Source organism: Tetrao urogallus, assembly GCF_951394365.1.
Source record: "Tetrao urogallus genome assembly, chromosome: 12".
In the NCBI taxonomy this organism is placed as follows: domain Eukaryota; kingdom Metazoa; phylum Chordata; class Aves; order Galliformes; family Phasianidae; genus Tetrao; species Tetrao urogallus.
In genome coordinates, this window is record NC_136825.1 from 18,778,460 (window position 1) to 18,920,041 (window position 141,582).

Here is a 141,582-nt window from a genome sequence, read left to right on the forward strand (position 1 = left end):
AGCCTCACAGCTTTTCAAGGTTACCCGTGCACCTGCTGAACCAGGGATGCTATTATAGCTCCGTACAGCAGAAAATAGACAGGAATAAGTTTCTTCCCCACATTTAGTTCTGTTTCATTTAGATTCTCACATCTCTGCCGAGGTATGGCTTACCCAGTGCCATACAGGCAGAAATCAGACAAGGCAAAAGGACAGAAAATAAGGCATCTCTACACAAACCTGTCCCCAGGAATGAGAAGACTCACAAGGGAACCTGCACTGATTTTCTCTCCGATGATCAGCAGCGAAAGTTCATTATTCTACTTCTGGTTGTTTGCTTGGTTTTTTTTTAGGCCTACAAGCTTTTCTCTTTATCTGCCACGTGTCCCTGAACCACTAGAAAACGGAAAACATCGGCGCTGAAAAACCTTTGTAGGCTGAGTTGAAAGTTGCTGCAGGGAAAGGAGAGGAGCTGGCAGTGTTCTTCCTCACTTGGAGAAGCCACCAGTTGGGGCTCTTTTCAGAATTAAACAAGAAGCAGTAAAACCCTTTTCTTGCATTTTCCATGCACTGAACCCAACCATTCCTTGACACTGGTCTCATAACTCTCCAAGTCATGAGTCAGATTCTGAGGCACCTCATTCAATTGGAAGGACCAGAACGTATCTGCGGAGTACGGAGTGAGTAAGAACAAAGTGAGGGTATTTGCAACTTGACCTGGTACGTGTGCATTTCATTAATCCTTCCTCCACCAACCACTTAACCTTTATGGGCATTCTTATTGCCTCTCATTGTATCGATTCCAGTCCATTTCTTCAATTTAGTGAGATCATTCAGTATTTTAAACCTGTCTTCTACCGCATAACTAGGTTTAGCTGGGGGGTAATTGACATCAATTCAAAGAATGAAAAATTAGGCTGAATATCCGGGGAAAACTTCCTAATGGCGAGATGGCAGGAGCACTTGGTGCATTTGGTGTGGGCTTCGTGATGCTCCGCAGGGACGAGTCAGGGCTCCTGAGCCTCAGCTCCAGGCACGCTTCCAGCTTCCACTTCCTTGCCCTGCACTCTTCACACAGCTGGAGTAGGGCAGCTTCACTGCAGGACTGGCCGGAAAAGAAAGGGTTCTCACCCCCTGTCTTAATCTGATTTTTATTTTTTTTTAACTGAAAACAACCACTTTTTATTAGAAGAAGACTTCAGTCGGGTCCTGAAAAAATGGAAACATCATTTTCAGGAACAAAACTCTATATATTTCTCTCCGAAGCCAAGTAGGCTGGTACATGTTTTGATGGTTCGGTGGGGGAGGTTAGGCTTTCTTCTTTTCAGGTTCTTGAAATTCATCTGCCACAAAAAAAAAAAAAAAGCAGATTTGTCAAAAAATGAAAATTCCCACTACAAAAATTTCAAAGGAAACATTTCCATCAGCTCTGCTCAATTCGCAGCTGCACAAAAACGGCTCAGCAACGGCTCGATCTCGCAGCTGCTGTCCTGAATCTCACTGAGAGCACAAGGCGATGACCCAACCACTGCCAGGTTTCCTCCGGGAAAGAAATCAGTGGGTACTCATGGAGAGCCTAGGAGCGTGCATTGCACAAAATGCCAAGCACAGATCCTGCACCTGTCAGGGAAAAGAGAAATTTCTCAATGGCAGGAGGTTCAGGTTGCTCCGAAAGTAATGCCTTCTATTTATTTCTGTGGAAATCACAGCAGCTACAAAAAGCACAACACAGTTTGATAGAGCAAAATCTTAGCTACAGAACATTATTTTTTCATGCAGCCACTATTAGCTATGTATATTACTAGCAATGAACAGGAGCCCGCAAGTCGTGCTCATAAAAATCTGCACCAGCAAATCTTTTCTCCTAGGTAAATAGTGCTAGGATGAGGGGCAATGGCCTCAAGTCGAGCCAGGGGAGGTTCAGGCTGCACGTTAGGAAAAATTTCTTCTCCAGAAGAGCGATGATGCAGCAGCACAGCTGCCCAGGAAGTGAGGAGGTCACTGTCCCTGGAGGTGCCCCGGAGCCATGGGGATGTGGCACTGAGGGACATGAGCAGTGGGCACGGTGGGGTGGGCTGAGGGTTGGACCTGGGATCTTAGTGGTTTGTTCCAACCTTAACGATTCTGTGATCGGTTCCACACCTTTGCTTTGTATGCACTCCCATGCCAGATGCCATCCTGTCAGGCTGCCCCTTTACTGCTGTCACACAGCAGCAAAATATAATGGAATATTGGCAGGAAGGCTCAGCCTCTACTGCCATACCACCAACATCCGCCTCTGACGTTGTGGGACAACATCATAAAAGAGGAGGCACTGCTTTCAGAGCAGCTCTCGTACAAATTTGCCTATTAACAAGTAGCCAGAGGCTGATACAAAAGACTAATTCTCTTAGAAAAATCCTTCGAGAGGATCCCAGCAGGACTCCAGGGCTGGAAAGCTGCTGGGTAGATGGGCAGAAAGTGCTGCCATCTCATGAGGACACCGCCTCTGGATTTCTGGATTGTGGTTTTCCTGTACTGCACTTTTCATAATGCCCTCCGGCTGGTACCATTGAAATGAAACCTATTGATTGAAATTCTGATCCTATTGATTTTACACAAGAGATTTGCTCAAGTATGAAAGAGCAGGAACTGCTCCGCAGCCACCCCCACCCTGCTTTGCTCCCTGCTGAATGCAAGCAGTAGGCTTGCTTTTCCATGCAGGTATACCCTCGGTCCCCTGGGCTCCCAGAAATAAATTACCCCAAATTCAGATATTCAGTACCTATTAGCTCACAAATGTTCGGTAAATACTGCTGGCCCTTGAGTATGCTAACATTATTTATGAGCTCCTTTCTACTTCCCTTTGTCTGCTCTGCCTCACATCCCTACTTTACATTGTTAACCAGATGCCTTGCTTCTCCCCTTTGTTTCAGAGGTGTAGAGGGAAAATGGAAACAGTGCTTTATGGGAAGGAGGTCGTGTAAGGAGGTGATGCCTTCTAGAAGGAGAGAGCCAGGGAAGCTGTGTCTATAGAAATCTTATTTCCACCCCTACAGGAAGGGTGTGAGGCTACGGGAAGTGCAGAACACGGGAGAGCAGCTGCGAGAAGAGCCCGCAGGAGGCTTGGTGCAGCGTGAGCCCCCAGCCCAGGAAATGGCAGCCCCTGCCCAGCCGCACCTGGACCCTGTGTTTCCTTATGGATGGGTCACAGCGGGCAGCGGCCCCACAGCATCCTCCTGGTTCTGTTTTACAGGGAGGCACAGCAGGGTGTGCAGCAACTCCGTCCCTTCAGCGTGCTCCTTGGCCTGGCTGCCCATGGCAGAGGGCAGCCTGTTCCCTACAACACAGGCCTTTCATAGAGTCATTAAGAGCTCTCACATCCGCAGGTCCAATCCCAGCCCACCCCCACCGTGCCCATTGCCCACATCCCTCAGTGCCACATCCCTACAGCTCTGGGACACCCCCAGGGACAGTGACTCCCCCCATCCTTGGGCAGCTGTGCCACTGCGTCACTGCTCTTGGGGAGAAGTTGTTCCCAATACCCAACCTGACCCTCAGCGTGAGGCCATCACTCTCACCCTGTCGCTGTTACTCGGGAGCAGAGGCTGACATCCCCTCCCACAGCCTCCTGTCAGGGCTGCAGAGCTCTGTCCTGAGCTCCTCTTCTCCACGCTGACCCACCCCATTCACTCCCACAGCGCTGTGCTCAGACACCTCACAGCTCCGCTCCCTTCCCTGGACACACTCCATGTGTTTCTCGCACTGATGGACCCAGAGCTCAGCACAGCACAGAGGCGTGACCCCAGCAGCGCCCTACAGCGGGCCGAGCCGCTCCCGCTCCCGCCGGCTGCGGTGCCGCTGACACAAGCCGGGATGCCGGCGGTGCCGCCGCCGAGGGATCCCGTCACGCCGGAGAGCGGCGGTGCCGCGCCGTGCGGCGCCGAGGCGGGGCGGTGGGAGCATGCGCGGGGCGCGCGCGTCACGGCAGCGGGCGAGGCCGGCGGAGCGCGGATCGCGGCTCCCTCCCCCGGCACAGCCGCCGCCGCCGCGCCTCCAGCCGAGCGCCCGCCGCAGCCCCGCGCCCGCTAAGCGCGCAGCCCGGAGCGGCACGGACCCACCCCCGCCTCCGGCCTTCCTCCTCCCCCTGCCGCTCCTCCTCCTCCTCCTTCTGCTCCGCCCCGCCCCGCCCGCGGCCGCCCGCGCTGCCCGCAGCCCGTGGATGCGCTGAGCGCTCGGGCACGGAGCCGCCGGCCCCGCCGCTGCGGAGCCCGCAGGCCTTTGTTAATCCCCGCGGCTCTCGGCGTTGCGCTGCCTCCTGCTCCCTGCGCCCGGGCGGCGGCGGCGGCGGCGGCGGGGGCTGCGCTTTTTTTTTTTTTTATCCCCTCCCTTTTTTTTTTTTTTTTTTTCCTTTTTGAAATTAAATTAAATCCCTTTTCGCCATGGGATGTACCCTGAGCGCCGAGGAGCGGGCCGCCCTGGAGCGCAGCAAGGCCATCGAGAAGAACCTGAAGGAGGACGGCATCAGCGCGGCCAAAGACGTGAAGCTGCTCCTGCTCGGTGAGCCCCGCTCCGCTCCGCGCCCCGCTCCACTCCGCGCCCCGCGCTCACCGCTTCTCTCTCTGTCCCGCAGGGGCCGGCGAGTCGGGGAAGAGCACCATCGTGAAGCAGATGAAGTGAGTGCCGCGGGGCGGCGCGGAGGGCCGCGGGCGCCATGTTGTACCCGAGGGCAGCGCCGGGCGGGAGGCGGCGGCCGCTGCTGTTCGGGGCCCCGTGGTGCTGAACGCCGGGCTGAGGGCGGCGGGGGGGCGGCCGCGGCTGGGACCGGCGCTCGGGAGGAGGAGGGGGGGGGAAAAAAGCACGAAATCCGCCCGTAATGCGGATTTAAAGCGAGGAACGCTGCCGCCCAAAGCCCCTTTTACCCGAGATTTGAGCCTTTTAATTAATGAGAGGCGAGCTTGGCTGCCGGTCGCCAATTACATTGAAAACGGGTTATTAAAAAGGGAAAAGAAAAACACGCGACCCGACGCGCTGAAAAAATCAGCCCTGTTCTCACGCAGCATCTCCCTGACAGATGTGCCAGGCCCCAGTGGGAATGGGCCGGTATGGCTGCCCCACACCGTGCCCCCGGCACACGGTGATCTGAGCACGTGGCCAGGCAGTGCTTCCAAGGGGAGAGCCAGTGGGGCTGAGGGAGAGCTTAATGAGGGGTTGGAGAGCCTGCAGAGGTTTGGGAGAGCCAACAGAGATGTGGGAGAGCCTGTAGAGATGTGGAAGAGCCAACAGAGGTGTGGGAGAGCCTTTAGAGACCTGGGAGAGCATGCAGAGATGTGGGAGAGTCAATGGTGGTGTGGGAGAGACAACAGAAATATGGAAGAGCCACTGGCGATGTGGGAGAACCTATAGAGATGTAGGAGAGCATGTAGAGGTGTGGGAGAGCGTACAGAGGTGTGGGAGAGCCAGCGGAGGTGTGGGGAGCTAAATGTGGGCATGGGGATCCAACAGAGGCATTGGGATCCAACAGAGGTGTGGGAGAGCCAGCAGAGGCACACAGAGCTAATGGAGGCGCAGGGAAGCCAGTGAAGGTGCAGGGAACCAACGGTGGTGTGGAGATGCAGAACTACTCCATTCCCTTTTCTTCCTATTAATTAAAGCCCATCCAGCCCCAGCCTCCCACTGGAATGAGCAGGCGCCATAGCTGTGCATTGGGCTGGGTGTCACAGTGGTAGAGGCACGGAGAGGTTCTTGTTTCCCGATAGCGGAGGAGCCGGTGGCTGGGAGGAGCCCTCGGGCCGCGGGGTGCGGGCGGTGCAGGCGGTGCGGGCGGTGCGGGCGGTGTGCCCGCTGCCATCCGCAGTCCCTCCGCGTTGTCCCGCGGGCGCGGCGCGGTGCGGCTTTCAGGCGGTTCGCGTGGTGGACAGCGCCCAGCGGGGACTCGAACCGCCGCTGGCGCTGCGCTCGGCTCCTCCCTCGGCGCTCGGCTGCCTTCGGAGAGCGCTCGGAGGCGGTCGGGGGGGAGCCGAACAGGCTCGGAAACAGCCGAAAGGGCTCGGGCGCCGCTCGCCAACTCGCGGGCGTGGGCTCGTCGCGGGCCCGCAGCCCGGCTCGGTGCCGTGAGCGTACGGGGATAGCCGGTCCCGCGGGGGTTTCCAGGGGACCGAACCACCGTCCCCGCCCAAGGCAACGCTCTTCCCACAGAGCTGCAGGGCTGTGGCAGCGAGCAGCCTCGCCCTCAGCGCCGTTCCATCCGCCTCTCCCACTGCTATCGGTGTGCAAAGGCACCGAGCCCCCCGTGAAAGGGCATTTGGGGCCGGCTTCGGGGATTTGGGACTGGATTTGGGGCTGGGAGGACGGGTTTGGTTTGTATGTGAAAGGTGGATCTTGAGAAGAGCTACTGCAGATGAACAGCAATAAATTATTTAATCTCTAGGAATCGCTTCTGCGGAAGCGTGCTGGAATGGCGGGCGACGGTTTAGTGGAAAGAGAGGCTGTGGCTGCCACAGTAACAGCGGCAGCTGTTGAGAAGGGGCAGCTGTGGCCTTACACAACCGTGCACGGGGCTCCCGTGCTGCGGGGAGCAGAGTTCTTGCTGTTTAAACCAAACCGGTTCCAGATCACAGCCGGCTCGCTGGGCTACGTTAGTAGAGTGAGGGCTGAGAAATAGCCTGTGGTGCATCTGTCCTTTCAAGGAAGCAGCCCCAGCGTGATGCACGGCAGCTTGCAGCCCTGTGCCTGAAGATGCGGAGCTGGCTGCCGCGGTGGCAGCTCTGGGCGTGCAGCGGGGCCGCGTGAGGCTGGGCTGGGTGGGGACGCGGCGTTGCTGGGAGCAGCCGGAGGGAGCCGGCGCTGCAGGGCGCCACGGGGAAACGAACGCTTCTGAAAATTAATTTAAATATAATGCAGGCATTAGCATTTCACCTGGTCAAGCTCCATTACGCGGGCTTGCTGAGAACCTAATGAATTCTTAATAAAGATTAAATTGCGCGTTCATTAGATTTTGATGAAAGAGACCGCTGTTTTATTTTTTTAATGCTGTGTTATTGGTGCGCCTCTAGATAATAAATCTCAGCCCCGTGAATGGCTACGGCAGTTTCACACTCGGCTGTCGCCTCGTGAAGGAGCACAGGAATGTGCAGGCAGATGAGAAAATGCTAAGACAAAGGAACGGAGAGCAGGCGTTGCTCAGAGTGCTGAGGAGAGGTTACGTGCTGCCCAGTTAGTCCTTGAGGTAGTGGGTAGTGGGGAAGAACTAGCAGGTAGCACTGCAGCGCTTGGAGAGCTTAGCAAGGACGGGTCTTGGGGCTGATCAGTGCTTGGAGGCACCTTTTGGCAGGTGGCGGGGAGTGAAGAAAGGAGGTGCAGGTGGGTGCATCCAGGTAGGGCTGCAGGCCAGCCTGCATTGGCAGTGACAACACGGGCACTGTGGCGCTTCCCTCAGCACAGGGTGATGGCTCCCACAGCCCCTGTGCCTTGGCTGTGCTCATCCTGGCTGGTGGCATCTGCTCAGGATTCTTTCGCATCCTCGTCCATGTGTCAAAAGCAAGAGGAGGGCTGTGTGGCTTGGGGAGCACCCCGAGAGGTGCACGTGTGCCACGCAAGCCAGTGTGCTCAGAATCAGACAGTGACCAGGCTGTTTTCTGCACCTTAAAAAATAGCTTTTACCAGGCAAATCTGGAGCTCCTTTGAAAATCCCAGTCAGAGGGTGAGAGTGATTCAAGAGAAATTTGTCTTCCTCTCCCCCCACCTGGTCTCTGCGAGCTCGCTTTGATGTAGGACTGCAATGAATGTCAACATTTTTTAAGATCTTATATCTTGAAGTAAACATTGAGGGCAGGCAGAATTTGATTTCCTTTTCTGGATTATCTGGATGATAGCTTTGAGGCAAGACTTGTTATTGGTGTGTGGGACTTTGTAGGGAATTACAACTCTGGTGAATGTGCTTGTTCATCAAGCAGCCCCAGCCTAGGACAACACCAATATCTCAGCCTGTTACTATTCAGCAGAATAGTTAGATGCATGCAGTGTTCCAGTGGTGAGCAGGGAGGAACTATTCCCTGAACACTGGGGAATTCAGCATTTAAATGTTAATGCACAGCGCCTGAATTAGCTGGCATGGCTTCAGAACCAAGGTCCGGCCACTTACTCAGCAGCTGCCTTTCTGGATGGTGAGCCATTCCTCCTTCCCAAACAAGAGGTTAGTGATGGCTGCAGCATTCAGGAGGACACAGGGCTTCACCTGCCTACAGCAAAAATCATGGGTTTTTGGGACATATGTATTTTTTTTGGCTCTTGCTTCCAGCCCCTTATATCCTCCCAGACAGTCTCATCTCATTTCCCCAGCAGTGCTGGCAGTGCCCCACTGATGGGCATCTTTGCAGTTCCATCTCTTTTTGCATTTAAGTTGCACCAAAGATGGGAGTGTGTAATAAAGGGAAAAATCAGGCGAGAGTACAACATTTCTCTTGATGTACCATCTTCCCAACAGCCATCAGTCCCAATAGCCTGCTGATATATTGTTTTGACCTTTATCAAAGAGCCCCTCGAAGCAGCTCCAGGCTCTACATGCTCTCCATGTAACTGAATTACTGATAATCTAATGAACTTCTTCCGAGTGAGAAACAGTCCCCACCCACTGGTTTACAGCCCGTCTCAGCAATTTGATGGTAAATGCCATCAAAACCCAGCGATGTGTTGTGAACACCCACTCGGGGCCTTGCTCTTTGCTGTGTGTCTGCGGCTCAGCCCTCAGCAATTTCGTGCTTTCAGCCCCTTCCCAGATGCTTTTTTGCATCCCTGTGTGCTGTGGGTGCCGCTTCCCATGCCCTGCAATGGCACAGCACCCTCTGAACTGGGCAGAAATAAGGGCTGGGGCAGAGGAAAGTGAGGCTATCTGTTTTGGCTTGTAGTTGCAAAAGATGAATTGTATTTTCAGCACTTTTTTCCCTTCCCTTTGGATTATGGTGCTTATAAAACAAAACGCTAGCAATCATAGTTCATCTCCTTGTACTTCTCGTTATTAGGCTGAGAAATTTTAGAGAAAAGCAGTAACTATATTAGCAGGCAAGACAGAATACATTTTAGGTTTGGGTTTTTTCTTTTTCCTTGACAGTTCTTAATTTGTTTCTTGTATAAGAAACTCATAACAGTAAAAATATCTTTCAGTGACAACAGTGAACTGCATAGCTTCTCCTCTTTCAACCTACTTTCAAAACCTGAAAAGAAATTTGCCTGTCATATTCTGACATGACACATCTAGTCCTGTTGGAAATGTTTTAGCAAGCTAACGAGATGAAAGCAGTTCTTTTAATGAACTCTGAAGAAAGAGACAAATCTGCACAAATGTAACTGGGGATGTCTTCTTTTATGTTTGGCTTGGCTAACCCAGAAGTTGTAAGAAACATTACGTTGTGTTGTGACAATTGGAAAATGGTGGTGGTTCTTCTCAGCCTGTTCTCTTCCATCTGTCAGGCATCATAGAATCATAGAACCATAGAATGGCCTGGGTTGAAAAGGACCACAGTGATCATCTGGTTTCAACCCCCTGCTGTGTGCAGGGTCACCAACCAGCAGCCCAGGCTGCCCAGAGCCACATCCAGCCTGGCCTCGAATGCCTGCAGGGATGGGGCATCCACAGCCTCCTTGGGTCACATCTAACATGGGTTCTCTAGTGTGATTTCCTGGGGAACATCACCAAAATGGGGGAGGAGAGGAGTGGAAAAGAAACAAATTAATGAAGGTAGAGGTGCTTTGTTGGCTATTCTACTTGACTTGGTCAAGAGAAAGAGGAAAATGAAGAAAAGATTCACGCTGGTCAAGGCAAGAGCAGGTTGTGGTCAGTTGGAGAGTAAGAGCCAGGCGGTGAATAAATTCCTATGGAATCATCAGGCGTTGCCCATGCAAGAGCTAGTTTTCTTCAGCCCTGTTGCAGAATCACATCCTACACCTGTGAGTGTTAAGCTCCCCCAGTTTTGCCTGGGTTTGTAAGACAAAAAGTCCTCACTGACTGCTGAAGCTGGTAGATCTGCCACCCGAAAGCCTGGTGCAGGAGCAGGGATCGGAGGATTGGAGGTTTGCTGTAGAGCCTAAAATTGCTTCTGTGAGACCTGGACTCACATAGTGACCGAGTGAATTCTGTTCCGGGGATTCTTTGCATTTGTCTTTGCTCTGGTTTTGAAACTTCCAGCTCTTCTGGCTTTAGAGACAAGTTAAAAAAAATAATTGTCCTTAGTTTAGCCTATGGATTCCAGGTTGGGAGTACAGTAAAAAACAGTCCGAAAGAAGACAAGGAAACAAAAAACATCTCAACTGCTGAGTTGTTTTTGCAGCCTCATTCCTTTTCCTTTTAATTTTTTTTTTTTTAAATTTCATGTTATTATTATTATTATTGTTATGCAAGACTAAAACCAGTGATCTCAGTTAGTTTAAGTCAGCTTGAATGGTCTTGCCCCTGAATTCTCTCTTTGACCTCAGTAGGCTTTGGACCACATTCTTCCTAAACCGATGTCTGTTCAATGTACAACTGTCAGGAGATCTGTTGAATTTCAAGTGTTTGCATGGCATTTGGTGGGATTGTAGACATGGCTTCATCTGCAGAAATGAAAACTGGAAACAAAAAGGTCTGGAAATTACATTTTAAAAAATATTGGCACCTTAAAACCTGCGGTCATTTTTCTCAGCCGATAAATTGTTTGATTTCATCCGTGGTGAGAAGTAGAAATGATATTTTGCCATGGTTTTCCTAATGCTAAAGAAACGTTCTACCACATACATAAAAATCACCGTAAGCTGTTAATTGAATCATTCTCGTTTTATTTTCAAGGCCATTCATGCAAATGACAGACGCAGGGAGGCCGGAGGATTATAGTCTGATTATGGGATGCTGTTAGCATTCTGCCTAAAATCAGAAAATGCAAAAGGCTGAAAAATGCTTCTGGATAACACAAAGCAAAGGGCTGAGCAAAAGGGAGAAAAAGCCCTTTAATCCAAAACTCAGTCGTTTTCTGTTCATAGTGATGATGTTATAAAACTTTTGATGGGGACGTTTCTTAGCTTACCAACAGAAATGCTTATCTCCTGCAGCTTTCAAGTTAATTGAGAAAGAACTGAGGAGCGCAGGGAATTGTGTAGTAAGCTGACATCCCATCTGTTTGCAGATTGCTAATCAATAGCAGTTTTGACATTGAAAGAGAAGAGCTGTAAGTGCTTTGTTTTTCTTTATTCCCGGGCATGTCCTGCTCTGCTTGGTCACCAAAAATTGCATCAGTGCATCACAGAATCATTAAGGTTGGAAAAAGACCTCTAAGATCATCTAGTCCAACTACCACCCATATTGCCCACTGCCACGTCCTTCAGTGCCACATCCACCCTTTTCTTGAACGCCTCCAGGGACGCTGCCTCGCCACCTGCCTGGACAGCTGTGCCAGTGGCCTGCTGTTCCTTCTGAGGAGAGATTCTTCCTGATACCCAACCTAACAGAGCAGAGCTTTCATCGACATTAATAAGCTTAAAGATCCGAAGAAAAGCAGTTAGAGAAAGAAAAAAACACGGTAACAGAGGGTCCTGCCCAAACCTGGGAATTTCGGTGGCTCTCCAAAGCCTCCTTTGGTGCAGAAATTCGTTTTGGTGGTCGTTGCAGGAGCTGCTTTTGGAAAAGGTTAGGGCGGCAGCCATCCCTCAACTGCCTGGTGTACACTTGGAGGATTTTTGCACTACCTGTGAATTGTTACTGAAAGAGAATGGGGGGTATTGTGGAAAATATCACTGCAATGATAAAAACGTGCCGAGTTTGGTGATTTGTCCTCTCCATGCAAGAGGTGACTGGAGGTAGGAGCTCCACTTTTGCAGCCCTTGGCTGCAGCACACAGGAAGGGCTGCACGCACAAAATGGCTGTTGGGTGTGATGATCCAGATGGCAAATAAGAAGTTTTGCTGCTGGACTCCTGTGGTGGGTGAGAGCATAGAATCGTAGGATTGCTTAGGTTGGAGGGGACTCAAAGATCATCCCTTTCCAACCCCCTGCTGTGCGCTGGTGACCAGCCATTGGATCAGGCTGGATCAGGACACAGGAGATGCGTTGTTGCCCACTGTGCAGGGGCTCCTTTCCAATGTCAGGTGAGAGGTCCTGTCTCATTGCTGACAAATTCCAAAATAGCAGCCGGAGCTCATGCACCGCCAAAGGCACTGCAGAGCCTTCATCCTCACCCTCTGTCAGCACATCTCTGGGATGGAAGGAAATCACTGTGATGAACATACGCCTCGCATCGTCATTGTCACCCATCACCCTTGGTAATTAATTGTTTACCCAAATTGGGCAAACTTTTCCACGTGAATGAGGAGATATTTACGTAATAAAGCAGAAAGCTCCTAGTGGCATGATTTGTTTTCCTCAATTTAGCTGTAGGATACATTTTTATTTTCCCGATTTCCAGCTCAACAAAATCTCCAAGTGCTGTATCCCCTTCTTGCCTTCAAGGTGGGTCCTGCCTCAGCTTACATGGGAAACCCAGCTACTCTGTGCATGTCTGAGGGGTTCAAAAAGAACAGTGGGTGTTTGGGATATTAGGAACAATTTATTCTCCCCAAGAGCAATGATGCAGTGGCACAGCTGCCCTGGGAAGTGGGGAGTCACCGTCCCTGGAGGTGTCCCAGAGCCATGGGGATGTGGCACTGAGAGACGTGGGCAGTGGGCACGGTGGGGGTGGGCTGGGTTGGACTTGGGGATGTGAGAGCTCTTCTTCAACACTGGTGGTTCTGTGATTCTACGAAGTGCAAGCCTGAAAGTTAGCAATGCCTTCTGGTGGCATTGGTATCATGTTGGCAAGGAGGCAGGGACCCCCAGGGCTGCAGCACACGTGTGCTTGGCAGGAGTTCTCTGTGTCTGTGGGGCCTCGTCTCACAGTGATGGGAGTGGGGCAGGAGGGGTTAAAGCTGGTGCTGGTGCCAGGGGATCAGGAGGGAAGAAATACAGGGAGTGAGGCCATACATGGGAAAGAATTAGTGGTAATTTTCATGCAGTTCAGTAAATAATTCAGAATCTAAAGTTAACTTATCTACTTTCTTGTTTATCTGCGTTTTCTGTTTTCAGATCGTTTCAAGAAATGTTTGTTTCTCAATCATTCTTGCGTAAACAACAAATTGTAATGTCTTTTCTACATGACAGGGCATGAAAATTGATTATTACACTGGTACTTTTAGTTCTGATTGGAGAGATCAGATTGTTCTGTTTTTTCCCATCTGTGGTCAAACCCGCAGATATTCAGGATCAGCTTTACATTCAGTTTCTGTAAGTGCTCCTGCGTAAGGCTTTGAAATGGGTTTTTGGAGTTGAAATGTAAAATATAGGAAACCTTATGGACTGCCCATAACAGCAGTACCAACCCAGGCAACCCAGCATGCTGAAATTCCCCAACAATATAAATACGCTGAAGCCACTGCTCACTGCTGCTGGCAGCGGGGCCACAGGACTTGCAGTGCTGCCAAGTGATTGCTGCTGCTAATCTGGAAATAGTTAGATGTAGCTCATGTTTCATTCACGCTCAGGTCCGAAACCTCAGGACAATTGAGTTTTCCCATAGTGTGCGCATCAACATCAATGGGCGGGAGCAGATCTGGGTTATTGCTTGCAGACAGATGTGTGTGCACCCAGGTTGGTTGAAGACAAAGCTCAGGCTCATCTCTGCTGGGCTGACCAGTTTTAGTGCCCTCCTGTGTATGAGATCTCTGTCCGCATCTTCATTCCTACACCTCTTGGAAAACACAAGGCAAGAAGAAACGATTCCTTTTGTCACGGCCTTTTTCATGCATCTTTTGTTTCCATTTTGACTCAAGTTCTCTTGGGTACCAGCTTTCAAATTTATTTCTGTTGCAGTTGTTTGCAGTGTTATTCGTATGAAGAGAAGTCATACTGTCTGGTTTTAGGAGGTTCTCATAACTCAGCAGGACAGGTGCCTGGGCAGCCTGTTCAAGCTGAGGCAATAGCTCTGCTCTGGGCAGCGACCTTTTGCCTAAGTTTAACAAGAAAACCCCCATTAATCTCTTATTCAAGATTCCCAACTTCTGCTTAACTAAAGGACAGTGTCTGTTTGGAAACCAGCTGAGGCTCAGTCATAAGCAGTGCTACCACAGATCGTCTTGAGGATACACATCGGGATAGGCTCAGCTGGGTGGGAGGAATTAGTTGCTAGTTTCAATTTGCACCGCATCAGCTTGTTTTCTTGCTCCTAGTTGATGCTTTCTTGGATTCTGAAACCCCAAGCAGGGGTTTGATTAACATCTCTTTTTGCTAGTGACATAGGTTTATGTCATTTCTGCCTGTCCCTGCTTGTTCTGAACCCAGGGGCCATTTCTGTGGTACAGTGGTGCAGCAAATCAAGCTCCTGCACAGTCTGGGTTAACACAGCATTAACCCAGGAGGCGGCAGCAGGGCTTGTCCATCACGAGCTCCCAGTAAGGCACAGCACGCTGCACACTGAGCTGTGAGATCACACTGGAAGATTCAGTCACTCTTGGCTGCTTCTCTGCGCGGGGCTTAATTTTTTGAAGGTAAATCAGTCACTTTCAAAGACTTTGAGAAGTCATTTTGAGAAGTCCTTTATTCTTAACCATTCAAATGACTTTTTTTTCTTTTCTTTTTTTTTTTTCCAAACCAGCCCTATGTTCTCCTGTTAGTTCCTGTAAACACAATGCAAATCTTCCACTGGCTCAAAATTTCTGTGGGTTTTTTAAACAAACTTCCTGTGACCCTCTGTGCAGCAGAAAGCAAAGTGCCTTTGCAGTCTGTCACTGTGTCAGCTCAGTTGGACCACATCTTATGCTTGTGGAGGTCAAATCCATTTTATCTGGTTATGCTTTTTCAATCACATTTACATTTTTAATGCAGTGCTCAGGTTTGCTTCACACTAGAATGAACTCTGTGGTTTCATAACAAGCCTTAGCTGTCCTGGGCTTTGGAGACTTCTCTCTTTTATTTCCCCTCAGCCTTAGACAGAGTCTTTGTAATTTATAAGGTAAGTTTCCTCCACTGGATAGCCAGAATGCTGCAGAATCCTGTTATGCAAGTGGCCAGTAATATTTTCAAGTTTCATTTTACCTGGAGCAGATTATAAAGCCTCCTGGTGCTTTGCAGGGACTCACCAGCTTGCAGCTTCAGCAAGATGCCTTTTGTGCTCTCCCCCTAAATAAACCAGGCTGGAAAGTCCTTTTTGTGAAAGGTCTTTGTCACGTTTGTAGCATCACAAGAACTTCAGAAGGAGTCTGCCATGTGGCTGCAAGGTCAGCTTTCAGTGTAAGTCCTGCATTTTCTCTTTTCCTTAGAAGAGGCTTTCACACACTCCTCTTTTTCCCAAGAAGATGCTGAGTGCTAAGTAATTTAACAAATAGCAAAACCCACACCAGACAGTTTGGTGTCTTCTGAAGCCCCAGCCGCCTTTGAGTGTGAATGAGCCACCTCTTCACTGCCTTTTACACCAGTGACCTCCAGGCTCCAGCTAAATTCTTTCACTCTTTCCCTGGGAAAACAGAAATTAAGGCCCTAAGTTTGTTGACCTGTACCATCACTTATAACTGAGCAGGAGAGAAGTGACCAGCTGGCACTGCCAGTGGCAGCAAGAATGTAGTGCCGACAGCAGAAAGCATAGCAGAGGCAAAAAGAGGCAGAGTCTGAAAGCAGGAGTCAAGTGAGGAATCACAACCAAGCTCAGGCTCTGGATAACAAAATGAGGTTGTTTCCTAAGCAGTCAACCAGAAGAGTGACAGCATCTTGGTACAGCAGTGCACAGACTGGACACCGACACCTCCGTGTGAACCTTGCTCAGAGCAAGTGCCAAGAATAAGTGGATCAGAGCTGTCAGAGCTGGTAAGAAGGGCAGAGGGTGGCATGATGACCCCCCATTCACAGTGTTAAGTGTGCCTGGTAGGATTTGATAGAATGAGAATGCCAACAAGATAGATCCTAGAAAGCCCCCTTTTCGTGGGAAGTCTTGGAATCTAATTTCCTAAATGAAAGGACACAAAACTCTGCAAGCTAAAAGACAAAATGTTCCCGTATGTCTTTCCTTTCCTAAAGTGCATCCTTCCATAAGCAGCACAAAAGTGCAAAGTAAAGGGATAGGAGCTGCCTCAATTCAGATTCAGTTACAAGCAAGCCTCCTCTAACCTCTGATTTATTGTCTCCTAGAAGATCTCCTACATATAAATTGTAGAGGTCTGAATTGCAGTGGAGAGGCCCTGGGCCATTTGCACAAAGCTGATGCAGTAAATACCCAACAGCAGAGTATAGAAAAATGAATGCGAATGAACACAGAAACAAAATCAGATCTTACATCTGGTAGCAAAATCACAGTTAATTTTTAGTAGCTGACATGCTGTACTCTTTCACTTAGTAGCAAAACACACCCTTGATGTCAGGTTATGTCAGATTGACAGAGCATCACTGTCAAAGAGAGCATCAAACTTTCAGAAGTGGATCGAGTACCGTGTAGAGGAGCAAGGAAGGTGAATATTCAAATGAGAATGTTTGTTTCTCCTGAATGCTTTTTGGATAAAGAGCCAGGAATTCCAGGTCCAAGAACCGATTGATGGAAGCTGACCTTGATGTGGACAAAATGGTCAACAGCTTCAGAATAATGAATTACGAGCAGAAATTGTGCAGTCAGTGATGGAGTAGATCAACAAAAGGTCATTTTGTCCAGCTCTGTCCTAATGCAGAACTCTTCTTGCTCACGTATTTCTCAGTGCTTCACGTGATGTACTTGTAAATAGACCAGACACCACGATTTCCACACTGTTACATCTGTCAACTGCAGCGTTTAGCATAGAATAGATTTCACATTGAATATCCTTATCTTGAATTTTTACTCTGAAATTTCCTTTTGCTTCTTATAATCATTTCCCAGCACAGAAGAGTTTATAACAACATCAGCTGCTGGAGCAGGAATACAAACTGGCGAATCTCAGAGCTGATCTGTATCTTTTCAAGCTTTTTTGACCAAAGTTTGGAACAGGAGTTAGTGGTGCTTTCCTTTTCCCATCCTGAAGATTTCCACTGAAAAAGAGGCTGTCCTCAACCAGAAGCATTGCGGTGGTGGAAAATGAGTCATAAGTACACATCATGTGATGTTTTCCCATGCAACAGAAATCCCAGCAGAGGCCTGCCTTCCAACCTGAGCCCCATAGAAGCTGTGTGAGTCCATAGTACAAAAATTAACTTCACTCCAGAGCTACTTCTTCCAGCTGAGCATCTCTGAGAATGGGCAGCACCAGCAGAAGGAGGAAGGCTGTCTTCGTACCTGGCTCCAAGTGATTATTTTTAAACAGCACTTGTACCATTCATGCTATTTCAGAGCTCTGGCTGGCCAGGTTGGCTCAGCAAATAAGGCTGCAAAGCCCCATGCAGCTCTCTGTCCTCTACTGACAACTGTGTAGCTCTGCGATCCCCTGAATCTTGCTGCAGGTTTCAGAGAGAGCAGTGCAGTCGTTCTGAAAAGCGGGCTTCAAGCTTCACAGAACAAGCAGTGGTGTTATTTGGCCTCTTGGTGGTTTTCTAAAAGTAGAAGATGCCCAAGAACTCTCAGTATCTGCAGCTGGTGCTTGCCAGAAACGCTTGCTTGATCTTTATGGATGAGTGGAGAGCAGGGGAGAGGAGGGGGAAGGCCTCGGAGGGGAAACAGCTGAGAAGATACAAATGAAAATTCAATTAAACAGAAGACATGGAAGATTCAAAGCAGCACTGACGCTCTGCTCAGGGCTGCTGATGAGCCTTGATTTCAACACGAAATGTAACAAATGAAGAAGGCAACAGCGAAGAAAATAAATGACCACCCTGGAAGGAGCTAAATTACATGACCAGGAAGATAAAAGCATTCAAATAAGACACTTCTTTTTATGATATGCCTGGGGCTTGTAAGAAATGCAACCAGAATGTTAGATCTTGTGTTTGTAACCGTTCCAAAACTTGTCTGGTGTGAGAGAATTTCTTTCCTAAAGGTCTGAGTTTGCCAACTGGAAGACTTGAAATGGATGATTAATATGATCCCCTATTGCTTTCCACCCTGCGTAGCCATCAAAATGATGTTCAGTGGGTATACTAAAATCAGAATGGTGGCATTTTGCACTTGTTTTACCTTCTGCCTTCTGTAACACTAGTGTGGGTTGTAGAAAATGGTCCTTCTTGGTTGTTCTGGCTGCTGCTGCTTTTGTGTTTTGTGGGAGAGGTGAGCAAATGCTGGGTATCGCTGGGGAAGCTGCGGTCGCTCAGAAGTTGAGTGGTTTTCTCTGTTAAGATAAGCTGTTATTCCTCTAGAAAATGGTTGTCATCAGTTTATTGCAGCTTTATTTTGCTCTTTGCCAGCTGTGAGAGGAGCTTGTTCAGCACAGCTGGTCATTCCAATAGCTTGATTTGTCCTGTAAGTATTTTGCTTCTTTTGGGAAGTCACTACAATCACCTTGAAAAGCCTGTTAATAGTAATTGAAAGCAATCTCAAGCTTGCATGGAGCATCGGGGATTGAGTTGCGTTTTATTTCTGTAAAACAGAAATCAAAGTGAGCTGTTACAGATGCTAGGAAGCTAAACAACAGCTAGGGTTACTGTGGTTTGGGAAACTTGTGGTGGTAGAGGAAACTCCAAGTGTGTCTTGACCCAAATCCCCTTAAGATGATATGGATCTTCCCAGTGACTTCAGTGACCTTTGTGATCAGGTTCTGAATGCAAAGTACAACCAGCAGTGGCAGAAAGGGGTTAGGCACTGAGTACTCAAGGACTTTGCATTTCCAGGGGGGTACCTGAGTCACCAGCCCGTGTGTGGGGGATGGGGTTGAACCTCCTGCAGAAAGCGATGGGGAACTGAAGTGACGGGTGCTGCTGGGTTGGACCATCCAGTGCTGAGACTCAGTGATCTTTGAGACCGTTTGCAAATGGAAACCAGTTTTCTTGGAAGGGAGAAGCTCTCTGATGCCATCTATTCAGTTCCTAGTTGTTAGTTATTTTAGCTGATACCATCTATATGCTAAGTCAGTCACGATGAATGGCATTTAAAGCATCCCGACCTAAGTCATTACATTATCACATTCGGGCCAGGCTTTAAGTAAAAGAGATTTGGCTTGTTCTTTTACTTGGCCCTTTCCCAAATGTTCTGCCGTTATAATGGAGGATTATCTGCGCTGGAGGTTTTCTTCATTTCCATTAGCAGACAAAATCTCCCTCGGCACAGGGCAGCCCTGCGATGCAGGAGGAGCTTGTCCATGTGCTCGCTTTGTCATCTGGCAGAGCAGAGCCTGACACCCCCTGACACTGCAGGGCTGCCCAGGGGCTGCTGCTGTCTCAGTGTGTGGAACATTGTTTTCTGAAAGGGAGGAGAATCGGCCCTTTATTGACCAGGAGTCACTGGGCAGCGTGGTCACTGAGCTGGTGCTTGTTGATAGAGCTGGCTTTTCAGTGAGGGCCTTTGTGGGCTTATCTGTTCCTTCGGTCTGCGTCTTTTGGAGGGGCTGAGGTGGGGCCCTATCCTTCCCAACCCCTCTGCCTTTTCTGGCAGAAGCACAGGGATGGAAGCAGAGGGGCTCTTCATTTTCAGGCCTAGGGATCTCCGTGAGACCCCCTCACTGGGATGTATCGCATACTACTAGAAACGTGCTCTTAGTTCGGGGGTCTTCTGCAGTTGGTTTGCAGACCACAAGCAGTCCCTGCTGCTCTGGTGGGCAGTGCAACCTGGTTGTGGGGTTGCATTGCCCTGCGCAAACAGGGCTGCTGTTTGAGATCACAGCTTGGTGATCTCTTCCCCAGCTCATCTTGCTGTGAGGCTCCATGCAGTGCTAAGATCAGCTCTCAGGACCAAGCGTGCTTTGCAGGCCACATTTCAGAGTGAGGTTTAATGTGCACTGTTTATGTCTGAGACTAAATTCAGGTTGCTGTCTTCTTTGTGTGGGTGCTCAGAGGGCCAGGTGGTTCAGGTCTTTGGGTGCTCCCAGTTCCTCGGCTAGGGAGTTCTGTAAATACATTTTGTGCATAAAAGGGAGAAGACTTAGACATGCAAATTGCTTTTACTTATCTTACTTATCCCAGAAAAATGTCAGCAGAAAAGCAGAAGAGGCAGAGTATTATGTCACATGGCCACAAGGAATGGTAGTAAAATGCTGGTTGCTGGCCAGGATGAAGTGTGACTTCAGACCCCAGATGAGAGTACATGATCTGTAGATTTGTGTCAAGATAACTGATTTTAGGAGGGAGTTTTTCACTTAGGAGGAAGTTTTTCACCCAGAGGGTGGTGAGGCACTGGCACAGGCTGCCCAAGGAGGCTGTGGATGCCCCATCCCTGCAGGCATTCAAGGCCAGGCTGGACGTGGCTCTGGGCAGCCTGGGCTGCTGGTTGGTGACCTGCACACAGCACGGGGTTGGAGCTGGATGAGCACTGTGGTCCTTTTCAACCCAGGCCATTCCATGATTCTGTGATTCTATGATTCGATGCATGAAGTCCCTAGGAGCCTATTAGATAAATAAGCCATTCTACAGATGCCTAAACCAATTTCATTTGGCATTAAACTTTCTCTCTCCAGTTGGTTTCTTAAATTTTTTAAGCTAATCTGTCTGGAGGTACTGCACAACATCACAGGATCATTAAGACTGGAAAAGACCACTAAGATCATCTTGTCTACCCATCAGCCCATCAGCCCATCATGCCACGGGGAGACAGAGCTCTTATCACAGCTGGGGAAGGCTAACAAGCCATTTTTCGTGTCTGCTTAGAAAAAATGAAAGCATCCGGGCTGGTGCATGCATGGAGGAGCAGGAGAGAAATCCTGTCCCAAGGCAGCAGTGTGATGGTGCATGGTGGTTCCTGCAGGGTCTGCAATGATGGAGCTGTGCTGCACAGAGCTGCTCCAGCTGCAGCAAAGCCAGGCTGGGCACCTCATCAGGTTCTTTAGGTATCAAGGAAGATTTGACCTGAAGATGCCATTGGATTACTTGCTGGCTTGCTCTGATCAAATTTGCTTTGATACCATAAGAGTGAATGTGATGCATATGAAACTTGGGGCCGTGAGCCAGTGTAAAGGGATAAGGTAATGAACTTTGGTGGAGCCTTTTACTATCTCTGTATTAGAGCAGTTATTGGAAGGCACTAATCCCTCTCTGCTGATTATTGACTTTTAAATGAATCCTCATACACCCTCCAACAGCAGAACTTGTGGGTTTTCAAGACTCAGTAGAACCAAGACTTTGCCATTTATTTCACTGTTACTATTATTTTCGTATTTCAAAGCAGAGTTTTCTACTACGAGTTCCCCACTGTTTGATCACAAAAGCAAGCCAGGGAAATTGTTATTTTTCATTCTGAGCCTTTTGTGCTTTTTATTTTTGTAATCCACGTGAGACGACTTTGCTGGTCATTAGCCGACTTGGGGAAGTGAGGTTTCTTTGTTGGGCGATAGCAGGGAAACATCAAATGTCTGGTTCCATGGGAGCAACTTGCTCTTGAAATAAAGCAAGCGTTGATAAGTTGCAACCCTTAGCTATGTTTGTCCTAGTAAATAAACATCACCAGGATGCGAGCACAAATACATGTTGTTTTGCCCTGTTTAGCTATTCTGAGATTGTGTCAGGCCGACAAAATTTCCTCTGCACTGCATCTCCTCATTCTATCACTTGCTTGTGTTGCAGATGATGTGTGTTTCCGCACACCTAGCCAGGGGTGGATGTTGCAGCCATTGATCAGCGTGGCAAATAGCCCTGGAAAAGCATCCCATTACAACAAAGAGATGTGTGCTTTTGATGGGTTTCTATCAGTGAACCATTTGCCTCTGTGGTGCCTTGGAAGGGGAAATTTGCTTAGAGGTGACTGTGGTTTGCCAGCACAGGGCACACAGGGCACATCGCACCCTCAGCACCAGCACTGCGTCCAGCTTAGGGATGGCCATTGATATGTGCTGGCATAAGCAGGCCAGAAAAAAGACCCCAAAGATCTGTTTTTGAGAGGAAGATTCGGTTTTCCAAGATATCCATAAAAAAACCTCATTAACGATTTAGCAATGGGCTGCTTAGCTCAAAAGGCAAATTCCCCAGTTGAGCCTCACAAAATCAGGCCTGTGCTTCCTCCCTCACAGACAACGGGAGCCAAAATAAAACAAACCAGAAGCAGGAGACCCAGCCGAAAAGGATGGGGACATTTGTTCCACTTGGAGCAGGGGCACACCACTAATTTGGGCAACGTGGCAAGATCAGATGGTAGCATTAGATTATGGAAGTTTGTGGTGATGGAGGGAGGCTTTCCTCCACAGAGAACTGTCCTGTGGAAATTAGGAAGGGAGCAGGACAGCTCTATTACTGTGATTAACTCGGGGTTTTGCTGGAACACACACAAGCTGTAAGTCAATCAAGATCCCACTGTGCCAGGAGCTGTACGTCCAGCACGGGAAGGCGGTCCGCGCTGCACAGAAGCATGTGTTCTGGCTGATGCTCCCATCTCTTTCCAAACTGCCAGATTAACAAAATCATGCCTTCAGCAGCAGAAACAGTGAGTTCCAGCTACAGGTACTTTGCTTCACGGGTCAACTCTGGTGTAGCTCCTCTGGCATGTGGGAAGACTGCAAGGATCATAGAATCATAGAATCATGGAATCGTTTGACATGGAAGGGACCTTTAAAGGTCATCTAGTCCAACTCGCCTGCAGTCAACAGGGGCAGATAAAAAGGTGTCCCTTCTCTCCCCTCCCTTATGGTTCCATGACAGCTGCAGGAGCGCAGTGCCTTCAAGGCTTCAACTGTCCAAGAAACTGAAATATTTCTGAAGGAGGGCGAGCAGCACTGCGCTTATTGTCTGGGTTTATTGATCAGGTTCAATAGCTAGATTAACATTGATGAGCAGACACTTGTAACTGCCATCTGTAGCAGATGTAGATGTAGAGCTGGAGAGGTTAGAACACGAGCTGCAGACCCAGCTTTTGGTGCTCCCCCCTCCATTGTCACTGAAAAACAGCAACAAAGAGATCAGATCCCTGATGCACACACCTTCTGGCAGAGATCAGCTCAGTACAGCATCTTACTAGAGCTCCAGCATATAATTCTCCAATTTAGGCCAAATTCAGAAGCAACTCTGAAGATGGTTAAGATGCATATCAGAAGGAAATTGGTCAGAAAATGGATGTCGGTGGGCGTGAATAACACGGCACAGCATAACATGCAACACTTCTGCGCTCAGTGGGAGAGTGAAATTGGTTTAAGTGAGAAAAACTCACACGGATTTGGGGTGGGGGCGGATGCAGAAGCACAACTCTGAAAATGGCCTCTTTCTCAGAGGAAAAGGGAAAACCAGGAGGAGAGGTTCCTGGGAACACAGCCCTGGTTGTGAGATGTGCTCCGGGGCTGTCGCAGACCCATGAGTAGCCCAGGCTGGATGGGATCCTGAGCAACCCGACCTGATGTGTGGCAACCTGCCCAGGGCAGGGAATTAGATGATGGTCTTTGAGGTCCCTTCCAGCCCAATTCTGTGAATCCATGGTTCCATGAGCTCATCATTCCTTCTGCTCGTTCTCCTCACACCCCCATCACACCGCTGTGTGCCCTGGGATTAGTTTGGAGCTCCTCTTGTTACACCCAACAGCAGCGCTGACCCTCAGCCCCCAGCCCGCCCTGTGGCCACGCTGTAGTTTCCTGACAGAGGAAACTGTGTGTAATGCCTTGTGGTAAGGAAACACAACTGCTGTAGTAACAAAAGAACGTGGAGCTTAGCTTTTGCGTGGATGTCTTATTAGGTCAGAGTCAGCTGAGACACACTTTGATTTGTATTCCTGGTGGCTGTGCACAGGCGCTAATTGGCCCAAGAAGCAAGGGATCTTTGTTGCTTTTGTAGTTTAATGAGGAAAAATATTGTGTAATGTGATGATTATTTTCTAATAAAAAAAACCACAGAGAAACAGAGTGTGAACAAAAACCTGTGATTGAATAAAGACTGGATTTTTAATTAATATTTCCTTCTGTTACTCACTTGCTCTGGTCTCTAACTAATTATTAACCCTAAATATGACCCTAATGTTATATAAATATTGTTTAACTTAATGTTCATAGAATTGTTTTAGTTGGAAGAGACCCTTGCAGGCCAACCTGCAGTGAACAGGGACACCTCCATCTCCTTCAGATGCTCTATGTCCATACACTCCATTTTGTTTAGAACTGCCTATATATTTCCCTTAATATGCTGAACTTTTTGTCCTAGCTTTACTTTTACTGACATTTGTGGTCATGTTTAACCAACATGAAAGACTAAACTGAGACATTCGTATTTGCAGGATTGGGGACTTTTATGCATACTTTCACTGCATACTGCTGTGGAGCTGTGGTTGGCTTGAGAACCCCTTAGCTGATTAGTGCTGGATGTTAAGTAACAAAAAAACCCCAAACCCTAGTCTCTCTTTGAGGCATAATCTAAGCATATATTATTTGAAATGAAGAAGAAGCAGTGTTGCTGATCTTTAAAACAGACATGAGGTGTTAGACATTCCAGTTTGACAGCCAAAATTCAGTTAGTGAATGTAACTGGACCTTTAGTGTAGTAAATAGTCATGTATATTAATCAGTTTGAGCCTGGATTATTTAAAAAAATAAGTAGTGATAGGATTCTGTGGGTCTACTCTCCTAATTTTGGTACCTGCTGTGCTCAGAAGGCACTGCAGGGTGCCTGCTCTTCTTGCAGGGCTCTCCTTGCCTCCTGGGCTTGCCTTAAAGCCTTTGCTGTCACAGGACATTGTGAATTCCAGGGCTTGGGGGAAAAAAAATCTCATCCTCTGTAGCAGCACAGAAGTTGAAGGTAGATCCATAAACCATAAAAATCCAAACATAATTTGAAAGAAGCATGTGTTCATTATACTTTTAAAAAAGAGACTAAAAATGCAGTTCTTATATGCTTCAAGGCAGCAATTTCATACCTGTCAGACTCTTGAACACATGAAAATCCTCAACACATCTAATCGGCGGTATTCTTCTTTTTCCCATCTTTTATACATCGCCGTTGATTGCGCTGCATGGTCGTTATGTGCCTTATCCCTCCCTGGAAGCCTTTGCCCTGAACTGGCACAGATCCTGGGGAAAAGGGCTCCGCTCGATAATCCTGCTCAAGGCCAGAGGCTCTTTGCTGTGTTGATTTGCAGGTTGCAAAGTTTAAGTTTTGGCCATAAAATCAGCAGACCAGAGCTGCATCCCCCCACTGGAACAGAGCCATTGCATAAGCACGCACCAGTTGTGGACAGGCATCTTTTGAGGTTGCTCTTTCAGAGGATGATTTCTTCCCTGTAGCCTTTAAACAGCTAAAAAGGGAGTAGTGCCTGCCAAAAAAATTGATTTAAGAAATGGGGGGGGTGGGGAAGGAGAAGAAGCACCGTCCCCTTTGCTGGCATTTTGTATGGAGCTGCCTTCGAAGAGACAAAGGCGGGGACGGGGCTGTTGCACTCGCAGAGTGGGCAGTCTGACGCCCCGCGTTCTTAGCAACAACATGGTATTTACCCTATAACATGGCAGAAGTGTTAATTATCCAGATCCAGTAATAGAAATAGCTATTTACTGAAGCTTGCTGCTTTCCCCAAAGAACAGGGTCTGGATTCCCAGTGGAACCATTCATCGGCGGTTGGACAATGAGGCTCTGCTGTGGGGCTTTCAGAGCAGCAACAAAGATTTCTTCAGCTCTGTGCCACCGGAGCTGACTCCCGCTATGGTACAGATTTGACAAAGGGAAAAGGAAACAGAGTCAATTGCTAACACACATTTCTCTTTCTGTAGCATATTTCTTCCTCTGTACTTCTCACAGCACTACAAAAGAGGCAAGTGGCGTTGCCTGCATTTAACAGAGGGGGAAGCCGAGGTGTGGGAAGGGAAAGCGATGTGTGCAGACTTTGGTGGCTGCTGACAGTCAGAACAAGGAACAGGAGCGCTGCCCAAGACGTAATTCCTTGGAAAACCCATTCATTCTCCTGGCCATAGTGAGAGCCAGTGAGAGTATATTTCCATACATTTGAATTGCGGTTTGTAGCAGAGGGGGAAATACAGAGGTTCATGCAGAATTGTACACCCCTATTTTTATACCCTCTCAGCCTCTACTTTTTTCCTCCTCTGCTACATCGGGCACTTTGGGGATAGGCTGCACACATGCTAATACAGTGTACTTTGGGCTTCATGCATATTCATGCAAACCAGGCTGCAGTTTCACTTCACGTAGGCTTTTCTCCGAGCAATTTTTGCTGTTGTTGTTGTTGTGAAACATTTTAATTAATCAGACATTTTAATTATCTGTAACCCTGCTGAAAACGCCAGCACAACGGCACAGATAGAGGAGACAGTTGCTCAGGTCAGAGCGGCTCACTACGAGAGCAAGCAGTGTGGCTGCAGGCATGGGGAAAATACGGAGTTCTGAGTGGCATCTTGGTGTTGTGAGGAAGGATAGTGGCCTTTTTAGGCTAAATGTTAGGAAAAAACTGTACTCAGAGGGCGGTGAGCCCCTGGCACAGCTGCCCATAGGAGATGTGGGTACCCCATCCCTGGAGGTGCTCAGGGCCAGGCTGGATGGGGCCCTGGGCAGCCTGAGCTCTGAGCTGATGGAGGCACCCAGCCTACAGCAGGGGGCTGGAACTGGGTGGCTGTAATATCCCTTCCAAACCAACTGTTCTGTGATTGAGTGATTTATCAGGTCAGGAAGCCTACTTTGAGGCACAGGTGGTGACACTGGGTTGGCATGCTGTTAACTGGGAAGCTGTGTCATAGAAGTATTAAAATTATCTTTCCTAACTCTTCCTGCCTCAAACAATCCGCTTCACCAAATGACTTTAAATGCTCTGTGTTTTTATGAAGCTGATCCTCAGGTCATTTCCAGATTGATTTCACTTGCAGTCAATGAATGAGCAGGGCTGGCTGTTCACCTTTGGCTGGGCCACTTGGTGGGGACACGTTGTGCATTGCAGCAGGTGATGGCTCAGACCCCTCTCTTCTCAGCATGCCTAGAAATGAACAGCCTGCTTCTCATCTGACCACAGTGCACAGGAGGCTGGCGCTCCTCTGGCTGGGAAGTGATGGAGGTTCACCTGTGTGGTGGCAGAGGGCCAGGGGCAGCTCTCAGCACACGAAACGAACGTTGTGAGTCTGAAATTCCTTTTCTGCCCTTCAAAAGGTGGATATGCTTCGGTGCATAGGATGGACAACTGCAGCACAATGTGAATAATAGATTCTGGGAATCGGTGAAAACCATTTATTTAAACATCCAAATATTTGGAGCCTTGTTGTTGGTATATTTCCCCACGCTCCCTGCAGTGAAAGGTTTTGGGAAGGTTTGCGCCTTGCAGATCTGCTGTCTTGTGGCTGGTGTGAGCTGAAGGTCCACGAATGGAGCAAATGGGATTTCAGCCCAAGGAGTTTGCAGCTGTACCCCTTCTCTTTCTGGAGAGACCACTTGGATGGGTTTGATGAGCTGGATTAACTATTCATCATAAAGACTCCTTTTGACAAAGCCGTGAGAGCTTTCAGAGCCTTTCCTCACAAAACAACTTAACTCCCCTCTTTTCTTCCAAGAACTAATGCAGAGAGCAGAGTTGGGGGTTCTACTTCCACAACTCCCCGCTGCCTTTTGGCACCGTTTCCGTGTCCCGCAGATTATCTGTGCAGGGAAGGTCTCTGTGTGTGCTTGGGCTGAGCTCTGGATGCTGGCTGCCTTCTCCAGGCTGTGCAATGTGGATTTTGAGGCTTAGTAGACAGCAGGTGTGAGATTTCAGCCCAGGGGACCGGTGGGAGGAGAGGAACAGTTCTGTCTGAGGGCTCACTCTGCAATGACTGCTGCTTCCCTCTGTGCTCTGTGCTGGCACCTGGGGGCACAGCGCACCGAGGCAGCTGAATCAGGGAGTTCTCAGGTCAGCTTCAATGGGAACAAACCATTTCCATGCACTGAGACTTTCTTCTTGCTCCTATCAGTGTAAATGCATGGAGCACCACCAACCTCAGCAGTGTTTCTTTGGAGGGTGAAGCCAGCGTAGCCACACGCTGCAGCCTGGAGCTGGAGGTTTATGCAGTTTGATGAGCTCCTTGCAAGGATCGCTGTAAGTGACTCAGCCCTCAATCTGTTTAGACCAACTTCATGGACTGGAGTAGAAATTTATCCTGCGTAACTCTTCATCCCCCAGGTTATGCCTGGAAAGCAACACTGTCTGTGCACGGTTTATTGTCACAAGTGATACTTTAACAGCAAAACCTCCTCAACTCCGCTCAGTTAAGCATTTCATCACTGAAGGCAAGGCTGCTCTCTGCAGGGTTTTCCTGCACGGCCATGTTAGTGCCCTGCTGTTGCAGATCACGTTTTCCACAAGGCACCCTTAACCGAGCTGCTCCCCAGCACAGGACAGGACAGGAGCTCTTCAACAGCAAAATGCTTTGCATGGTTAGGGAGCACCAGGGTGAAATGTAGAGAGTGCCTGGAAGAAGAGTTGAGCATTAGAAGCTTAGTCCTAAAGAGCTGAGGGAGGGGACAGGAGGCAAGATGCTCTTGTACAGAATCTGTTACAGCTGCAGAGAAGGGAGACAGAAAGCAGTTTGGAATGGTGCAACCCGCAGAGGTTCTGTGCTGGCACGGGGAGATAGGGAGGATAAGCAGGAAATGCATTTCCCTATGGCCACACCTGGGGGTGCAGGCTGGGTTTGAGAGACTGCAGGGGCTGCTGCTGGAGGAGTGCACCCAGCCCTGTGTTCCTTAGGCACAGAGGGCCTTTTTTTCTAAAGCTCTGCATGCAGAGTCACTTCAAGGACAGTTTCTCTCTTTCCCCAGCTCACATCACTGTGGGCCTTTGCATTTGAGGTGTGACAAATATGAGCTGGTCCCTGGAAGCCCCAAGTCACAGAGGTGATGGTGGTAACTGCCTCCCAGGCATCCAGGCAGCCCTGTGCTGGCTGTGACACTGAGCGGTGACAGCTGCTGTCCTGCACATCCATGCTGCTCACACTCTGCTCCTGCACTGAATGGGAAAGTGGATCTTTGTCTTTTCTTACGCTGACTTCTCTTTCTCTTTTTCCATACGATCTCCACTCATTGTCTCCACTTAGATCATTTTCTCAGCCTGTTTTCTGTAAACAGCTTTTTTTTTTTTTCCTATTCTAGGCTATTTTGTTCCTCTAAAACCTATCTTCCATTGTTCCAGGCACTTGGGATATTTAGTATTTTTTCTCATTAGCAGCCTTTTTCCCTGCTCTCCCCCTCCCTGTCTCCCTTAGCTCAGGTTCTGCCCCCATTTGCAGCCCTTGTAGCTCCCCGTCCTCCTGCAGCCTGCCTTCACCCTGCCTGCCTTCCAAAAGTTGACAAGAGTGTTTTGGTTGATGACTGGCTGACAGACAAACACCAGTCTCAAATACCCTGAACACCATGTTACTAATAGCTTTATTCTTGTCCGCTCTGTGAGCAAAATATCCCTTGAAAGGGATAGGCCATATTTTTAGCCAACCATAAACTCAGCTTCTAAAAAAGTGTTGTGCTCATCTGTCTCGTTCCCTGGATTCACTTTCCCAAAACAGCTTTTTAGGGGAGTGCTTTTAACTTTGAACTGGTAGGAATGCACAGTAACAGTCCTGGATGTGAGTTTCCTTCCAACACCTGGCAGTGCTGCACGGGGTGGCAGAAGGAGCTCACCTGCAGCTTTGCAACGTGTCTGTTCCCATGACTTGCACCAAAGGAACCAATTGAGGTGAAATTTGGACCCAACCTAAAATAATGACTTGGTGCAAAGAGCCGGGATTTCATCGGCAGTCACAGGCAGCACCAACCTCCTGTCTTGATTATTTCGATATATCTTGAAGGAGATAAAATTTAGAACAGCTTAGGGAAGATAAATAAGGATGTTTCAGCTCCATGGTCGGGTGTGCATGACCTTGCCTTCCTCCTCTCCTATTGGTCTTACGACAAGCCAGATTAAGGGGTGATCTCTTCCAAACAGTCTTCAGTTTGTTAAGCTTGTAAAGAACAGCAAGGGAGGAAACCACTGCAGGATGGATAAAGCTTAGAAACCTGGGCTGGGTTTTCCCTCTGATGTGCCTGCGAGGAACACATGGCTGTTAATGGGGCCAATTCAGTGCACAGTGCTCCTCTGCCGCTTCTCTCTGCAGTCTCTCTGCCAGCCCAGCCACTCTCATCCATCCCCTGCCACCCGCCAAGGCCACCGCAGCCCCCAGACCCAGCCTGCGCTCCTGGGCACCCTGCGCTACCTGCCTGGGGGCAGCCAGGCTCCAGCCAAGCCGATGGCATTTCACTCTGCTTTCTTACAGCACTTGGTGTCAACACATCCTCTGCCTGAGCAGCGCAGGATGGCAGGCAGTGTGTTCAGCACGGGGCTGCGCTCGCTGCTCTTTAAGGCTGGAAAGAAGCCAGCATCATCAAGGGTGAGGGGCTGATGCGCTGCTGGCTTGGTTGGGATTTTTTTTCCAGGCTTCCTCATTGGCAGCACAAACTAAAAAGACTTTTGCAGTGGCAGCATTAGAGGCTGCTGCGTTTGAAGTGCTCTCATTCATTTGTAAGGGATGAGTTGTTTATGGCAAGGCAGCGCTGAAGCAATTATTATCATGCAAATGGAGATGTACACCTTCGTCTTTTATTGATTACTGCTGAAGCTCAGCACAGAGGGAAAACAGCACAGCCATTAGCTTAGAAAACAAAGGCATTACAGAAGTGAACGTCGCTGTACCTTAGCTTAGTAATGAGGGATGCCATCAACAATTTGCAAGTAACATTACCAACAACGCCATGTAAGACTCAGCACAGTGAGCATGCAGTGGGATCTCAACACCCCACGTTGTTTTCAATGGTTTTCAGTCTGAGATGTTTTCTCTGGTCCTGGCCCCTGTGCTAAAAATACTGGGGAGGAGCCGCAGGGGCTGAGAAATACAGCATCCAAAGCAGCTCTACTGAGATAGCCAAGAAAACAGCAATGAGGTAAAGTTCAAAAACAAATATAAAGGTGCTGCATCTGAGGAGGAAAAGTTGGATTGTCCCAGAGCTGCAATTGTCCCATGTGGGCGTTAGCGTGTTAAGCCTGGTTCTTATTTAGGCAGATACACTCCGTACCACCAGGTATCCTGCAGAAACAGATGAAGCACTTTGGAGCCCTGAATCTTGACCTGAATGAACATAGCAAAGTTCTTCGCGCTCAGGGCGGTGAGGCACAGAGCTGGTGCTGCCCCATCCCTGCAGACAGCCAAGGTCAGGGAACGGGGCTGTGAGCGCTGATGGAGCTGTGGGTGTCCCTGCTCAGTGCAGGGACTGCAAGCAGACGGCCTTTAAGGGTCCCCTCCAACTCAAACCATTCTATGAAATGTAGGCCACAGGAGCTGTAGCATCACCTCACTGTGAAATACCTTTCATTCACTGTTTTGCACATGTGAAACAGAGCAGACATCCTTCCCACATACAATCTGCTTTGGGGCACTCATCCATTGTGGAGAGGGTGGCAAACTGCATCTATTGGTTGCACAAACTGCTGGGATAGGGTTTCGTCTCCAAACCGAGGCAGCTTTTCTGCTGCAGCAGCTTTTTTCTGTTCCTTTGGCAGTTCCAGCTGGGTATGAAAAATCCAGACACCCAGCTGCAGACTTTAAGACATTGTTTTAGGACAAGACCTGTCATGAGGAATGAGGCATTTGATGGCAACTCGCTTGTGCCGTGGCTGTCACATGTGCACAGGAGAGGCTATGTTTGCCTTTGTGCACGCTGTCCTTTCTGTATCTGGAAACAGCAAGAGCCAGTGCAGTGCTTTCCTTTGGCCATGCAGCACTGAGTACACCAATAATAGCACAGACACACACGCAGAGTTTAGAGGACAGGACTGCGTTTTTCACAAGGGACGAGGGCCCAGCACACCGGGGTCGTAATAAACAGAAGAGTGATGGTTCTCAGCAATTCCATACAGCGTTCAGTTCACTTGTGGTTTAAGTTCTGGCATTTTCCTGCCTCACAGGACACCTATCACTAAGTGCAGCACTTGTGGGAGGACAGGACACATTGCCCCGGCCAATTAAAAGAAAGCAAGCTAGGAGCATGGTTGGGCTAATGTCTGTGCTAACACATGACTGACATCCATGCTGTGTGCCAAATTCTCTGCTGAAGGGCTGTCGGCTTTAGCAAACGCACAGAGCCAGCCGAGACTTTTGCAGGTGAGTTAGCACGAGTCCTCTGAAACCACACAGTGGAAGTTCACCCAACTGGAGAACTTTGCCACGGTGTTTCTTCAGTGGATTTTCACTCACTGCAGTTCTTTCTTCCATTTTTCTTTCTTCTCTGACCGCTCTCTGGTTTCCATCCCCATTTATATTCATTCCGTGTCTGTTCTCTCCCCCTGTTGTTTTTCCCAAGTGTTTTCTAAGCCCGCTGCAAATCCAACAGCACTCAAGTTCTCATTGAACTCCTGAACCCACCCTGTTCTAGTGGGTGCTAAATCAGGCAGGACAAGCCAAGGCAACTCTAATGCAGATGACAGCAATTGCGCTTCTGGAAAATAATGGACAGGCATTCTGCATGTAGACAATGCTGCTGGAAGGGAGGGAGAAAGCTCCCACTCTGCGACCGGCCCGCGGAGCACCAGTGTTCAAGTAGGACATTTTAATAACATCCTTCACGGACGAATGTTTTGCTTGGAACCCTTATTTCCTCCCTCCACTCAGACAATTGTCAGCGGAGGGACTCGCAGGGAACAGAATGGAATTAAATCTATTTAGAAAATTAGAACATTCTGCGTTTCTTTCTTTCTGCGCTGGATTCATTACTGGCGGGGCTATAATCTGTGTGCTTTTTTGCCTGAAGCACACTCCCACTCTCACCTCTTAACAGCAGTGCTGCCATTCGCACAGATAAACAGGGCCTCCCTGTATGGGCCGTAGCTCCCAGCCGAAGGCAGGCTGGGGGCAGGGGAAACAAACACACGCATCCCAGGGCCTAAGGCATCTCTTGGGGTGCTCAGGCACTGGGTGCAGCATGGGCACCACGATGTAAGGAGGGCTTGAAGCTGTTAGAGAGCATCCAAAGAAGGGCTGTGAGGTGGGGAAGGCTCTGGAGGGCAGAGTCGTGGAATACCCCAACAGGATCATAGAGTACCCCAATAGGATCTTGATACCCCAATAGGATCATAGAATACCCCGACTCGGGTTATTATATGATTCTGCAATGTAATTTGTGTAGTCACAGAATCATCACAGAATCCTAGAATGGCCTGGGTTGCAAAGGAGCACAGTGCTCATCCAGTTCCAAGCCCCTGCTGTGTGCAGGTCACCAACCAGCAGCCCAGGCTGCCCAGAGCCACATCCAGCCTGGCCTTGAATGCCTGCAGGGATGGGGCATCCACAGCCTCCTTGGGCAACCTGTGCCAGTGCCTCACCACCCTCTGGGGGAAAAACTTCCTCCTAATATCCAACCTCAACCTCCCCTGTCTCACTTTAAAACCATTCCTCCTCACCCTATCACTAACCCTGAGGTAATCCCAGAATTTCACTTATTTATGTTCTAGTTACCAGGCTGTGCCACCATTGCTCCTTCTGGACCCACACTGGTTCATTCCCTTCAAACATTTAGGCTTGTTTTGGCTCAGACACATTTGCTTTCTATGCCCTGTGATGCCTTTTACCTCAGCAGGTTTGCAGGGGCTCATGAAGCAGTGAATTCCTGTATGAACAAGATGGAAGGATTCAGACTGCCCAAGACAGCAGGCAAAAGGAACAGGCTAGTAAGCTATAACAAGGAATAAGCCATGAAGACACTGATGTTCACACTGCAAGAGTAAGATAGTGAGCAAAATAGTGAAAGGGGCAATTGAAAGAAAAATAAGCCAGAAATACATACATATATATATATATATATATATATATATATATATATATATGTCATATGAAACTGTGGGTGAGAGTACAGGAGGGATCTAGGTTGCACGATTGGGCTTTGAACAAAAAGAGGGGAAATGTAGGTTAGATATTAGGAAGAAATTCTTTGTTGGGAGAGCAGTAAGGCCCTGGCACTGCTGCCCAGAGAAGTTCTGGGTGCCCCATCCCTGGAGGTGCCCAGGACCAGCCTGGATGGGATCCTCGTCCCTGATCTGGTGGTTGGCAACCAGCCCATGGCAGGCGTTGGAACTGGATGGTCTTGGAAGTCCCTTCCAGCCTGAGCACTTCTGTCTTTCTACGAAGTGATGTTTCTGTGGCGGAAGGCTCTCTGAGATGGGCTGAGCAGGCAGCTCAGGAGCCCTGCCTGGACGCACTGGAGTGATAAATCTTTCCATCCCAACTCTTCTAGCAACTGTTTCTGTTTACTTCTCCCACTCAGTTCTTGCATGCTTCTGCTTCTGCAGCCGGGACCAAAGCTTTCAGTGATAATAGGCTCACTATTGCTTTGAATTCAGAGGTCTTTTATCAGTGCACTGTTCCTGTAATTTACTGGGGTTTAGAGTGGTAATGAGGATTTGGGTATGTAAAGAAACCCTAAAGTACACATGGAAATCAACATGAGGGAGTGCAACTCTGAGCCTTGGGCATTAGTGACTGTGAATGGGTGAGCCAGTGCTTAACACAGGAAATCAAAACAGGGGAGACAAAAGCTGCACGTAATCTTCCTGGACTGGCAAATGGTATTTATCTTATTTGTTTGGATGACTGGAGATCACAGAGCTTTTTGTTGCTCTGCATCTGTGCTGCAGCGGATCCTCAGCTGTGCACTGCGTGCTGAGGAAGCGGTCCTCACCTGGCTGCTGTGGGACGGGCAGCAGCATGGGAAGTCGAGGAATTATGGCTGAAGCCCATTGCTCCATCACAGAAACTACAGAATGAAATGTCTCCTTACCGCCTGGCTGTGTTAAAAGAACCATGCATAAAAGCCGAGGGAGGCGGGAGGAGTTCTTTTGGATTTATGTTCTTTTTGGGTAAAAAATGCAAAGTGCTTCCTTGCCAGGGATAGTTCCTAGCAACTAACATCAGCTGCGGTCACGAAGAGCCCTACCAGTGAGTATGTGCCTGCTTAGTGTACACAGTAGCATAACTGCACGATTGAGTAGCAGTGTGTTGATTTGCTCCCCGGTTTCATAGCGGTGCAAATTGGTCAGAGCATTTTTGGCGCTCACGTCTATAATTTCAGAAGCCTCATTTTACAGAGGGAAAAAAAAAAAAAAAAAGCATCGGGCCTATTATTTCTGCTGACGATGCTGGTACTAAAAATAACGGCTTGAATGTCGTTAAGGAAGCTGTGTTTGAGTTTGTCGATAGATAAATTTTGACTGGACAGCAGGAAATATTTCTAATGATGAATTATGTTACCCTGGGTTAGTGCTCCTGGAGGTGAAAGCCGCACAGCCTGGGAGCTTTGGAGCGAAGGACTTGAGAATAGAGAGAACAATCTTGCACGATGCCCTGATATTGTGAGTGCTTTGGGAGCCCTGAGAGGTGTCTCTGAAGGACAGCCCCAGGAATCTCACTGCCATCAGCCGAATAAAGCCGTCACCACCTCCAGGTCTGGAGCTGGGCTGCTCCGTGGTGGCATCGCACAAGCTGCCCACAAGCAGCGCTGCTGGCTGCCCTGCAGCTGTGGGGGGCACATGGGATGGCACCTCCGCACTGAGATCCCACAGGACTCCGGCTGAGGGTGTGGGGCTGAGACCCCCATGGTTCACATCTCACACCTTCAAGAACTCCCTCAGGCTGAGGTCTGGTCCCGTGAGATGTCTCTGGAGTGGTTTCAGCACGTGTCACCTTGCCTTAGTCCCCAGGAGGCCAGGCCAGCAGGCAATGAGAGCAGCTGCACCTGAACCACACCTGGTCCTTGCAGAACATCTCACTTCATCCATCTCCTTCCCATTCCCTTCCCCTTTCTCAGTGTCTTGGTTAGGCGTTAACTGGAAACAGAGCCTTGGGGTACAGGTAATTTCCAGCCCTCCAACTTGTTCTTAGAGCAGAGGGGGCTGTGGCAGCTCGAGGTTCCAGCTGGGATTCAGCCCTCCTGGCCCTGCCTGCATCCTGCGAGGGCGGCTGGGCAGCATTTTAGTCTGAGTTATTCCATTTAACTTTATCGATTGATTGGCTAATGAGCCACTTGTTTGCCTTAGGTTACTCAGCACTACTGCCTCTGCTTATAGATCAGGTCTTTTTTATCACACATTTCCCCGTATCCCGTAAGTTATAAATCTATTATACAGATATTAGCAATTTACAGTCATCACTGTTCAGAGAGGAGACACCGACGGTGCTATTAAATGCTGAATCAGAGCTGCTTTATTGAAGCTTTCAAAGTCTAGATAATCTTTACATTTGTTTTCTTTCCTCCCCTGCCATTCCCCAGGCAGTCACCTCTCCAGACCCCTCGGCCACACAGCCTCCAGGCTGCACCCATTCCTGGAGGAACAGCTGAGAGATGGAGCAGAACCTTTGGGATGCAGGCAGACGTAGCTCAATCACAGCTCATGTCGAGCCACGAGCCGAAAAGAAGCTGTAATTGTGCTTCCCTGATTGATGGCAGTGCAGTGGGGGCTCTGCAGCACACCTGGGCACAAGGCAGTGAGCGGGGGCCTCTTTGCCCTCCCTGCAGACTCGCTTCCCCAGGCAGGACGGGCAGTGAATGAAGGGCTCGTCCCCATCCAAATCCAATGACTCATCACAGGCACTGTGGCCAGTCCCTCGCGCTGGCTGCCAACCAAGGAGATGGGGAAGGTTTGTGCTGCTTGAAACCTCAAATGCTTGGAGGTCTCCAAGCTTTCCTAGATGCTTTCTGGAAAAATAAAAGCTTACCCCATCAAAAAGTTGCATCATCCAGATGCCAGCAGAGCACCAACTATGTGGGTGGGAAGAGAGAGTCAGAGCAGCGTAAGCTAATTAAACATCAGCCTCTGTGAATCCAATCAAAGCTCTCCAGAAGGCAGGAATATTTTACACCAGAAATATGCTTAAACTCTGACTATCAGATGTGGAGTGAATTTATTACAAGGCAGATCTACCAGATCTAGCTGAATGCTTTATAATGTGGTTCAGACAATCACTTTGAATCGTGATGCATCTTGTTCTCAGCTACTCTCAGGGAAGACTTAGAGGCATTTATAAACGAGTTCAATACGGAATTTCTCAATTGAAGATAAGAACATGGTAGATGACAAAGACTGATGAAAGTAGTAGGAGGAACATGCTCATTTTTGCGATGTTTGTCACTGTGGTCACCTCCCAACAAAATGGGAAAACACATTTACATATCAATTTAAATGCAGAGCTGCCCTATGCTATAGCTGTGCCCATCTAGAGAGCTGGAGGCGGCTTGCTGAACCACAGCCGGAACAGACACCTGGTGACAGCTGCCTGTGCTGTGGTGTTTGCTGCTTCTGCCTGGCTCTGGCAGCCACCAAGCAGTGAAAGAGGCTGGAGGAAGAGGTGCCAAGCGGGCTCTCTGATGGCTGTCTGGAGGGGCTCGCTTCCCAGCAGTCCTGGGGTTATTTCTTGGTAGTGCAGAGCTCCTGGGACCGCCATTAACAGAGCACCGGGCTGGCAGGGAGAGCTTAAGTGCCCTGATGCTTAAGCTCTGCATCAGGCTTTCAGAGGCAGCAATGTCTGGCCCTAGGGTACCCCAGACACTCAGTTATTGATCTCTCTCCTTCACTGGCAGGAGCTGCCCTGTCATGAGCCAGCATGGAGCTTGAGGAACACATGGTCAGGAGAGAGGTCAGGGGAGCTGCCCTGCTGCATGCTGGTAACCAGTCCTTGGTCATCTGGAGTGCTGAGAGCCCAGCGCTGGGTTCCAGGATGTGCCATGAGGCACCAAGGATGCCCAAGGTCTTCCAATGCTTTTCCAAACCATAGCTCATTGAAACAGCCTCAAAGCGCTGGGGAAACACTGGGAAAAATTGCTCCTCTTGCTTTTCAGGGCAGGGCAGCTGGGAGACATGCAGCAGAGGCAGAGCCTTCCGTTGCCTGGGACAAGTCTCTCTCTGTGTGCTTGTCCAGATCTTGCCACCTCTGGTGTTTCCTAAACATTAGCTGCATGTGAGAAGTCCTAAAAGGTTATCATTATTTACCTGAATGCTTGTGGCAGGTGTCAGGGAGAAGCTGTGCATTTGTCTTCCCTTTGGATAACCTGTTCTCTGAGTACAAGCATAGAAAGTTATAATTTCAATACATCCAAATGCGTGTAATTAATCACAAGTGCAACATACCTCCTTCCTGCTGTGAAACCTCATTAGCAGTGTGGGTGGAATCCTAAAGTGCCGTATGTGCCTCATTCAGCTCAAAGCCTTCAGCTGGGGCAGTCTCAGCACACAGGGTGGCTGTGAGCAGCGTGGTGCAGGGGCTCAGAGCAGGGGTGTGAGGCAGACTGGGACCCTCTGTGTCTGCTGCTCCATCCGAGCTGTGCTTCAGATGTAAGCAGAGATTTCCAAGAAGCTCCACTAAGTGCAGGCAGCAGAAGCTGTGCACCCTCATTGCAAGAACGACCACAATTACGCAGATGAGATGCGGCTTTGTGCTGCCTGCAGCAGCAGCGGCGACAGAGGCCAAATCGCTGTTCCTTGCCCAGGACTTTTGTCACTTCTAGAGCACAGCTCTCCATTCTCATTGCAACATTTTCCAGTAGGATCCATTACAGCATTCAGGGACTTTTTGCCATCAATCAGCTGCTCTCCCTCAGACTGTGATGTGTGAGGTGCAGTGCTTGAGTGCATCCTCAAATGGAAAAGCAGCACGGTGCAGAGCCGGGAATGGTACGGCTGGAAGATCTCTGAGCTGAGACTAATGAGGGGTAAGGGCAGCCTGGCAGCATGCTGGGGGGCAGGCATTTGGAGATGGAGCCCCTGGGCTGTATTCAGCGAGGATGAACAGGGGGTAAGGCACAGCAGAATCACTTTTATCAGTATCAATTCCTTCTCTGCTCGGAGTTAAAACACCAGAAGCAGTGCATCTGCTAGCAGAGCTGATCAAACCCATCAGCTATTGCTTCAAAAAAGACGGTTGCTGCAAGATTTGATATCCCAAAAAGGCAAAGCTGCTTTAAAGCATATTTTTATGTTAGCTTAGTGTTTTCGTGGCAGCACATGACTCCTGCTGAGTGCCTGAGCAGCTACTACACACACTGGATACTCAGCTCTGCAGAGCTCAGCCCTGCACACGGAGGCTTGGAATCCCAAGGGATTTTGGGGGGCTTTGGAAAGCTGCGTGTGCTGCGTGAGGGAACTTTGTGCATCCCACCAAAGCTTTATTTTTGCTGTGGGATTTGGTGGCGTCGCTTAATTGAGGCTGAAATACATAAGCAGATAAAGAGGCTGAGGACATCCCCTGTTTCCTCTATTGTCCACAGAATGTTTGGTTATGGAACCCAAAATCTGAGGTTTTGAGAGGCAAAGTCACCTTCCAGCTATGAAAACACTTCAGGTGAGGCAGATGGGAAAGCAGAAATATTATGTAGGTTTGGGCAGTAAAACTGACATTGAACCCATTTGCCTCGTTTTTCAGGCTCTGATGATAGTTAATGACAGCTTACAGAAGTTGTAAGTGATCTAAAAAAGCCATAAAAAGCTGCTTTGTGTCCTTGCTCAGGGGATGAATTTAACAAAACCATTACGGGGCTTTAAAACAGTGTTTTGACTTTCTAGAACCAGCTGTGGGATGATCCAGCTGCGGTCGGAGCCCTCTTGCATCTAAGAGAACATTTAAGAGGATTAATCCCAATAATTTTAATTCAACAAAATGACCTTATGTAACATTACTGAGGAATTAATGAGAATTCTCGCATGTGGGTCATCACCAGCCCAGTGGATTTTTTTCCTGGAGGATCTCATTGCTCCCAGGCAGCGCGGACCAAGTAGATTGACAGCACAGGCCATTACATGGGATCAGAAAGCGAGGCACTCGGAGCTGGGACCCCTTTTCTTCTGCTGCATTATTATTTGGGAACGCACAGAGGAGAGGAGCGCAGCTGTCAGCCTCCTCTGGTGCTATTTGAAACCCCTTTGCCCCGAGGCTTTTTGCACAGAAAAATGCAGTCTCATCTAATGCAGGCACTGCTGCAGGAGTAGGTGCCGTCCAGCTGCCTCTCCTTAATCGAAAGAAATCCTGGTCTGATGGTTTTTGACTGAGTTTCTTCGCTGTTCTCACTGAGCGGAGCGGGATGCGTATTAAAGCTAATTAGGTGCACGTAGGGTAGTCAGTATTTGATCTTAATATTAAAGGCCCCAGGAGAGGGCAGGTTATCAAAGTTACACAATTCCAAATTGCAGTAGAAGCAAGCTGTGTCAGTGCCCTGGTGTTACATAAAGCCCCAGCCTGCCCCGCTCTGGTGCTGTGAGTGATGGGGTGGCTGGGGGCAGCCAGCCTGCAGCCCTCCTTGCTGCTTCTCCTTCCTCTTTGGGCAAAGTTCAGGTTTATTTTGTTTTATTGCATTTGGGAGCATAAGGCAACTGATTTCAGGCAGAAAGGAGGATCTTGTGTTTGTTCTGTATTAGCAAGCATGATGGACTTATTCTCTGGATGTGCTCTAGGGCCTTTATGTCCTTCTTGCAGTGAGGGGCCCAACGCCGAGCACAGCACTTAAGGGAGTTAGGCATAGCGTGGGGTATACTTGTTCTCCAGGGAATGCCACCGTGGGCTTATTTTTCTGACTGTGTTTTGTTAGGTGAGAATGCTCCTACCTGGTGCCAGCTGCTCTGCTCTGCCTTCTGCTGAAATAGCTGCAGTGGCATCTTTCATTTATCAACAGCCGTTCATTACTTTCAGGATGTATTGGTGTCTTTACACTCTTGAACTTATTCTATATGCTCACACTGGAAAGCAGAGTACAGGAAATAGAAGTACAACAAATCTCACAGGTCAAGCAAGGGAAGGGGTGTTGGGACATCCCAAAGCACAGTGCAAGAAACAGCTCACCCCAATAGACACAGGGCAGGGAACTGAGAACGCAGCCCAGGAAACCATCTTTTGTCTCAACAGCATGCAGCTCAAGTTTGCATCACCCCTTGAGGCTGCCCAGAGCCAAAATGGAGCACTAAGAAAAGAATAACAGTAAAACTAAGAGCTGATTCAGACAAGCCACAGGACTGCAGGGACAGCACCACGTTGGCAGTTTTCTTTGGTGTGCATCTTTCTGGTTCTTATCTGATTTAAAAAGGAAATGAAGAGTGTTCTGTGTGTGCTTTATACACACATTGGGTACAGAGGTTTGGGGCAGATGCCGTATCAGGTCCCTGCATGCCCAGAACGCAGTAGTTAGCTCGTGTCTGTTCACCATAGGCAGAGCTACAGCAGGAGCGACGTTCATTCTGAGCAGCCATGTGGGAGTTCCAAGTAACGTCACTTGTGGCTTTTTGGCCAGCAGCAGAGGTACGGAAGCACATGCCTGACCTTAATCAGACCTTGTGAAGGCATCAATTCCTTACATGCATCCTTATCAGACACATATTTTGCCTTAGGAGAGCAAGAAGGCTTCTGTCCTGCAATTTTCGTCCATGCAATTTTCGCAGTTCTTCTGAACAGGGATAAGCAAAACGTATCCAGGGCTGCAGTCTGGCAGCACGTCTCAGTCTCCCGATGGATTTGCTTATTTTTTAACATGAACCAGCTGGTTAGTTGCAATAACATCTTTGCATGCAAGAAATACCTCAGTGATAAGTATTTAGTTTTGCGTGACCATAAGGTATTTCCTCCAGAAAGGAGATCATCCCCAGCTGGGATTTTATCAGAGCTCCATCCATGTTTCTTGGATGGGCATTAAGAATCCAGGTTGAAAAAGTTAAGCTTTCTCAAATGAGCACTGCTTGGCCCCAGGGTGGCCCTGACGAAGGAGTTTGTTTTACTTTTCAAAAGCAGGCATGGAGGCAAACAGGCATCTTGACCTCCATCTCAGAGCTCTTGCAGGATTGGGATGCACAGGGTGTCATTCCACAGCCGGGGTGGAAGAGGTGTGTTGTGAGAGATCTGTACCCTGCCATGGGTGTCTGCGCTGTGCTGCTGCAGCCTTTCACACACAAGGTCACGGGCATCTGCGTTCGTTTAGTTTAACATAATCCAGGAGTTTTTAATCGCATTTCAGGCTATTAAATGAGTGAGAACAAAATCACTGGAATTTAGCTTCATAACTCTCCTGTAAACAAACTTTTTTAACCTCATGTTAAGATAAAAATCAATTTAAGAAATAGCTGATTATGTCCAGCAGAAAAATTTCCATCAGAGTTTGATCAACCCTTTCCCTTCCCTGTATATTAAAGTAAGATGTTTGCATTCTTATTTTTCCCCATTTGCAAACAAGGAGTTTGCAGTTTGCTTCTTTTTTTCCTTTCGTTCAACCTCTGCCCACCCTCACCAGAACCTGATATGAAACACAAAGGCAGGGCGCTGCCAGCTGAAGCCCTGCAGCCTCCTTACAGCTACCTGCAGCCTTGCAGGTGAAGCTCATTGCCGTCCGAAAGCTGTGCAGTGACCTTTAACTGCCTTAATTTGTTCAGATGAAGATGAAGAGCAAGAACTGAATTGATAGGAACTGGACCGTTCATTTGCAAGGTGTTTGCTCACAGTAGACTTCTACTGTAATAATCTCCTGGCGATTTCTTGCTCAGTTTTATTCAAGTAAATCACTGTCGTTTTAGGGATGTGCCCTGATATGGGGAAACTTCATTCAGCTGGGAACATCCTGCTGATGGAAAGTAAATCGTCGTAGGCAGAACAGAAACAGTATGGGATTTATTTTCTCTGCTAGGTCATTGGAAGGCTCCACATATGTCTTTTGCAGTGATGCAGGCAGTTTGAAGCCACACAAGCAGGAAGTCAGCAGGAAGCATTTCAGCAGTTTTTGCTTGAGGTTTTGGAGCAGTTACAAAGTCCAGGAGATGCGGCAGGGCTGTGACAGGAGGAACAGCCTGCACACAAACCAGCTTTCAGGAGCTCCGTGCTCCATACCTGGTACATATCCACTTCTCCTTGAGAGCCTGTGGAGGACAGGTACTGTGAGATGGGAAAAAGGTGTAGACGTGGTGTCTGTCTTCCTTAAATATAGAGGAAGAAAAGAGGAGTAAAAGAGGTTAAAGTTTGGTCAACTTCTAGAAGCTTCCAAGGGAATTGAACTGCAATCAGTTAGTAAGCACCTAGGAAATAAAAGGGCAGATGATTGACATCCTGCATGGATTATTCAAAAATGAGGCACATTAAACTGATCTCATTTCCTATTTTGGTAGGGAGTGGGACAGGAATAGTTCATAGAATCATGGAATCATAGAACATAGAATGAAAAGGGTTGAAAAGGAGCACAGTGCTCATCCAGTTCCAAGCCCCTGCTGTGTGCAGGTCACCAACCAGCAGCCCAGGCTGCCCAGAGCCACATCCAGCCTGGCCTTGAATGTCTGCAGGGATGGGGCATCCACAGCCTCCTTGGGCAACCTGTTCCAGTGCCTCACCACCCTCTGGGTGAAAAACTTCCTCCTCATATCCAACCTAAACCTCCCCTGTCTCAGTTTAAAACCCTTCTCCCTCACCCTATCACCCCAGCCGTTCCCCCCTCCTGTTTATAGGCTCCCTTCAAGTACTGGAAGGCCACAATGAGGTCTCCCTGCAGCCTTGTCTTCTTAAAGCCAAGCAAGCCCAGTTCCCTCAGCCTTTCTTCGTAGGAGAGGTGCTCCAGATGGACAAATGTTCCCCCAGGACTGACCTGGGTGAACTGAATTCTGGCTTGGATCATTCCTCAGCTCGAGATGCAGCCCTGCTGTGCTGGAGGGACTGTGTGCTCCATCCAGAGCTGCCCTTTCCCAGCTGCTGGGTCGCCACATGTCAGCAGAGACATGCAGCAAAGTGATCTAGGGCTTTGCTTCTTTAATACGTCCATTTTTTGGTGAGAGGCTGAAGGCGCGTGAGTGCTTTGTTGAATGGAAGCCAAGGCGATTCTCTATGCAAGATGCAACCCCTGTTTCCAAGTATTTCATTTATTTTGCAATTAAGCAATAATCACTGAGGCACTGGGCGCTTCTTCAGGATTAATGACTTGCCGTGGGGTGGCAGAAGATCTGCTCTGCAGTGGAGCCCTTCTCCCCAGCAAATACCTGTCTGTTAATGGCATCCTAAAATGAGTATGACAATACAATGTGCAAACATATGGACTTTATGTCAGTGGCTGATGGATAGGAAGTAGGCATTGATAGGTACATTAGACAGGTTGATTCAGTTGTCTCGCACCATTCCGTTCAGCGCATGCTGTTTCATTAATCACTTGGTGAATGAAATGGCTTTTTAATTGCTTAGAATCGCTTTCAAAAATTACATCATTGTCTCCCCCCCACAGCAACCCCCGGGATCCTCTTAAATCCTTTTCCTTCCTCTGCCCTGGGAAGAACAGGCTCTCATGTGGCAGAAAGGAGCCTCCCTACAGCAGCTTCCTTTGCATTTCAGACACAGAAAAATATACTAGCCATTTAGAAAACAGAGAATTTACATTTTTAGTGCTGAAAATCCTCAGTTCCTGCTAATTTGCAAGTTGCTTAAGAACTGGCCCACCCTGCCTGAATCTTTAACAACTTGACAGTCATAATGCCCTGCTCTTTTCTGTTAGTTCCTTTGCATTTTTTGTGGTCACAGTATCCAAAACCCATTGCTGCTTGCATGCTGAAGCACACAAGCTGGATTCATAAAATTATAGAATCATAGAACCATAAAATGGCCTGGGTTGAAAAGGACCACAATGATCATCTGATCCCAACCCCCTGCTGTGTGCAGGTCACCAACCAGCAGCCCAGGCTGCCCAGAGCCACATCCAGCCTGGCCTTGAATGCCTGCAGGGATGGGGCATCCACAGCCTCCTTGGGCAGCCTGTTCCAGTGTGGATTAAGCCTCTCCCTAACAGTGTACCTCCCCAGGGTGGTCCCATAGGCAGTAAGGCACAGTTCTGCAGAAAGGTAAATCCCAAGCAGTTGAGTGGCAGCGAGAACGTTCCCAAAGAACCATTGGAAAAGCCGCCAGAGGAGCCCAGCGATCGACTCACCGAGGCAAGCAAGAAGAAAAACATTTGCTAAGAGCATATAGGACAATAAACCAGTTCACAGTGTCCTAGTAGTCTTTGGAACAGCACTAGTCAGTGGGGATTCGCTCGCTCCAATCTTAGGTAATGTGCTCGCTGCATGATTGATTAATCCGTAGGTACTTCCTACGGCAGAACTTCAATACTGGCATCAGCTGCGCTGCTTTTAGTCATCGTGGCTGCCTTCCCAGAGAAATTTCACAGAGGAACAATCGAGTTTTTTTCCTCCGTGTTCTTTTATGCCCCATTTCAAAGCAATGCTTTTATGCCCGCGCTTTGAACGCGTTGCCCCGTCAGCAGGATGTTCACTGAGGGATACCAGAGCCGCTCTGCACCGCTTGGTTCTGCCTCCTGAGAGCAGGGAGCCCTGTGATGTGGCAGGGAATTGGGAAACATGGAGCACTTAGAAACACAGGGTGTTTAGATGTGGAAGCGTTGGGCAGCAACTTCATGGCACGAGGCCTTCTCTGAGTTGCCCAGAGCCAACATTCTGCCCTCCGTACCCCAGAATCCCACCCCAAAACAGCCAAACACAAGGAATGAATTATCTCTGGTGGTGCTTTTTCTGAATACCCACAGGGTCCCTCCTATGCAGAGCTCACAGAGGAGCAGGGGCTCTACTGAACTCCGGTGGGGCTGGTGCAGACCCTGTGCTTTGTGCCAGTCATAACTCTTCAGGCTTGACTGCAACTTTTGGCAAAGCAGACATTCCCAGAAGCTGTTAGAGAGCGTCCAAGGAGGGCTGTGAGATGGGGAAAGGTCTGGAGAGCATGGAGAGCGAGGAGCACCGAGGGCCCTCAGTCTGTTAGGCTCAGTGCCATGGTGGGAAAGCAGGGGGTTGGTCACTGGTGTTAGAAAGCCTTTCGGTGAGGTTCACATCATGGCAAGTAGCTGTCGTTGTGCTTGTATCAGCCTTGTTCTTCATGTAGTCATCTGTTAATAACACGAGGCTGGCATCCAGCTCTGCTCTTCATGCCATCCCAGCACTGTATCTATTGCACTCTTGCATATGATCCTTGCTTGCTCTTCTTCTCCCTGGGGGAGATGCCAGCTCTGGTCAAAACCTCGGTTTGTGTGTGTGATCTAGAAAAAAAAAGAAAGAAGAGTCACATTATAGACAGGATGCTGGGTTCTATTAGTGAACGTATCCGTTACTGAAGGACTGTACGTTGTCCAGTGAGATCTGCAGATGAGAAAGGAAGAACTTCATTTTGGCTAAGCAGATCATCCTCTCTGCTAATATCTAAGAGACAGGATCATAACTTATGTCTTCACTGGGAAGAATTGCTGTCAAGCACAATTAGCTCTGTGAACTCGAGCCATTCTCTGGGCACGCCCTGGCTTAGTCCTTGAGTTTTAGAGATGAGGCACCAGTCTTCCACCCTGCCCATGGCAATGTCATGCTACAAAACACAGGGATGTGTTTCCTGTGTCCAGCAGGCCAGCTGTGTGTCTACAGATAGGACCCAGCCTATAATGGCACGTCTCATAATCTCATTTCCTATTCATGCGTGCCTGAACCCAGGCAGCTGCTTAGCGCATTTTGCATAGGGGAAGTGATTCTGGCAGCAGGTCCAGCCAGGCTGCAAGGACTCAGCCCATCAGCTGGTTCTGACAGCACTGACAGACTGACGGAGCATCCAACGCGCGGAGCTGCAGGACGTGGGCTTCACTCCTGCAGTGCTTCCTGAGGGATACATAACGTGCCTCCAGGCTGCAGAGCTCCCAGCACTGCCTGGGAAGGCATGAAGGCCTGGGAAGATGTCAGGTGCTACATTTATCCATGGCTGTGGCATGGATAAATGCACAGAGGGGGATTTTGACCCACTCCTTTTGGAATGCACCCAGGAGTTACTATGAAAAGGACTAGACAAAAAATAGTTTTCTGTCTTTTTTTTTTCTCAGTAGTTAAGACCTGATCTGTTGGTCGTCGTAAGCAGGGAATATACTTCCATAGGCCTTGTCAGAAAAGATAAGGTAGGACCTGGAAGCCTCCATGTGCAAGCAGGAGTTGAGGTCCAGCACTCACGGTACAGCTGGGTGCAGGGACAGCCTGCACCAGCCCTACATGAGACCTTGACAGAGAGCAGAAGGGATGTTAATTGCAGGCACTGGGCTCAGATGCATTAGTGGTGAGCAGCCAGAAGAGTTTGAAAAGAAATGATGACTAAATTAAGTGAATCAAGCTGCCAGATGTGCTCTTCAGACAAGCGCAGTTCTGTTTTCAGTGTCTCCCCCACTGAATGACATTCTCAATAGGTTTTTGTCCTCTCTACTTTCTCTTCAGGATCATCCATGAGGATGGCTTCTCTGGAGAAGACGTGAAGCAGTACAAGCCAGTGGTCTACAGCAACACTATACAGTCTCTGGCAGCTATTGTACGTGCCATGGATACCTTGGGCATCGAATACGGTGACAAGGAACGAAGGGTGAGTTAAAATCTCCACTTCTTGGTACAAAGAGCTGAGAACTGGGACACTCCTCAGCACAAACAAAACATGTCTGCACAATCTGAATGTCTTCGGGGGAAAAGGAAGTGAGGGGAAATATTTACATTATTGTTACATGCCCCTTGCATGGAGTTTTTTAAGAAATAGGTGCATAGGTGCAATTACACGTGGCGTAACAGCTAAGGTAGGAAATGTCACAACAACCTGGCACTGGCCAGGCCACGTGAAAAATAATTCTGTTCATCTAAGGGCAGTGAAGTGAGAGGTACTGATAGATCTGAGGAAAGAGAGAGAAGATGTGTCCTGTCTGCTGTCTGTGCACGGGGTGCGTGTGGGAATGTCTCAGGGAGAAGTCCTGCTGCTCTTCAAATCCCTTCCACCGGCTGCTAATACAGGAAGGCTTTCAGAATGAACTGCACTTAGCAGGGACTTGACTGACTTTTACTCACATATCTGCTATTCAAGCGTGCCCAAACAGCAATCTTGCATGCAAACAGGACGATCTGTTACTTCACTGAGGCTTTTACAGGCAGGATCTTAGGTAGCAGTGTTCATATAAGTCCATCAGAATAAGTTTGATGCCTGGCAGCCTTGTGAGGCCACGCACCTAAGCAAGCCAGACCTTTCCCCGTTGCTCCTCTGTTGTTTTAACTAGCTCCCTATTTTTAAACAGTCTCCTTTACCAGCTGCCTGTGCTGTCCTTTGCCTTTCCTTCCTGCATTTCTAGATCAAAGCAAACTCACAAGGCACTAGAGAAGTCAAGATCAGTCTTTTTGCAGAAAGCAACGCTACTTGCTTTCACTGGAAATGTAACCATTTCAGTTTCAAGACCTGCTAAGGGCAAAGTCCTGTATGCCACTGAGTTTATCGTGGCTATTTTTAGGAAGCTATCAAATGACAGATGTATTACATACCTCAAACTCCTTATCTAAGAGTTGATAATAAAAGCATTTGCTGGAAGGGATGCCAAAATCCTGCTGTGGTGCTGCTGTATAAAGAGGTGCCTTATGTCTACCAGTCGCAAAGGGGTGTTTTGATTTCTTTGCACTGAGGGATCTTTCCCACAGGGACCCTAAATCCTGGAGGCTCCTTCATCCCAAACGCAGCAATGATACAATAATGGAGTTCTTGTGCGCTTGCCGAGAACTAATGCTGACGGCTTTCAAACTGACTACATTAATCTGTTGATTACTCAGTGACTCAGCTCTCAGCAAGGCAACGTATCTTGCCTCAGTAAAAACCTATGTCCAGGAAAACAGAAACAAATCATTCCCCATGTCTGATAAACAGTCTGTGGCAGGCAGCTTTAAATTGTAAATTCTCTTTTCCCTGTTTAATGCCTGAAATCCTAATTCTAGAGGGGGGAATTCAGCACTGCCCGAGTGCCAGGCTTGCAAAACAGGGGGCATAGATGGGGAGAGCTGTTATCAGAATGCCAGAATGAGGGGAAGGGCACTGGGCTGCATGGAATGTCACGTCCATTCATGTTCCTATGGAAAAGATTTGGAGTATCTTCTCCTTTTGTAGACATAATACAAAGGAGAGCAGAGAAGCCAAGACTGCCTGCCATGGTCTTCCACTTGCTCCTTTCTTTTAGTCAACCTCCACAGAAAGTTGCTGGTATTAGCAGCAAATACTATTTATTTTAATCTCATGGCTTCTGCTACCCCACTTTTGTTATTAATACACAGCTGCTGTAGAGGCCATTAAACAGGCGATTTGTTGAGCATTATGCTGCACAGTTCATCCCTTTTCAAGCAAAGCTTTTCTATTTTAAAAGTCATTCCGCAGCCAAGGGTTTCCGATGCAAATCTTTTTGTGAGGGATTTTCCCTACTCATCACTTAAGCCTCCAGGAAAACAGACCTGGCCAAGGGGAGCAGGGGCTGGGGCTGCTCCCAGGTGACTCGGAGCAAGGCAGCAGAGGACATGGGGCCAGGGACTGTCTGGCTCCTACAAAGCCCCCCAGACTTCAGGGGAGATGCATCTCCCCCTTATTCCCTCACAGTGTTACCCAGACCATGCTCAGATCCAGGTGAAAAACAGCCTCACTCTCCCCTCTGTAATAGATGTGAATTGGATGCTCTGTGCTTTTGCTATTGAGGAAAAGTGACCAAGCCCTCTCTTACACATCTCCTTGTTCTGCAGCCCTTAATTATCCCTCTGGTATTTAGTCTAGAGGGAGTGCAAGGCTGGGGGAAAATCTGGGCTAAACCTCCTTGCTTCAGTCAGCCACACAGTGACCAAAATAGGAAGCAGGAGCTGAAAAGACAAAACTAACCACAAAAAAGTCTCGCTGACCCACTCTGCTGATAAGGGCCTGCCTGCAGGTTGGGTACAGAGCTGTGCAGGATCTCACTGTTAGGCTGGTCCTTGCTCGCAAGAAGATGTTCTCTTTCAGGTGACTTTTGGGGCTGCCCTCCTCTTCCCTCCCTCACCAGAAGGACTGAGGATGCTGCGCAGCCGCTGCTGCCTCCCCATAGGAACGAAGCAGTGTGTGGGAGAGACCCTCTCTCATAAGACCTGCTCCTCTTTCAGCCTTTCTCTCCTTGTCAGATGCAAAGACCAGCCGGTCTCTCCCATTAAGAGCAGAGCCAGCTTTCTCGCCCCTCCCTGAGGCGCACTGCGGTTACCATCATTCACATTTTTGGGCAGAGAAGACGCACAAAGGCAGGACATTTCTCAAGAGGTGGGAAAAGCCAAGCAAAAAGGAAATCCCGTGCTATTTCCACAGCCTGCCCTGTTGCCGGGGAGATGTTGGCTTGCTCAGAAAGGCGTGCTGTTGCCTGGAGTGCCCCATGTGCTGCTGGAAAGTAAGGGTGGGGGGAAAGAGAGGGCACAGAGAACTCAGGGAGCCTCACACGAGTTCTGCTGGAGGCTCTGTTTCCTGAAAGCTGCCTCTTCCGTGTCCCATGAACATATTTTCCTCCTTTGTCACCTTGCAGTCCCTCGAGTCCCTGAAAGCACAAGATCTTGCCTTGGTCAGTGATCCCAGTAAAATAACAGCAGAGAAAGATGATCTTTGCATAGCAAGAGCAATGGCCCCAGAAGCAGGGGCTGTTTTCCCATAGTCATAATACTAATATAGGTAGCATTTAGACCGGAGACAAAATAACCTTCTATCAAGGCTATCATGGGTTGCTCCCGCAGACAGAATTTGGCTTGGAAGAGCCTTCCATTTAAAAAAGGCTGTAGAGCTGGAGCTGCCAAGCCTTCGTGCAGAGTTTACTCAGAATAAGTTTGTAGGTCTGTACTCCTTTCCAACCTGGGTAATTACAACAGAAAACTGGCAATTCGTTTAAGGTTAAAATGTGATCTGGGAGCTGGCACCGCCTGCGTTTTGACTATTTATAGGGCAGCAGTAGTAGCTGTAACTGATAGTCAGGATCCCGGTCTGCTACGGACATGTAATGGTGCTGGAAAGCAGGAGGAGGTCCTGGGTTTGTGAAGGAGGGGGCTGATGCCCACTCAGTAGAAAGAGAAGAGATGGGGACTCAGATAGAAACAGCCTAGAAAGTGGAACAACAGTGCAGTGAGTGACTGATTGCACCGAATCCTCCATCCCCAGAGGTGGATCCAACCTGCCTTTCTTCCAGCAGAACCCTATCAAGCACCATGTGAGCTCTAAGATCCAGAGCTTCCTTCCCCCTTTACTTCCCCAGGGTGGCCTAGCGAATGCGTTTTTGGTTGAAATTCCTGTAAAAAAGCCCTTTTGCAATAGAGCTGAAAGGAGGCAGGGGAGGGTGGGTGCTGAGCTGGGGCCGTGCCACCTTGCCAAGCACTCTATGCTGACGTTTCACACGCTGGTCCTGCTTTGGGATGAGAGCTGTTGTGTTGGCATTGCAGTGTGTTCACCCTCACTCAGAAGTGAGCATTGAGCTGCTTTTTGGAGTCTCTGTGGAGCTGTGGGCTGGTGGTAGTGAGTGGCAGCAGCAGGGGGTGATGGATGGTCAGCCCCTCTGCCAAGCACTGAGAACTCAGAAAGCAGAGCCTAAATAACACATTTCTTGAGGAAAAAAAAGAAGTATTTGGATACCCTTCAGCACCCGAAGTGAGCCAGATGAGGAGGGCTGGTGCAATCACACCTCAAAATGCCATTCACATCTGCCTTGTTGGCGAATGCTTGGCACCAGTCAGGCACAGAACATTGCTGACACTTCTCCCAGTTCTGAGATCAGCCTTATAGCCCACACAATGATACCAGTGACCAGAGTAGATGCCATTAATTAACATCAGTCTTTTTTAATTTTAATTTTCTTTTGAAGAAAAAGAGGGTAAGTAATGTCTCAGGGTAATGATGATAGGAAGACCACAGTCATTTAGCCCCAGCATCAAGATTTATATTGAATCTAATCACATCTTTCACCACCTAGGGAGGGTTTTTAAGAGGATGGTGCCTGAGTCGTCCCAGAGAGACACAGGGAAATACTGGAGGGACAAAGCAGTGGGCACAGATGTCAGGAAAAGGATCTCTGATCAGATCAGGTTCAGATATAGAATGCTGTTCCACTCCTGTCTGTGCATTCAGAGGCTAGGGGACCTCTCCTGCAGGGCCACCCAGCCCCAGAGGAGTTAAAATGTGGGCAGTGAAAATAGGGAGGGAAAAATGGGGAGCGAAAATAGGAAATACCCAAATAGGTTTGTAAGTTATGGGTATTGCCACCAGGATACACTCAGATACTCTGGGCTCCTTGTTTGATGTTCGTCTGGTGGCCAGCACTATCTTCAGGTGCTCACTCGTCTTCAGAGCTGGGGTTTTTTTTTTGGTCTTTCTGCTTTCAGTTGCTATTTTAGGCTTGGTTTCAGGGTGACAAAGAACACCAGCCATCCAATGGATGTGGTAGAACAAGAGGTAATGGCCTCAAGTTGCACCAGGGGAGATTTGGGTGGGATATTAGGAAATATTTCTTCTCCAGATGAGTGAGGCAGTGGCACAGCTGCCCAGGGAGGTGGGGGATTCACCATCCCTGGAGGTGTTCAAGAGCTGTGGAGATGTGGCATTGAGGGATGTGGTGGGGTGGGTTGGGATTGGGTTAGGTGATTGTAGAGGCATTTTCCAGCCTTAACAATTCTGTGTTTCTATCATCCCCACATCTCCAGCACTGTGCAACATCCTTACCCACTGTGAAAATGTAGAACCTGTGCTGCAGGGAGGTTTGTCTGTCCTGTTCCTGGCTTGCAGGCTCTTTCTTTTCACCAAGAGGTCTCTGCATTTGATTCTGCTTTTTGGATGATGCAGGGAGTATTTTTAGTTTGAAAAGGAGGAAAAAAAAGCAACACGCCACCTCTTCCTTTGAAAGGAGGGCTGCTGTTGTGCAATTTGTTGTTCAAATGCAGCTGCAGCTAGTGCTGCCAATGGGACTGTGACAGGGAAGCACGAGGGTGCGAGAGGCCATGGGCTGTGACACCAGTGCTGCGTTAATGACAGCGCGGTGCTGCTTCTGTGCCACATGGTGCTGCTGGAAGGTGACTTCTGCGAGACCTCCTGCAGAGGCCCTGGTGGGACAGCACAAAACTGATCATTGAGAGAGCTCTGTCACAGGAGGACAGCAGGGGCAGAGCTCCAGGGGGTGAGCATGGCCCCACTGCCTGCTCAGGGGCTCCATGGGCTGAGGTTAAACACACAGTGCAGCAGAAGCTCTGAAGACGCTTGCTTGTTCCCAGCTCTGTGGCTGGCAAGGCACTGAACTGCTCCCAGAAAGTCCCCCCTCCCAGTCTTTGGGCTGAATTCAGCTGCATGTGGTGCGGGTGCCCTGCGCAGGTACGTCTGCAAGTCATTTCTCCCAGCAGGGCTGCAGATAGCGACAAACGACTCAGCACATTTCCAATATATGTCAGTTATTAAGTGGATTTATTTCCATCTCTTTGGGGAAGCATTGGAAAGCGCTGCTGAGTCACACTGCTTACTCACCGCTTTTAGAGTACCATTTGAAATATTTGTTTTCCGAATGCCTTCCATGATGTTCCTATTATTTGAATGTCTCCAGATGTAAAACGAAAACATTTATACAGGGCATCCCTGGCCTTTAACAGATCTCTGGTGTGTAACTAGGGAAAAAGCATCAAACAAATGTCTTGGGAAAGGATCGCTCCTTTGGCTCTGCCATTGGGTGTTTACTCAGCATTGCAGCAAGGGACAGTGTGGGTTCTGCTCTGGAGCAGCCTGCGGCTTCACAGCAGCACAGGGTTGGAAGGGAGGGAGAGAGGAAAGCCTGCAGCAGGACTGGGGCAGCACTGGTGCCTCCTGCGGTCCTCCTGGGCACCATGCCCATCTGTCCCCTTCTGAGCTCCTGCTGAGCTCCCAGAGTCACAATATGAGCCTGAGGAGTTAATGACCTGCACACGGGTTGTGTTGGGCTGTTAATCAGTGTTGTGTGCATGGGTAACAGCTGAGGACTCCCTGCCCCTTTGTGCCACGGTCCCCATCCCACCCCAGCCCCACCACCAGGGGTGATGCTGGCACTATGTCCAGGGAAGATCATGCCTGCCAGCTTTGGGCAGGTTTCCTCCTTCCTGCTGCACTGGACATTCTTCATGGTGGTAGGAATCTCTGTTCCATAGAACCATTGAATCATAAAGGTTGGAAAAGAACTCTAAGGCCCCCAAATCTGACCCCAGCCCACCCCCTCCATGCCCACTGACTGCATCCATCAGTGCCACATCCCCACAGTCCTGGAACACCCCTAGGGACGGGGACTCCCCCACCTCCCTGGGCAGCTGTGCCACTGCCTCACTGCTCTTTTGGAGAAGAATTTTTCCCGTTATCCAACCTGAACCTCCCCTGGTGCAACTTGACCATTACCTCTCACCCTATCTCTGTTACCTGGGGGCTGAGGCTGACCCTCATCTCTCTACAACTTCCCTTCTGGGAGAGAGTGGTAAGGTCTCCTCTGAACCTTCTTTCCTCCATCCCTGTTGGGTTAGGCTGCCCCAGAACAGCCCAGCCTTGTGGTCATCCAAGCCTCACAGCCAGAGACAGCAATGGGAAGCAGGGAGCATCTTCTGAGTCCAGGAGAATGCTCCACTTGCCAGTTTTATTTAGTTTTTATTTGAAGTAATGAGAGCTTTTACAGCTGGTAGACAATATTCCAGGCACCAGTGGAACATACTTCTTAGCAGGAAGAGATCCCTGTAGTCCAGCAAGTTTGATATCATCCTGTGAAGTTATGAGTTGTTCTCTTCCAAGAGAGAACCAGGTTTCATCTCCATTCCTCCCTTCTTCCTTTCATCACATCTGTGTACTTTTTTTCTCTTAGGCAGCGCAGGTTTTGGCAACGCAACCTGCCTGGAGGCGCAGCCTGACATTTCTGTGGATGCCAGAAACAGGGGAATTTTAGGCTAGGTTTTCCTCTCTGAATTTCAGTTTCAGTAATCACTATTCATACAGCAAATTCTCCATTGGCACTGCTGGATTAACGTGTTCTGTGCTCTGGTCTCATCTTCAGCGTATAGTTGAATAGCAGCTACAGTGTTCCTTTTCTGGTGGCTGCTGCCCTTGCTTGAATCCCTTAGATTTTAGAGATGACCCCCCCAGGACACACAGGTTTATCAGCAAGTCCCAGCTCTGCATCACTGCCTTCTTGGTTTTTTTGGGTGGCTTCCTTGCTGGCTCCTACCAGTGAGCACCTTTAACAGTGAACTGCCAGTCTGCTGCTCAAGGGTGCTGCAGTGACACAACTGCAGGCTGCTTCATTCCATGTGCTTCAGAGGCAGAAGCTGTACGCAGACTCAAAAGACCACATTCACCATGACAATGGGTCGCAAGCCAAGTGCAGGCTGGTCTTGTGATGAGTGAATGGGCAGAAATCCTTGTTTCCTCTGCTGCCACTCTGAGAACAAAACCTTGGGGAAGGATGCAGGATGGCGAAGGCTGCAGGATGGCTCACGGCAGCATGCTGGGTTCTTCAGAGCTCTGTGGCTCAGTTCTTTGGGTCACTGTGGGCCAAGAGAGGAGGATCTTGTATTCCTTGCTGGCTATCGAGGCAGAAAGTGTGCTCACATGACACCCCCAGCCTGCAGCCTCAAGCTGTGCTGCTCACAGCCTGTCTCACAGCCTGAGCACTTCAGCATTCAGGCCAAAAGCTGAGATGGGCTCTGGGCCACGAGGTTTCAGAAACCAAGAGAAGCCAGGCCCAGACTACACCTCCGCTCATTTTGCAGCTGTGGGCTGCTGAAGGCACAGGCATTTTGCCACACTGAGTCAACCCTCCCTTGGACAGACCCCTTTTCCTCGCTCCCCTCTTCTCATCAGCAGAGCTGTATGGTGCATTGGCCCTGGTACATGAGCATCCTGGCCAGCAGCAGTCCATGCAGGCACAGCTCCCTGCTCAAGGTGCTCAGCTACAGTGCCCCAAGTTCTGGGCAGATGAGCCCCCGGCCCTGGGGCCATGCTGCTGTCAGCATGCATTGCAGCTGCCTTTATCCCAGCCCGTCCAAGGGCACAGAGGTCTGAAGCGGTGAACAGGCTGTGGCACCATGCCCCTTTTCTCCTTCACCATCAACTTTATATTGGACAAGCAGGCAGCAAATAAACAGGGCTGGTGGGGAGGGGCAGCCTGTCACTGTGCACTGTCATTGCCTTGAAATCCTCCAAGATACCCTCAGGGATTTGTTCCAGCACCAGTGATCATTCAGCGACCCTTAAGGAAGAGAATTGAGCCCAGGGCGGAGCTCAGCTCAGAGTGCTTGCTTTGCTTAAATTCCAGCTGTAGGCAGATGTGCTCCCCAACAGCCCTTGCAAATCCGCTGTACAACCAGGCACACCGCCATCAGCCCCTTTTCTGTAGGAAGCTGTGGTGTGTCTGGGGTTGGGAAGTGAGCCCACAGCCCTGCTGTGGATCTGTCTCAGCAGAGCTGGGTTTGAACCAGGAAAAAAAGGGACAGCAACTTCTGGCCAAATGCTAAATGAAATATCAAGTAATAGCATGATAAAAGTAGCATCTCCGCAACTGCAAAAGGTTGTTCTAAAGGTTAGGTCTGCTTGTACCCTTCTAGCTCTGGGAATAGCTGTTGCTTTCATCTGCAAGTTCATAGGCTGAAATAAACAGGGCTAAAGCTGTCCGGCCCAAAAGGGACTTATTGCTGATGGTGGCTTGTGTCCAGGAGCAGGCTCTGCCTCCACGGATGGCTCACAGGGACATCCTCGCTGCCGAGCTGCAGTGCTGCTGCACAGAGCCCACAGGGGCAGCACACCTGAGCTCACCACCCATTCCCAGTGCTTCCTCTGAAGCACGAGCAGAAGTCGAAGTTCCTCATTCAGCATGTGCTGCTCAAGGGCGTTTACCTGCAGAAATGCTTCCTTTCCCTGCCCTAAAGCGAGCTGCCAGGAAGGAAACCCCAACGACTCCGCTTGCCTCACACCTGGTGAATACAGAAGGCATGGACAGACAGATGGACAGAAGGGGCAGATGGACCCTGAATTTCTGTTGATCTATCTCTTTTGCATCATTGAATTTCAAGAGGAATCCTTCCGTTCCTCTATCCAGCTGTCCTATTTATAACCAAAAGAAGTGTATAATTCACAGTGCTTTCTAATTAGATGGTGTAACTACAGTCCTATTTCTCTCCACTCTAATTTGCTCCATTGGAGGATCTTAACGTTTTGCATTACCTCTCTCACGCAGGGAGAGCTCTTTGAGGGTTTGAAGCCAGCAATTACGTGCAGCTTTCACTTGTCCTTGAAGCTGATGTAGTTTCATGTGGAAGCATCCCAACATGGCATTTGGAAACCTAGCATTAAAAGACACCATCAGAGCTCTGTCCAAAGCCAAGGGTCACTTAGCCCAAAGCGTGGCAACTTGGAACGTGATTGCCAGGCTAGGAGGGGCTTTGCAATCCCAGTCACTTCAGGCCTATCCAAAAGGCCTGAATTTTCAAGAGCCCATATTTGGTAGATCTCCACAGCAGTCTGCATCCAAGTTTGTGGCTGACATTCAGCTCTCTAAAAGTGGAAATAGGTCATCACCACTTGAAATTGGAGAGTTCTTTGTAGAGGGAATGATCCTGGGGGCAAATGCCCACCAGGTGAGCAGAGGCAGGACTGAGCATCACCCAGTGCATGTGTGTGCAATGTCAGAGGAGGTGTGGGCTGACGCAGCTGTGTTGCAATGGAGTTTGTGCGTACAGCTGCTCACCTTGTTTGTGCAGCTCACATATGTCCAGTTCGACTCATTAAAAGCCTAATACATGCAAACACTACCAAGTTGCTAAAATGCCCCGGCAAAATTAGCTGTAGAAAGTTTTGTCATGTTTTAAGCCTGGCGCTGTTAAGTGTTTTGAACACTGTTTATTAAAAACAAAACTGCATTTCCTTGGCATTTGTCTAGGGAAAGACAACACAGTGGGACTGCAGAGCCCCCTGGTTCTTGCAGGGAGCTGCCCCCAGCCCACTGTCTGGATTCAGAGGTTCAATGTGGGTGAAAAAGGCTTTGGGGCAGTGCTGTGTGCCCACCTTGCATGCTGCCCGCTCACACGTCCCACGCTGGCTGGAGGCAGCCCCAAGGCTTGTTTTACTGCTTTACAACAGAACAAATAGAGCAACGTTTCATAACATCCTAATGAGGAACACTGAAGAATGCCCAGGAGACATAGACAATATCAGTGTTCCTTGGCACAGAGGGAAAATCAAAGGCGTTTGTTTGTTATCTGAAATGCCGATCTCTGCTCCTTTCGGAGGTGGGCAGGCATTTTATGGTGCGTGTTCCTGGAAATGCTCAGATGTCACTGGTGGTGCCATCCAAGAACACTGTTTATTTTCAGATACAACTATAAAAATGGAGCAAGGAAATACTCAGAGCTATAATGGATTATTAAGTTCTAAGTGGTACTTTGCACTCTGAATGGCCCCAGAGGCCTATAGACCCATTCTCCTTTCTGCTGAATGGGAAGCGTATCTTTGGCTTGAGAAAGCCCAGAGATAGAGGAATCTTTGCCAGGTGGGTTGCAAATCACCTGGGCTGGTGTTTAGTGATGCTTTTTCAGAATGTCACTGCTAAAATACCAGCAGATGAAATAGCTCCCTGCCTCTCATCCCCCACACCCGAAGCCCAAACTGTTTTGACCAGGTCAGGTGTGTTCACTGTCCTCTCTCTGGTTAAAAATCTGTCATTTGCCAGGACTGCAATCATCCATCCATCCGGACTGTGTCATCCTTCTAGCTGGTAAAAACCAACGCTGTTCTGTTGTTTGTGAGGACGCACAGATCCACAAGATCAGCTCGTGCTCACGATTTCAGAATGCTTCTGTAAGGGATTGGAAGAAAAATGAAAAAAGGAAAAGAGTGGTTAAAAAAAGCAATTCAGACATTAACAGTGTCATGGCAACAGCAAATTAGTGCCTCAAAAGCAGAGCTCAGATCACTAAAGGTTTTGGGAGTCACTGCACTGCAGGACTGAATGAAATATTCAGCACATAAAAGAAGTCCCCAAATGTTTCTTTATTTGTGATAATGACGCCAAGCAAACAGCTATTTGCATTCATTTTTGCCTAACCACATTGTTGTTTTTTTTTCCCCTGCAATACTTGTCAGGTAAACGTGGCTCTGTTGTGATTCTTGGAGAACTTTGACATTTGCAAGCGTAATCATAAGCATCAGTTTTAGCTCATGGGGGAAGCAACCACTGTAGCAAAAAAATGACAGGAAAAATAAGTGTGGTGTGAAAAGGTACCACAAGAGGTTCTGTGCGCTCAGAAAGGTGACCTAACGTGAGCTGACAGCCTGAGCCATAACCACACAGAGGGGGACGGTCTCTCACCTAACGGCGTGCGTGTGCGTAAGCAGGCAGCGAATTTCATTTGCTTGCCTTTCCCCAACCCACCCTATAGTTCTCTTCTGGGTTTCTCAGCCTTTTCCTTCACAATGAAGTCAGCCATGTCACGCTGCCCAGCATTCAGTGGCCATTCCCATCCACCATAATCTTTGCTTGCCTAGTGTTTGCTTCAAGTTTCATTCTAGTGCTTAATCTCTTGATTATATTAGGTATCCATGGCTGATACCTGTAATACCCTATGGCATGGGTTTGGCAGAAAGAGCTGCATTGCAAAAAACGTCCTCTAGTTTTAATTTGGTTTTGTGCCAAGCTAGCAGGGAGAAAAAAGCTCCAGCAGAATATGGAGAAGATTCAAAAGTGAGACAGTGCTCAGCTGTGGTTTGCTGTGTTCTTGGATACATCCCTCTGTCTTTTGTCCTCCATGGATCTTAATGTTTTCCCTTCCATTTTTGCCTCAGCTATCGTAGCTTAGGAACTATTAGAAGCATCAGATGTGGAGGTTGGTTGTGGAGGTCGGTATTAGATGTGGAGATGTGGCAGGGGCTTGGAGCTTGATGATCCCTGAGGTCTCTTCCAAGCCAAGACATTCTATGATTCTGTGATTCCCAGATTGTGATTGGAAGACCAAAACCACGGGGTTTTCTATCTGTGGGAGTGGTCAACATGGAGCACTCCACACTTGTGGTCCACAGGGTCACTGCTATCATTTTCATGCTCATCTGCCCGACGTTGGATGCTGAAGTCTCTGAACATCTGGACAAAGAACTGGCAGGTCCAGCTCTCAGCATCAGGTCCTCTGAAGAATTTGTAACATTTGCACATTCCATTGTTAAAGCATAGAATCATAGAATGGCCTGGGCTGAAAAGGAGCTCAAAGACCATCTAGTTTCAACTCCCCTGCTACGAGCAGGGTGGGTTTCTCCCCCTGTAAAGATGCTGCATGTCTTTTAGTCAAGACTCTACTTCTGTGTGCTCCTCTTCCAAGTCATTCCTCACAATGTTGGATTCTTCTGTTTCTGAAGCTGGTCTCAAAGTGGCATTTTATATTGTGCTTACACACACCGAATTGCAGAGTTCAGGTTAGCTTGGGGCTATGAACTTTCCCGGTGTTGAAAATAAGTCCCACCTTCCAGTGGCTCAGTCCCAAGCCTTCAAGCCTCCCCTTGCTGAAAGACAGGCTTTAGAGGGATAGCAGCATATCGTAACTATCGCAACAATCTTTTGTAGTTCAGCAAATCCTGATATGGGGACTTCAAAACCACCACATCCAGCCTGGCCTTGAATGCCTGCAGGGATGGGGCATCCACAGCCTCCTTGGGCAACCTGTTCCAGTGCCTCACCACCCTCTGGGGGAAAAACTTCCTCCTAATATCCAACCTAAACCTTCCCTGTCTCAGTTTAAAACTATTCCCCTTGTCCTATCACTGTCCACCCTCACACACAGCCGTTCCCCCTCCTGTTTGTAGGCTCCCTTCAAGCACTGGAAGGCCATCATGAGGTCTCCCTGCAGCCTTCTCTTCAAGCCAAACAAGCCCAGTTCCCTCAACCTCTCCTCACAGCAGAGCAGTTCCAGCCCTCTGCTCATCTCAGTGCCTCCTCTGGACCCGCTCCAAGCGCTCCATGTCCTTCCTGTGCTGGACGCAGCGCTGCAGATGGGGCCTCACGAGAACCGAGCAGAGGGGGACGATCACCTCCCTCTCCTGCTGGCTGCCCTTTTTTTAATGTGGCCCAGAAGAGAGAGAAAAAAACAAACAAAAAAAAGTTAAAACATGCTGCAAAGAGAAATAAAAGGTGTTCAAAGTCAAATTTGAAGGCGTTGAATGGTTGGACCAGATGATCTTTGAGGTCTTTTCCAGCCTCAGTGATTCTATGATATGAATTCCCAAGGGCCCAGCTTCCAGAATAGTTTGCCATCTTTCTCCCCTTTAAGAACCCAAACAAATAAATAAATAACTACTAGGGCTTAGATTTCACACTTTCCTGGGTTTCCCTCTTCTGCCTGCCTGAGCTGATGACTGCTCTCCATTACAGGAGCCCTAACATCAGAAGTACCTCCTACGTTGCTGCAGCTCCCAGGCAGTGGAGCCACAGCCAGCAAAAGCCTTTGTTGTGAAGGTAGTACAAATTGTTTCTTTCTCAAGAAGTGTCTAAGACTTAAAATTAGTGTAGTAGTCTCAGAGCTGTCACCTTCTCCTCCTCTGCTTTGAGAAAGGGCACGAAGCGCAGCACAGCTGATGGCTGCAATGCTGGTTTTTGCTGACGCTGATGGTGTCATTTTTGGGTGGTGCTGTGTGGAGCCAGGAGTTGGACTCGTTGATCCTCATGGGTCCCTTCCAATTTGGGATATGCTATGATTCTGTGATGCTGTAGGGTGAGGCCCCAGCCCATGATTTCTGCTGGGTGCTATTCCTGTGGCCATCAACAAGTAGAAAATATTAGCAGCCACTCACATGTATAAACCATCTTCTGCTTCCCAGAAAACAAATACAGGTTTTCCCCTGAGGGGAGGTCTGTCTGCTGTTCAGTTCCCCGTCACTGATGTGTGAGGGGAGCAGTTGGAGCTGGCTTTGAGGCAAGCAGGTGTTGACTGCCTCCAGGCGAACATCTGGCTGGAGGAGAGCAGTCCTCATGGAACGGGCATTTTTCCTCTCCAGATCTAAACAGATGAATATTTTGAGTATGTGTGTTGCATGCAGATAGAGTCCCAGGAGGGTTAAAAGAGAAAGATGGTATTGAAGGTAAAGAGAGAAGATTGTCCAATCCCTCCAATTTTTAGCTTGGTTGCATATCAGCAGCTCCATCTTAAAGAAAATAGCTGCTATCAGGAGCTTCAGAGCCTTGCTGCATTCTGCTCATCTGCTTGTCAGAGGCCTCGTAAAGTATGGATTTTCTAACAGAAGCCCTAACTGCAGCATTTTATCAGGGCTTGTTCTTTTGAGCACACAAACTGTGTGAGCTAACAGAGAGAGGGGTGTAACCTGAGTTCCCCCACATCTGCTCAGCTCTGCAGCATCCGGCACCCCCAGGTCCTCAGAGCAAAAGCTCCTGTGGCGCAGCAGCATCTCTAACATCAGTGCAGGAGGTGATGAGCAGATGAGCAGTGCTGGCTGTGCAATTGCTTGAAGAACTCCCCGGTAAGGCTGGGCCTGGATATTTCACAGCATCTTTCAGCAGGGATCAGCTGCACCTGTTCTGTGAGCCCAGGGCTGCTTCCCAGCCTGTATGATGCTCACAGACCACATTCCCAAATCCCACCCTCTCTGGCTGTCTTGCTTCTGCTGCCTGGTCAGAGCTGGTACAGGAGACAGCTGTCTGTTCTGCTAACCATTGGTCATCTGTTTTTCCACTGCGAAAGTGTTCTATTCCTTCTCACAAGCTGAAAGGGTGCTGGAAAGCAAGTTGGGGTTGGTGCATGTATTTTCTCTGGAACAAGAGAGGCTGTGGATGCCCCATCCCTGGAGACCAGGCTGGATGTGGCTCTGGGCAGCCTGGTGTGGTGGTTGGCGACCCTACACATAGCAGGGGTTTGGAACTAGATGAACACTGCGGTCCTTTTCAACCCAGACCATTCTAGGATTCTATGATTCTCAAGCAGCTTTTGCTCCTTGGGGCAGCTGTGCCCTGCGGCGATGCACACCATGGTATTCCCCAGGATTTTGCTGCCCAATAATTTAGGAGAGGTCATCGTTATCAGGCTCTGCGGGGATGTATGAAGAAAGGCTGTCACAGCGGTGTGTTCCCCTGACATTTACTTGGAGAAGCATCAGTGCTGTGTGAGCTGCATGGGGGAAGAAGCGGCTCTGAGCACAGCTCTGTGCCTGGTGCAGCCCGGGTGCGATGTTATGCACATTGTTAGGAGCACCTCTTCCCTCCACTGATCCTCCAGCATCTCCTCCAAACCACCCACCTGCCAACAGCTTTCACAGCCCTGTTGGAACTTCCTCCTGGGCTGCATTTCCATCAGCATTTTGCACTCAAAGGAGCTGCTAAGCTTGCTGTGCCCCCACGGACTGCTCAGACCCACACAACCCCCCCTTTGCTCCCCACAAGCCCAGTGTCAACAGGGAGTGGGGCACCTGAGCATTCCTAGAGCCCTCCTGACCCTGCACCTCAGCCCTTTGGGGAAACAGGGGGCTGCTAAACCATAGAGAGCCCTGTCCCATGTTTGAAATGCTGTAGATGGGAAGGTGTTGTGGTGAGTCCTTTTCTCTTGCTACGCAAACACATGCCGTCGAGCTAAAGCTGCCTCGTGGATCAATTAACACATAATTTCTGCTTGTCTTAGCAGAAGGAGCTATTAATAAACAGTAAGCTATGGGAAACAAGGGCATTTACGGATCTGAAGATGAACACATCTCAGTATAACTAACCTTCAACCTAATTGAGCAGTCGTGCTGAGGGCAGCACGAAGCCCAGCCATAGCAAGGGGCGCTGCAGCTGCAGGAGCTGCTTTGTGTTCTTCTGTCACTGTTCGGTGATGAACTTTCCCTCTTGTTACAGTCTGACATCAACTTGCTTTGAATGATGGGCAGGAAAGTACTGTTTTTGAAAGTTTTAATCATTAAGAAAAATCAGAGCCATTTTTTTTTCACACTCAAATGAATGAATTTAAAAGCAACTCCCCTTCCCCAGAGTGGATGGAGCTCAGCTCATGCCAGCACGTGCATTGTATCCAATTTTACTTATTTCCCTGGAAGTAATTTCCTTTCTAAAAATGCAGCTTTCTCAAAATCCACAATTTACAGAGAATTGAATCTGCTGGAATTCTCGACAGTGAAAGGCTGAGCAGAACACTTTGAGTGCCTTCATTTTTGCTGCACGGCAAGTAGCAATGCTAGCTGATGAGTGGATGTGAGAGGAGAATTAAAATGAAAGGGAGAAATTAAAGGAGAATATTTTGTCATTACCTTAATGAAAACATTTGATACCACTTAAGTGACAGAGTTTGATACTGTCTAAATGAGACGTGGAGAGAACCACCTGCCAAAATCTGTTGACACATCTGTTTTGCAAAAACTGCTGTGACTTCTGCTTGTCAAGCCATAGAGGAGGAACACAAGCATCTGGATGGACACAGGGCTGGCAAAGCTGAGTGCTGTCAATAGAAAAAAAAGAAAAAGAAAAAGAAGCCTGAATTAACATCATCTCTGCCTCTGCACCTAAATACATGGGAGGGCTGAGCTCTCACCTCTGCAAGTGCTGGCTGCATTCTTGGAGGGGCTGGGCAGCAGCAGCAGGGTGGAAGCAGCCCCTGCCCCTTGCCTCTGCATGTGATGCAGTCTCACTGCATCTCACTCCTCTGAGAGAGGAAGCAGGACCCTCTCTATCTCAATACTCTCTAGGTTTGGAGATGCTCAGCTTGGACTGGAGAGGCAAGGAAGGAAGGTAAGGAGACAAGAAACTCACTTGAGAGAAAAGAGAAAAATTGAGCAAAGACCAAAACCAGGCATTTATTGTGCATGTGGAAAGGTTTGTGAGCTTGAAGTCATCTGAAGTACAGGAGAAACTGAGTGTTGCTGCCATAACCCCAGGAGAGAGGGGCAGAGTTCTCAAAGGATGTGAACTGCGGAGAGAAACAGACGCATCACGGCTGTGAGGCCTCTGTTATATTTTTAATTAAAAGAGTGTTTTGAATTTTTCCCACTCACTGGCAGTCAGCTTCTGAGGATGACAAGATCTGGAGAAGAGCTCAGTGGGAAAACACTGAGGAATCTGTGAAGTGAAGCCCTCTGTCAGAGACGTGGGACCAGCGATGCACAGTGGGACCTCAGCATGGTGGAGATGAATCTGCTGGAGCCTGAACCATCTGTGCAGCCCCAGCTCACCCCTCCTGTCCTCCTGGGGGCTGGGAGATGCCCTGAGCGTGTCTTCCATCAGGGAGAAGCCCGACGTGTGTCTGCATGGGATGCAGCCTGATCTGCTGGGACCGCAGCGCCGGCGCTGGGATGTCAGTAGCTTTCCACTTCAGTTCCACGAACACAGTGTCTGCACACAACTGTCTGAGCATCTTTACTCTCTGAAGATCTCTGTGTTTTCAGCCGTTCCTTTGACGATACAAACAATGCATTCTATTCTTAGCCCTACAGTGGTATATACTCAAATCTTTATCTAAATTCTGCAGAATTTTCCATTTCAGATGTTTGGGCATCCAGGAGCAGACTGCTGCTCATCCCGTGCACGACATTATTCCTTTGATACACGATCTGAAAATTCAATTACCAGACCAATTACTGATTTTTCTGAAATTTACAAGGAAAACATTAAAGTTTGATTAAGTCAGAATTCCCACTGGGCTGATCAGCAATGAGACCAAAATTAAATTGGGTTTTTAAGAGCTTTACCACATTGCAACGTGTGAGAAATATCTGAATTGGAAAGCCTGTTGCCAGCAGTCAAAACTCTGCACGCTGAGCAGTGGAAGACGTATTTTATTTCTCACAAGAGTGAGTACATGCTGCTTTGCAAAGGCCAGGAGGGGTCAAAGGTGCCTCTCTGAGAGCGGCAGCTTGCACTGGGAGCAAGCATTCACATTAATTATACATGAAGCTGAACTTAAGTGGAAACAAGACAGGACCTGACCCTTGGGTGTAAAAAGGGGCTGAGCAGCATCACAAGAGCAGAGCAGCAAGGAAAGCACTGCTTCTCTGGAGCTTGACCAAAAGCGAAGTGATGTGGCATTGCCGTTCCTCAGGAACATGAGAGCTGTGCAGGCAAAGCACCTGATGTTTCTTGCATCAGATGTGGCCGTGTATAAAACTGCATAGGGCTGTCCTCTGTGGTCAGCACAGGATGTCTGCAGAACAGACAGCTTTTCACCACTATGCATTTCTTGAGTAGTGTTCCCCAGGAATCAGGGTTGGGAACAGTCCAGTTTAATTTCTTTACTGATCATCTGGACGAGAGGCTTGAGTGTACTATTGATAAGTTTGCAGATAAAGCCAAGCTGGGAGGAAGTGTTGTTCTGCCTGAGGGTAGGAAGGCCCTGCAGAGGGATCTGGACAGGCTGGATCTGAGGCCAAAGGGATGAAGTTCAACAAGACCAAGCGCTACACTGTGGTCACAACAACCCCGTGCATTGGTTCTGCGTCAGGGCACAGTGGAAAGCTTTGCGGAGGAAAACAATCTGGGGACACTGACAGCAAGCTGAACATGAGCCAGCAGTGTGCCCAGTGTCCAGGAAGGCCAACAGCATCCTGGCTTGTATCAGCAATAGTGCAGCCAACAGGAGCAGGAGGGGATTGTCCCCCTGTACTCAGCTCTGGTGAAGCTGCACCTCAGTGCTGTGCTCATCGTTGGGTCCCTCATTAAAAGAAACACATGGAAGCAGTGAAAGAGTGGTGAAGCATTGGAATGGGCTGCCCAGGAAGGTGGAGGAGTCACTGACCCTGTACGTGTTCAAGAGCTGTGGAGACGTGGCACTGAGGGACGTGGTTAGAGGGCATGGTGGGGATGGGTTGGGATTGGACTTGGGGATCTTAGGGGTCTTTTCCAACCTTAATAATTCCGTGATCCATATAGATATGTACCCATATATGATATGTACCTATGTGCTTGGACCTACACAGCTTTGCTTCCCAGGCTGAGGCCCTGCTGATTTCCTCTAACCCGGATGAGGGTAGGATTGAGACTCAGATGCATCTGTCCATCATGCTGACAGTCTCAGATGCATTGCTCCAAAACTGAGACAGCAGTGTCCATTGTCAGGAGGCTCCAAAATGCAAACAAGGTTCCTGCCGAGAGGTGTGTGCATCCCGTGGATTCCTTTACAGAGTGCACTGGTTCACTGCAGTGTGAATCCAGCTCATCAGGGGCAGATAAGCATCTGCCTAATTATGCCTTCTGAAAGATTGGGCTGACATCTAAAAACACAGCACTTGCGTATGCAGTGCATTTGCCTCTGCAATTTGCAGGTGTAAAAAAAGCAAATTCATTTTCACCATTTGCTTGGAGAACAGATGATTCAGTAAAGAGTAAAGGACAGACATGCAGATATACTCAGTTGCATCATGAATTACATGACTGAAAACAGCTTAGAAACACGGAGCTCTGTGAGCTGCTGTTTTACAAGCTTAGCAAGGAGTTGAAGTTCCTGTTCAAGTCTCTTTTCGCACCTTGTGCCTTCTCTGAAATCCTTACAGTTCCTAGAATTACATTACTTAACATTGAGATGGGGATTCAAGTACTTTCATGTTCTGATGACACATAACTGCTCAGAGACAGCAGAGAATTTGCAAAATAGGGGTTGAAATGCTTGAATTTGCTGAGGATGTTTGCATGTGATGCTTGAGCCACTGTCGGGGGAGCACACATCCATCAGGAAGCATGGCTCTACTCATTTGCACTGTGGCAGATGGTGTCTGGGAGCAGGAGCTCTCATTCCCCAGTTTCCTCCACCTCCACAGAGTCTCTCCATCCTCCAGTGCGACACAGAGGAGTACAGTAATGCACAGAAATGTCTCCTAACCTCCAACCCCCATCAGATCAGAATTTCCTGACGTGCCGATGCATAATGCATGAGTACTCAGCGTGCTGTGCCGCCTGGCTCGGCTTCCATTCAGGGGTTAACAAGGGAAACGAATGGGATCGTGGTGGGGCCAAGTTCTTTGCGAGGCTCCGCTCCCCTTCCAGAGCCTCTGGATTCATTTTTCTTAAATAAACACACTTCAGAAATCTTTCAGAGTGTAAATAAGTCAGGGCAGCAGCAAGAAAGCAATTGCCAGTGAATAATTTGTGGAGCTGCTTGCAGCTGGCGTGTCCTCCCGGGAGCAGACCTGCCGGCTGGCACTGCCCTGCTTGCACCTTGTTGATCTCAGTGCATCAGCTCCTTCATTTAGAGAGGTTTCCATCATCCCCGCTCATTTTTTCCTCCACCTCCTTCCACTTTTCTGAGCTGCAATAGCTGAGGCGCTGCTGCCTGTGAGTTCTTGAAGCAACAATCTTCTGAATGATTTAGCAGCACCGCTCCTTCACAAACAGATTCCTCTCGGATGAAATACATTCACATTTATGTAGGACAGAGGTTTTGGAATGCTATTAAATTTACATGGTGAGCTGACAGAGCAGCCATCTTCATCCACTACGCAGAAAGGGAAGAACAGTCTGCACGCACAAGTGGGGAAATATTTACAGACAGAACAATCCTGGCAGTGCTCACTGCCCTGCTTGGGGGACGAGGACAGCTAACACGAAAATGGGAGAGTTTATTAAATCGTGACTCTGCCAGCGGTCGGGCAGTTTGCTGGGAGGCAGTTTGTTGGGTTCGGTTGCTCGAGGGTTTTTTGCAGCTGGTTGTTTGATAAGGCTCTGCTGTCTGAGGGGCTTTGTCAGCTTCTTGCAGAAGTAAAGAGGGAAGAAGGGGAAGAGGGAAGGCAAGACTGGATCTGGACAATGCACAGAAGTAGGGATGACACAAAATGTCCTCCTGCAGGCCATGGCAGAACAGGAGCTGCAGGAGAAGGAGACAAACTCATCTCTGGGGCTTCAGCATAGTGTTAGTTACAGATGCAGCTAGTTGGTGGCTGCTCCAGAGGGGGAAGGGAAGGGAAGGGAAGGGAAGGGAAGGGAAGGGAAGGGAAGGGAAGGGAAGGGAAGGGAAGGGAAGGGAAGGGAAGGGAAGGGAAGGGAAGGGAAGGGAAGGGAAGGGAAGGGAAGGGAAGGGAAGGGAAGGGAAGGGAAGGGAAGGGAAGGGAAGGGAAGGGAAGGGAAGGGAAGGGAAGGGAAGGGAAGGGAAGGGAAGGGAAGGGAAGAGCTGTGGTGTAGAGTTAGGGAACAGGTCAGCATGGGGCGGCATGACAGCCCAGGGCCTTGGCAGTGTGGGGAGCTGGGGGTCAGAGCTGTTCCTTTGGTATGAGAGATGCAGAACCAAGCAGCTGAGTGCCCACGATCTCAGAAATGCCCACAGCGCTTCCTTGCAAGAGCAGAGAAACACTTACAGCAGAGCCCTGGCCCAAGTCCAAAGCGTGCAAATTACTTTTTTTGCCTCTTTAAATGCTCTTTGCGGTGTCTGTGAGCTCTGGAAATGCCAAAAGCATTGGAGCAAGTCCAGCTGAAAGAGATAACTTGGTGCTGTTCATTTGGCAGCATGGCCTTCTCACTTCTGGCCCTGACTGTGTGATGTGGCATCCGGACTGTTCAGCCCTGCCATGCTCCAGCCATTTCAGCGATGGCTCCATGGCAAACAAGAGCCTTGCACGAAGTTATTTGGGCTACAGAGCACTGTGGAAACATGAAGATCCCTTTAATAAACTCACTGGGCTGTAGGTGGCAACTTCAGCAATTCCCAAATGACCTCAAAACATAGGGGCTGCAGAAAGGCAAATTAGTCATTTTATGCTCTAAATACTTAATGCCAGCGCTAAAAATGAAGAGGTGGAAGAATGTTCAGGACAAGCAGACTGGGATGCAGCTGAAAACAAACCTCATCCTCATAGGGTATAAATCAGTGTCAGGCAGCAGCAGAATAAATGCAGTGATGCTGCCTTACGCCAGCTGGGTGCCAGGTAGGGCAGTGCCTCCAACCCGACAGCAGTGCTATGGAATATGACCCATACGGTATCTGAAATACTCATATGGACAACCAGCAGTGAGCCTCCCTCCTTTCTGACCAAGCAGAGTGCAAAACGGAGGCGAAATAGACTTCACACGTGCTGCCCAAGGGATGTGAAAGGCACAGCATGAGGCTTTTCTATCCCATGTGGGAAATGATGGCGGGGAGTATTGCGCTGGGAAAGATAGGAAGCTGGCATCACAGAAAGGGATTTTTTAAAAGCACCGACGGATGCAGGCTGTGGTGTGGATCAGCATGCAGGGTGCCCGCTGCACGCCAGCCCAGGCAGCGGGGGAAGGATGAGCCTACACATCTCTGCAGCACAGCCCTGGTGCCTGGGTGGGAAGGGGCGAAGCCGGAGCCAGCCAGGATTGTGCCTGGTGGGCAGCAGGCTGGGGCTGGAGCCTGGCACCAAGCAAACGCCTTCCTTGTTCGATTAGTGCTTCTCCTTTGGCAGCTGAAAGGGTCTTGGCAGCACCAGGCTTTTTGCATCTTGTTGGGCTGAATAGGAGGAGCAGGGGTTTGGCAGGGACAAAAGAACATGCCACTGCTCCATCAGAGGCCTCATTACTAAAGCATCGTGGCTCACCAGAAGTGATGGGGAGCTGTGGAGATCTTTATTCTGATAGGCAAACAGCGGCTGGAAATGCATTTCCAGCTTGACCTGAAGATATCAGCTAAAAGAGAACTTGACAACTTGCATCTGTAGAGATCCGAGCATGCGTTGTGCAGGGCTGAAGCCCAGCTGTGTATGCACACAGGGAGCAAGGGAGCTCAGGCAGCCAAAGCACAGGGCGGCACGGAGAGTTGGGGATCAGGTAGGGGTCAGAGTGCTCCAGGCTGTGCAACAGGTGCTCAGCACATTGTGTTAAGTCCAGGGAACAGCTGTCTTGTCACTTGTTTGAAGAAATTAAACGAGGGAAGAAATCAGCCAGCAAACACTGAGCGGGAAGCTGGTCACCTGGAGGGCTGCATTTTAGCTCTGACCACCCCTCAGTCACTCAGACTTGATGGCAAACCTGTGTGTGCAAATACCACGAGAGATCCAAGCCGATCCGTTTTGAGTCCAGATCAGAATTTTTAACAAACCAGTCAAAATTCATCCTGAAAAGTCTATTTTCTCTGTTACACCCAAGCAATGGGATTTTCAGGAGCTTTCATTGTTCCCTGTTGATAGCAATCTACAGTTGAGCTCAGTGTGAATCGAGTTAGGTCAGTACTGAGTGCTTTGGAAAATCCCAACCCTTGTATTAATATTATGAACTATTTTGAGAGCTGGTGCAAGTATGCAATATGTGGCATTTGTAAGTGGGCTGTGAGCTTTAAGAGTGATCCTGGTGTATTTGCAGGTAAAAATTAGACCTGATCTATAACAATCATTCTATACAGGAACGAAGTTCAGGCACATAGTGATGAAAGTTGAGGTGGGCCAGGCATGCTGCAGAGGAGTTCAAGGCAGAAGATTACTAAGTGTATGATACACTCAACTGGTGTTTATAAGAAGAAGGAACAGTGGGAAGGGGTAAAATTGCTGTGCTGATGTTGATGCAAATGGTGTCAACCACAGATCTGATATCAAAGATGACCACCAGGCTGTGACATCTTAGCTCTGCGCCTCCTGAATCATAGCAGGCCTCTACAGCGAGAAGCCATCGTAGCCCTGGCCGTATTATGTTGCTATTTAACACATCTTTTCTAGGCTATTTGTTGGGATGACTTCTTGATTCTCGAGCATCAAGTCTTGTCCCTGCCAGTCCAGCCCCAAGAGCTCTCGTTTATTTGCCCAGGCTTGCTCTCCACAGGGGCAATTCCAGAGGAGTTCCTTAAAAACATTCCAGGGAGAGAGATTGAGAAGCAAACCTCCTCAGTCTCAAAACTTGCTCAGATAGAGCTCTGCATAGCATGTCACAATGAATAGCAGTCATCCATCCGCTCATGCTCTGCCCACAGCAGAGGGTGCAAAAAAAGTGCAAAAGGAGCATTTCCCACGTGGGGCTGAGCCTGCAGCTCTTTCTTCCCAAACCTTTGGCTCACGTGGGAGCTTTGCTCCCTCCTCCTGCTCCCTTTCCCGCAGCAGGAACCCTGGAAGCTCCTTGCCAGGTTGCACGGCTCACTCTGAGTCGCTCCCCGTGCGCTCTGGGGCCTCGACGCTGCCTTCCAGGATGCAGAGGGAAAGATTTGGCGGCTCAGTCCTAAGCTTTTAGGCATTGCCATGAGACTGGAGAGAAAGGAAAAGCAAGAACAGGGCATCTGCAGGCAGACTGCTCGCGCTGGTGAGCCTCTCTTCCCAGTCTGACATAAATCCCATAAACGGTCCCGGGGGCATTTTGCTGCTGCAGCCACTTACGTAAGGGCGATGTGCACACGAAACAGCACCGCAGCAGAGCCGCAGGCATGCCGGCGTCCCCTTGTGCAGGAAGGTGCTGTGGGACACCAGTGTCGTTGCTGGGCCCCCCGGGCCCGAAGCCCCCCGTGCTCTGTGCTGGCTGCTGGCTCCGAAGTCCCTGCAGAAGCTCGACCCCGTTAGGCGCAGCCTTAGCACAGCCACCGCACCGCTCGGATTCGCACGGCTGTTCAAGAGCGGTGTGCCGCACAGCTCTGGAAGCCTTAAAAAGAGGTGAAAGCAGGTTCCTCTTTGGATGGGAAGGTCCGAGGGCTGCCCTGCGGGGCGGGGCAGGAGGCAGCGGGGACCCGGTTAACATCAATAGCCGCAAAGCCCCCGGGACCGGGCAGGCTCAGCCGCGGACAATGGATTATTTTTAACTAGCTCCAATCTTCAAACACCGCAGCTTAAAAAAGAGGGAAAAGAAAAGAATAGCCGATTTGTGCAAGCTCCCCTGCTCCCATTAAGGCGGTGGAAGCGGTGCTATGCATTTCAATGGGGGCAGGACCGTGCTCCTGGGAGATAAATCGCACCCCGTCCCCTCGTGGCGTGATCCTTCCTGGCCCCCTCCAGCACACCCTTCTCCCCCCCTCTCTGATGCGCTCCCCAGCAGATTTTTTTTGTTGTTGTCATTGAGCTATTCATTTTCCATAGGCTGCCTTCATTCCCGTGGCCTTTTGCAGCTAGGAGACAAGATGTTGCCTTGGAAACAAAGCCCCTTCGATGCTCGGAGTCTCTGGGATTGCTCTGTCTGCTCCCGAGTGCTTCTGGTTATTTTTACGAACAGCACAAAACTGCAGCAGGCTCGTAGCCAGCGCGCAGAGTGGCCGGGGAGGAGAAGGGAGGAGAAGGGCAGGCGAGAGCCTCGCCGGCACCGCTCGCTCCGCTGGGTCTGTCGGTGCGGTGCAGCACGCCTGCGAGGGGAGCCGCGGCTCCAGGGAGCGCTCCTGGGGCTGGGAACGGTGGCAGAGCCAAACCCGGACTCGTAGGCAACTCTAAAGGTCTCTGCTCCGAGGTTTGCCTGCCGGTTCTCCTCTGTGCCGCAGGGTGAGGGCAAAGAGACTCCCCTGTCCCTAATCCCCTTCTGGTGCTTGAAGTATTTCCACAAACATTGTGGAAAAATAGGAGTTTACTTTTGAGAAATCCGTAGGGAATCAAGCTCGCTCCTCCTATCTGCAATGGTGAGAGGGCTCCCAGCTGCTGCAGCTGCGTGCTGGCGCAGTCAGGGATGGCATGTAGCAGAGAAGGAGGAACCGCCTAACCACACGGCAGCAGGATGCTGTGAGCTGGGCACCGTCAGGTCACAGCCGCTGGGGTTTAATTGTGGGGTTGAGAAGCTGCAGGTGTTACCCTTCTCGACTACTGTCACCATGTTCCTGTGCAGCTTAAGCTCTGCAAGAGCAGAAAATGTTTTAGGGATCCACCCGGTGTTCCCCACATGGATCATGGCTATGCACGAGGGAGGGCTTTTGCTGTTTCTCGCCTTTCTCCATCACTGCTGAGACTCCCAGGTGCCCAGGCTGGTGGGATGCTCACGCATTTTCTTACCCCTTTTGGTAAGCAAAAAATCTGTCTCATCCGCCCAGGGTTAGAGATCTGAGACTCCCCTTCCCGTTCTCCCAGAGTTTCTTGTCAGTACTGCCTGGTGTTGTAGTTAGAGATGTAGGACCAATCCAGCTACAACAGGTGATGGGCCTGTTGTTTTTGACATTTTTTGATGCTATATTTATGCCAGCAGAATAAATAATAAATGACCACAACAGCATCAAAGATCTCTTCCAGGCCCCCAGCCTATTTCTGCCTCTTCTTGTTAAGCCATTATAAAGATATTTCTCTGCTAACGTGTCATTGTACAGACTAACCTGCCATCTCATGCTGTATCTGGAGTCCCATTTATCCGCCCTCTCTGAAAATACAAGGAAGTTCTTGTCAGTAGCCTGGAGTACAGACCCCCTGCAATGGAAATGCTCACACCTGGGACCCTAGAGCTGCTCTGTTTTGCCCTCATCCTGGCAGACAAGAGAGCCAAGCCTGGCATACAGTGATATGGCAGGGACAAGCAGGACGTGACCACAGATCACCCAAGATTCTTCCAGCCTTCTCCTCCTCCTCCTCCTATCTGTACCCTGCCAACGAGCACTTCCACCAGGATTTCAGGCCAAAAAAAAGCAAAAAACAAAAAAAATTGAATGGTGTCGTCAAAGGCAGTGACGCACTGGGGATTGATAGGGAAAGCTGTGTAAAGCGCTGCCATTTTCCTGGGGTCCTCCTCCCAAAGTATTATTTTAAACAAATGAGGGAAGCCACGCTCGCAGCAGTGACTCAGTCCCCAAAGTGCCCTCACTGCCATTCGTGCTGCACGCTTAGTTAATATTTAGCCCATTGCCAGGACAGCAAAGTGCCATCCTGTCCTCTTGCCCTGCGTACGTGCATCCCAACCAGAAATCCTCCTCAGACTGTTTTGCTTCTTCTGGAAGAGAAGCGCCCATCTCTCCAGCATTATTCCCACCGCTCTGTTTGCATGTTGCTCACGTCTGCATGCTCTTGCTCTTCTCTGGAGTCTGAGGAGGAAGGGGCTGCTTTGCTGTGATTTGCTCTGTGGCCCTGCAGGCATCCAAAGATCTTCAAGCTTGAAGCAATTCCCTCAGGTGTTTGCAGCCTTGCAGGATTTTGGAAGCCATATTTGGCACAATTTCGTGGGGTACGTAGATGTCAGACGTCACGGACTTCATTTGGCTCACGTAAAGCTCAAGTGAAATGTGGGTAACCCCTCACCTGCACTCAGCAGTGATCACCTTGTAGGGAGGAGATGAAGGAGTAACAGATTGAAAAGTGGAGAGTTGTGGCGAGAATCCAAATTAAAACTGTAAATAAGCACTGACTGCTGATAAGCAGGGTCCTGTTGTGCTTATTGCTAGAGCTGGACAGCATTATTTGATGAATGGTGAATGTCCTAAAAAAGCAGCCTCAAAGAAAACGAAAACATCTGTTAAATCCATTTAAAAACGCAGGTAGTCATGGCCAAGGTGAAGTTCTTTGAAAATTCAGAAGATATTTCAAAAGGATTTTTTGTTCCTGAAAGGCCAGAGTGATCTGTTCTGATGAATTTGTCCATTTGGAGTCAGATTTGGGTTTTGTTTGCAGATTAACATTTAAAATAATAATATGCTATTCCTTGAATAACTCAAATAATGCAGAGTGTTTTGGTAGGGCTGAAGGAAGGTGTTTTGGCTGGGTCCCAAATTAAATTTTTGCAGATTTTTGGGTCTATGGTGGAACGCAAAGGAAAATGTTTGATCCAAGCTGATTTTTCACATCATCTCATTTTAAAGTTCTGCTGCCAAGTGGAAAATCTACTGTTATTTGGCATCTGTGATCCCTGGTCTCCCACCACCAATGCAAGAAATAATTTCAATACCCCCCCCTGTGGGCACCACACCGACCCTGGTGTGGCTGTTTCAGGACAGAACAGATGGAAATCCAGAGCCAGATAATGCAAGAGCCAGTATGGGTTACAGGGAAGAAAATAGGTAACAAAGATGCCACAGGGAGCTGAAATCTAGCAGGATTATTTTATCCTGCCCACCTTGTCCTCTTTAACACAAATCATCAGGTAAAACAGGGCTGTAAAGTGAAACAAGGCTCTTTCTGATTGGAATGCTGGTGCTTCCTTCGGGGACACAACTGCAACCCACAGATTCAGTCCTTCATCGTGTGATGCACTGATAAATCTGCTGGATTAATTGTGGAGTGGATATTAGCACCCACCATTCAGCATCAAGCTCTGAACGTTAAACTAATTACTGGGTTCCAGCACCGTACGGCTTCCCAGCAGGGAGGCACTGCCCTGTAAATCATCATACACGAGTGGCATTCAGCCAGCAGTGTTAAAGAAATCCTGCTTGGTCTGAGAATACTCTCACTGTCAGGGCTGTTTAACCCTTCTGCTAAAAAGACAGTGCCTATTCTCTGTTTGTGGTTGGAAGGCTCTCAGGACAAAATCTCTGCCCCACCACCCTTAAGTAGGAGGGATGCTGGTGTGGAAGATCTTAAAGACATTCAAAGAGTGGAAAACATGCAGGCTAAAGCCATGGTTCATTCCTGAACCCAGCACTCCGTGGGACCCTGGCGTTCCCAGTCCCTGCCACTCCCATCCAACTCACCTTCAGCCATTCACTTTGCAATGACTGCAGGGCGATCATTTATTTTCCAATTCGTGGGAGCCAATGCATTTCCCCACCGGCACTCCCACTGTGGGATATCAGACATTTCCCTACCTTTTGGTGCAGAATGAGCACTCCACTGCTTCCAAGTTCTATGGCCTTTCCCCCAGCAGAGATGATTTTAAAAGAGAGGAGAAGAACGGAGCTGAAAGAGTGGCACGCTGCAAGGATTTTGTTCTTCATCCTTTCCAATCCCCTCCTCACCGCCGCACTGGAGCACTTCCCTGCAGTGCATGAAGCCATGCGACTAATGTCCCCATCTGTGGCTCTCCGTCTCTTCCTCTCCCTGGTGGGCAGTGCTCTGTGCCTGAATGTCCTGGAAGCCATTTCTGTAAGCAGAGGATAACGTTCAGGCTGGCAGGCCCTTCCCCAGGCCTTTTGCTCTGTGTCTGTAGGTCAGAGGACCCATCAAAGATAGCATCCTGTCCCCAGAGGGGCACTGGCAGATCTCGCAGTGGCTCTCGGTTTCTCAGTGACAAAAGCCTTACCAGCTGTGTTTTGTTTGTGCCAGGATGGCATCACTTTTTCCTCACCTTTCACTGTAGCTTGTGATTCAGAACTTATTCTGAGGACTCGTACAATGGAGGCGGCCAACTGGCAGCCCAGTTCCTTCATCCAGTCCATGCAAGGCTTTAGTTTGGTCCCTGGATTGCCTGACAGTGAGCAGGTCCAAGCAAACGGTGTGGGAAAAGAGGTTTGTACCCACACAGGAGCTAGCCAGTTTTCTTGGATCAGCTGTGGAACTGCATAGAATGGCTAGGAATGAAGGCAGTACCAAAGACAGAGCAAATGTCCTGCTTCAGAGCTGCAATAAGGTCTGATATCAGACCTGCTCAGTGTCTCTCCGAACAGGAAGAAGCAAACAGAAATCACAGCAGCAAGGAGGTTTCAGGAACATGATCCTAGACTGAGCATCAGACACACAGAAGCTGTTTGGCCCAGGCAACTGAAGGAGACGATGGCGCCATCTTGGCTCCAGAAGGCCACGAAACCCAGGGCTTCACTAACTGCTATGCAGACAGTGCAGCCTCAGGAGGAGAGCTCTGCACATCGCCGTGGCTGTCAGGTTAGGTTTGCCGTGCAAACCGATCTGCCACGAGCCAGAAGCTCCTTGGCACCATATTGTCACCCAGCCCTTCTGTGGGCTCCGGTTCCCAAGCACAGCCAAAGACGGCTGGCACGGCGCTGTGGCGCGCTCCAAACGGGTTTGAAGGCAGTGGATGGGCCCCAGCCGCTTTTGGAGCTCAGCGCCTTGCAGGGTTTCTCACCTTGGTGCGCCCAAGCAAGGTGCCAGGCAGAGGTGGGGTGAGACGTGAAGGTGGGTGGAAGGCAGAGGGAGAAGTGGGATGGTTGTCAGTACTGTGATGCACAGCGTATTTCCAGGGATTCAGAGGTCAGCACTGAAACAGATGTGTGAGAAGGAGAGGCTGAGTGAGGGGGAGAGCCATACGTGTGACTGTTTATTCCATGTCTGCAAAAACTTCTATGGACTTGGAGCTGGGCCCTGAATGTCTTTGGAAGAGGCGTAGTCACCAGCTCTGCTTTGTTTCCAGCATTCATTCAGGCTGTGAATGCTGTGAAAATAATTGGCTTCTGCCGTGATGCAGCCACACTTCAGCTGTGAAACACGGTCCGTGTTTTTGAGCCGCTCTCTGAGGAGGAGGGTTTTGGTTTATGAGCCACATTCTGCCCCCGAGTGACAGGACTGCATTTCTCTCCCCCTGCAGCACTGTGCCCAAGGGGCTGGGACCCCAGGAAGGTCCCATCCAGGAGCACCCTTTGCAGTTATCAGCCTTGCTGATAACTAGCACCATGTCTCTGCTTTTTCTTGCACTACTCCCAGCAGAATGTTATTTTGCTCTTCTTCCCACACCGCACGGATTTTATGAAACATTATGAGATGCAGCTCTGAGTACAGCCAGCCACCAGAGGAAATTGCCCCCGTGGTAACCTTTGAGACAGACCGAGTGACAAATATGATTAATCAGAGTAAATAACAGCAAAGAATAATATTTACTGGGATTTGGTTTGCCAAAAGGAAAGCGCTGTGCAATGTGTCGCAGTGGGTCAGCTCTCCTGTGGGTGGAAGTCAGTGCAGCTGCATAGAGTTTAGCAGATTTGTACCACATAGCTTCGCATAGGTCTGTGCCTTTTCCCAAAAGTCTCCTCGTCCCAAAAACGATTGCTTAGTGGGAAAAAAAAATCCCCTATTTAATGTACAGACAGCTTCAAAGTGTCATCGCTGAGATTTACCCTGGGATGGTCAGAGGGATGGGGCAGCGAGGCTGAAAGCAGCTCCACTGGTGGTCTGTGCAGGCACAAATCATAGCTGGTGAGGAGCAGCAAATAATTAGGACTGGTCTACATGTGCATGATGAAAAATACTAGTTTTCCCAGACAGATATGACTGTTGGTAATGTCTGAGTGCTGCGGGGAGCCCCTCTTCCTCCCAGCAAGGTGATGAATCAGTTGGGATATGTGGTTGTTGCAAGTGAAGTCATAAGTTTGCTTGCTGAACATACCTTGTGTGCTTGGTGGTAATGGCATATGGGAGGCAAATAAATAACTGTGGTTACACCCAGGTTTGTGAGAAAGCAGCGCCTCTTCGGAGCTGAGTCCATACCATGTGTCCAGTGCAAAGATAGATGCGTAGCACAGGGTGAAAAAGTGTCACATCCACTTCTGTGTGGCTCCACTTGCCACACTGCAGGTAGACACAATGGGAAGCAATGCAGAGCTGAACAAATCCTGCTCTGGGTAATGAATAACTTGAAGACAACAGCTCGGGGTCAGGGTTTGATCTGCTAAGAGGAGCACCAGGCCTTTGGATGTAACTGTGTGATGTGTTGGGAAGCACAAAGGACACGTACACTTCTACCAGACAAGAACCAGCCCAAGGGAGCTCTGCACAGAGCCAGGAACGCAGCAGCTCTGGGTGAAATCATCCCAGGCATTCCCATGGCACCTAGCTACAGAGCTGTCCCAGCCACCCAGGAAACAACTCAATGGCCGAGACCTCTTAGAGGCATGTCATCGAGAATCATTAAGGCTGCAAAAGACCACTGAGATCATTGAGTCTGCTTGGAGATTATGGCACCCTTCACAGCCTTGCCCTGACGGCATGATGGTGAATGCTACTTGCATGCTGTGTTGCTGCATTGCTCCTGCATCAGCCCTGAACCTCGGGCAGGGAAGTGCAGGGGCAGCAATGGAGGAGGAAGCACTGCACCATTTTGTGACTCCTTCCAGCGGTCCCAGGGGCAGGCTGCTGCTTATTTTTAGCTCCTGAGGTAGCTGAAATACCACCGTGATATTCATTAGCCGAATCCCCGTCAGATGGGAGCTGCGAGGCGGGCGTGGGGGGACTCTTGGTCTGGTTTGTTGTGCTTGATTTAATTGCTCGCTTCAGTACAGACGCAGCGCGTGGCAGGAGGCGCAGTGCCTCTCACCTCAGGAAAAGGGGGAGCGCCAGGCCCGGGGGAGGCAGCGAGGGAAAAGTCAATCAGGCAGTATTTAAAAACCTACCTGCTGGGCCCAGGGGGGGCTGGAGGTTTTAATGTCATTCCCAGTGTGAGATGCAGCCTGGAGAGCGAGAAGAGAAGGGGGCATCTTCTCTACTTGGATCCTTAATTGCTCGTTAAGTAACTTAGCAAATGCCTAAACCTATGGGCAGCCCATGCTCCTTGGCAGAGGGGCTTTATCCTCGGGAGAAGAGAGGGGTATTTTTAAAAACACCCATTTCTCTGCTTTTTCTGGGTGCACAAAAGTGAAAGTCGGATCGTTGGTTCGGCAAAACAAAACCCAGTGCTGTATACAGTGCGGTGTATACAGTGCTAGCAGGGGCACCGTGCTTTCCATGCCCTGCACTCAGCTCTTGAACTGTAGAAAGGAGATTTTCCATCCCAAAATGAGACTCCTGGTGACTGCAGAGCTACTGCAGCCGTTCTCCATTTGCATCTCTCAGAACAACCCTTGCACAGTGAGCTTAGCCCCACTGCTGGCCTGCACAGACCTGGTGACCGTGGCCTCAATGCCTGTCCCTGCCAGCTCCCATTCTGTCACTGCCGTCCATCAACATCCTCTGCTCAGAGCCACTGAGTATTACGCCGCAGGGGACGGCCGCACATCCCCATAGAGCAAAAAGGGAGGCAGCTCTTTCCCAGCACACTGTGATGGCTGTGACATTCCCTCTGATCCCGGCGCAAAGCAATCCCCAGTTAAGTCCACGAAGGGCAGAAGCAGCCCAGGCCCTGCCCTTTACAGCTGGAGAGCTTCAGATCTGCTTTGCCATCTCAGACCGATGAGCCGATCTGTGACTTACACCTGTAAATCCCCCTGCTACATTCGAGGTAACACAGGAGAGAACTGCTCCCTCCCTGAGTGAAAGCAGCTTGCTGCAGCATGGTTTGGATAGCTTGTGAAGCACGCAGTCCATCTGAAGGCAGCGGGGTGCTGTGAACCAGCCTGCAGCGCTGAGCTGACCGGCCTTCATCAGGCTATGTGTTGTTCAGAACCTCTGCAAGAAGAGGAATTGCAGCTGCAGCAGGGCAGAAAAGCCCTGCTGATGGTTTATGAATATTCACTGGGCTCACGAAGCACTCCGGGGCAGAAAACAAGCTTTGAAATTAACTGAACCCTTCAAGGTTCCTTGCTTGCCTTGGCTTTGAGGTGTGAGTCACCAAGACAGCTTCTCTAAAATGAGCAGAGTCTGTATGGAGGGCTAGGAGGATTTCTGGGCAGGAAAATACTAAGTTAAGCGTTCTGTGAAAACATCTTCATGTTCATAAAGACTTCAAAGCACAGACTCCACCCCATTAAGTTTTATGGGATGATGTCACTGTACAGTACTGAGACTTCTGCAGCCTATGAGGACTTGATGTTCTGTGGACTTGAAGCTCTTCCTCTGAGTATTGAACTCTTCTGTCTGCAGTGCTAGCAGCTCGGTGCCCTGCGATTTTTGAGCAGTTTCGATGAATAGAAGCTGCAGAAGAAGAGCTTTGGCCCTGGCCATGTAGCTTGTGTCATACCCGTTGCCTTCCCCATCTGTACATCTCAGTGCTCCCAGCTGCTGGGAGAGATGCTGGTCCCTTGGGAGCCCTACAGCTGCCCAGAGAGCTGGGTCAAGTGGGACACAGGGCTGGGGATGTATGGGAACAGAAATAGAGAGCTACCAATGGGACATAAGGAAAGGTAATGAGACAAGGAGGCTGTCTTCACTAGTTTGCTGTAAGCAAAGAATAAATGCTCCTCTTTGCCAATTAATTATAATGATAATAATTAGTTTTGTTTCAGGTGGCAGAAAGATGAGACTTTTCCAATTCTTTATTTTTTTCAGTAAACAAAGCAATGAAAAAAAAACTCTGCAGGTTAGCCAGCATCCCATCCCTGGGATTTTGGGAGTCAGGGGGGGTGGGAGGGCTACTCACTGCAAAGCAAACCTGTGGGTCAGGAGTTGAAACGAGTGAAGCATCGGCCGCTGTGGGCTTTTACAGCAGGGCTGCACTCAGCTGCTCTGAGGCTGTCTAGACATTCCCATCCTAAATCTGAGACATCTTCCAGACCCGAGTTGTGTCAGAACAATATCCTCCAGGAAAAGTTGCTGTTCTAGTGAATCAGATTTTTCTCACCAGAAAAGATTGCATCTGAAAGTCACCAGCTGGCCCTGCCCTCCCCACCATACTCCCGAACCACAGGAGATTCCATGTGAGTCACAAAGCAGTGCAGACAGCCAAGGTGTTATGTGTTAGCATGAGTTAGCCCTGGAGCAGAGATGGGCACATAGGAAAGAGCAGGAATTCAGAAGAAGCAATAAGGCAGCGTCTGAAAAGAACTGCTTCTGAAGCCTTTCTGCTGTCCTGTGTGATACAGATGGTCTCTGCTTCAGCAAGGTTACGTGCTTGGTAAAAGGGGATTCAGTACAGCATATGCATTCAGTAACAGTCTAACATATGTACTTGTATATACATAGATTTCCTTCTGTCTGCTAAATAGAAGTTGGTGTTGACGTGAGGTGGGCTGTACAAGCACCTGTTCCCTTATGGAGTGAGGTTTCCTTGCTCCATCCTCCTTCTGCCCTTTCTGCAGAAGGGTGGATCCTCAGCCCCATCCCGCTGTGTGCAGCCTCCTGCTGCTGAATGCTGGACAAACTCTTTCTGAAATGGCTGGCTCCTGATCCTGCCTCCAGCATCTGTGTGACCGCTTGTTACTCTCCTTCGCAGGCTGATGCCAAGATGGTCTGCGATGTTGTAAGTCGGATGGAGGACACAGAGCCCTTCTCTCCAGAGCTGCTGTCAGCTATGATGAGACTCTGGGCAGACTCTGGGATCCAGGAATGCTTCAACCGGTCCCGGGAATATCAACTCAATGACTCGGCCCAATAGTGAGTATCCCTTTTGATGGCCTGTAGTGTAACGAAGCTGCATTTGTTGAAGTTTTAACCAAAGTAGCCCCAAAGCGTCAGTTTCCTTACAGCAGTAGATCTGATTGTGGCTACGCTTACAAACTAACTAGAATGCATGCTGTATCATGGACTGCTGCAAGGTAAAAAGGATCAAGCAGGATGGTCATATTCCCCTCTGGCCATTCTGGAGTCCAGGACCCTAAGGCCAGGTTTCCAAACTGCTTTCAAGCTGTTTAAGGTAGGTTCCTGCAAACCAATTCAGTGATGTCAGCCAACGCACGGAGGTGGCTGATGGTTTCTTCCTGTCTGGTAGATAACAGAAGAGTGCAGACAGCTGCTTTGTGTGGCATTACAACTCTTGGTTTTGCCTTTCTGATAATCACACACTGTACTGATAGGCAGCTGGATTACAACCAAGGACAGGGAAATTATCTGCATTTATGGTAGCATTGCATTGTTCTCACAATACAGTCAATGGCATCCGTACCATTAGGGACCACATCCAGATCTTTTTTTCATGGTGATTCAGTCTATGGCTTTGGTTCATCCCATTGCAAAAACAGGACATTTACCCATAAACTGCTGCTCTGGCTCTGAGGAAACATTGAGCGTTTCCCCAGTTTCATTTCGGGCCCATTTCTAATGATGATTCCTCCAATCTGTTCGTCCCTACCTAGGCAAGGAGGATAAAACATTTTGTGCCACAATTTCAATCACAGCTGTTGCAGCCAGTCAAAATGTCCCCCTGGCCCTGTGCCGCATCTTATACAGTAGTCACTAAAATATGGTGTAGTATAGGGAACAAGCAAGCAGAGTAATTTTTTTCACTGTTCTACCCTGGGAGTCTATTTTGATAGTCAGAGAAAGAGAGGCTCCCCAGTGGTGAAAGGGGACTGCTGTGTCCATGCTTTTGGCTTCATGGTATCCCATGCCATCAGGTCCACCAGCTGACTCATGCCCTTTGGGACTGCCTGCCTGTTTGCATTGCCTGGCACCTCTGCTTAGAGTGCCATCAAAACACAGACCCAAACACGGGGGTAGCTGATGGCTGTGCTCTGTGCGGTGGCACTGACCATCAGCAGCCTGCTCCATCTCCTCCCCTCCCAGCTGGCAGGGCAATTTGGGAACACAGAATTACTTTGCTGTTGCGGCGCTGCAGCAGAGCATGAGCGATGACACATCTCTTGGCATTGACCAAAAAGCAAACGGGAACTCTGCAGATGTGTGATTGGTGTCACAGCATCCTACCCAACAATTTCACACTGCAAACAACCACATCTAAGTGATGATTCCAAAATATGCTGACTTTTAATCACTGCTAGGAGGACATCCATGTATAATCAATATTCCTTTGCCTGTAACAGCAAGATCTGCCTTTTCTTGCCACTTTTTTTTTCCCCACAAAACAAGTGTGTGATGGCAAAAACGCATCATTAGAGATATAAATTATATAAAATGCCAGTCCTAATTGCGTTACAACCTTGTGGAAAATTCTTCAATTGTTTTAGAGCCAATTACCTTGAGGAAAGTATTTTGATTCTCCTTCCATGCAATATAGCAGTTGAAAACAATCAGCTTCGCCCTCCCAGCGTGACCAGATGCTGGGTAATTCATCAGCGGGAGCTCTGAAATCACAAACGGTTTCCAGACGTGAACTCAAGAGGCTCAGTGCTGTGGCATTCACTGTGATGGCTACACGCATTTGCAGCCCAACAAAATTGTTTCTGGCGTTGTTAACAAAGTCTCCTGTGCTGCGCTGAAACTCTCAAGCTGTTCAGCACAAAAAGAGAAGTGATGATAGAAGAAAGAAGGAGAGGAGAAGTTAAAGCCTGTTGGCTTTTGCATTGCTCCTTTTACAATCACTAGAATCACCCAGACTGGAAGAGGCCTTCAGGTCACAAAGTGACCTGAACAAAGTGACATGGACATGACCTGCTGCTTTCCGTCATTAAACTGTGTCTCCTACCTGGCAAAACACTGGCTGCATCTTTTGATGGGGTTAAATGGTGGATTTGTCTGTCCCTGGGTGAGCACACAGACACACAAACCCAGGGAGCTGGTGCTGGGGTGCTTTACTGCTCACCTGCTCGCCTTGAAGATGCACCCAACAAGAAAGACATCTTCTGCATAAACCATGGAGAAAAAATAACTTCGGGCACATTTTCCACCTCCCAGAATTGGGGACCCTCAAAAAATCACCCTTCAAAGCTGTGACAGTGACACAAATCATCGGGAAGAAGAGGATACAGGCCTTTCCCTCAGGGAAAGCTCCCTTTCCCTAGCCATGGTTGCACACGCAGCCGGAGGAGGGCTGTGCCTCCTCTGCTGCCCCGGGCTGTGCCTTTTCTTGTGGCAGGACTCTCGTTTCTGCGCTAGGGCAGCTGGTGAAGCTGACGATAACAAAGTCCTTTGCACGCCCAGATCCGGAGCCCCTGGTGTTTCCGTCATCAGGAGCAGAGATGCTGTCACAGGACTGGGACTCCAGCGCATCCCGCCGTAGCTCTGGGCCCTGGTGCATCGCACCAGATGGTGATGCAAGTGAGAGCTCAGTTGGCACTTATTCACGCCCAGTGGACACCCAGTGAAAAGAGGCATATTTTTCATTTAATCTTTCGGTGCTCCGAGGTTGTTTTCTTCTGCATGAGCGAAAAATTTGAGACAGTTTTCTATTTTTTTCTCTCTCCTGGGAAAGGACTTGTCTTTATTGACACTGATATTGGCTTTAACGCACTCGTAACTACAAAATGGGTTTTCATTAGGGTTAAGAAAAACAAATTCTGGACAAAAGCTGAATCTGAAATTCTCAGAGGTGAAAAACAGAGATGATGATAGCGAGTTGGGCTGCCTGCATATGGGCATCTCCCTTATTTTGGGTTTCTCTTGGTGCCAAGCATAGGAGCTGATGCTTGCTGGCAGGAAGGAAGATCACTACTGGGATCACAAAGCCCAAGGCACTTGGAGACCTGCAGGGCAGCACAGGTGGGACTGTCAGGGCAGCTGGGGCAGTGCCCTTCATCCCCACCGTGTCACATGCATCCCGAATTCACCAAAATCTGTGCCGAATCCCCTATCTGCTCCCCAGGAACCACTGCCTGGGCTTCTCCACATCACTAAATGCAAGGTCAGCAATCAGCATCTGCTTTATTTAATGGATAAAGGCACCGTGGCTGTCCCCTGTGCCCTGCAGATTCCGACAAGGCGGAGCTGCCAGACCAAAGCAGCCCTGTGCTGTCACTAGGGCTCACTCCTGGCCACTGCCCTGCTTGTCCTGAGCTGCACTCCCAGTGCTTTGCCTTGATTTTTGAAATGGGAACTAAGGCCTTCTACTGCGTGCTCTGGGAGAGCAAACCTCAGGCTAATCAACAGCCTGTGAGAGCTAGCAGCAGGGCTCTTATTAGTCTATCATTAATTTGTCTGAAAATAGATTTAATATTTCTTATTAGCCTAAACATGAACTCAGTAATAGCTCTTCTCTCCTGTCAAAGATGAGCAAGAGCATGTTGTTACCTGCTCTGCCTAACAGTCTGGACGTTACTGCAAAGCATTGTTTCTTTTAGGCTCTAAATTCAGCCTCTTTTTAGCAGGGTTTTTGTATCTACTGCAAAGGAAAAATGGAAAATAGCACTCTTGCAGAGAAAAAATGTGACAGAGGAAGAGGGGAAATTCTGCAAGGATCCTCATGTGTCTTGTGCAGCATTAAGTAAAACAACAAGGACAGCAAGAGAGGGAAAGAGAGTAAGAGGTAGCCATGGGTTTCATCATCGGTCATTACTGCATTTTTTCATCATTCCCTCAGGCAAATTTATGGGTGGGTTGAGTTCCACATTCCTAATCTCCTGATTATGTTTTCATTCCTACTTCGTCTCCTCTTCCTTTCTTGTCCGCGTGCCTAGGAGCTAAATCTACCTCTGATCATCAAAAAGCCTGGGCATTGCTGATGCCTTTTCTTGTCCAGCCAATTTCTGTCTGTGGAAGCACATCTGTGACCCACATTTTGCTTTCAAAATCAGCAAAATAGAGGTTTCCAGCTGGTTTCCTTAATCTCCTGCTTTTGTTCAGAATTAAAAACTGTCTTGTTTCCTGTCCTCAAGCTCCTAGTTAGCCTGGTCAGGGGATGCAGTGCGGAGGGCAGGTCTGATGGTGAGCACCCAGGTTTGGGGACCTGCTTTGAGCAGCCTCAGATGTGAGGAGAGGAATGGAGCAGACGGAGCATACACACGAGCACCACTCCTCCATGCACATATCCATGCAGGCAAGATGTGTAGGCAGAGGCAGTTTGCAAGTACACATATACACGAAGAAAAAAGAATCCATCTCAAGTTATTCTCTGGCTTCCAACTACACTGAAAGATCACTTGATAACGCCAGGGCTGTGAAACTACCGTGAAACTGCAAAGTATTTTAGGCCTATGTTCAACCCATCCATCTTCACACATCTGAGGTGTCGGGGCTTAGGAAACTTGCTGCCTTTGGCTCTCTGTAGGGAGTGAAGGGAGGGAGAGCTGCTTCCAAAGGGGAGCACAGACCTCAGTGCAGCTTAAAGAAGTGCAGAAGTTGCAGTTGTGTCTGCTGCCCCAGTGTAGCTAACAACTTTGATATCTCAAGCCAACTGGACACCGCTTCAGTCAGCCCATTTTCAGGAGCTCCTTGGGCAGTGCCCTAAGGAAGTGTCGCGCTGAGCGCAGGTTAAAACAGTGATGCTTTCCTTCTCACACCTGCTCATGTGGGATTGCTTTCTGATCTCTTCTCCTTGCAAAGAAATTGTCATTGCACGGTGGTATCACCTTCCTTGCCAGTGCTCATTGCACCCCACATGGCAACACGCATTAGTTGGAGCCAGACATTGTCATGATGTAGGGATCTGCTTCTGGAGTGAGCCCCAGCGGAGCACCGCCAGAACAGGTTGCTGTAAAATCTCCAGCCTTGGGAATACTTGCAGCTGAGCCACCTGAGTTACAAACTGAGTTTAACTTTGAAGGAGGCCCTGCCTCCCTTCCCACGTCGAGACTGAATCCTGCAGCAAATTGGGCTCCTGCAGCTCCCCTGTTCATGGACCTTCACACGACTTTCCCAAAATCATTTCCATTCCCACTTCCCTGATGGTTGCAGTCTCCTGCTTGCAGCCAGCTCACCAGCATGGAGGTTGAGGGGGAAAGAAGTAAATCCTGCTGCAGTCAGCAATGCTGCTTTACTGGGTGCTCTGGAGAAGGCTACATGTGGCCAGGCAGTACTATTTGATCCTATTTAGCCCAAACTTGGTACCTGTGCAAGCGATACATCCGGGCTTCATTACATCATGCAAGTGCTCTGTGCTTCAGAACTGTGCAGCTCTGCAAAACGAATGTTGGCAGCAAGCTAAACATTCAGATCGTGGCGCTTCAGGACGTGGGCTTTACGCACAACCATCAGGACACGGTCTGTTTTAATAAGCTGCCATTGTCGCTGGCTCTCTCAGGCTGAGGAAAGAGGAATTATAGGTCAAGGTTTTGCATTAATATTCTCATCAGGTGCCTGGATTTCATTTTCTTATCACAGCTTTTGCATTAGGATATGGTTTTCTGTCCGCCCTTCTTATTCTTGCCTGTCACTTGAGCTCATTTGTGTTTAATTAGAGGGAGTAGCAGCGTAAATGGAACAGTCCAATTAATTGGTATGACTGTGCTGCACTGTTTATTGAACAATCCACCTTTGTGTCTTGGAGTCCAGGGAAAATACATCAGAGGCAGAGATGTAGATACATTTGTCTGAATGTATGGTTTAATTTACCCCTGTAAGTAAATATGATGACCAACTTTGAATAATTAAGTTCCCCCTGTGATAAGCAAAACAAAACAGCTCATAATGGCTAGAGCTGGTTGACTGGAATCTTCAGCACTGCTGGATCCCCACCAACGAGATGCAAATGGCTTTCTGTGGTGCCTGGTCGTGCCAGGTCTGTAGGGGGGCCTTTTCTGGGAAGTGAGGTCTCTGCTCCCCAGTTGGGTTACCCACCAATGTGGGCCCAGCTGAATGGCAGCCTCCAGCAAGGCGAGGTCCTTGTAGAGGTCCCAGGCTTTAATGTGCCATTGTCACAAATGAAGAAATTGCTATCGTTACATGACCACATCTAGGGCTGATTGTGAGGGAAAAATGTTATCTTTGAAATCAGCTTGATGTTTTCCAGCATCCCAACCTCAGTCTTCATTCATCTGGAGAACCAATTTCTCCCAGATTAGTTGCATTCTCTCCAGAGACTGCCGCTATTGGCCCTAAGCAGAGTACAGGCCATGTCACAGCATCTCCAAGGTGGGTGCTAAGCAACACTCCCCCCCCATCCCACCAGATTGTGCCAGGAGATCGATTGCAAGGACTGAGTTTGTTGGTGAGGTGCGGCACTGAGGGGTGAGGCATGGAGAGTGGGTTGGGGCTGGATTTAATGATTTTAGAGGACCTTTCCAGCCTTACTGATTCTGCAATAACTCATCAGCAGGACTGGGCAGTTGGTGCTCTCCTTTCCAAAGGGCCGGTTAGTAGCAGAGCCTGGAAAGCAGTGGGAGAAGGGGAGCATTGCACCAGTGCCTTTATCAGAGGGGGAAATGGTTTGTTGCTAACAGAAAATGTGCTGGCATGATCTCTTTTCTCCTTTTTCTCTTCTTCCCAAATCTGGGAAAATAATATCATGAAGCTGCTTGGGGTGCCATGGCTTGGCTGACTGACATTGGTAGCCCAAGTTCATTTGTGCAGAAGTAAACCTGGAAAGAAGAAAACCTAAAAATCACGTGAGGCTGAGGTGCTGTCAGCCTGGACAGGCACATGGGCTGCAAGCAGTGGTTGTCCACAGTGAGAGCCTGCAGAAAACACCGAGCTGCTCTGCAGTTACTTTGTCTGAAGGAGGGGACACTGCCAGCATTTGGGAACAGATTCTTGTCTTCTCAGGTTTTGTTTAGAGCACAGGAACTGCCAGCACCACCAATAAACACACTCCGATTTACCCCCAGAGGAAACCTGTTGAACCATAGTCCTGAACCCTGGTGGGCTGCTGCTTATGGCTGACTGGCAGATCCTCCCCTTTCAGGGGCTCTGGGTGACAGATTCTGTGCAGGGAGATAGCACTTGTTTTTTGACTGAGTATTTGTATATTTTTAGGCTGCAGTGTCCTTATGAAACCAGCTGGAACTGGCAGGCTGCCACCACGGCTTGGGGTGATTTTGTTGTTGTTTTATTCCGTTTGCTTTTTTGCTGGTACCCAGCCCCCGTTTCCCACTGACTCTGCCTTTTGGCATCGCTCACGTGGGGCATCCTCCCTTGAGGATGCTCTCAGGGCATCCCAACCTCCGTCCTCAGGTCCGGGCTGGGATCTGGCTGCCCCCAGCCCTCAACCCTGTGCTGCATCAGCCCAGCACGCCGGGTCTCTTCTTCACACCCCCATTGTCAGGTCTGGCACCATCCGTGGGAAGGGCCGAGCCAGGAGGCGGCCACGCATGCTTTCCGATGGATGTGCTGCTTGTTTGAAATCCTTAAATGGCAAAGAATGGCAGGAACGTGGGGGTTTCTTTGCAGCCAGGCTCTGGGACGGAGCAAAAACGTCTCCCACATGGCTCAGCAGACACCGGAGGCGACAGAGTGATGGGGCGGCAGAGCTGGGCCGGGCAGATAGCTCCCTGTGCACAGGGTGGATTTATGTCCCTGTTTCCCTCCTTGCAGCTCTCTTGCACAAGTGCTGCCAGAAACCGGAGCTGGCACACACTCACACAGTGCATTGGACCAAGGGAAGGAGCAGGGCATCACTGTGCTCAGGTGTCCGAGGTTATGAGTAAAATCCCAAACCAGTCATGAGCTTAGCTTAGAAAGCCCACATTTTTCAATATGTATTAAGACAATCATTGGAAAATTGCTTTTATCTGCTGTTTCCTAAGCCGGGTTTATGCTTTAAAGCCTTTTGTCTTTGAACAGAAGGGCTGGAAATTTCTTTTTTTGTTTTCTTAAGCGAATTGTCCATCCAATATGCAGCCTTGAGGGAACAGGGCTTTAGAAGAGAACAAAACGAAAGGGAAAAAAAACCGAAAACACTGCAAGACTTGCAGTGAAACCACAGGAACAGGTTGAGATGGGGATGCAGCAGCCAGAGGGGCAAGGGATGCCAGGAGTAGGTGAAAGCCCCTCGGCTCGGTTCCCCACCTGCCATGAGCACCAGCACATGGCAGCAGGAAATGCTGGCTATGAGACATGGAAGCCCACGGTGCTGAGAGTGGCAAAGGCTGAAGCAAAGCAAAACATGGGCAGGGATGGGGGGGGGGGCATGGGGAGGTTTTGGTGCCCACCTTCACAGCAGGAGGCTCCCAGCACTTGCTCACAGCAATACTGCTGGAATGGAGATGTGCCTCGTGGAGCCCCCGGGCAGTGACTGTTTCACAGACTAATTGATCTAATAGCTCTAATCAGCCCTGTAGCAAACACTGCTTTGTGTCTTGCTTACCCAGCGCAAGCACCGAGCCAATATTCAACCCTTACTGATTGACTTCCAGCTGAATTTACGTTCTGTTTTTCCAGGGTCTGCCATGCCAATGGCCGTGGCTGGGACCAGGGCTAGGTGACACATGCACTCGGTGCAAGGCAAACTGTCCGATGCAGGCTTGGCACGGAGATGCTCAACCATGGATAGGCAGGAAGGCCTCTACATTTCCCCAACCCACAAGTCAGCAGGAGCACAGTGATGGACGCTGCCTGGACACAGCCCAGACCTGGTGCCAGCTATGTACTTCCTGCCTCCTTTGTCTCTTGGAGGGGTCAAAAGGGCTTCCCAGCTTTTTTTTTCCCCCAAAAGCCCAGGAATGCACACACCGATGGGACAATCACTGACTTGGGCAAGGCAGTCAAATATGATGCTGCTGTGTTACTAGCTTGCCTGCCACACTGCCGTGCACAAATCCTGCCAGGCTGGATTGGTCTATTAGTGGGCGTGATAGGCTGCAAGCCTCAGATACTGCAGATGTGTGACCTTTTTGTGTCACCACAGACACCCAAACCCACAACTCCCATTCTCCCACGTCTCTGCCCCCCATCTCCATGCAGGGCTGATCAGTTCAGTCATGACAACGTGGTTCAGTGCAGATGGAGGCTGGAGCTCGAGCAGATCAAGCACCGGTCCTTGCGCCAAAATCCCCCAGCTGCATCTTCCCCACCTCCAGCACTCTTCATGTGCTTCAATACACAGAGAAGGCACTTCTGCAGAGGTCTGTAGGGATCTCTTCTGGAGCTGAATTCATTGGGAAAGAAGGGCGGAAGTGCTTCTGAGCCCAGATTTCAGGCAGAACCTTCTCTGTGCTGTTGGAAAGGGAGAGAAGAGATACAGGAGAAAAGAAACTAGGCACAAACCGCACTGTGGAGCCCTGCCAGGGAAGTGTCAGCTCTGATTTTGGCATGGAATCCAAGCCTCCCTCTTGCTGCGATTTGTGATTTGTTGCTGTAACCCTTTTGCTGCTGGGTTACACTGTCACCCAGGGCAGAGCAGCAGATTTACTGGGAGCACCAGGCTTGAGAAGCAAGTCAGTGCTCCAAAATCATAAGTCCAGATCACAAAATACCCCGTGAGACATCAGTGTGGCTCTGAAAGTCTGGCAGCACTTCTAAAGGCATAAATCAGCATTTCCTGCTCCATCCCAGTATGGCTGTGGGCACCCGAGGTTTTTAAATATTTCTTAGCTATCTGCACGTCTTCATTCAGAAAACACGAGGCATTGCCCCCTACTGACCAGAGTTAAAGTCAGTTTAAACGTTTCCATTGAAGCTTGTCCTCTGTTTTACAATGCACAAGCACGAGAAACAGAGAACTGGGGGTGCACTGAGCAGTGAGTACAAATCTGAAGTGTCCAGGAACAGGAGGAAGTCTGCAGAAATGTGATGCTGACACCAGCTAGCATTTCCTGAGAGCTGGGAATTGATAATGGAGTCCAGGTGAAAATCTTCACTCCAGCTAATGGAAACATCAACTTTGAGTTGAGAAATCCCCTCATCCCTCAAAGATTATCTCATTGAACAAAAAGGCATTAACGAAGAAATGACACACACATAGAAGCTACAGATAAGCTTGGGAAAAGAAAAAAAAATAAAAGATTAGCACACTTCTGTGCCCATCCTGAAGGTGATGGGGAGACTGGACACCCCAGGCATACTCTAAGCAGCCTCTCCCCACCTGGGGTTGTCTTCTGGGCAGGGCTAGATGGACTTTCCACTTGCCTGTGCTCCCCAGAGTTGGTAGAGCTGGTTGTTGCCTTTGCACAGGCAATGAAATGAGGCTTAGCTCTACTATGTTTATTCAGACATCTGTGATCACTACGGGAGGCTTAAGAGCATATGCTTAAAATAGTTGGTAGTAAACAGAAAGTGTGCTGAATGCACAGAGGTCACCCTCACGACCTGCTTATCTTACCAAGGGCTTCTCTAGCTTTGGTGCCTGTTGATCTGCACACACTTGGCCGCTCTCTGCCCTCTTTCCTGACTCTCCATCCCCAAGCAAAGTAGTGGTATGAGCACCCCAGCCATGGTGCTCAGCTGGATGTGGGCTGGGAGTATCTCAGGCTGCTGCTGCTGAACTTTGGGCTGCAGGCACCACTGGAGCATCTCAGAGAACACGCAGAGCTCTGCTCCACCCACCTTGCTCCGTTCATCCTGCTCCATGTATTCCTTGCCCCTAGAACAGAGGTGTAATGGGAAGCCGTAGGTTTTGCTTTGATCCTGCAGCCTCTGCTTGGTGTTTCACCATTTTCCATCAGCTTGAGAGGAGATCTGGCTGCAGAGAGAGCACCTGTCCAAGCAAAGTGCATTGCAGTGTGGGACTGCCTGGTACACTTGGGAACAAGCACTTTTGCTCTGCAGGAGGGAGAGCTCCTTTAAGGACATGTAGCCCACGTCGAGAAGAAAAACACGAAGAAAAATTGGACAGACTCCACGATCTGCCTTTAAGCATGCTACCTCGCATCCTCTGCCTCGTGTCCCCATGACAACAGCCGCGTTATGCACCTCTGTGCTTAGGCTGCAGTCCCCCAGCTGCTCCGCTCACACCGCAGTGTGGCACGCAGGCTCACAGCACGGGCACACTAGAGACAGTCCCGGGGAGCTGTCTGTCCCCCTCCTTCCGGCGCACTGCTCATCTCCCTGCTTCTGCCTTAACTCTCATCAGTGCAATCCTCAGCCCCAAGGTCATGCAGTGCGTGAAGACCCAACATGAACGATGTGTCTGGGTGCAAAAGCAAGGCTTGGCAGGAGCAGCGTCACACAGATGTGGGTAGGAGATGGCCCAGACCCATCCCGCAGCACTCCCTGTGTGGACACCAGGGGCCTCTGGTGGGCCTTCAGGAGTTATTTTTATTTTCACTTTGCAGTTGAAGCCAAAAGGCTCTTTATTTTGAGAAGCCTCAAACGTTGATTGGATACAACCGATCCTGCCATCAGCTGGTGCAGTGCCACCAGATAAATAAATCTTGCATGCGTCTGTAATTACTGCTTAGCTTGTGTTTAAATGCAACATCATTGATCTGCAAAACTCATCAAAACCCACAGAGGAATGCATGAAATTATATTGATTAGAGCAGCAAAGTACATGACTGCATCCATTTTCAGCCTTCTTCATTCACCAAAAAAAAAAAACCACCAAAAAACCACACGCATTTATGTTACCTCTTTTCAAATTCTTGAGTTAACTTGAAATTTAATAGCCAATTTTAACATCAATCTGATGGTCTGCTATGATGGGGTGACAGCACTGGTGGATAAAGGGAAGGCTACTGATGTCATCTGCCTGGACTTCTGTAAGACCTTTTACATAGTTCCTTACCACATCCTTATTTCTAAATTGTGGCAATGCAGATTTGAAGGGTGGACTATTTGATGGATAAGGAATTGGTTGGAAGGTCACATCCAGAGGGTTGTGGTCAATGGCTCTGTGTCCAGGTGGAGGCCGGTAATGAGCAGTGTCCCCCAGGGGTCTGTCTTGGGTCCTGTACTCTTTAGCATCTTCATGTTAGCTTTTCAATGACATAGGTGATGGATTTGAGGGCACACTCAGCAACTTTGCTGATGACACTGAGCTGAGCAGCGTGGTTGATGTGACATAAGGAAGGGATGCCATCCAGAGGGACCTTGATCAAATCCAGAAGTGTGTGAACCTAATGAGGTTCAACAAAGCAAAGGGCGAGAGTTTACGTTTGGGTCAGGGTTATCTCAGTTATGTATACAGACTGAGAGAAGAGCTCCTCGAGAATAGCCCTGCTGAGAAGGACTTAGCAGTCCTGGTAGATTAAAAACAAAACACGAGCCACCAGTGTGTGCTTACAGCCTGGAAGGCCAATGGTATCTCGGCTTCCATTAGAAGAGGACTGGCCAACAGGGTGAGGGAGGTAGTTGTCCCCATCTAGCTTTGTGAAGCCCCAGCTGTAGTACTACGACCAGGTCCGGGGCCCCCAACACAGGAAAAGTCTGGAGTTTTTGGATAGGGTACAGAGGAGGCCATGAAGATGATCCAAGGGCTGGGGCACTTCTCCTATGAAGACAGGCTGAAGGAGCTGGGCCTGTTCAGCCTGGAAAAGAGAAGGCTATGGGGAGACCTCATTGCAGCCTCCCAATATTTAAAGGGTGATCCATCCTTATCCATCAAATAGTCTGCCCTTCAAATCCATCTCTCTCCAGTTTAGAGATAAGGATGCAGTGGGGGACCATATCAAAGGTCTTACAGAAAAGAAGAAGGGAAATTGACTTTTTAGATGGATAGACAGTGACAGAACAAGGAGGAATGATTTTAAACTAAAGTAGGGAAGATTTAGATTAGGTGTCAAGGAGAAGTTTTTCACTGACAGGGTGGTGAGGTGCTGGAACAGCTGCCCAGAGAGGCTGTGGATGCCCCATCCATCCCTGGAGGTGTTCAAGGCCAGGTTGGATGGGGCCCTGGGCAGCCTGGGCTGGCACTACAGCTAGCAGCTGGCAGCCCTGCCTGCTGCAGTGGGGTTGGAACCTGATGACCTGATGACCATGGAGGTCCCTTCCAGCACGAGCCATGCTACAATTGTATGATTCTAATGGTTCTATGATTCTATGATTCTTTCCTATAATAGGCCAACAAATTTCTACTGGCTCTGTAGCATGTGCCCCTACATGGGCAACATCCCAGTTAAAAGCATGGAAGGTCATCACTTAGCTGTTACAAAACTCAGTGCAGTAAGGTCTTGTGATTAAAGCTTCTGTCTGTGATTTAGAAAACCCAAACCAACTTCCAAATGCTGCCACGAACTTCCTGTTGTGTCGTCAGTCAAGTCATACATCCTCTGAATACTTGTACTCCTCATAAACCAAGTGTGATGAATAATATCTCCCTGCTCGGGCGGGAAGCTGGGGATGCATCGATCATGCTTAGCAGGAATGGAGATGCAGTGAGTGCGGAATGCAGGCTGGGCTGGGGCGATGCTCGTGCTGACGGGCCATCTGCTCCCGATGCTCTCCTCCTGCTCTGCAGCCAAGAGGAAGCTCAACACCAGATTTCTATTGGCAGCGGTGTCCGCATTGTCTGGAAAGATTCCTGATGTTTTCCAGCCCTCCCGCTGCTCGGAGCTGGCTCTCTGCTCCTAGGGGAAGCGAAGCTCTCCTGGGTCAACTCACAAGTCTTGCAGCAGGCTGCACCATGCCCTCTGCCCACATCCCTCAGTGCCACATCTCCATGATGCTGAGTCGCCTCCAGGGACGGCAACTCTCCTCCCTCCCTGGGCAGCTGTGTCAGTGCCTCACTGCTCTTCCAGAGAAAAATTTGTTACACCCAACCTGTACCTCCCATCATTAAGGCCATTACCTCTCTTCGTTACAAGGCGTGCTGTAGGCAGGGAGCACACAGGAAGGCCTCCGCACAGCCCCCACAGCACCCCACCAGCTTGGCTGGGCTGTCCCGTATGGAGTGTCCCAGGCTGATGCTGTCACATCTACATCCCTGGCACATCTTAATGTGAAGATGGGGTCAGCCTGCTCCTATGGAGATCTGGGGGTGGCATGGAGCGCTGGCTGGGGTCAGGGTGGCTGTGTGGTGGCAGGGGGCTGCAATGATGGGTTGAACTGAGGCTGCTTGCTGCTAGGAGAGGAAAGGAGAGGTGTGCAGTCAGCAGGTGACAGTGTAGGGGGAGCCAGCAAGCTGTTGTGAGACACACAAACACGGGTTTTCTCCTCACAGCTGTGTGTCTGAACGCTGTCTAACAGGATGGGAAACTCCACAGATTTTCCTGACATGCCTCTGCTTCTAGATCCGGCCTGGAGTGAAACAAAAATGCAGCAATCCCACAAGCAGAGCTGTTCTCAGGGGAGCCGCAATCTGACATTTTGCTGAGAAGCACTAGAAGGTCCCTGTGCAAAGCAGGGGTCTCACATGCCCAGGAGAACTCCTCTGTTTGGGGTAACAGAACATCCTCAGTGCACAGCCGAGGGCAGACCCTGAGTTTTCCCTGTCCGCAGCACAGCACTGACTGATTTCCGTACCTGCAGTTCCTGGCAGGGAGGCTTCTTTGGGGCTTGAAAGGAGAAGTCCTATAGCCTGCTACAGTGTGAGGAAAAAGAGAGGTGAGAGGATCTTCCAGCATGATTCCACTCCGTTGCCAACTCCCACCTTCCCCTGGACCACCACGGACATTTAAAGGAGAGCCCCGACTGAAGGCAGCTTCAGACAGAGGAGCCCACCCCACTCTGTATAATTACAGTCACCGTGCTAGAGACATCCTCTGTCTGCTTGATACAGGAGCTCAGATCTCATTAACTAATGCTTCCCTTTGGGTCTGATCTAAATCCCTCACCAGGGCCACCCCCACCACAGGCAGACACCTCGCACCGCAAGGATGCTACAGCTCTATTTTTTTCTTCCTGCTTAGAAATGAAGATGTTAATGTTGCTTTCCCTACTGCCGCAGGTGTTCTTGGGCCTTCCTTCACATCGTGACAGATCTCTCTGGCCAGTGGCTGAACAAAAAGGGAATGTCTGGTTTCATCTGTGCTCACAGCTCTTTGCTTTCTGGTGTTGGAGCTTGTGAGGTTGCCAGGCGCTGGGGTAGTGAGGGCAGTGGTGAGCAAACTATTGTGGCTGTGTCCATTTTCTCATTCTAGAGATTTGGACTTGTCCACGGGGCTGCATCATATTAAGGGACTGTAAAGCAGATGCTTACATGTAGATCATACAGTTGTGTTTTCATCCTTTTCCCATCTCAGACGGAGTGTAGGAGGCCAGGAACCCTCCTCATGGTATGATGAGGTCTAGAAGAGATTCCCCGCCTCTGGACAAGGGGCCTTTCCCAGCCAAGCAGGAGTACTCAGTAGGGGATGCATCTACAGAAACAAGAGGAGAGGAGACAGATGGCAGCTGTTCCCGTACAGTCGGTGTTAAACTCTGACACAGCAATTTAATAAAGCAGAAGGAGGCAATTTTGTACATGCAGAGTAGCTGAGCTGTGAAATTCCTTGTTGCAGATGTGGCTGCTAGAAATTTATGTGGCTTTAAAAAGTGCTTAGAGAAATCTCTGGCCAGCAGGGCGAGGGAGAGGATTGTCCCTCTGCACTCTGCCCTCCTGAGGTCCCATCTGGAGTATTCTGTCCAGGTCTGGGGCCCCAGTACAGGAAAGATTTTGAGCCATTCTCTTTAAAATTCCATTATCCATAAAGTGTTGGAAGCTATGAGGAGCCCGAGTATGGCACACTTGCCCTGTCTGCATGTTCTCTCTGCTTCTGCTCTTGGACACAATTTAAGCTAGGTGGAACTATGATCTGGTCTGGAACACAGATGCTTTTTTGAAAAGGCTCCAGTATGTTTAAAAATATATATATCATTATCATTTCTGCTTACATACCTTCCAATTTTTAAATGCCATGGCAGAAAGATGAGCCAATATCTGCTTTTCCAGGGCTGCTCCAAAAATATTTCCTATACAACGTTAGGTTGTTCAAGTTGGCTTTTCCTCCAAAGCCCTCCTCTCCCCAGCCAGCACTCTCCGAGCATGAACTCAAAGTGTATCAGTGGCCTCCATTCCAGCAGTAACAAGACCTTGCTGTATTGCTGGCCATCCAGCCCATGAGCAAAGCCAGCCAGCAGCTCATGACCAGAGCTGCAGCTCCCTTCATGCCTCCAAATGCCTTTATTACACTATATCTATTTAGTGGCACCTCTCATCCACAAACAAGCTAAAAATTATTCTGCGTCCAGTCATACCATGGGAAACTGCAAGTCTAGTTAGGACAACTGATCTCCACCTTTCTTTTCCTCATTCCTCCTGTCTATCATTAGATTAATATCAATTTCCCAAGCTGAGCTTAGTACAAGCTCGATACAGCTGCCTGCACGACTCCTTTCCTCTTTTCATGGGTGCACCCTTATACCTGCAGCCAGCAAGGTCTGAACAAACACCCTATGATCCAGACAGCAGCAGCTTTCCAGTTCAGTGAGAGCTAAAAAAAGGAGTTGCAGCACAGCTTCCCTCCTGACAAGATTTGGCAACATCCTTTTAACAGGGGGGGAACATCCTTCTCATTTCCATTGCAGAGCAGTGAGCACCTAGAGCTCATGCAGGAAAATACCCACAGTGTGGTCCTGGTGACCAGCGCTGCTGCTGCCAGCAGTGAACCCAACAGCACAGCTGAGGCCCTGGCACTGCTTCCCAGAGAGCTGTGGGTGCCCCATCCCTGGAGGTGCCCAGGGCCATTGGATGGGACTCTGGAAGCCTGAGCTTATGGGGGCAGCAAGCCTGGGACAGAAGGTTAGAACTGGATGGGTTTTAAGGTCCTTTCCAACCCAAACCAAATTGCTTCCCTTCTGCAGTCCCTTACCCTGCCCACCTGGCTCATCTGCCAGCACAGGCAAGCAACATGCCTTGCCACGTGCTGTTGCTTTCCCCAAGAGAACATCATATCTGCGCACGTGTGAGTGCTGTGCTTCCTTCCCCAACGTGTTATCGATTGCTGAAGGGACACAGTACAACTGCCTGGCTACATTTCAAGCATTTCATAACTGATGGTTATTGAAGACGTATTACATCAGCCTTGTGTGTGCTGCTGGGCTCTGGTTGTGGGCTCTGGGGTTTTCTTCCCCTTGCTCCTCAGCAATACGGGCAGTAGGGCCGGGCATGCTGCCTGCAGGAGGAGCCCTGTGGTGCCTGGCCTGAGCAGCCGTGCTGCCGTATCACACCTTCTGGAAGCAGCACACACACAAGTTTCCTCTCCTGGTGGAAGATGCTGTGAGTTTACTATGCTGACACTCCCCAAGTCTGGTGCTGTTCATCTGGCTCCTTCCTCTGCAGTTACTAAATATTAAATGCTTCAATGCTAAATATACATTTTGCTACTGGTTCATCAGCACAAAAGGAAGAAGTTAGGGTACAATCTAATGCCAGAAGCAGATAACACACATTAGAAATGCGCTTTTCCATCCACGAGTGCAGCACAACCTCTTGGCTGGGACATCTTCTCAAGAGCATCCAGAAAGAGACTGCTCGTGACAGGTTTAATCATTAACCTTGATTGAAAAGCCAGTGTTTGCCAGCAGCTACCAATCCACGTGTCAGAGCTCACCCTTGAGCACTTCTGCACAAGGAGCAGAAAATAACCCGGCAGTGACTCAGCTCTCTGACACGTGGTGCCTTTCTCTCCAGTGCAACCCAAGCCAATGCTGCAGTGCTTGGGTATATCCCACCCATGGCCCTTCACTCACAGTCCAGCACTTTGAAGGAAAATCTGATAAGGTACTGCCATTTCCAGGCTTGCTCTTCTGCTTTTCCACCCCGGCGTTCCCACGTCCATCCTAAGGAAGCACAACTAAGTGAACACAGAGCTTTAACTATTTTCTTGCCAGTGACCTCAACCCATGGGAATATACATCTGTGTACGCTGTGCCACAGGCATCCAGCTGGGGACCTCAGCTGCATTTCTCCATTATGGACAGCAGCCAGCAGAGCCTCTGGCACAGGCACCAACCTGGGAGGGTTCCGTGGGCAGTGTGCCTGGGGAGGGTCCCTGTCCCCAGGGCAGTGTGTGTGTGCCACCACCGCTGTGTTCCCAGAGAGAAACTCCTGCAGCAACCTCTTTGGCACCAGCAGAGCTGCTACGGTGTGCCATTGGAAACTTTATTTACACCCTATTTTCAAGACTACCTTGTGAGGAAAGTCATCTAGTCATCTAGTCCTTGTAGAGCCTTTTGTAGCCTCAGACTCATCCTTTCCTCTCCGGCTTTGGGAAATGCTGCTTCTTGTGCATTTTGCTTTTGGCAGCGTAATGTGGTCAGGCTTCACCTCCCCAAGTCTGATAAACCAAGTGACTCAGAAACCTGCAATCTGCTTCAAAACAAAGCATTTAAGTTAAGAGATGTAAGCAGTAATGGAGCTGCTCAGCTTGGGAGCACAAGTGCTAAAGGAGGATTCATGTATGCAGGAACCTTCTAACCTTTCAACAGTTTTTTTTTAACCCCTGCAAGCCCTGGGCAACGTGGGTGGCAAGTAGGAGCCAATGTGTCATTTCAGATACACTTCCTCTCCAGTTTGCAGTACCCTCAGAGCAGACGATGCTCTGATGCCAGCACAGAGCAACAGGGATGATGTAGGGTGGGGAGAGCCGAGTGCTCACTCTGCAGCCTCCTAAGTGCTCTTATTTCTGCTAGTTAAACAGATGCTGCCATCAGAGGGGATTATGTGTCATCAAACCAGTCAGTCGCGACAACTAATTGTCTCCAGCAACAGTTTGCTCTGAGATTGGCAGCTCAAGGGGCGTACGGGGGCACTGCCACCCAATGCTGGGTAGCATGGGGAGCACAGGGCTGGTGCTAATGGAGCCCAGCACAGTGGTGAAGTCTAGGGTAAAAACGTTCCATAGCCTGGGATGGGAGAGATTCCTGGTGAGAGCAGTCAAAAGAGTAAATAGTTGTGGAATGCAGCTTCGAAAACAACACTGAAAATATTATATAACTTCATATAAACTGATAGCTGAGTCTCATCAAGACGACCAGGAGAGCTGCAGACCCAGGGACCTGAAATAATTTCAGGCACTGAAAAACACATAGGGAATGCTGAAAAAGACTATAAATGAGGAAATAGATGGAGAGGAGTTAGTGGAAAAGGCAAGCAGTGAGTTAGGGCCTGTGGCCCAGAGCTGGGTGTGTTTCATGGCAGTGACCCCATGCTGCCAGCCCCAGCGTCCAGCTCACCCACAGCTGGGCAGGATGAGGACTGAGGGGGCTGAGTTCTCTGCCACTGCAGCACCCTTAGCACGGGCAAGCATCACCCTGCAGCCTGCACATTGTACTGCTCATTGGACAGACTCTCCCAGCCCAGTTTCCCATGGAGGTATCCCAGTCTGGGATGGGATGGATCCCTCCCAACTCTCCTCCCTCTACTGCAGCCTTCCTGCCCCCTCTAGAGGCTGCATCCCATCCCACCAACCCGGTTAGATCCCCAGCACACGGTGGGTGGAGGCACCTGAGGCTGTGTGGCTGCATGCACAAGGGTGCAAAGGTGGGCAAGGAAAGCCTCAGAGCTGGTTCATTCACAGCATCCCATCCAGAGCTTGGTCAGTGCTGAGGGGCAGGGCTGTCAGCTGCATGTGTGCTGCTTTCTACGGCCGCTGCTGGTGGGGGCAGTGAGAGCCACCTGCAGCCCCGGTATGTGGCCCGAGGCCTGGAGGACACGAGCAAATTGTCACATGTCATTACTGAGTGGAAAGAAACACTCAGCACTGCACTGCTGCAATGCTGAGCCCTTCGGCCAGCACCAGCTCTTCATCCACTGCACTCAGCACAAAAGGAGGGTCTGAAAGGCAGGAATAATTAATAGGAAATGCCTTAAAATGGAGTTGAATCATAGGAAACCACAGAAAATGGAGATGGAGGAAGAGATCAAGGTCTGCAGGGCACCTGCAGCAGGAAACACCATCCCCGCTCTCTTACAGCTCCACTTTCTACCCCTTAGCATTTCAGATCTTGTTCTGGAGGACAGGGGAAGCTTGAGTCTCTGAATAGCAGCGCTGCAGAGCTCCTGGGTCTGTGGGGACGCGTAAAGGAATGCAGCTGTCTCTTAAATAACAGAAGCTGACAACCAGCTGTGAGTAGATGAGTGATCATGGCCTCGGCCGTCACAGCGAAGGAGCTCGTTTCAGCGACGAGCCAATGAAGCCCCATTCATCTATCCACAGCCCATCACAAGACTATTAAGAGAGCATCTGTCATGAAACCACAGTCTCTTTAAATGCTTGAAAAAAGGCACAGTAAAAATAACTCTCCTTATTTACTTTTCTTCGGGTGACACGATTCCTGTAAATCTTCAGCAAAAATGAGGGACAAAACCTCCACTCCCTCTAAACTTATACTTACTGGTGAAGATGATGTCTTTTCCTGACATATGCACAGCTCCTCTTACTGCTGGGTAACACGCAAGATGCCCAAAAACCAGATCCACAGGGCCATCCTGCTGCTCATGGACAGATTTGCTTTGGCATAGTCACAGTGCATCTCACAGACATGAGATGGCAGCTCCTGGATCTGGAGGTAGACAGCTGGGCTCTGTAATGCACACCCTCTAGGAACCATAGAACCATAGAATCATGAGGGTTGGAAAGGACCACTGAGGGCTATTAGTCCAACCATCAGCCCGTCACCGCCGTTGAGTGTCTGTGTTCAGCTCAGCAGTGGTGGGAAAGAGTTCACTGTGTGATGCAGCGAGGTGCTTGTCATTCACACTGACTTGTATTCCAAACCAAATTCCTTGTTTCCTTGTCAACTATGTTTCATTGTCTCGGGTTGTTTGGAAAAATCAGCTTGTATGTGGATGAAAAAATGGACTGTGCTCATATGGGCACAGCTGTAGGGCATCGTCTGCAGCATTCCACACCAAAAGGTAGGACTTAATACCCAAAGTTCCAGTATGGTGAAGCATTGCCTATGGTCATGGATTTTAAGCAGGTAAATATCCTTAAATATATCAGAAAATGAGCCCTCCACTCCCCAAAAGACTTCGATGCAAACTTGCAAGTCATCACATCAAGGCTTGCCCCTGGCTTTTGGCCAAGCAGTGTATTTCCCACAGTCACTGCTCTGGTGTTTGATTCCACACCAAAGCTATGTGGGGCAGATTTGTCTCACCTAACTCGGCATGCATCCTCCAAAGGGGGCTCAGCCCAGCTGATCCTCTCTGCTACAGTCTCTTCTCTAGCAAAGCTGTCGTGCCTCGAGTAAATCCTGGGAGCAAAGTGTGCATGTGGGCAGCACCTAGCACAAGGGGCCGACCGGGACCTTCATCCCTCTGGGAATAAAACCAGCAAGTAATATTAAAACGATGCATTTTCACAGATTGCAATCAAGGCTTACAGTGCACGAACACTTAATTTCCTGCTTTCGGTCTGCTATCAGATTTTATAGTTGGGATTGTGGGTTTGGTACATGTTTGTGGTTTTTTTTCCCAGAATGGGAGAGTTTTCTTCTTTAACTACAATACGTTCAGCCATGAAAATGAGATTGAAAATGATTAATAGGAAGCCAGAGGATTTATCTGAGATTGGCAAAGATTAATGGGAGCCTCATTCTTATCTGGTTGTTTTCTTTTCTCCCTCTCTTCCCCTTAGCTACCTAGACAGCTTAGATCGAATCGGAGCTGCAGACTACCAGCCCACGGAGCAGGACATCCTTCGAACCAGGGTCAAAACAACTGGCATCGTAGAAACCCACTTCACATTCAAAAACCTCCACTTCAGGTGAGTCTCAAATTGCACACACCATGGAAGTCGGTGACGAGACATTTCTGGGAGACATCAGTACCATAAGTTTGTGAATCTTGTCTCATAATTCCTGTTCGTATATCAAACAGCTCTTTTTAAGACTGGAGCTTGTGCTGCCTTCTTCTAACCCAACCAACACCTCTTTGCTTGGAAAGACAATAGGAGATCGGCCCCAACTCTCATACATAGACAAACATTGGCCAAATCTTTTTTCCAAAATGAGTTGATCACACACAGTAAGCTCTGTGTATTGGTGAACATGATGACAGCCAGCAGAGAGACCGAGCTAGAGGTTATCAACCTCTTGCTCTGCGTTTGGAGCCTTCCAGGAACAATTTGGCAGGAAAGTGCCCAAACTGCTGAAGGTCCCCTCAGCCCACAGTGAGCCAGCACTGATGGCCCTGTCCTGTGCCGCAGGCTCTTCGATGTCGGAGGGCAGCGGTCGGAACGCAAGAAGTGGATCCACTGCTTTGAGGACGTCACGGCCATCATTTTCTGCGTGGCGCTGAGCGGCTACGACCAGGTGCTCCATGAAGACGAAACCACGGTGAGTGCCAAGCGGGTCCCAAGGGGCCCTGTGCTTCTTCACGGGATGCCATGGAGCCGTCCCCGCTGGGAGGTGGCCGTGTGCTGGCCGTGGGACTGCAGCTACGTGCTTCTGTGCGTCGCTGCCCCTTTGACATCCCAAGGAGGCTCGTCCTCCTCTGCACTCCCCAAAAACAAGTCCTGCATCCCAGGTAATGGTTCATGTGCTGGCAAAGTCACTGTTTTACTTCTCTTTTCTGCCTGATCTCTGTTTTCAAAGTGTGCTAACGGGATTCCGTGTCTGGAAGCAGAGAGGCAGATGGGTGGGCTTTTAAGAGAAATGGAAGGAAGAGGTCCTATAGCGGTGTAGAGGTGTGGGAGCAAGGTGCCCTCCCGAGGCAGGCTCAGGCGAGGAGCAGAACCTATTTCTTCAGGCTACAAAAATTCATTTTCACTAGTAAAAGTGGAACTGCTTGATTCCTTAGGTAATTTGCTTCAGGAGGGATTTTGTAACTTCCCACTGTGACATTAGGCTCAAAATACCATCTGGAAATAAAGTTAGTAGGGACCTGTGCTCTCTGATATTAGAAAGAGTGCTATTAATACAAATGAGTTAAATACACAGAAAGGATGCAAGAGGACTCATTACTGTATTCTAGCCGTTCATTCAGTGTGATGGAAATGAAAGCTCTGGGGACTAACAAGTGCAGCAAGCACCCGTCTGACAAAAAGGAGCCAAAAGCCATACTTCAACCTGGATAATTATTTCATCTGTGCTCAGTCTCACACCTCCCAGCCCTGCCTGTCTAAGAGTCTTTATTCTCCTGCTTATGAGATGTCAGTCCTGCTAGTGAGAAGGAAATCGAGGAATGTATGCTGTTAGTTACCACTTGTTTTTTCCCAAAAGACTGGAAGAGCCAACCTTTTCCAAACTGGCTATTTGAGTGCTGGCAAACTGTTGAATGAAATTACTTGAAGTTTGTTTAGGTGGTACTGGGACCAGAATTCAGGGTGGTGTTCACATCATGACTATGTACCTCCAGGTAGCTAAGCAGACTGATGAAGATTCCCTGTGCCTCCTTGTGACTGCTCATTTATAACCCTCAGTTTTCACCTCCTTCTGCCCTTGTCCCTGATGAGGGATGCACAGTTCTGTAGGATTCACTGGGGAGGAACCATGATCTCCTGCCAGGATGTAAAAACCCAGGCAATAACTCAGTGCCACGCAGCCCTGCAGCTGGGTGAGGGTGGGGGGACACACTGGAGGTGGGAGCAATACGCAGGGAGAGGACAGGCATTCAGGGCAGGGGGCTGAGCTGTAGCCTGAGAGGAGAACAAGGTGTTCTGCCGGTTTGACTTTGGCTGTGATGCCCAAACCATGCTGCTGCTGCTGAAATCGGGATCTGCGCAGCTCCAGGTTTGCTTTTCCATCAGTAAGGGTCCAGCACAGCACCAACATTTGCTCACTGTTCCCTTTCGACAAAGCCTTCCTGGGGATGCTGAGCAACAGGAGAGCAGAGGGAGCTGCTGTTCATGTACACATTCGCTGTAAATGCAGAGAGCATTCTGCTCCTGCACGGTGGGATGCCCTGCCTAACCCAGATCAACACCAGCGTGGCCAATGCAAAGCGGCAGAACGGCAGCATGGCATCTTGCCTGCACCATGGGCAGTGGGAAGCACAGCCCTGCAGGCACCCTCTCAGCAAGGCCCCAGGCACTCACGCTGCTCCCTGGTAGCGTGGTGCCTCTCCAAACAGGCGGCAGAATGCAGCACCTCTTCGGCCAGCTGATTTGCTGTGTGCCTGCATCCGTCACATCTGCTGGTTTTAATGCCGTGAATCAGCTTTTATTGCCTCTCACTTAGAAAACACGAAAAAGAGGGCAGCCAAAGGCTGGGTGTCAATCCTTCATCTTCATTTTCTGTAGAAATGTGTGCTGTGGTGCAGGCACTTCCAATTTGGTTAAGCCACTGAAAGTTTGGAGGCTGCACAGGTGTGAAGATGCCTGCAGAGTTTTCAGTGCTGGCAAGGGGAGGAAGGAGCCCTGCTGCAAGCCAGCTGCCCTAAAACACTTGCAGAGCTGGTGCACAGAGGGTTCAGCTTTTTCTGATATCTCATCATCCTCTTGGCAATAAGCACACGGTTTCGTAATGGCTTGCAGTTGTTTCAAACAAGGCTGAGCAAAAAGCCTGGTGAAACGCCCGCTGAGCTGCCCCATCCTAAAGCTGGTAGGGAAGGGTCCCTAAGGGCTGTTGTGTTTTATGGGACACATTTTCTCCCCAGCCCCCTGCCACAAAGAGCAACCCCATGGATGTCAAGGAAGGCAAGTGCTTCTCTGCATCCAGGTCAGAAAGAAAACTTTCTGCATCTGAGACTTCTTGGCCCTTCTTCCCCTGCAGATCATGCTTTGCAAAGGAAGGTCCAGTCACTCACATTGCTCACATTGCCCCAATCACCATTGTATGCCACTTGTCCCACAGCATCGTGTCCTGGGACTGGCTGCAGGGCCACATGCATAAGCAGTGAGGAGCAAACCCACAAGAAAGTGCAGGCAGTGCTTGGTTTTGCATAACAGTGCTATTTTGTGTCACTTGTGGCTTACTGTTGTGTTGTATGAGAAGAGATTATTGGATGCAAAGCCTCAACACTGTAACTGGAAGGAGAGATGGACAGCAGTTACATCCATCAGTGAATCTGGAGGAGATGGTGAACAAAGGCAGGTTTGCATTGTTCCTCCTCATGTTTTAAGACAGGGATGGTATGGGGCCTGTCGCAGGAACCACTGGTCCTCTGCTTCTTTTGCAAAGCAGCCATCACAAGAGAGGAGGAGGATGCATATTGCTGCCTCTGGAACGACAGTATTTAGGTCATCCATAGACGAGCTAAGACATGAGAGTATTGTCTGCGTCCCCATTGCTGAACGTGTAATGGGTTGGAGGCACCGTGTTGGTGACCCTGGATGTTCATTAGTATTGGCCTGTTGGTTTGTATTTTGTTTCATGACCTGCTTAGTGTGCTCTGTGCTATCATTGGGCAGGGAAAATTGAATTGCAGCACTCAGAAATTTCCTTAGCAAGAGGCAGCAGCCTGGGTATCTTCGGAAATAAACCAGGAGGGGGATATGGGTTTCTGTGCTTAGGATAATGGCCAATATCCTTATAGTTTGCGTGCTAGTTAGCACTTAGTTGCCAAGGAAAATACAAGAGAGGCCAGATCAGGCAGCCCCATGGGGCTTCAAAATTGTCTCTGGAAGTAGAAAGGATCACAGAATTTTGCCCTAACCGTCATCCTTCCAGGAATACCCTGATTGGTGCTGTGTGTATGTTCTGGCTGAGACTGAGCGCTATGAGTCGCCAGCTCCTTGGGCAGGCACTGTGGTGCCTAGCAGGAGGGGAGCAGGGGGGCTTCTGTGGGGGCCTGGCACAGCCGTGCTGCTGTGGGCCATGCCTGGTGTCAGCACGGCTTTGCTGGGCAGGGCAGTGAGGGTGGCACGGTAAGTACGACGATGCCGTGGGACGCATTCCTGTGCTTCTCTCTGCTTTTGTTTTCAATCAGTACAGACGATAAAAATGCTTTCACAAATGTTCTGTGGGGGACCCTGCTGACCGGCAGCCGGGTGTCTTTGCTCCTCATTCCCCTGACCACCCTCCACTCTCCCCTCTCCTCCCAGTGGGTCCTGGGTGCTGCCCACATCAAATGTCTGTGGGTTTCCACACGGGCACAATTCTGACGCCAGGCATAATGTGGCGAGCGAGCAGGAATACAGCACACAGACCTGGGATGATCCCAACGTGCAGATTGCAGCCGGCACCGCTGACTACGTGCATTTCTGCGTTTGCACGTTTGCACGTGGTTACAACCTCCTGCCATGCCGTGGTGGAGGAGGGGGGTCACATCCCACCAGGCTGCGTCCGTCGGCAGCTAAAGTGCAGCAATGCAAAAGGGAGCGTTAATCAGCACCGCTCTGGGCTCAATAACATGCGTGTGGATCAGAGTGGGATGGGGCAGGCAGAGCGCCGGGCTGCGTCCTGCCCTGCAGGATTGCCAAATATTGGGGGGCTGCGCCGCTCTGCGCCAAAAACCATCGGTACTGCGACCGTGCGGCCGCGACGTCTGCGAGTCCTGCGTGTGCCTCGGCAGCCCCTCGCTGCGCCATAACCGCGTCCTCAGCGCGCCCAGCGGACGCGGGCACCAACGGCCAAGCAGCCACCGAGCCTCGGCACCTCCGCGACCCTGCCTAGCCAAACAAGGGCCCAAAAATGAGCATTTGAGACACCAACCAAATTCGGCAGGTATGGAGCTTCTCTTGAACCAAGAAAAAACAACAAAAAAAACCATTGAGTTGGGAGTTGGAAGCAGCGGGGAAGATGGTGCTGGGGTGACTTTGCCGTGAGCTCCTCCTGCTGTGCGGTGGGCCGTGCAGCTCTCTCACCCGTCTTTTTTCACTCCTTTCCTCTCTTTCCTTTCCTGTGTGTTTTTTGCATGACTTAACTGACGCTGACTTCTTGACCTCATGGCGAGCAGCTAACATTCTTCCCCGAGGTGTGGGCTAACAGCACTGGTAGCTGCCTGACCCGTAGCTGGCTGTTCTTAGATGCCCTTCTCTGTGTTTTTCTTAATACCTCTTTTTCTTCTCTCTGCCAAACACCTTTTGTTCAAAGAGAACTAAAAGCAGATTTCCGAAATTCCTAGACAAGCCCAACGACAGACGACAGCACTAAACAAAATAACTGAGCAGGCAAAGCTCACGGCAAGGTCATTCCCCAGCTTATGTCACCTGCAGGTCTGCTTCCAACTCGAGATTAATTCAAGGATCTACCAGTCCTTGGTTAATGTAAAGAATCGATTGTGTGCCGCACACGCTCAAGAAAGTTAAAAAAGAAAAAAAGAAAAAAAAAAATTTTGGAAAATCTGCATGAGCTGCACCGACACATGAATCTGATCAAAGGGCAAACGTGACTCCTGGTCCGTGCATGGTGCATGATGATTTCTGTGAGCTGGGATCCTCTGAATTGTTTGCTATGCGAAATCAGAACAGCTCTATATGGCTGAATGCCCTGCAGTTACTAACTGTACATCAGACATTATAGGGACTGCATCTGTGTATGTATATGTGCATTGTTACAGGGATGGCGTATGTGTATGTTCAGCTGTATGTATATATACATTTATGATGTATATTGTAGTTGTTGTGGGGTTTTTTTTGTTTGTTTGTTTGTTTTCCTCCTTAATTTAGTTGTTTTAGATTTCCTTACATGTTGAGCAGCCCCGAGTCAGTGCCTTTGGCCTGATGTGTTCTTTCCATTGCAGAACCGCATGCACGAATCACTGAAACTGTTTGACAGCATCTGCAACAACAAGTGGTTCACAGATACGTCCATCATCCTCTTTCTAAACAAGAAGGACATATTTGAGGAGAAAATCAAGAAATCTCCACTGACGATCTGCTTTCCTGAGTACACAGGTAATGAGAAAGCTCATGCGTGGGGCTGCAGGACAAAGGCATGGGAGGGCTGCACGTGGTGCTCCCCACCCAGGCAGGCAGAGAGCTGAAAGAGTTCTGAATGCACAGCTGTACTCCCATCAATTTCTCTGCAAAAGGTTTTTTTTTTTTTCCTTCACTATATTCCCAACCATCTCCAGTGGGTCACAAAAAGCACAGGAGTGACTTAGAAGTTCTTTGGCACTGAAGAGCCACCACTGCTCATCAGGGCGTTTGCACGGTCAGGATATTGGCACAGTGATGGCGTTTGCAGGGAATTGCACAGCTCTGTTTCCTGCTGCCTGCCTGGTGCTTGACCTGCTCATGATGGGAACACATCTCCCATGCAGCTGCACCCTGCTGCTTCCCGCTGCAGATCCCACAAACCCTCATTACCATTCCGAGAGGGCATCATAAAAATAAGCTTTTATCATCATGAATTATTTAAGTTCACCAGAGACATCCAGATGAATCAAGCTGACAGACAGAGAAGCGGATCTCTTTGTCAGGAAACATAGCTGTGAACCGGGAGCACCAGGAGCGTCACACTTATGGGCAGGCCAACAAATTATTAACCAGAGCCATCTACCTCTGAGCACTTCGTTTTTGCTGTGAATAGGGAAGAGCAATCCACTCCTGCTCCTCTGGGCTGCATGGTGGATCATCAACTCTGCCTGAGTTCTGAGGAGCACCTGCAGGTTTCCTCAGCAGGAAAGGTCTGGGTGTTTGTCACCACCACCACAACTCAGCCATCTACTTGTCCCCCTGCTCCAGGCAGAAACACAGTACTCCTGTACAACCATGATGTTCCTGGCACTTAAGTCTAAGAGATCTATACTGGAATCTCTACTAAAAGATCTAATTCTTGAAGGGAGAATATGAACAAGAGGGAGAGCGACTCTTTACAAATCATAGTTAAGGAGAAACGGTTTTAAACTGAGACAGGGGAGGTTTAGGTTGGATGTTAGGAGGAAGTTTTTCCCCCAGAGGGTGGTGAGGCACTGGAACAGGTTGCCCAAGGAGGCTGTGGATGCCCCATCCCTGCAGGCATTCAAGGCCAGGCTGGATGTGGCTCTGGGCAGCCTGGGCTGCTGGTTGGTGACCTGCACACAGCAGGGGGTTGGAGCTGGATGAGCACTGTGCTCCTTTGCAACCCAGGCCTTTCTATGATATGACTCTATGATCTAACAATGGAAATGGCACAGTCTTTGTGGCTGAAGGCTCACAGTAATGCCAACCTCATGTTTTTCGTGGTTGCAGAATAGGATGTTGCTTGGTCTCTTTTTGGATCACTGTATTCTTTATCCTGGAAGATTTTTATCTTCCCCTTTTCCTGTGTGCAGCAAACCTGCACCTTTCACACTTTCCTCATCAAGTTTTGTGCACTTAATTTAGTTAACCTTCCCTGAAGTCTCCCAGTAACCCCGTTCTGAAATAATACCCTTCCATACTTCTGATGGCAGAGGCTGGAGCAGCCAGGAAGTGTTAGATGCCACTTGTCCTCCCCAAGGTGAGTTCTGTACTGGGGGCAGCCCTCAGCTCCCCTCCAAGTGCCGGGAGGAAAACAAATATGGTTTGCTCATAGAACACTCCATCCCAGGCTGAGCCAATGCAGCCCTCTCCAGCTCCTCCAGCTCTCAGCGTACTCCAGATTCCCTCGAGGTGCCATTCTGGATGCCCAGCCCATAGCAAATGCTTCGTAGCATTGGGAAAAGCAACGGGAAGTGGAAAGTTGCCCTGGAGTTAAAAAAATATTTGATGAAAGCCTGTGAAACAGACAAGCGGGATTCTGACATCAAAAGTCGGTTACACAAAATGCTTTTAATGAAATGAAGTTTCTGATGTCCATTAGTTCTGCTGGCAGAGAATTATTAGAGAGCTGCATTCACAAATGTGCTAGCTGCATGCTAGAGCACTGCCTATTTCCATCCCCTTAATTCACCCGCGCTTTCAGCTAATCCGCAGTGCTCAGCAGCACAGCAGCACGATCCGGGCTGTACTCTGAGCCATGCTGGTGTTTGTGATTCCGGCCATCCAGGATCTAAATTCTAAATCCTTGAGCGACCAACATCGCTGCATCTCCCAGTGTCCTGCTTTGTGCTCTGGCCCAAACTCTGCACAGCTCCTCGGGCAGCATCCTGCTCCCGGCACACATCCTTGTCATACTTCAAGCGCATCTCAAGTCTTGTGGCCTCCATGTTTTCAGACAGCAGTGGAGGTACAGATGACAGCCACCACTTGTTGCCTTCAACCGCAGCAAATCACAGCCCCAGGCAGAGCTTCACTGTCCCATCACAGTGTCTCCCCAGGGGTTGGACCTTGTGGGTCCCTTCCAACTCCGGATATTTGGTGATTCTATGAAAACAGCAATTGAGGGAGAAGGATCCAAGCGTGGATCCGTGCAGGGGCCAGGGGGAGCTGAGCCTCCCAGATCTGTGCCAGGTGGAGCTGTGTGTGTCAGCCAGTGCCTGTCATCCAGGATGACGTTTTTTGATGCTGAGCCACCCCTGAGCTTCTTAGAACTCTGCTCCATGCGTAAGGGCTGAGGTTTGTCACAGAGACTCGTAACAAGGAGCTCCTCCTGACACGATTTTGGCCATGCAATCCTAAGTCATCTGAAAGGCCCAGCGAGGTGGTGGATGTCTCATCCCTGGAGACATACAAGGTCAGGCTGGACAGGGCCCTTCTTTGATTCTGAGCGAGCACTTTTGTCTTTCAAAAGAAAGAAACAGAACCACTGGCACTTCTTTGTAGCGCGGTGCCCTGGGACGCGGGGCTGCGGGTGCAGGTCCATGGGCACACCCTAACCAGCTCTTCCCCTCTGGGCTCATCTCTCCGCAGGCCCCAGCTCCTTCACTGAGGCAGTGGCGTACATCCAGGCGCAATACGAGAGCAAGAACAAGTCTCCCAACAAGGAGATCTACACGCACATCACCTGCGCCACTGACACCAACAACATCCAGTTCGTCTTCGACGCTGTCACAGACGTCATCATCGCCAACAACCTGCGGGGCTGCGGACTCTACTGAGGCCTCAGCAGACAGGTCCCCCTTCTGCTTCCCCTCCTTGGAGGGTGATGAGGAAGGAACACGTGAACCCTTCCCTCTGCCCAGAACTGCAGTGTCCCACCTTCCCCGGCCCCCTCCCTGGCTTATTTGGGTTTATTTTTGGTGAATTCCCCTCGCTGCCTCTTTCTGCTCCTCCGTTCCCATTCGCAGTGCTGTAGAAGGAGCTGATGCATTTCCCACAAAGTGCATTTCAACTGCCAAAAAACAGTAATACCCCATTTAAAAAAAATAATAATAATCAAAGCCTTAAAGTATTTGTCAGCAACAGCGTAGTTTGGATCCAAATCCGTTTTTTTTTCTCCTTGAAATTAAGGGATATTTGTAACGCTTGCTATTTACCTCTTCCAAAATTGCCATTTCCTGGGCAGCAGCAAATTGTTTTGATCCCATTGCTCCAGCTCCTGCCCCTGGAGCCCCAGGAAGAGCCCCAGCAGCCCCGCTCTGTGCTCTGCTCTCTATCACTGACACAGCCACCGGGGCCTGAGGGAGACCTGCACAGTTACAGCACCTCCGAAGCGATGCCTAAAATTGCTGCAAATAACAGTTTTACATCAATATTTTCAGAAATAATGTTAAGATCTGCCTGGTGTAAAGTAAAGAGTAAAGAGTAGAGTAAAGTGGCTCCTGTCCCCAGCCCTGTTGTGCTTTGCTGGGTCCCATGTGGAATGGCTGTAGGGAAGTGCCCATGGTGGGGATTTCCCTGTGTGCCAAGGGAGGAAGTGTCCCAGCCAGGGCTCTGTGCATGTCATGGTGGCCCTGGGGATGCTGCTGGCAACCCACAGCCCTCTGCCCCACGTTGCACCGATGGGGACTGCAGGGAGATGTCCCGGAGCCCTTCCAGACTGACTGCAGTGCTGATGTTCCTAACTTCAGCTCTGGAACACCAGAAATATTCACACCGTTTTCCTGCAGCCAGGCTGTACCTATAAGGCAGGGATGTGCTTTCGGAAGCCTCACTGGAAACCAGCAGCAGCTGGTGGATTTGTCACCCATGCCCCTGCATCCTGGAGGTGTGGCTCCAGAGTTAGTCACAGAGTTGGTCACCTGCCAACCAGCAGATGGGGAAGGTTGACCTGTCTGCTTCATGGGGAGGGAGCTGAGCTGAGCTGAGCCGAGTGATGGAGCAGGAAAAGGGCACGGAGAGGGGATTGGGGGAGAGCAGGGGACAAGTGAGTGGGGAGGGGCTGGGGAGCTCAGGGGTCAGAGACAGAAGTTGCAAAAGGACTGTAAGGGAGATGAAAGCTGCAGGAGAGAGGAGAGGCTAAAGAGCTGAATGTTAGTTCCAAGTGATACCTTAAGTGTACGTAACTGTCAGCTCCAGCACGGAGCACATCATGTGCAGAGTGCCCCAGTGCCTACACCAGCAGCAAGGCCTTACTGAGCTCCATCAGCAGAATCAACTCAGCAGCATGCGGGGTTTGGAGGTGCGCTGTTTCCACCCCTTACTGTGCCTGACATTTTCTCCAATTCACCAAGTCACAGAGGCTGTCTCCAGTGAAGGCAGCACCAAACCAAAGCCTCAGGAGGGTCTAGAATGGAGCATGCAGGGCTCTTTCGGGGAAGAAAGTGTGAATTAACCCCAGATGTGGCTGTGTCACCACTCCCCGTGACTGGCAGTCCAGGCAGTGCCAGACTGGAGCAGCCCAAGTGCCAGCCCAGTGTCTGCAAGATGGGGAGCGGGGGCAGGAGGCGGTGCTGCAATGGAGCCTTTCCTTTCCTTTGGCATTTTGTACATCTAAAGCTCCATTCCAGCTGCTGCTGTTGGTGTTCCATTCCCTCCTTCCCAACAGATGTGCCTTCTGGAGGCGATGCTCCTTCGTGGGGTACCACGTGCAGGGCACACTGAGGGGTTGCAGCAGAAAGGGAGAACCTGGTGCTGCTCTGTATGCAGCGAGAGGGCCAGTTTCAGGGAGATGGCAAAACTCCATCAGCTCACTTCGCTGAAGGGCAATTCCAAAGACGCAGAACCCCGCAGGAGGAAAACCTTTCCAGGGCCTGATAGCAATAAGCACACACCCACAAGCACACCTGAACGCACAGCCACGTGCTCCAAAGGCCACATCTCCTGGGCCCTTAGGGACCCCCTCAGAGAGTGCAGCACAGCCGTGCAAACGACCCGGCAGAGACAGGAGCTCTGGCAGCACCCAGTGCCCCGCAGTGCCTTCACCGTGACCAGCCTCAGCCCTCCGCCTCGCACACAGAGTTGAAAGAGGAACCCCCTCCCTACTAAAACCCTGCTCCCAATGCAGCACCCTCTCCCCGCTCCTCCTTTCCCCCTGCAGCTCGACACAGGAGCAGCGACCGTCACCGTGGCTCTGGCGCCGTCCCCTCCTCCCACCGGACCGCCGAGCCGCTCCTCCCGCATGTCTGATGGCCCCAACCGCATTAACTGTAATTTTGTACGAAGAGTGACTGTCCATTGGTTTAATAGAACGTTAGCTATTGTAATAATTTATTGGCTGTCAGTAATGTATTTATTAGTTACAAAATGTTAATAAAGTGCCAGCTCTTTTCTAGTGTGAGAGGGCTTTATTTGGTCTCCCTTGGCATGTTCTGCTTCTTGGCCCCAGCATCGGCCGTTCTTCTGCTCCGTGCACGTAGAGCAGCCATCCGTGTGCTGGGTTTCCTGCTCTTGCCTTGCACCTGGAGGAGCACTGGCAAAGGATGAAGCCAGAAGGTGAGAGATCTTCACCCCAACATGGCCGTATCCGCACTGCTCATTGCCAACACAAGCAGCCAACTGCAACAGTGCGGGGTAAAGAGCAGCCATGTGCACCGCGCTCTTTTGAAGACCCAGCCTTCTGCTGCGAGGCTCTGCTGTTGCAAGCATCTGCACGAAAGGCATTCAGACAAACCATGGCGATCTGGCACCATGCATTGCAGATGGCGTCCTCGGCTTGTTGCCGGCGTTGCCCCAAGCCTTCCTCCAGCGTCGTGGCTGCACACTCAGCACCAGCAGCGAGCGTTGCGATGTTCTGCCTCCGTCAGTCAGCGCCGGCACAGCGACAAAGGCGCTATTTCTGGTTCAATTTCAGCAAATCGTGCTTCTCCCCCACCACGGTGACACAATATTTGGAGCACCTTTCGGTCCCCTCAAAATAACACTCGTGTCACTTTGTTCTTTTGTGTTTGATCCAAAGGGCTTCCATTACTGGAGGCAAGAAATAGAAAGCATGAATACCAGTTTGAAGAAAGCAAGGGAAAATTTTCCATCAGCCTCAGCGTAGGAAAATCAGCTGTCATTGCTGCTGCCTTCACTGCGTTCAGTGCTGCGGCTTCGGCAGGACCTGGCCTTGCAGCCCCATCCTGCAGAGCTAAGGACCAGCTCCAGGGAGCACAGGAGGCTCAGGAAAAGGGATTTTCCTTTGTGTATTTGTCCTAGGGTTTACCAACATCTCCTCCAGGATGGTGTCCTGCATGGGCGCCCGGAAGTCATCAGGGCTGTTCTCGCTGCATTTGGGGCTTCCATCCCCCAGGCGCAGCCTTTGTTTCCTCCGCTCCTGCACCGCTCCTTTATAGTGTTCATGCAGAACAAAGCGGGGTGAACAAGGAAACGAAACCTGCCCTGCTGCCTGCGGGAGAACCTCCAGCCCTTTTGCAAAGGCCGCTTGGCCAAGGCGAGAAGAGCCGCGTCCACTTGTGATGGTTTGTTTTCAATCAATCAATAGGAGTTTTTAAAATACATGTATAAGGATCAAATGAGGTCCAGAAGCTCTGGAAAGCAGCTGTTTGGCATTCACAGCTCTGCTTCGCCAAGGAAACGACAGCGTAATCTCAAAGCCTTTCGAGATGAAATCAGACATCTGCTAAATTTTGCATGCAAAAGCTGCAGCCGAAGTGTAGCTAAGAAAATGACTCACTAATAAAACATTCATGGAAAACTCCAAAATGTGTAATTGGGTCATCATTTCATTAGGGAGCACCTGCACGCTCCCGGATGGCGAAGGAGCGCTGTGCCCCGACTGCCAAGCCCACAGCCCTGCAGCCCCTCGGCATCGCCTCCTCCTGCTCTCCTTTCTCTCTGTCCTCTCTGCTAACAGCTCCCACAGCACGGGGAAGGCCGGGTGTGGTTTGTTCATGCATGAAAGGAGTACTAAACAACACGGCTCTTAGCGGTTTCCTCTGTGTTCCTGCTCAAGCTCTCACATGCTTTAAGCCTCCCCAGAGCAGCCCAGGGGCGGGCTCGGCAGCTCCCTTTGTGCCCTGCATTTCTCAGCCAGGAGCTGCGGTTCCCAAAGGCTGAGGACGTGGCTGAGGGCTCCGTGGGGCAGCACCTGCCCCAGCCCCGTACTGCACCCTGGGCTGTGCCCCACCGCGATGGCATCACTTGGCCCACAGGTGGGTCACCCCAGAGCCCGCAGCCGCTTCCCCAGCCCTCTCTTTGGGCAGATGATGAATCAACAGCTCTTTCTCCACTGTTTCTCGTGACTCCAGCATCAGCCCTGCCAGGAGCAGGGGGTGGTGGAGGAGAAGCTGCAGCCCCATGCCCCACCTCACCCCTACCCCTGTCTGACTGTACAGGTTTTGCTTCCTAACCATTTCAGTGTGGAAAAACCAGTTCTCCTCTCTTCTAACTCTCTCTCTTTGCCTTTCTCTCCTCCTCTCCATGCTCCCTGTTGCAGAACCGCATGCACGAATCTCTCATGCTCTTCGACTCCATCTGTAACAACAAATTCTTCATTGATACCTCCATCATTCTCTTCCTCAACAAGAAAGACCTATTTGCCGAGAAGATCAAGAAGTCCCCCCTGACCATCTGCTTCCCCGAGTACGCAGGTAGGTGTGGGGCTGCAGCTCAGAGCTGGGGAGGGTCGTGGATGCTGAGGCACCTCCAGGGGTGCACCAGCCCTGGGCGTTCCTTGGGCTCTTGTTTATGTTTGGTGAATTCTTGCGGCAAGCAGCGGGGGGTTGGAGCGCCCTCAGCGCATCCAAGTGCAGAAAGCTCCGTGCTCTGAAGTGCTGTGAACGCCTTCACCAGCATCTCTGCTCCTTGTGGTAATGCGCTTCTCCTCCTCCTACCCACGGGGCTCCTGAGGCGCTCACTGGCCACAGGTCTGCCATCCTCTCCCCATGCAGCACCAGCCCCATGGCGCAGCCGTTGGGTTGTCTGCAGCCACCCGAGGGGATGGGCCGCCATTGGCATGAAGAAGACCAGGCCAACAAGGCTGTAGTCAGTGTGCTCCTGCACTCGGCCGTGCTGATGGGGCCTGAAGAGGAGTGGGGCTGCGAGCGCCCCAAGGCCACAGCTCCCACCTCACCCTCTGTGAGATGCAAAGTGCAGTCCTGGGGGGAAGGAGTCTCTACAGTGGAAATCCTTCAAATCACAGGAGATTCGTACTTTTTAAAAAGGGTAAATGAAACCAACATGGCTTGGGGAAAAAAAAAAAAAAAAAAAAAAAAAAAAGAATGAAGAAAACGCCATAGAAAGATGTCTGCTCTGAATATTCTAAGGGGAAGAAATTATCTCCCGTATGGGAAGCTCCAGCACCTCCAATCAGGGCTTGGTGCCCCTGCCCTGGCACACCTCTGTGCCCCCATGGGCACCCCGGGGTGATGCAGATGGGCCCAGCCACAACAATCCTGGATCCCAGCACAGACACAGCTCCGCTCCTGCTGTCCTTTCTGGCCAATCCCCAAAGCACATCAGCTCACTCTCCATCCCCAAGGCTGGGGCCGGCCCTACGACCACATTCTGTGTCTGGAAGGAAGAGAAGCAGCACGCTTGAAAAGGAAACTAAATCTGCAGATAACAGCAACTCTCCCAAAGGCGATTTCAGGGGCATAATTCAGGCTTTGTAGCTCCCTGCGAGGAGCCTGGTGCAGCCGCTCTCATCACTGTAAGCAGCTTAATGCCATAATGCATATTTTTCGACCCGAACATCTGGCCCTCCTCCAGCCTGCGAAGCTCCCCAAAGCACCAAGCAAAGGGCATTGGTGTGGCACCGAGGGGCTCCCACACACCGCAGGGTGCCTCTGGCCCACCCCAAGCAAGTCCCTTGTCCCACCCATGGGTGACGGTGGAGGGGGCACCCAGTGGACATCCCAACCCTTTCCACTGATGTTTGGCCCTGGGGCTGCCCAACACTATGGGATGTGTGGTGGGGACTCATCGGTGCTGCTGGGATGGGCATCCCTGGGGGTGAACGGGTATCCCTGGGGATGGATGGGCAACACGGGGATGGATGGGCACCCCTGGGGATGGATGGGTGTCCTCCATCACAGACTCCATTTGCTGGGGGAAATAGGGGGGTCGGAGGGCACATTTGTGGCACCTGGGGAGGGAGGAGCCTGTAGCAGATCCCAACTGCTGGCAAAGAGGGAGGAAAGGGGTAAATGTTGAGACAAAAGGGGTTGGGGGGAGGAAGGGAGAAATTGGAGTGGGAAATGGGGTGGAAAAGGGGAGAAGGGACAAAGGGGCCGTTCCTGCGGAGCCATCAGCCCCAGGGTGCCGGGGCACAAGGCTGAGATCCAGGCTCCCATGGAAGAACGCTGAAATGTCTGGGAAAAAAAAGGAAGAAACAATAGTTTGGGGCTGTTCCTTCCCCAGTGAGTATCCGCTCGGTGGGGTCCGACCTGACGTCCCCGTGCCATCCCCTGTGCCCGCAGGTCCCAACACCTACGAGGACGCGGCCGCCTACATCCAAGCACAATTCGAGAGCAAAAACCGCTCGCCCAACAAGGAGATTTACTGCCACATGACGTGCGCCACGGACACGAACAACATCCAGGTGGTGTTCGACGCCGTCACCGACATCATCATCGCCAACAACCTGCGGGGCTGCGGCTTGTACTGAGCCCCGCGGCGGCGGCGGCCCCGCGCACCACCCACACCGCACCACACACACCGAGCGCGACGGGAGAAACAGCGGGACGGAAACAAAGTCGTAACCATAATCATGCGAGTTGGTAAATACAAAGGCGTAAGGAAATTATATATATACGTATATATATATATAAAAACAAAACAAACGAAACGACGAACCCACCACCACCTTTCAGTTGGTCTCAGAGCCGCGGGCGGGAGGGGGGACCTTCCCACCCGCTCTGCAGTTTGGGTTTTTTTGGTTGTTTTTCTCTTTTTTTTTTTTAATTTAAAATTTCTGTGGGGTGAATAGGTTTATTCCCTACTCAAGGATGGCTATTCTTTTATTGTTTTATTTTATTTTATTTTATTTTATTTTATTTTATTTTATTTTATTTTATTTTATTTTATTTTATTTTATCTTTAAAGAGGGAAATGATAGCAATGGCAGAGCTCGCTCCTGACCACACGTCCTGGCCAGCAGGGAGCTGAGCTGCCGCCCTTCTCCCATCCCTCCCCCGGCGGTCGGGCAGGACGCGCAGCGGCACTCAGTGCAGAGACGAGCTGCCATCCGCTCTCCTCTTTTAGTTTCGTTCTGTTCCTTTCATTCTTTTTTACCCCCCCCCCCCCCATGTAGGTGACCCCCCCTCATTCCCAACCGGCAGCCGGGGCTGCGGGCGGTGCCGTTCTCCATTCCGGGGTTTTTTCCCCCATTTTCCCCCATGCAGAAGCACAGCCCTCTGAGCTCCCACCGCACCGCACCGCGGCCGCCGCCTCTCTTGTCATCCAGGGTTGATCTGGGGGCACCGGGGGGGAGGGGTATACATATATATACATTTGTTTTTTCTTTCTCTCTCTTTTTTTTTTGTTTGTTTAGGGTAATTTTTGTTTTTTTTTTTCATTTTTAACTCTTTCCAGTGAATGCTTTTCCGTGCTGCTTTTTTCTTCACACCCCTCGCCCCCCACACTCCTCCCTTTTAGTGAATGGTGTTTTTTCTCTCATGTGGGGATGTTTGTGCTGCAAAGAAAAAAGAAGAAAATAAAAAAAGAAAAAAAAAAGAAAAAAAATCTCAAAAAAAAATCTTAAAAAAAAAAGGTGAAAAAATAAAAAAGCGAGAAGGAAAATAATTTAAAAATTTTAAAAACACACACAAAACCACAAAAGATTTAAAAAAAAAAAAAGATAAAAAAAATCGAATGTAGTGTTTACATTAAAGCCACAGTTTTCATGACCAATCCTTCGCCATTTCTACTTTGATTAGTAATGAGATGTCGTCACAGTTTCACTTTTAAGAGTTACCTTTGCTGAAGAAGAGCAGTCACACCTGTTTAAAAGGAAATGAATAAATAAAGAGGAAACTAAAAATATTATATATATATATATATAAAGCGCCAGGTCTTTCTAAGCCTTTCTATTACCAATCAGTGAGGTTTCTGTGATATATTACACACTGCCAATCTCTTTCTCTGACTAATGGAAAATTCATGTGTAGCTCAATAAAGAGAATGTTTGTCTGTACCCCGGGCTCTCCCCTCCGCGTCTCCGGCTGCTTCTTTCTCCACTCCCTCTTCACTTCTCCTCCCAAGGAAAGGGGAAATATGACAAAAATCGCCTTTTTTTTTTTTTTTTTTTTTTTTTTTTGAGCACACAAAGTTGGCATAAAGTGCAGCCCCACAGCCCCACGCTGGGACCCACTGCTCCACTGCTGCTCCATCAGGGTGCTGCTCCATCAGGGTGCTCCCCACTGAGCGGAGCTGAATCCGTGGGAGAAGCGATGGAGTCATACAGTCACAGAATCGCTGCGGTTGGAAGAGATCTCTCTGATCAAGTCCGACCCCAGCCCCCCCACCACCACGTCCCTCAGTGCCGCATCCCCACGGCTCTGGGACACCCTCAGGGCTCGGAAATCCTCCCCTCCCTGGGCAGCTGCATCACCGCTCTTCCGAAGAAAAAATTGCCCCTAATTCCCATCCTGAACCTCCCTTGGTGCAACTCCAGGCTGCTCTCTTTTGTCTTCACTGCTCCAGGAGCAGCCCTGGCTCTCCCCCCATTCGCAGACCTGTCGCCAGGTCCCGTTTTTGGGGAGATCCCCCCATCCATGGCACCGAGCTCCTCCCCGGATCCCTGCCACATCTCTGGGCAAGGGATGGAGCAGCAGGATAAGGGCTGATGCCATGATTCCACGTATGGCTTTTATCAGCCTACCGGAGCTTTTGATTTCTTTCTTTTATACGGAAACACAGCGCTGGAAATAGGTGGAGACGGGATGTTTCTGCGGCTCGAGGGCCGGTTTGCCGGCACATGCTGCCATCTGCAGCTCCACCCGGGAGGAGACATTGCTGGGGAATCATACATTAAACAGAGCATCTCGCTCACTAACCAAGCACCCGAACAGCTGGGAACGAGCCCTGCTGATGGCCGTACTTTGTGGCAAAGGGCCAATGCATCCCCAGTGTTGCCCTATGGGGCGCTGCAACTGCTTTTCTTTCTTGGTGGAGAAGTGATGGGATCACCCTGCGCTGTGTGCTCCTCTTCCTCTCTGCACACATTTTGTCACACAGCACCTGGATCCTTGAACACCTGCTGCTCCGCAAGAAATGGCTCCTAACAGCACTGGGACATGGCTGAAAAGTATTAACTACAACCCAGGCAGCACACATCCCATCTCCGTCCCACGTCCATCCCCATCTCTATCCCATCCACACCTCTATCTCATTCCATCCCCATCCCTATCTCCATCCTATCTTCATCCTTATGCCATCTCCACCCCCACCTCTATTCCGTGCTGATTATTATTCCGTCTCCACCTCTATTGCATTCCCAGCCCATCCCCATCCCTATTCCTTTCCTATCCTTATCTTTGTTCCACTCAAATTCCATCCATATCTCCATCCAATTCCCATCCCATCCTCATTCCCATTCCATTCTACCTCCATCCCCATTCCATCTCATTCTCATCCTCATCCCACCCTCATCCTCATCCCATTCCGTCATCCCCATCCCATCCCATCCCCACCCTTTGAGCATCTCTGACATGTCCGCCTCCAGCTCCGCTGTTTTTGGGGACCATTTCGATTTCCTGTGGCATTACGTCACACCGCACTGGTGACGTCACACTGCTGCAGGTTCACGTCTCGGCCGCCAGAGGGCGCCATAGTGCCGAGGAAGGCGCGCGGCGGTCATCTGGGCTCATTTTTTGTGGTTTTATTGTTTTTAATTCTTACGTTTTTACTATTTCATTTTTAGCCACTCGATTTTTACTTTTTTTTCCTTTTACTATTTCAATTTAGTGCTCTATTTTTATTTTCTGCTATCTAGTTCTCAGTATTTTCTTATTACATTGTCAGCGCTTTCATAATTTTATTTTTTACCGTTCTTACTTTATTATTTTATTCTGCAGCGTTTTTATTTTCTAATTTTGTTGTTTTGTAACTTTTTGCATTACGGCCGACCGTGCCATCGCCCCAAATAAAATCCCCCTTAAATGACAGTATTTTGTTTGTTTGCAAAAGCAGCCCGGCCGAAGGAATAACTCACGCTGGCAGGAGAACAAAATCCTCAAGAATTCACCTTCCATTCCGTGCTCACAAACAGTACGGAGCGAAACGAGAACCAGCCCGGCTACGGGGCTCCCCCCCTTCCCCCCCCCCCCCCTGGTGGGCCCGGCTCTGCCCGGGGGTGGCCCGGACCACACAAAGCGCCGCCCCCCGCCTCGGGGCGAGAAAAATGCTCGAAATCCTCAACCGAGGTTCTGCCCGCCGCAAATTGCAGGGAGAGCTCCAAGAAATCCGCTGTCGGGCGGCGGAGGGACAAAACGGGTGGGAGCTGGGGGGGTTCTGGTTTTCTCCTAATGCTGGCCGAGGGGATGCGCTGTGCTGGAGGGGGCAAAGCAGGGCGGGGGGTCTCCTCATTTAACCTGGGCGGAGGTGGTCACTGAGCCGAATTAGGGAGCCAAAGGGACCGACGGGGCTGGGTCTCATGGAATCACGGGATCACTGAGGTCGGAAAAGGGCCGAGAGCTCTCCAGGTCCAACCCCAGCCCGCCCCCACCGTGCCCACTGCCCACATCTCTCTGCCACAACCCCACGGCTCTGGGACGCCTCCAGGGACAGGGACTCCTCCCCATCCTTTGGCAGCTGTGCCACTGCATCACTGCTCTTGGAGAGCAGAAATTGTTCTTAATATCTGACCCGAACGCTCCCTGGTGCAACTGAAGGCTCTCCCAAATGCTTCCCAGCCCCATTATTCTTCAAGAATAAAGGGAAAAGCCCACCCAGCCTCCTACCGGCTCGTGTGCTGGCAGCTGGGCAGTGCCGCATGGCAGCACACAGAGCCGTGCAGCCTCCACTGCCAGCCCCGCTCCCCTGGCCCCTCATTAAATTCCATTTCAAGATTATTGTGAGATAATTGCATTACGGAGGACAGCTACAGCCGCACATTAAGGGCCCATCTCTGCCGAGGCAGGAGGTGGAGCTCACTGTAGGCACTGGAGAGTGAGCTCCAGCCCTGCTGATGTCAAGCTCAGGATGGATCCCCCCCCTGTCCCGCTCCACAAGGCAGGGCAGCAAATCAGCTGGCTGGGGCAGGGCAGCTGTGGGATTTGCTCTTTCAGCTTTAAGATGCAGCAGCATGCTTCTGCCTGCACCCCAGGGCTGGTTCCCCATTATTCCTGCCAGACTCACTGCGTGCACAATGCAGCCTGCAGACCAAACCAGAACTCTATATGTGGTGCAGCAAGGGGCACAGCTGCAGCAGTGTGTGTGCAGACGTATCTGAGGATGTGCAGCATTGGCACGAAATGGAGTTGGGAGTGACACTCCGGAAGCTGCAGCAGGGGCCAGGGAGAGCCCAGGGCATGCGTGGCCCCACCAACAGTAGCATTGTGCTCACACTGATTTGTGTGCAGCAGCATCTCGAGCTTTCCATAGGAACAATGCATGTACCAGGGATGTGGGGGTCCAGCATCCCCACTTGGAAGTGGGCCTGCAGGAGATCTGGGCTGGTGCTGGCCTTGGGGGTGCAGTAGGTGTGGGAGCCACACAGCACAAATCACTGTGAATCCCAACGAAGGAACCTGATAAAGACCCGGCATCATCGCTGGCTTTGCAGATGAGGAATGGAGGCAAGGACTGAGGCCAACTCATCGCTCCTGCTGCCGCTCATATCTTCAGCTCCACTGGAGCCACCCTGTACTGTCAGGCCGTGCTCCAATCTGCAGTGCCAAGTGACAGTGAACTATCACTATTGCTATTATCATCACCATCACCATCATCAGCCCACTGTTATTTCCAGCGCACAGCCAAGCCCTGCCAGAACATCAGCACCCCATGTACCACAAGGCTCGTTGCTGATGGCGGGGCTCCACTGGTAGGGGACGGCTGTGCTCCCACCTCACGCCCCCCAGTAGCTCCCTGCTCTGCTCTGGGGATGAAGGCAGCCCCCCTACTTTCTCCCTGAAGGGAGGTGGCCATTAGGACTTATTCCTTTAGAGAAGGATGGGGGTGAAAAAACACTACCACAACACGGCTCAGGATAATTGAATGAAAATTTAATGAGTGCTTGCTAGAATGTGTTAGGAGAAATGGCAATCGATAGAAAGCTGATTTCCCGTGTTTGGCACAAACTGAACCCGGTCAAAATGGGATGCGATGGATCTGACGTGGAACAGGATGGACTGGAGGTGGAGTGGGTGGATCTGAGGTGGGACAGGGTGGATATGAGGCTGGTTGGGATGGATTTGAGGTGTTCCCCAAAGCGCCCAGCCAGACGCACTCCTGCCCCACCGTTCCTTCTGCCTTGCATACAAAGAGCCCTTTTGTTACACTTCACATCCTGGAAGCACTTAAGCATTTTTATTTTTAATCCATCCCATGTGTTGTGTTTGGACAGATCTGGCGGGGCTGCACTCGCAGCTTAACCTGCTGACAGCACAGGAGAGATGCACTCAGGATGCATTCGGGATGTGTTTGGAATTTGTCTGGGATGCATTCAGGATGTGTTTGGGATGTGCTCAGGATGTGCTTGGGATATGCATGGAGTTTTTCCCTCGTTGATGAGCACTGAGGTGATCCTGCAGCTCCTCATTACCCCCACCCAAGTATTCCCGTGTCAGAACCATCAGCCCCGTAGCCACCCGGGGACTTGCGTTGGGGCCATCATTGCTGTGCAGAGCAGCAGTGTGCTGCCTGCCTGTCCCAGGAGCCCAGGGTGGTGACACTGCAGTGAAGCAGTGCGGAGGAGCCAGTGAGCACATCTGGAGCCTCTGATAACTCAGGCCCCGGGGAACACGTCGCTGACACCCACACGAAGCCTTTGTGCAAGCGCTCAGAAGTGCCTGGTTCCCAATCTGTGGGTTTCTGCTCTAACAAGCACCAGATTTTGTTTGGAACATCAGACAGGACTTGTTTTGCTGCTGTGCAAAGCAGGAAGCAGGAGCTGGGGCTGCAGTGTGCGTCCCGAGGTGAGCACAGTTCAGGGTGGCTTCCAGTGTGCTTTATAAAATGCATTTCCTTGAGCCTCTCAGTGGCAGAACCCCAACTTTCCTTCCCCTGGGAAGTGACCAAACCCCTACTTTGTCAGAGAGTTGCCATAAAGCCCCAAAGCAGAGGAAAATTTTGCCCTGGGCAGTTTCCAGCAGTGCGCAGTGTGCAGACGGTGCCCAGGCACTGCATTTGTTTTGTCACTGGGAACAGCATCCCTCAGAGCTGCCTCGGGCAGCTCCAGCCCTGGCCACTCCCTGAGAAAAAACCTCGCTGGATAAACTGTGAAGAGCCAGGAGACAAACATCCCATTCACCCGGCTCCTGGAAAACACCCCGGGATCAAAGCCGCTGCCAAACCTGCTGCAGTGCGGCCGTCTCACTCCTGTGGTGTCTGGGTGCTAAGGCTGCACCAAGGAGGGCATGAGGATGTGCCATGGGGCCAGGGAAAAATGGACAGGGAGCTGGGAGGGTGAGCCGAGCTATCTTGGTTCAAGCTGATGGTGTGAGGAGAAATGGGAATGAAGAAGTGCTAGTAGGAAACAGAGGGGGAAATGAGGCTGTTTTGGGTCTGGGTGAGTTTCACTGGGGATGTGATGCCGTGCTTTAGAACTGGGATTTGGGGACACGTGTGTGATGTGCAGAGATGAACAATGCTGAGGGACTATGGGAGTGGGCCCTACTCAGCTCTGCTCCTGCCTGGCACAGAGAGCTGCCCACGTGTGGATGCTGCACAAATGGCACCCCTCTGTTCATGCAGTCTCTTGCACCCATGCACATCCCTGCACATCCCTGCACACACACGTATTTCAGCTCCTACTTACACATCTCCACCCATATATACCCTGAAGCCACGCGCAGAACTATAGCCACGCACTCTCCAGCTCTTACCTACAACCCCTGCACCCTCACAGCCCTGCCTCCATATGCATCCCTGCACCCTGCAGCCCCGCACCCAGCCCAGCATGCCTGCACCCTTCCCTTCCCAACATGACAGCCCCACCCCCACCCTTATAGGGCAAGTTTCGGGTCTCTCCGAGGAGCTGCGGAGGGGACACATCTTTCCTTGTGTGCTGACCGTCTGGGGGCAGAGCTGCAGCAGTGCAGCCTGGGAGAGTGTGAGGGGGCAGGAAGGGGCACGACAATTTTTGCAGGGCAGCGTGCTGGCAGGGATGCAGGTGCTTATCATGTATATAATGCCTATCTTGCTCACAATGCCGTAATGCAAATAATGCCTATAATGCAAATAAAAGCCCTTTGCAGAGCACACCCCTTCTTCCCTCTGCTTGTTTTAAAGCTCTACTATCGATGTGTGCAAGCAGAACGCTGACGTGCAGGGAATGCCTCCGGGGTGGGCTGGTGGTTGGGTGACAGAGGGGTCCCCACGCACCCACTGATGCCCCTGGGCACTGCTGAGCCCCGGGATGTGTTTGCTCCTGGCGTCCAAAGCCCAGAGCCACCTCCCCCAGCCCGGCTGGGCGCTGGTCTGCCCATAGGGGCACAATCCCACGGGTGGGGAGTGGGAGGTATATCAGAGTAGAGCCACACGAGCATCCCGCGAGCACTCAGACAACAAAAGGGCGAATGCTCGGTTAGAAAAAGGGTTAGGCTGTTTGGTTGCTGGTTCATTTTGTTGTTGTTTTTTCCTGGGTCTGAAAGACGCGGCTGAGTCATCTCCCACCTTTCCCCAGTGAGACATCTGAAGTGCTTTTCAAAAAAGCCAACGCACGAACAAACCCAACGAGCTCCGAACGCGCCCGGCCGTGCCGTTTCCCAGAGCAGAGCTGCCCGGGCCGCCCTCCCCCCTGTCCCCCCCCTGTCCCTCCGTCCCCCTCCCCATCCCGGCTCTGCCCCCGCCGGGGTCCCGCAGCCGCGCTCCGTAATGAGCCGCACCCGGCGGCGGAGCCGCGGCCCCCGCGCTGACCCCTCGCGGCTGTTTGCAGCACACAGGGCTGCGGAGGCAATTAGCGGTGTTTAAGCGAAGAAATAAAGCAGCAACGCTGTGCAGAGATTCTTCTGAGGGCCGGAGACTCGACAGAAAGATCCATTGCCTCGGCGCTGCTGTCAGAATAAATGACCCTCCCGAGAGAAGTGTTTTTGAGGCTCTTTCTGCCCCGCTGGACATAATTTAAGAAATGCATTACTACCAGAAATCACTAATTTTAGCCAGCAGATAAGTTGAAAAGGGTCATATTTTCCCTCGTATGCTCCAAGACAGAGGATATGCTATTAGAGAGCCGTAATGCAAACAGTAGTTCTGATGAGAGGAGACCGTCAGCAGCCCCAATTAGGCGCAGGCAGTGTGCTCCCCTATGCACAGAGGGGTTGTGAACCTCTGCCGTTGTGCTCGGAGCATCCATCCCCGCTCCCAGCAGCTCGGTCCCCAGGGTGAGGTCCTGCCTAGCTCTGGGGTTGGAGGTCGGGGCTGACAGGGACTGTAGGAGGACTCTTAACTCACTTTCAGAACTTCAAATGCCATCCTAGCTTCTTGTTCAGATGCCAGTGATGGTAGTTGTGCTCTTGCAAACAGTTCTTCATAATGCAGCGGCACAGCTGCCCAGGGAGGGGGGAGTCCCTGTCCCTGGAGGTGTCCCAGAGCCACGGGGATGTGGCACTGAGGGACTGGGCAGTGGGCGGGGGGGGGGGGGGGGGGGGGGGGGGGGCTGGGGTTGGACCTGGGGATCTGAGAGATCTTTTCCAGCCTGAATGGTTCTGTGATTCTATTCTATGATTCTACAACCAGTTGGTAGCTGAAATTATGGCTGTATTTATTGAGGATAGTAAATATGCAATCCTGAGGCTGTATTTATTGGGTTGTGTGTGTTGAAAGGTCATTATTCAGATTAGGTTATTTAACCTGGAAGAAGACAGAGCCTTTTTTAATTAATGGAGGGTGAACCTGGCTGAAACCTTTGCTGCCTGCAGTGCCACCCATGATTCACATCCTCACTTAAATCCTGAAGATCCACAGCCCTGCTCCCCACGTAAATCTGTGTCCATGTGCATCTGTTACCTGCTCTCCCAGTGGGCCTGAGAGCCATCCCAAGCTTCCAGAGCTCTGCAACACGCAGATGCAAAGGCACGGGTGCTGGGTGCTGGCTGGAGCCTGGCCAGAGGTGGGGGATGTAGTGCACAGCTCAGCAGGAAGCCCCCAGCACCCAGCCCCAAAAAGCACTGCCAAACACCCTCCCCTCTGCATGCAGGACCTGTGTGGGGCAGGAGCACGCTGTGCTCGTGCTCTTCCAGCATTACACGCATGGCTCTGGTGCACCTTCGTGGCAAAGAGCAGTGCAGGCAGAGAGCTGCATGGCCCCCATAGCCAGAGCTGCAGAGCATGACTTGGCCATAAAGCTTCTGCTTTTGCTTCTGTTCTGTTTTAGCCTGAATATGGAGCAATTGTCTTTGCCCTCAGAGCTGGAGAGTTCCATTGTGAGCTGCACTGTGCAAAACCTTCTCAAGAGGGTCAGAATGACCACGGAAATGTGCTCGTGTTCCAGGGGGCACTCGATTTTTGCACAGGGGGGCTGATGTTGGTTTCTAAAACTATTTTCACTAGAAATGCCCATGGAACAGACCAGGGCAGAACAGCACAAACTGTGCTGGGACAGAGGGACATTTGGAAATTGCTGCAGCTTGGAGAATAGCTCATCCATTGGGTTGCGGGGTTTTTTTGTTTTTTTGTTTTTTTAATCCTGAAGTTGATCAGAATTATAGTCTTTGATTAAAACTCTTTGAATGCTCTCTTTACTATACTTTTAAATTCCAAATAAATCAATGACTCCATGGAATTATTGAATTGACACAAATTTGTTCCACCTGAAATGAATAGCAAGCCTGAGAATGCAATAGGAAATTGTTAATCCATCACTGCCTGACTTCCACCGGGGTATGTTTCTCCTAACTAAAATGCAACCCGATCCTCCGTTCAAGGAAAACATCTCAGGGTCCACCATATGCCACAAGCTTCCAAAGCACTGCTAAATCTGAGAGCAAGGAAACACCATCCATCCTAGTCACTAATATGTGCTGCAGGAAGATAAAGGGAGGGCTTGGTGCAAGCACAGGCAACGGCTTTCCCTTGGGGTTCCTGAGCTGGTGGGACAGCAGTGGGAGACGATACCGTGTGCTCTGCTACAGTTGTGTTCAGTGTTTGAATGAGCAGAAGAAATGCCCCGGTTCACAGGCTCAAGTTGTGCCAGGGGAGGTTCAGGTTGGATATTGACATCAATTCTTCTCCGAAAGAGCAGTGATGCAGTGGCACAGCTGCCCAGGGAGGGGGGGAGTCACTGTCCCTCGGGGTGTCCAAGAGCTGTGGGGATGTGGCACTGAGGGATGTGGGCAGTGGGCACGGTGGGGGTGGGCTGGGCTTGGACTTTGGGATCTGTAAGGTCTTTTCCTACCTTAAAATCTGAGGTTCAGAAAATAACGAGTACTTTGTGGAAGACAAAGTGCTGAATTTCAGCCTCCCTTTAATCTCCCGGAGCAGTCACGTGCTCTCTGAATGTGTTTTCGTACCGAGAAAGGTGTGCTCCACTTTGCATCCTGCATTGCCACGAGCACTTCCTCCTCAGTTCAAAGGCTGTTTGCAGGAACCAAGACCGAGAGACCCGTCCTCATGTCCATATTCATGCACACCTCTGCTCTGCGCTTTGAACGCAGCCTCTTGTGCTTAATGACTCGGGGTGGGGGATCCTGTTTTCTCACTTTTACGAGCGTTGCTTTCCTTAGAGAAGGGCTCTTGTTTGTCATTAAATACTGCTGTTTGAACAACAGAGCGGAGGAGGCTGCTGCTTTCACCCCATGAGTGGAGGTGCCTACAGTCTGCGTCTGCTCTGGATGGCAGCTGCTCACAGCGCTTGATTGTGCCTACGTAAGCATAAAAAGGTGGATCACAGGTGACTTCAGGGAGAGAACAACGCAGACCTGCCTGCAAAAAAAGCAGTTTGCATGCTTTTTGCATGAAACGGTGCGCGGGCAGGAGAGAAGTGGTGAGCAAAAGCACCGCGTGCTACTCCTGGGCTGTTTGCTGTTGCTAACTGTACTGTTAGTGATGAACGGTGGGAAGCTGCCCCACAGGAGGGCAGTGCCAGGACCCTGAGGTGCCCTGTGCCTTGGCACGGATGGCAGTGGCTTCGACACAGAGCTCTGTCCACCGGAAGAGAAGGCTGCCTTTGCCAGCTCTGCCACCAGGCTCACAAGCGATTGTTTCAGGGGCTGGGATTAATTGAATTTAAAGCGATGAGGGATTTTTGCAGAGGAGTGGAGGCTTTTTCCAGCTTTGTGCTTTGGGGATGGAATTTGCTTCTGGGAGACACTTTCAGATATCTACAGCTTCTTCCCTGGGGAAAAAGTCCTCCAACCACGCACAGGGGAACAAACCTGATGAAATTCAGCCTTTCACTGACAAGATGTAGGATGCAGTGGATGATGGCACGCCTTGAAACTAAGAGTTGGGCTGCAGAGCTCTGCTCTGAACTGCTCCATTGGCAGCTCTGACAAAAATCAGAAGTGCCTGACTCGATCTCTGCTAGGAACAAGTTTGCTGGCCATGACCTCCCACATAGCAGTGCCCAGGCTTTTGGTGCAATGAAACAAGAGCTGAAAAGTAAGGGGTAGGCGAGCTTCTTTGCCCCCTTACGTGGTTCTGCAAACTTTGTTTTGGAGATGACAAAGGACTGCACCATCCCTGTGAGCAGGAGGGGTGATCCCGGAGCACGGCTGTGCATGTTCCTTGGTACAATCCAGGCTGGTTATTGTGGAAGCCACGTGTGGGAATCCCCTGAGTCTGCTCTTGGCTTTCCTTGTAGGCAGAAGGCCAAATCGAGTGGCCGAGTGTAGACTGTTTGACCCTAAAGTGGTAGCACACAAGGCACACCCAGTTTTCATCCTGGGAAATGAGGGTTACTTCAGTTTCTTGCTAGATAAAGACATTAATAAAGGACAAAACTCAGAAATGGCAGCAGAAAGAGGCCATGAAGATGCCACAGTGGAAAATGAGTGTGTTGTCAAATGAGTGAGACAAGGAGTGATAGAGGCTGGAACCCAGTATGATGGGAAATCAGGAAAGTGCAAAGGGAGAAGAGATCCTGAATGAATAGTGGCTGTTTCCCATCTAGAGGCAAAGTAAAAGTGTGATGCTGCTGAGGAGGTTAACCTAAAAAGGAAGGTTAACCTAAAAGACAGTGAGGTGGGAGAAACCTGGAAGGTTTATGGAGCTTAGAACTGCTGCTCATAGATTTGTTGGTACATGATGTCATAGAGGAAGCTGTTAATGCAGGTGAATAGTAAAGCCCAGACCACCAGATGCTCACCGGGCACCCTTGGCTAGGCAGCAGCAGGATGTTCTCTGCTGAATCTTCTGGCACTCTTGGGTGGCTTCTTTTTTTTTTCTTCAAATGAATTATCTTTGAGTTTCTGCAATTAAAGTGTGTCTGAGACAGGAGGAACAGGAAGGGAGAATAAAGAGGAATTCCTGTTTTAGAATGTTAGGCATCCAGTGAGAACCTGACAGATTGGAAGCAGAGGGAAAGAGCTGAAAGGTAGATGTTGAAAATGGGGAGAGAAACCTCTGATCCAGGATTTCTCCTCCATAAGATGCAGAGCAGAATGCTAGATAAAAGGGACATCTGCAAACTTACGTCTGACAACAGAGTGGAAATCCCCTGGCCGGAGAAAAGAAGAAAGAGAGGATGAGGTGGCTGCAAGGAAGGGCACTGGGCTCACATACACTCGAAGGCAGAAGCAGCAGCCAAAAAAAAGGAACTCCATCATCAATCAGTGGCTGCAAAATTGTGTGTGAACTTTTCTGAAATTCCCAGAGAGAAGAACGATTTGGGTTGAGAAGTGATAAGTGCAGAGCTCTAGATGCTGGTGCCATCAGCCTACATGAACTGGCTTGTTGATGAGCATGGACAAGTTGCTCAGGCTCCATGTGCCTCCGTTTCATCAAGGCTTTCAGATGGGGTAGAAACATTACCTTAGTTAAATAGAGATATGGGCAATAGATCGCTTCAGCAGTTATAAAGACCTTCTATGAAGGGAAAGGCATTATTGGTTCTGGCTAGCATGCACGTAGAGAAGCCACAGAGTGTCTGGAGGTGTCACTTGCTCACTTCTCAGCTCTCCTTGCCACAACAGGGATGGTTTTGCTCTATCTTCTCCCAGCAACCTCCTGTGTTGGAAGCTGATGTCTCCCAGGGAATCTCTCCCAGGCCCCAAACATCTTTAGGGTTAGGTGTTCTCTTATCTAATCTTGATCTCATTGCTGTGACGAGTACCTGTTCGTTATGGCTCACCCTTATCTGCTGTGAGCTGTGGGTTTCTGCAGGGACAAGTGGTGTCTGCGTTCCTATGAGTGGGGACGCACTGATCAACAGCACTCGGTGGTTTTCATTGTACAAAGTAGTCTGACTGCTTAAGACCTTGCCAAATCTATTTAGGCTAAAGCTTTTCCACGCCAGGCACTTCCCTTGAGCTGTTTTCCACCCCCTTCTTTCTTTGCCTTTTTGTTTTAAAATGCAGCCAAAAATCTCAGCTGTTTCTGAGCACGAGGTTAGGGAGCACTGCTGCTGTGTTATGGCTGAGCAGGGGAACCTCAGTGCTGGGGCTATTTTCAGAAGGCTACAGAGATGAGGAAGAGAGAAGTGAGCTGTGGGAGCAGGCTGTGGCTCAGGCATCAGCCCTATGGTGCCAGCCCTACGGTGGCAGCTCCCACTGTGGACACGGGTTGGTGACTATCAGTCTGACACGGAGGTGTTTCCCATGGGAGGTTCCAGGAATCATTCTCTGTGTCCTGAAAGGCCTTTCTGTGCTAAAAGTCTCACCCTGCTGCGGCTCGGTTTGATGCTGGCTTCAGAGCAAAGCAAGGTGTGGGAGATCACTATGTCTGCGTGCTTTTTTTCCCCCTTTTCCATCCACCTACACCACAAATTGCTGAATCTGTAGGTCAAACTCCAGCAAAATTGAGGGTGAGAGGGAAGGAGGGTTTTAGAGAAATTCCTGTGAAAGGTTTAAACTGAGGTGCTGTGGGTGAGAGGGGAAGACGAAGGTGCAAATCCGAAGGAAGCCAGCCCACCTTTGTTTCCGCGCTTCCCAGAGCAGCTTGTCTTTGTGCAGAATAATACTGTCATTTGTTAACGTTCCTGCTACAGGAGCTGACTGTATGTGAGCTGTATTTTTCCTCCTCCTGCTTTCAAGTTTTTTTCTCCCCCACCAGTTCAGGTTGCTCCAGACCCAGGATCTCCAACGAAACCAGATCTGCCTTCAATACACATTAATCATGTCTGGATTACGGGGTTTGAGCAGCCACTGGAATTTCTTTCTAGTGAAGCTGTGGAAGTGACCTTTGCTTCTCCCTGTGCTGTGGGTCAGTCTCGAGCTTCCCTGGACATCTACAAACGCTGCAGCTGCTAAAGGAGACCACAAAGGTGATGGAGAGGTGAAGAACAGCCTTTTGCTGCTCTGTGCCAGTTGTTTTTTTTTCTCTTTTCCTGCTGCTGTAGTGTTGGCTTGTAGACATCTTGCTGCTCTCCTTCCTGGGCAGAGGGAGCAAACAAAAATGCAGCAGGGAAATTAGAGTGCTAAAGATCTGGAGGAGAAAATCCACATCTAATAGAAAAATCCTACAGTGGAGCATGCTGAGGAATCTGTCTTGAGCCATAGAGAAGTCATAGGGGGAGTAGTAAATACCCCCTCCACTCTGTAACGTGCAATCAAGTCTGCATGGGGAAATTCTTGTGCTCACACAGAGCTGAGGGAAGTTCGGGGCTTCGTTCTGGCACATTCGGATCAAGAGGGGGGACTGGGCCCAGCCCCATTCCCAGTCAGTAAAAACAAATAGCTGCAGCAACAGAGAAGAAGCATGAAAACAAAGTTACTATCAACACCCTGCCTCTTTGAAATCCCTTCCAAATTCTCAAAGGATAAGATCAATGGGAACAAAAACAGTAGCAGCACTGTACTAAAAGAAGGTGAAAAGGCAGCTCCCTCGGCAGCACACGCCCCAGGAATGGGCTTTGCTTTGCTTTCCCTGAGCTGGCATGAGGCAGATGGGGTTAGGTAGAGCCCCAGAGCAGAGCCAGGTATTTTATTTTTGTTAGCTTTCTTTGCAGACTCCGTAATGAAAGCAGCGGTCTGCATCCCCCTGCGCCAGCGCGCTCCAAACCTGCCCGCGATGGAATGTGCTGATAAAGAGGAAAATTTCCTTGTGGACTTGGTTGGAGACACAAATTTAAATATTGCTAATTTTCTGTATTAGCCTCAGTGAGAGAATCCGTGTCTCTCCAGGATCCATCTGTATGTGGCGGCAGCTCACCCTGCTCTGGGTAGACATCGTGCTGCGTGTGACTTTGCCTCCCCTCTCTGAGCAGTGCTGATTTCTCCAGAAGCACAAGTTAGATATATGGGAGTGAATGTTTTTGTGAAGAGTTCGGTGTGTAACAAGGCAACAGAACTCTGCTCAATTCTGAAATGCAGCTTTCCCCTTGAAAATGAAATGCATTCTTTAAGAGGAAGGTTTCCGTAAGATCCTGGCGGTTTGGAGGTTGCCTGTCACGAGGCAAATTTAAAGTTGGGCACATGTCATAAAGGCAGATAAAGTGTGAGTAAGAGGACTGAATGGGGTAGAAAACTTTAACTTCAGGGTTACCTTCAGGGTAACTTCTTACAAAGAGAATAGGGGATTTAAACAGTCTTCTCATTAAGACTAAAGTAGAATGTTCCAATAAGTCCTCTGTAGTGGTGTTTGACTACTCTAAACAAACATGGAGTTTGGGAAGGGAAGATTTTCTGAGCAAAAACCTTGTTGTTTCTCACCAACAAAACATTTCCAGCTAAGATACATCCACAACAAACCTCCCCTACCATGAAGTTTATCAGGATTCATGTTTCAGTAAGGCAAAGTCTTAAATTCGTGGATACTTCTGGAAGTTCATTTCTGCTTTGACTATAGCGAAGGCAAAAAAGAAAATAAATAGATAAAAACATTTACTGAATGCAATGGCTTCCCACCACTGGATCCACACGAGGAGACAAGGTTAGCTCAAAGCTTACAGGAACACTCTTGTTTCAGTCTAAAGTGTCACTTGGATGTTATCTGTACCAAATCTGAATCTCCTCCAAGGCTTGCACTGAGTATAAATCATATATGTGAAGCAAGAATGAGGTTTGACTCAGCCCGTTTGGCGTTCTCCCCCACTATCGCCACTGCAGCCCACAAATAACTATCCCTGTGAGTGCTTAGTTTCCACGCTTTGAACTAAACGTGCTCCACGCTGCAGGACCAGGTGCTTCTGCTGTCCTGCGTGCGAGCTGCTCATGTGGAAGAAAGCCTCAGCTGTCCTGTGTGCAACTTCACATCCCCTCCGTGCTGCTAGGCTGCTGCAGCTGCGTTGCACCAGGCCTTGGAACCAAGACTGTCTGCACTGTCCATCCTCATGCTGCTTTCTGAGCCATAGATATTTGCAGGGACTTCAGGAACACTTACAAGATCTCAGAGCTTGTCCGACACTTTTACACCTTGCACTTAGCACTCTCGGAAATGTCTGAAAGGGCCTCTGCTAGAGCATGGCACTCCCAGAGCCAGGCACACGCTTCTGATAGAGTTTCGACTGGATTAAGAAATCCAGTGTAATGAGACACCACTGCTGCGAGCAGCTCAGTAGATAACACACAGGAAAAACTCTGCCTGAACGGCATATGATCAAGTGCTGTAATTATGGCTTGTATGGCCTTAGCAGCATCCTTAGAACTAAATTCACAAAGACAGTTTTTAAACACATCCTTTTATGTACGTGGGCTTGAGTGAGTCACATCTTGTGCTCGGTTAAACTTTCTCCTCATTGCTCAACATCACAGATAATGAGAGAGCCCGGCTATTTAAATAGAGATTTTGAGATCTTTGTCTGGGGATGACAAATCACTTGATAGGTGGTGGAACTGTGAAACAAGAGGCAAAGAGAGATGCCCGAAGTCCATTAACAGACTAAGCTAAGCAGGACGAGGCTCCTGGCTTTGCTCCCTGTTTCACCAGGCCACAGAGACTCTGACTTCACACAGTACTTCTTTTCACTTTGTGCTACAACTGTTGAAGTGGAAAACGGTTTCTAATATGAAAGCTGCATAGTTCCACTGTCAAAACATACACAGATTGCAACAGAGTTCTAGAAAAGTATACCTCCTTCACTCATCACTGCTGTTCCCACCAACTAGTACAAAAGTCAAGCAGCCTTCTGGGATAATCTGTTTTAGTTCTCCAAATAATTGTGCAGTTCAGACCTCATTGCCTCATCGGAGGATTAATTGGTTCTGATGTTCTCAAGTTTCATTTCGTGTTGGTTTCTAGAAAAATGTCTGTATTTCCCTGGTTAATTGAAAGAATTTAGAAAGATTTCCAGTTCATTCTGGCATCGTGTTTTTCTAAGACAGTGCCAAGCTCAATAATCAGAGCCTGCTTTTGCTACATCATACTTGTGTACCGAGTGTTACACTTTACCTCTTCAGTTGCAGATGTCCCCAGTTTTTTTGTGATTTTTTTGTACACAGATTTTACAAGAGTGTATTTGAGTGAATGGCACAGGCCCTTGAAAGTGTCCGGATCGCCAGAGTGGAGAGGATGCTTGCTTTTCTGCCTTCCCATGTAGGCTTGCCTGTGAAGACTCAAGGCTCTTTCTGCCTCTGATCCAGGTTGAAGCAGAAGTATGAACATAGCTTCTGCTGCGTTGGGGTCATGGTTATGAAGGCACTTCAATGTGAGAAGGTCTCCCACATACTGAGTACTCCAAATGCCTGTGAACAGCAAGGGCAGGCAGGAGTTGTTTTCCCACAAGGGAGAGTCCATTAGGATGGTTCAAGTAACATCAGCTGGCAGTTTCCTTTAGGACAAGGTTTCCAGGTTTGGTTTCTGGAGTGAACAGATCCATCTGCCTCGTAGACTGGTTCAGAGAAAAGAGAGATCAGGCGCTGCTTCCTTGCTCATACCTGCCATGCTTAGCATTTTTTAACTGGTAGGCAGCTTCCCACTCAGTATGCAAAATTTTGTTTAGCTGTTGCGGTATGGCTCTTATCTCCATGTGCTACGTAAGATCTCTAGGTATTAACTTTGGGCTTAGCCAAGTCCTGAAAAGCTGTATATTGTTGCATTTGGGGTACATATATGCATCTCTGCCTAATGTGCATCCACAGACATGAACTGACTTCAGTGGCTCGTGGCCCTCTGTGCTGCCCATACGCCTCGTTAGGGTTAGTTTAGGAGTCAGGAGATAAGATAGACCCATGTGCTGATTTATGCAGGCGAGGCATGAAAGGCTGCTTCGTGGGCGAATTACAACGTTTTGGGATGGATTCTGCTTGTGACTGTGTGCCTATGAACTGATCAGGTCACTGGTGGGAGGGCTTTGGTGAAAATATTCCAGTTGAGAGCATCAGCTGTATTTGTAAGGAAATAAAAATCAGTCTGGGACCAATATCAGTTTGTCAGCTCTATTTCTCCCTCTCTCTATGAATTTTGTATAACTCATTAGCATAGACCTTGCGTAAGGGGATTGCATTTCACACTTAATGTGCATAATTATATCTTGCAAACAGTTTATTAATGGATATATAATCATAGAGTAGCTTGTATATACATAACAGTGGTGTTTGATTATGCTGCAGCTGCCATAGATCAATGGATACATAGGAGTCTCACTTATTAGTGTTTCACATGCACAAAGTCTAGAGAATGATATAACATCTGTACCACACAGTTGTTCATCAAATACTGCTGCCCAGGGGAAATCAGAAATTTCAAAGACGTGGTACAGAAGGTAAGAACAGTGTGCACAAGACTTGTCACTGGAAGAAAATTCCCCTTCTCAAAAACATCCACTCTGAAAATCCTTAGTAGCATTCTTCCTCAGTTCTCCATGCCCTGTTAAACACAGTAGATCTTATTTTGAAAAGAATGGCTCTGAAGGCAGCGTGCCTCCAAGTCTGACCATTTCTGTTTTCTGAAGGTGACTCACCCAGAGGCCTGATGAACAGACGAAGGTCTCATCTCGTGAATCAACAGCACAAGGATCTGCAGACCAAGCTAATTCTGCTAACATTGGAGCAGCCCGAGCCTCACCAGGGCTTGCAGAAACATCACTGAGGTTCCTTTAGGAAGAGCTTTTGCTTGGTACAGCACAAGCAAGAAGATTCTAGCTTGTTTTCATGCGTTGTTGATACGGTACTAAAAAGTAGAAGCAAAAAGCAGTGTGGTAAGCTGCAGAATACCCACAAGTTTGTATCCCATCTCCAACATGATAACCGCAGCTTTCCCTCCCATCTTGCCCAGATACCACCTGGAAAGCTGCTTTTGGCTGCCTGGCCAGGGGCCAGTCGTTGTGGCCAAACAGGGTAAATACCTCCTGGAATTATGTGCAGCCTTTCATGCAGCAAAGGTGTTAATTCGTATGCCTCTCCCCTGTCAGGATAGGAATAAAAAAGTAGGAACTTCCCTATCTTCGAGACCTAAATTGCCTTGTTAAGGCACTGGGGCTGCACAGGGGTAGTGAGGAGAACAGCTGGTCCTATGTTACATGCTTCCTGTGATGAGAAATCCAGTCAACATTATTTTTCTTCCCCAGTTATATCTGTTAGCATTAACAGGAATCCCTTCACCAAGGAGATATTCTCCAGAGCAGAAGTTCATTTTTTCAAAGTCAGCTCAGCCTAGAGAAAAACCGGATAGACCCAGAAGAATAACATGGTACCGTCGGGCCATTTTCCATCTCGTCACTGCCTGCTGTTCTGTTTTTGCATCAGACCCAGGGAAGCAACAGGCAGAGGCAGGGACCGATCTGTTGCAGACTTCCCAATAATGTTGACTCACTTTATTTAAAACGAAAACTTTGCAGTGAAGAGAGCCCCAGGATGACAAACACTAAACAAAGGGCTGTGGGGAGGAAAGCAGTCAGAGTCGCTGTTGTTTCCAAGCAAAATCTTAAAAAAATATGGGACAAGGACAAAAAACATGCAAACAACAACAAAAAAAGAAAACAAACAAAAACACCCCACAACTTGCTAGGTGATTACTGCTCCTGGTTCTTATTTCAGGGCTTCACAACCACTCACTTTTGAGCTCAGTACTTTTTTCATTTTCTTGCAAATGTTTGGAAAAAGGCCTGTTCCATTGGCATGGGGGAGGCGGGAGCTGGGTGATGTGCTCCAAGTGGTGACAGATTACTAGAGGTTAAGAAGGTGGATTTCTACCCGATGGACTTGGCAGCTCTCCTGCAGGTCCATGCACTCAGTATTGATCTTGCTGCAAGATGAATAGAAGATGAATAGTGATATGGATTTTTTATTTTTTATTTTTAAATTCTTTCTTGGGCACCTCTAAATATGGCTGGCATTCACGAGAGTCTTGCCTAAGGGTTGGTATTAATCTAAACTAATCAAGATCATATATAACATTTCTACGTTTTTGATCTCTGTGCAGTTTAGTTTCAGATTCAGTAATTACTAAAAAAACGTTTTTAAACTTTCGACTTCTGACCGTATCTGCAGCACAGTAACACACTGACAGTGGGAAGGCACAGCTTTAACGCACCCAGAGTTATTGCCTAAATGTACTGAACTTCCCATATAATCCTTTTCTACACGTGAACATAACATCAGCAGTTTCTTGATGAAGTCCGTACACAATTAAGGAATACAGACGCTTCCCTCGTTTTTATTAATTTGCTCGCACTTGATTCAGATCGTGCCTCCTGGCTAACCTTAGCATCGCCCTCTTCCAACTTGCATGAGTA

General features: G+C 49.6%; 1 protein-coding gene across 2 annotated transcripts; it reads left to right on the forward strand.

Moving 5' to 3' along the window:
- Positions 1-4,400: 4,400 nt before the first annotated feature.
- On the forward strand, positions 4,401-120,321 carry GNAO1 (G protein subunit alpha o1; the record flags this gene model as incomplete). Of its 2 annotated transcripts, none has more annotated exons than XM_079541248.1 (8): positions 4,401-4,518; positions 4,592-4,634; positions 47,232-47,373; positions 82,532-82,692; positions 104,301-104,429; positions 104,871-105,000; positions 118,150-118,303; positions 120,134-120,321. In XM_079541248.1, the coding sequence occupies 8 exons, from the start codon at positions 4,401-4,403 to the stop codon at positions 120,319-120,321; spliced, it is 1,065 nt and encodes a 354-aa protein (XP_079397374.1). The 2 variants fall into 2 exon arrangements, with proteins under 2 accessions (XP_079397374.1, XP_079397373.1); XM_079541247.1 differs by lacking the exons at positions 118,150-118,303; positions 120,134-120,321 and adding exons at positions 110,288-110,441; positions 113,301-113,488.
- Between the last annotated feature and the right edge of the window lie 21,261 nt (positions 120,322-141,582).